This window comes from Caloenas nicobarica, chromosome 5, assembly GCF_036013445.1.
Source record: "Caloenas nicobarica isolate bCalNic1 chromosome 5, bCalNic1.hap1, whole genome shotgun sequence".
Taxonomy (NCBI): domain Eukaryota; kingdom Metazoa; phylum Chordata; class Aves; order Columbiformes; family Columbidae; genus Caloenas; species Caloenas nicobarica.
Window position 1 is genome coordinate 18,842,296 of NC_088249.1, and position 144,179 is coordinate 18,986,474.

Genomic DNA, 144,179 nt, shown 5'->3' on the forward strand with positions numbered 1-144,179 from the left:
ATCTGTAATAAGTTGACGCATTAATTTAAGAAATTATCCAGTTAATCATTCGTGATGATTTTGCAAACCTTCCAGGTGTGCAAAGCTGTACAGTTTGCTGGAACAAATGCAAATTATAATAATAATTCTACCTCTGCCACTGACTCACTGTAGCCTTGAGGAAGTCACTCTGTCCTGCATGTAGTAATGACACTGTATAGCTCATTTGGGTGTGGGCAGGTTCATTAGTTAATGCCTGATATTGCTGTAAAGTGTAAAATGTTTTGTGAGTGCTTGGTATTGTTATTAAAAAAGAAATAAACAGGAAACGTCAGTCTGGTCATGTCATCTTCGAGACATTATATACCTCAATGACATGGGCAAAAGAGGTAATGGCTTGATTAACAGCGTTCTTTAATGACAGAAAAGCGCAAAACCAGGGGATTTCCACAGGCCTCTCGCACTGTCCGTGTGACACCAGCCCCGGCATCTCCTGGGGCCTCGGCCCTCCTTGAGGCGCACGGAGCACGGGCTGTGGGACACGCTGCGGGCAGCAGGCACACACTGCCGCTTTGAAACCTTTATAGGATAATCCAGGTGACCGCCAGTCTCCTGATTACCCTCCCTCTGAGCCCAGTGCCCTCCTGACCCGGAGCCCGAGCCAACACCCGCCTGTCCCCAGGGCAGCCCCCGCCGTGCGCCGCGGCAGCGCCTCACCCCGCCGGCAGCGCCTCAGCCGGCCGCGCTGTCCCGCGGCTGCGCGGCAGCGTGCCCGGGCGGGCTGTCAACAGGAAGGCTCGGCCAGCCGCGCCGGCGGGGCCAGCCAACCGCCACCTCCGGGATCCCGCCCTGGGGCCCGGCTGACGCAGCTGCGGATCCCGCTGCGGCCCGCGCGGTGGCCGGGGAAGCGCTGCCGGGTGCCCCTGCGGGGCCGGGTGTGCCAGCGGCACCGCTCCTCTGCAAGCGGCAAAGGTCTCTCACAACGCGCGGGGCTTTTCTCCTCCCAAGTACCGATCTTTTTTTTTTTTCCCTACTTCACGAGGGATGTGGTGGCAGCCTGAGGGCGGGACGAAAGCAGTCCCGGCTCCTGGGAGCTGGAGGGCCCGGAAATGAGTGGTTCGGTGGGGACCAGCATTCCTGTCGCAGGAAAGCTGCCGTGCCGTGACAGAGACCCCGAAAAAACCGCCAGTTTGGTGCAGCTCTCGCAACCTGGCTGCTAGTGCACCACTAACCGCAATTTCCATGTGTGTTCGCAGAGAAACCCTGTCCCGCCGTACCGCCCCGCCCCGCCTCCTGTCCGCTTTCCCACACCCGAGATGGCTCCTTAGGGGCTTCACTCGCCATTCAGTGCCCAATGCCAACATAGCAGCTCGCCTCCCACCAGCCGGAACTTGCTTCGCCCTTTCTCAAGATGGCAACCAGCGACTTCAACCCAGAGGCGGGGCGGGATGGGGGGAGGGGGGAAGGGTCTTCTCTTTCCCTTTAACAAAACGGCGGCGAAGGGCAGTCACGCCCCGCCCCCCAGGTGATTGCCCGGTCATGTGACGCGCGGAGCGGGGCAGTGTCACGTTGCTGTAGGGGCGGGGCAGTGCGGCCGGGAAGCTGCCGGCGGCGGGGTGCAGAGCAGAGCGGAGCCGTTGCGATGGGGTGCGCGGCTCTGCTGTGCGGCTGCTTCCTGCTTGGCTGTAGCTGGGGCCCGGGGCCCGCTGGGGTCGGTGCCGCTGCTCTGTTGACGGCCACCTACGTGCTGGATGATGCCGGCGGGCTGGGCAGGCAGTTCGACGGGATCGGGGCTATCAGCGGCGGCGGGGTAAGCGGCGGCGGCCGTGGGGGCTGCTCCGGTGCTGGGGTGCTAATCCCCTCCTCGGGGCGGCGGTTGTAACGGACACTTGGGCGCGGGATTCTGCCAGTGGGAGTGTTTGGCTTGGGTGCAGGCCCTTGAGGCGTCGGCGGGGTTTGGGCTGGGAGGACGGTCTGAGAGGAGCCCTGAGGGCTGGGGAGGCGGGGGTGAGGGACGAACTCTGAGGGAAGCCCTGAGGGCTGGGAGGGGGATGGACTCTGAGGGGAGCCCTGAGGGCTGTGAGGGGGACGGACTCTGAGGGGAGCCCTGAGGGCTGGGAGGGGGATGGACTCTGAGGGGAGCCCTGAGGGCTGGGAGGGGGATGGACTCTGAGGGGAGCCCTGAGGGCTGGGAGGGGGACGGACTCTGAGGGGAGCCCTGAGGGCTGGGAGGGGGACGGACTCTGAGGGGAGCCCTGAGGGCTGGGGTGGGGGGATGCACTCTGCGGCGAGCGCGGAGGGCGGTGGTGATGGACGGTGAGGAGTCCCGTGGAGGCCCCGCGGGGCGGGCGCTGTGCGGGCGGTGGTCCTGGCTGCCAGCGGAGCTGGGGCCGGCCGCGCTCTGTGCCCGTGCTCTGGTCAGCCGGGCAGCGGCTGGTTCTCGACAGGCTGCTCGGGGTGCCGAGGGCCAGCTCCGTCCTTCGTGCTGCTGCAGGAGAGCTAAGCCAGGGCGGGTTTTTTATCTAGAGAATCTTCCTGGCCACTTGTATCTACGGGTTTTAAAAAGCTGGAAGAGGCGACAGCAGTTGTACGTTCTGTTGTGCTCCAGCGAGCAGCGCTGTGAGATTCAGCGAGTTTGTGCCCACTCTTGGACCTACTGAGTTACTTTTCATGCTCTCCTGTCTGTGTGTCCTGTGAGCTCCCGTTGCGTTTGGTGTATGGTGAGCCCAACCAGGGAGACTTGAGTCGAGGGGAGGAATGGCGCTGGGAAGGAGCTGTGTTTCGTTTGCAGTAAGTTTGTGAGATCTCTTTGTTTCTCTGTTTGCTGGACTCTTATTGCAGTAAATTACAGGCGACTGGGGTACAAGGTAATTGCAATCTATAGGGCAGTTGTAGTCTACAAAACCAGAAATGCACGACTGAAAGGCTAGAAAAGGAGTTTTTGTAGGGGCTTAACCTGAATTCCTGGTGTTGTAATTATTTTTGTAGGTTTAGTAGTTGTGTGAAAGCCCTAGACTGACAAGCTGGTACATACTTAAAAGTTTAAAAGTGAAGTTTTCATATTTTCATGTTTTCTTTCCATTTTAGGCCACATCTAGGCTGCTGGTGAACTACCAAGAACCTTACCGCTCACAGATTTTAGATTATCTGTTCAAGGTAAAGTCAGTTTCATTGCTACAATAGTGCCTACTTTCATGCTGAATTTCTTGTTGTATAGTGTTGGAATTCCTGTCGTATATTCAGTTCCACTTGAAATTAGACAAAATCTGATCTTGTAAAGCATGTATTTCATGTGGATTTTTATTAGAACGTTAAGTTTTGGATGTTGTTTTTCCTCAAACACAATGCTGTTCAAGAGCCTATTTCTTCAAATTGTTATTAAAATTCCTTTTATGTTTTCACAGTATGTTTTCAAATATGTTTGCAAGATATTTTGGTCATCCGTGTGGGTTTGATGAGGATTAAATTGATTTTGTGGCTAAAATGAGGGGTTTAGCTGTTAATAGTGATTGCAGGAAGCGATTTTCTTCTTTTTTTTAATGAAGTACAGATAGATTCACATAATGTGACAATAAATGTGCAGACTGCATCATTTCAATAAGATATCTGTTCCAAGCTAGTCTCAAGTATAAGTGCAGTTACTCTAGAAGGTGTATGAATGGTAATGGTAATGGTTTGTGAGCTGCTTTAGTTAGCAAATGTAACCTGTGGAGTTACCCAACTAAATATATGGTAAGATTATTGCACTGGATAGTAATAATTTGTTTTGCTTATGGCACTGTGAATTGCTCTGCTGGAAGAGAATGTCATGTCACTTTTAAGTAGTGTAATCCAGGTGGCTGGAGGGGAGTAGTTGAAAAGATTTGGTTTTAAAGGGTAGAGTAAGGCATAATATGAGAGTGGGGGATCAAAACCTGTCTTTTTTGGAGACTGAAGTTGTGTGTTACAAATATGAGTTTTCTGAAAGAATTAGTGGTCATGTGGTTAAAGAAAATATAGCTGAGAGATTGTGATTTTTCGAAGAGTTTTTGACAGGTTCTTTCACCAAGGCCTCTTTAAGTTATCATGTGATACCTGGGAGGAGTATACCTTGCCTCATGCTCCTTGTCTTTTAACGTCAGTCGACTTTGATGAGGATGGGAGAGCAAATGTGCTAGAAGTTAAATCAGACATGTCAGGAAAAATGATAATTTGGGAATATTTGCTGCTTATTTAAAAACAATTTAAAAACCCAAAAACTTGTAAGCCAAGAAAACTATTGTCTATGCAGCATATTTTTTTGAAACAAACTGCAGTCTCACATCTTAAAACTTTTTTTTGCATGCCAAAATTATACTTGGTTAATTCCATGGAGAAGGTCAGCTCATTAGTGGTTATGAAAATGATTAGTTGTAACTTCTGACTTGTGCAACTATTAGGCCACTAATGGTTGGAAGAACATGCTAGGAGTAGGATCACCTGTATGAGCTTGAATTTTATATTCTGCTCCACCAGTCAGATGCCATGGGAACAGGATAGTGGACTAGGTGGCCATTTGTTTTCCACTGTGGTGTGTGTGTGTTTTTTTTCTTGCCTTTCTGCCTGTAGTTAGCAGATTATTTCTGACCTGGGTGGGTGTTCTTTCACATAAGCCATGTAACCCTTTACACCAAAGAATAAATTATTTACTGATATATTAGCCTTAATAATTTGATTTAAAAAGAAAACAAACTTGACTTTAAACAACATTAAAAATACTGTTATGTTCCTCAAATAGCCTATGTTCTACTTGAAGAGTGCTTCGGTATTTTCTTGAGAATAACCAATTTAAAATCTGTGTATTTGGGGAGGAGTGCCCTTAATGGTGCAAGAGTCAGTGAAACTGCTTGAAGATGAGTGTGCTATTTGTCTTGCTTGATTTCCTTTTGCAGCAGAATTTTGTATAATTGCATCTATAAGGGGTGTTTAAAAAAAAGTATTGGATTTTTAGCATCCTCAAAATTGCACACTAATTTATTGCATTCTTATTGTTAACAGCAGGATTCTGCTTGTTTCTCTCTCTCTTTTTTTTTCTAGCCAAATTTTGGTGCTTCTTTACATATCCTCAAAGTAGAGATTGGAGGTGATGGACAATCAACAGGTATGGATTTTGTGCAGGCAAGGTTTAACTTCTCATTGGAGTGATGCTCTAAGTAACCTGTTCTGCACATGCCACTTCAGCTGAAGTGTGGAGATGCATTCTGTAGTTATACTGAAGTTGCAGAAGAACATAAGCAATGTCTGCTAACTTGTAGAAGAGAAATTTACACTAACGTTCTGAAGACTGTTCTCACTAATATGGTTAATAGGTTGCAAATGGGTTCTTTTTTCCCCCCAAGATTAAGGAAGCTCTAGTAGCTTTCTGAATTGCACAGCATTTCTCAAACACAAGTTTTGCAATACAAACTCTGTAAAACTTGTGTAGAACTAGGTACCTTATGTCTTAAAAGCATGAAAGTGTGAAGATAGCTGGTCAGAAGCAGTTATGTTTCTTTGGTTTAATGAGCTGCTACATTTCACTGGAATAGTGTTGTCTGACAGTAGGTGCTATTTTTTGTGTCTGGCCACAATTGCAAATCAAAGTGCTTTGGTGTAATTTTTCTAACCTGCTCTGTTTACATATAGTAGAAACTGTTTAGTAACTGCTTGTAATTGGAAGGTGAGAAGCAGAAACTGGACTGCAGATTGTATCTGTTTTTTTATTATTTTCCCTCCCACTCCAGAAGTAAATCTTGGCCATGTCAAGAATAGACATAAAGAAGCCTCAGTTAGTATGTAGGAAGCATAGCATGTGTCTTTGTGGCATTTTATATATATATTTTTTAAATGTCTGTGTTTGTATAGTTAGATATTGTTTTTAATTTCTTTGGTTTACTTTATTAAGAAAAATTAATGTGGTGAAAAGTAGTATACTTGTTTCAAGAGCTTAGTATTTGGTCATTAGTTGTTGGTTAGAGAAGAATGGTGTCGTGTTCGTGCATGCACAGACCTTCTCTTCAAACACTCTTGCTGCTGCCTAAGGAGAAATGTTACATGCTTGTGTGATGCCTTTCCAGACTTTAGAAGAAAAACAATAAGGTGTATATGTGTGAACACACTGAACTGCAGCTCTTATTCTGACTTCCAAAGTGTGATCAGGAGTCCAAGTTTGACATGATTGTTTTATGTCTCTGACAAATAGAGCTGACAAATGCTTTAGTGTTAGTAAGGTAAAAAAATCAATCCTATTTTCTGTAATGAAATGTGCTGTTTCAGCACTCTTCCTTTAAAAAAAAGTCTAATCAGAAGAGATCTGTGGAACAATTAGTCATATAGTTTAGCATAAGTAATTGTTTTGGTTGCGTGCATAAGTTATTAATTGACTTTTGTATGTAATGACTTCCCATGCAACACTGATGCTTTTGCACCTTTGCTGTTCGTTCACCTTTGCCTGACAGAGTTCAGTGCACAGCCCTCAATTCCAGAAACTCTTCCTACAGTCACAGAACACTGTAGAAATTATAAACTAGATCTCTTACTATAAAAATAAAAAAACCCTCTTTCCTGCCACTGAAAAACTTCATGGCATTTCCTTTCCCTCCCTGGTCTTGCCTTGCACAGAAGAAACAAACTATAACTTTATTTTGTTTGCTTTTTGGTTTAGCTATAACCTGCTTTTACAAGTATGTGTTTTCCATTCCTCCCCCGCTCCAATCTTAATGCTGTAACTTCCCTAGTGGTTGCTGGGACCCAAGTAGTAATGAATAGAGATTTAATATTATCCCGGCTAGGGATAGAAAATGCTCAATAGTTAATCTTGTTCTGACATTAAACCAAAGTATAATCCCTTAAAAATTAAAAACGGTAAATTTATGCTGACAAAGTTAATATGCTAAGAATGACGGGTGGCAAGTCTTGCACGTTCTTTCCCACTATTAATTTTGCTTTGAAATACATGCCAAAGAACATGTGAACTGTGTTGGAGGTATGTGTTTACATACTGTGGCAGTGAGCAATACAGAAAGCTTTATAATGTGTAATAGCTTATGACACAGAAGATAATTGTGAGCTACCAGTCTCTTTCTTTCCTAGATGGTACTGAACCCTCCCATATGCACTATGAAAATGATGAGAACTACTTCCAGGGCTATGAATGGTGGCTGATGAAAGAAGCTAAAAAGAGGAACCCCAAAATTAAACTGATTGGTAAATTGTTTCAAGCTTTAGGATTTAAATGCTTTTTTCCCCCTAACTAAATTACATATCTGACCTTTAATTGGTATATTAATTTTAATGGGCAGGTGTTTTGATGTTGAAGTAGACAAAGTAGAATATCTAGTATTTGGTAAGCTTGCCTTGATGCTTCACTTAAATGTAATGTGTTTTACTTACAGTAGTACAACAAGAATGTACGTCACAAGTAGTGTAAGATAAGAAATTACTCTGTTTGCTTGTATCAAGTAACATTAATCCTTAGACATATCACAACAATGAGCGTAAATGATTTATCGTGAGACCTGAATTTCTGAATAATAGGGTAAAAAAAAATTGTGAGGGATAAGGTAAGCTTACAGGAAGTATAAATCTCTAAATCTTGTATGCATTAAATTCAATTATATGTTCTTATTACAAACCCTTCACTCTTTCCCCACTATAGTGGTTCTTGTCTTCTGATTTGTTTGTCTTAGGTATGTAGTTGAGTTGTAAGATGACTTTCCTGTCTTCCTGTTTTGATTGTGGGCTGTGCATTTGCTGTGACAGTACAAATGTGGAACCCTAGATTTTAACTGAAACACTTTACAAAATGTGTCACATGAAACAAGAGAAAAAATCTCAGTTAAAAAGTATGTGATTTCCCCCCTCTTCCAGGGATCAGGCTTGGCTATATCCAGCCACAGGGCCTGACTTGGTGCAGGATTTGCCAGTTAGGTTCTACTAGACAGGCACTGTGACAAGCAGTAAGCTTACCATCTATGACTAATTGTGATTGTTAATAACCTGCCTCTTCCCTCAGATCAACCTCTCAACAAAGGAAGGAGGGTTTGCCTTTGAATTAGCCTATTGTGTCTTATAGAAAGTCAGCTGAAAACTTAGCAGCATCTGATTAGGTTAATTTCATGTTCTTGTTTACTACAGGAGCCAGTATATAGCTGATTCTCAGAAATGGTTTTTCATGATCCTAATCTTTCTTCCTCTGTTGTGATCAGATCATCACCTCTGAAATTAATATTCAGGAGACTCATGTTCAGTATTTGTGTATAACTTTGTCAATTTTTAACCCAATGTCTTTGTAATTTTAAACCTATTATAATCTTTCCACAGTGTGGTATTAGCTCTATGTAGTCAATTGTTCTCTAGTCACTAAAGTTTTCTAGCTTAAAAAAAAAGGCAGCTATTAATATGCTTGATCACAATTTAACTTATTTAACTGGACAGTATGCTTTAATATATGTTTCATTGTATTCACTGGAACTATAGGAATTTGAGGTACATACCTGCTCCTTCACCTTAGGTAGAACAGATCGCAGCTTGCTATTGAAGCTCACTGAGTAATGTAGAACAACCACTTATTAATTTGTTTTTCTTCTCTCTTTCCAGGATTACCTTGGACATTTCCAGCATGGATAGGAAAGGGTGAAAACTGGCCCTATGACTATCCAGATGTGACTGCTTACTACATAATTTCTTGGATATTAGGAGCTAAACAGTATCACAATTTGGACATTGATTATGTTGGGGTCAGTAAAGCAAAATCTTCTGCGTACTTTATCTGTCTTTGTTCCTAAAGTCTCAGTCTTGTATCTCTTTTTTGATTACTGGACGAAGGGGATGGGAAGAGAAATAATTCTGCAATTGCAGTTTTGTTTTTTTTCTATTGCAAAGTGAAAGGCAGAAGTTATGTTTGTTTACAGTCTCTCTGCGATAGTGGCCATTAAAGCAGAACAAGTGTAGAATGGCTAATCTCCTGCTTTCCCAATTCTAGAACAGAGTTACTGAGTATTTGAGAATTCTTAGATCTCTTTGAGTCTTGGGCTTGTCATGCTTGTTCTGCTTAGGTTTCAGCAGTTACCAGCTTACAAAAAGCATTAGTTAAGACAGTTCGTGAAAAGTCAGCTAACATGACTTCTTGGTGTAAAATATGGTTACTGTTTTGCAGAAGGGAAATACTTCACAGCTTATTCCATTTTTATTTGCATTATTTATAGTAGTAGAGGTGCATGTGTTATAGTACATTATAATTACTGTGTTATGTTACAGTGCAATATATGGATGTATTAAATGAATGTCTGAGAAAAATGTTATAATTTGGACATGAGAGAAGCAGACAATCTGGAAAACAACTTTTGAAGTTAAGAAGTTGAATCTCAGTCAAATAATTATTTTTTCTTCTGATTAAGCAAACGTGTGGCTAGGATTCCTCTAAAATCAGTCCTATACTTTCTGAAACACTTACTTTGGACTTCTAAGTGTTTTGGCGTGAGACAATTTGACTGCAGAAAAGCTCAAAATCACTTCAGCAGTCCAGAGCAAAGTGTCTGAAACTATGGTTACCATCCCTCAAAAAGGAAGTCTGATCTTTCTGCTGTAATGTGAGAAGGTATATCTGATGTATATCTCCTCTGGAACACATCCTGCTTGATGTTGCTGACTTATTTCAGCTGTGTCAGTCTTGCACTTTCGGTAATGCTGATGCTTTAGCAATTCAGCTGAGGGGACAGGGAGAACAGCTGCTGTTAATTTTTCTCCTTGCTGTGTTCTTAGAGTAGAAGGTAAGTTCTATGCTGTATATATTTGAGTAATGTCTGGTGTCTGTTTGTTACTTCACAGTGACTGGCCTTCTGAATTCTATACTTCTAAGAAAAGGGAATTTCTGCTTCTACAGACCGTGTGGTGACATTGCATATTGTCTGATTTCTTTATGGGTATAATCTGAAATGCAGGAAAGCAGTGAGGTCTGTGAAGGCTCAGAAGCTGTCAAAACAGTTTTAATGCTGTTCTGATTCTACATTGTTAGCCTTTACTGCTATTTTGGTTTATAGCATGTGTTGTATATCATTATTTGCTTTATGATGCAGTGGGGCTTTCAGTAAGTAACATTTTGCTCATTTCTGACGTGACATGTTAACACTTATGGAAAGATCTAGAAATATCAAAATCAAATGGACATATCCCATGTGCAAGAAACTGTCTGATTGTACATGGTGGGGTAATCTATACGTAGAACGGATACTTCTACCTTTACTGGTGAGTGTGACTCGGAGTGTTCATTTTGCAGTTAGTAAAAAATAAAGTAAGGTTTCTGATTGTGTATTTTATTGGCTAGGGTATTTGGTAGAAAGGAAGACCAGCATTCCTGCTTTTGAATTTTGAGCTGTGTTTAGCTTAAACACTCTTTTTGTAAAAGATGGATAATCCAGAGCAACAGAAATGAGAATTTTCTCTGCTTACTTAAACTATACTGGATCTCTCTTGCATTCAAGTATGGATGTAGTCCTCTGTAAATCAGAAAGAACTGTGTCATTGAATAGCCCCCTGAAACTGTAGGCAATTGTTTGAAATGTAGCTTATTCTAGCATTCCTATATCAGTGTATGGCAAGAGGGCCCGTACATTAGGACACGCCTTGAAGCCACAGTGTGTTTCACAATGATGGCTAACAATCTGGAGACCCATTGATAATAAAACAATGTATAACACTGCTACCATTGTGGAGCTGAAGCAGCTCTAGAGTTCTTTTCAGCAAGAAAGCAATCAGAAAACCTTAGAGGCAAATAAACAAGCAGTATTTTTTTGAACTTTCATACAGAATTTTCCCCTGAAAAGCTGATAACAAAAGAAACCAGAGCACTTTCCTTTAGGGAGCTGAAACCACTGAGTTTATTAATGGTTTGTATAATCTTGCATATACAGAAATAAAGTCTTTCATTATGCATTGACATATCCTGAATTTTCTAAATGGCTTTTTACTTTTCCTTTATAGATATGGAATGAAAGGGCATTTAATAGCAAGTATATTAAGGTATGTATCTTTTTCTTATTTCTCTAAAGTGAAACGTTTGTTATCATGTGTAAACAATTAGCTCATCTGAGTCTGCCTAGAACAGGAACCTTAATCCTGCAATTACTTCACTTACTGAACTCTCTTTCTTGCAGTTGCAGGCATGGAATGCTAGAAGGATCAGATCTCTAGATCTTTATATGTCTGAAGTTTTTTTTAACTTCAAGTATGTCAATGTGTGCTAAATGTTTAGGACCTCTATGTTTTAATGGAAGCTCCAGTTGATGGTACTGAAATCATACAAATTCATCATCTTGGTACTGTCTTGGATATAGTTATAAGTTCAAGATCTAGAATTACTTGAAATTCTGTAGCAAAGTTACAGTGGATATAATACCCTTAAATTATTCCTCTAAAACTCCAGGTTCTTTTTTTATGGAAGACATAATAAAGGATCTGTGTTTTTAACTGTGCAAAATTCAGTACCTCCTGTTCTAAAGAAGTTGGAGGAACACAGTGTTTCACATAACCAACCGTGAGATATCACTAATTTCTCTTACTGCTGCCTGCCCCTGCTGTTCCCCTGCCCTTCTTTGAAAACTCACTTCTGTTTGTTAGTTATGTTGAAGTGCCATGTTAAGTACAAGCTTTTGCTCTGTTCATTTCCTTGTTGCTGTTTTGAGGCTAAGCAAGAATAGCATTAGCTCTTTTTTTCCTAGAATATACAATGAGATGAATACTCTTATAGCTGTTTCCTGTGATCTGTGCAGTGCTTTGACTGAGGGAGCACAGGAAGCACTGGCAGAAAGCTCTGTACTGGTCATATACCTTGTACAAAGAAAGAGGAATACCTTATATCCAGCTATATGGGTTTCTTGTTAACAAATATGTTAATTAACCATGTATTTTAAACTGATTTACCAGTCTACCACCACCACAGTAACTTAGTTTTCAAGTCTTATCACATCTTAGACCGAATTCTGTTACGGATACTTCACAAATAATTTCATTAAAGGTGTTTTCTAGACACTCACTTTTGTAGGCTGTTAGGCTGTTAGTTCATTTTGGACACAGAGGTTTGGCACTAGAGTTTTCAAGCGACTTACAAAATCCTTTCCAGAGAAAATACAAATACACTGAATTGTGACACAACAGGATACCTTGGCAGCTATGTCAAGGTGTCTTGTTTCTTTGGGCATGTTAAGTAACAAAACTCTGGATGTGTAGATGCTTCAGATTTTGCTAGTGAAGCTACTTAAATCCCCATCTAAACTTGTTCAGAGAATCCTTGTGCTTAGAATCCTTTTAAAATATCCCATGCCAATGTTTGCTCATCACAAACCATAGCTGAACATTTTTAAAGCTAGGAAATTAGTTCATAGGGTGTTCTCTTTATTACAAAAACCCCTCAGGAACTAGAAGTTTTCTATTACATTTAACCTTAGGTAATGTGGGTTTCAGGCTTTTCTTTTTCAAAAAGAAAAGTGGTTCAATAATTGGGTATAGGCTAATGAAGAAATCACTAAGGATACTAGTGGGATCCTGAAGGATAATCCTAATCATAGGTAAATTTTGCTGGTAGGGGAGGAAGGGGAAATGTGTGTGTGTGTGTGGAGACTTCATGTAGAAATCTCTAGTTCTTCAGTATGTGTGTTATAGAAGCAAAGCCAAACAGAACTGAAAAAACTTGTTTGCAGGCTGGAATAAAACAATGCAAGTAAAACAGAAGATGAATAGGAAGAAATTGTGGTTTTGTGGGTTTTTTGAGCTGCAAGTTTTATTTCTTCACTGGATGGATATTATGTTGCTTGGAATGCCTATGAGACTGAACTCTTTGTAAAAAGAATTGTCAGAGAGAGAAGGCAGATCTTGCTATAAATAAAGTACTCATTTTACTATATCACTGACTCTTCTTAGAAATTGGTTTTCTGGCTTTCTCTGTGTCTTGTAAAAAATTGAAGTGTTCTATTTGCTCAGTCCTATGTCATGTCACTTGAAGGTTTTTTCATCTCTTTGCCTTGGCTTCCTGATGTGGGGAGGATGAATGTGGAGATCAAACTGTTGAGTGTAGGTGCAGCATTCTACTTGTTAACATTCTAAATGCTGTTGAATTGGGACTAAGCTTTTGACTTCTAGAGCTAAATGCTTAGTTTAAAATTTGATCTTTAAATCACTCAAATATTTGCTGAAAAGTGTCAGCCTTCCCTCTGTTGTACATTAAAGGCATTTTACTTAACACCCATTTTCCTGTTCATTTGCTTACACTCTATAATGTTGTGTGGCATCTAATCAGCATGTTAGTTTTTTTAGATTTTTAGATAGATTTGCACTTTGACGTTTTGAAAAATGTCTATTTACTGAAGTGTCTGGTTGCACATCAGACATTTTCTGTAATGTCTGACAAATACATGGCATAGACGAGCTCTTAGTTGTCTTACAAAATTTTTACTTGTCAGAAGTTGTTTTAGTTACTTCATCCACTAAAGCACTAGTTATGTTTCTTATTAAGTAGGAAAAGATGAAAAAAAATTATTCTATTTCTTATAAATTCTTATTCAAGAAGATCCTGTTCTTTAATTATATTTTTAAATACTGTCATCTTAAACTAACCCTAAAATTCAAGGAGTATCTGTACATAAACATGAATACCAGATGTGTGGGAACCATTCTGTATATGTTATTATTGAGTGCATTTTGATTGTCTACCATTCTGTGTCTTTGGTACTTATCTTTCAACATGGAAGTTCTTCAACCTGTCTAGTCATTTTGTTCTTCTGAACTGTCTCTATGGTTAGGCAGTTTTTCCTAATATCTATCTAGCTAGAAAGTTTTATATTGCAAGGACCTTGCTACAGTAAGTATTTCTACTGTTAAGAATTTTTCTTCTGGGAAACTTTATGCTTCAAAGGCTTCAAACAGCCAAACCGAACTTCATTGCTAGTTTTCTTCTTAATAAGTTTTATGTCCTTTGGATCTAGGCTTTCATTGTCACGAACACTTAGACTTCGCTTTGTGTCCTTATTTGACTACACATCAAAATAGAAATGCTGCTCATTCTCCTTCACATTGCTGGAGGGCTGTTACAAGAAATTATTTAAGGATTCATGCATACTGATCTTCAAATGGTTGGAAAAATCTTTCTTATGCATGTGCACAGCACATAGTACATCATCCTTCTATATCAAAGATTGAAAAAAGGATTTTTAGACTGTGGACTGGTGTCCTTTTTCAGATGCAACTGTATGTGGAAGCTGCTGAAAATGCCTTTTTTTTTGACTATTCAGATAAAACATACTTGTATAATGCCAGCCCTGTATAAGCCTGGTTCATTCTTAACTGTTAGAGCGGGATATATTTTGTCTAAAGTTCCACAGGCAGATGTAGGAGGTTTATCATCTTTGGTAATGAAATAGTAAGGAGAAGCTGGAAAGACAAAATAGGACTTCTCTTCTGCTGGCATGTTTGAATTCAAAGCTGACTGCTCTCAGTTTTGTTGTAAATATGCATTTCCAGTTTTATGCATTATATTCCTGAAAATTAATGAGACATATGAGAGCCAAGTAGTGGGTGAACTTAAATATCGAATACAATGTCAAGGATATTTTTTGTTCAGTCAAATAGCCTGTGAAAAGAATGCTTAAGTTATCTTCACTTGAAAAGGGCAGATGTTTGGCAAAGATTTCTGTTCTTATAGAGAACTGCATGATTACAAGGTCTTTTCTATTTTAAAGCTTAAATCCCTCTCCTCTCAATATACTTTTTTTGGGGATCATGCTAACTTTCATTTCTGATCACTTGTGGAGCCATGTCCACTTCCACATTCATAATTTTTAGATCAACTTAACCCGACTTTATGATAAAACCATTACTCATATGTAATGATTTACATGCATGCAATGGATGGAGTCAGTATGTGGAGAGTGTCAGAGTGGGGTACACGTATGCACATGGAGTGTGAAAAGTAATCCAAGTCATGAGAAGCCCATTTATGTGCAATGGCTGAATGTCATAGGTAACCCTTCACTGTTAAAAATACTTATCATTAACTTTGTTTTAGTTGTCATTATGCTCTCCATTGAAGTGAGAACTTTTCTTATCTGTCTTGGTCTGAAGAGAGGTGCTTCCAATGACTCCTCCTACAGTTCTTAAATTGTTTTCAGTCTTAAATTTTCATGTTGCCTGGTTGATGAAGGCTGTACTTTAAGTCCTGTTATCTATTACTAAGGTACTTCGGCAATCTTTGGACAGACTGGGTCTAAGGAACATTGGTATCATCGCAGCGGATGGAGATTGGAGCATTTCAAAGGAGATGATAGTCGATCCCTATCTTAACGATGCTGTTGAGGTAGTCGGGTAAGTGTGAAAGAAAGGAGGAGTTTCACATATTGCTTATTTCTTCATTTCTCTAAGTCTTCATCTCCATTTTGAGAAGTCATATATTCTTATTTCATACTTCCTAGCTATTCCCAGTTTTTTCATCATCCTGTACAGTGGTGACATGTTACTTTTTCCTGTCTTCCGCTCTTCTTTCAGTTTAGTACATGTGTTAGGTAACCTTACCACTCTTCCATCATTTCTTTCGAGTGTTCAGGTAGGAGCTATATTTTAGGCCTCTTATCTTAGCACTAGCAAATGACAGGAGACCTCTCTGCATGTGCATCTTCAAAGTCAGAAAACCCTTAGGACTCAATTCTTGGTCTGCAATCAATTTTAATTTCAGGTGAACTTGAACTTTCACCCTGGAATTGATCGCCCTGGGACTTCCTGTGCTTGCAGAATTCCCTGTTATATGTCCTTTGCTTGAAATTTTTCTGGTCATGTGCTAAAGCTAGGAGTGAGTTTGTTTGCTTATGTCTGATAACAGTATTAGAAGTGTACACACAGTAAAGTAGAAGTAAAAACAACCATCCAAAGTGTTTTTAAAAATAATACAACCATCTCAAGTTTAGCAATTAGGTCGCAGGTCTAGCAAATGGTAACTTGATTGTTTGCTTGCATTCTTGCTCCATAATACACTTTCTTACTACCTTGCTTCCGTCAACTGGCTTGATACTTATACTACTGCTCTTGCTTTCTTGGTAATCTCTGATTTCTCGAAACTACAAATACATTAAAATTATAGCATTTTGCCAGTGGAAATGATCAATATGTCTATAAATTATTCACTTGTGTTACATTTGTTAACTCGCTTACCACTGTTGTTAACCTTACTGTGATAAGAACATGCTTGTGGTCACTAGTGTACAATTTATCCTTACCTATATGTAAGGGAGTGTGATATGCTCATAATTGTTTAAACTAATGCATGGTTCAAAGGTTGTAGAAAGTCAGTTAATCAGGGATTTTATGAAGAAACTGCTTTCATATGTATTGAGCTTGTAAACACTGATCATCTGGAAGTGGCTGCCTGAGAAATACCAATTATCATGCCAGCATTGAGTAACTCACTTGGTTTAAAAATTTATAACTTTCTTAGGTTGGGCAAGACTTGCACCTCAGCAAGTTACAGTGCATTAGCAAATGTTTTAGTTATGATTTCCATGCTAATGAAACCTACAGAATGATTGCCCTGATAGTGTATGGTTCTTATTTCTTAAAGAGCTTGATAGAATCAAGACTAGCAGTACCTGTTTTAGCTTGTAGGCTTTAGGAGCATCAACATGTTTTAGTTGTTCTCTAAGATGAGAGTGCTTTCTGTCAGAGGTTTTTCTTGAATGTGGTATGGATTTTTCCCCAGCTTTCTCACCCCCACTGGTCACAAAAAATGAAGAGTTAGGAGAATATTTCCTGTGCGGTAGTGTTGTTATCTATTAAGAAATTAAGGTTAGTACAAAATGAGAACACCATGTTTCTCAGCCAATGCTGACTTCAAGGCACCACCTACCAGAGTTCTTGCTGACCTAGAAAAAGATAGTACTATTTAGCTGTCTGTCCTTCAAATGCTCAGATCCAGAAAGTTGCTAAAAGTACACTGTATCTGTATGTCTTTTAGATAACAATGTATACTAGTTTGCAAAATCTGCTAGTCAGTGTGTTTTCCTAAATAGCCTTAAAATATTTTCTCAGAAATCCTTTCCTGTACTTTGTTCTGTAATTTATTTTCAAGTATAACTCTTTCTGTGACTTTTTCTTAGTTCTTCTATTTTGGAATGGAAACCTGGGATTAAAGTTATATTTTTTTAATTTAGAAATTATAAAAATAATTGAAATGATTGCTTGGGCATCCATCCAAAAAAAGTAACGGACCCTTCCCCTTTTTTGTATTTCCTTTCATTTTCTTTTTTCTTTTACCTGATGCGAAAAAGAAAGTAATTTTTACCTTCGTACCATTGCTCCCTGTGGAGCTTTATCCCTGCCTGGAACACCATTTGCAATCTGAAGCATATGTAAGGTAGATTTAAGGTAAAGGTTCTATATCTGTTTTTCTGCTCCATGTTTGCTGTCTGCTGGCTTGTGATTTGAAAGATGGAGCACTTAATATGTTCTCATTACAATGAAGGCTACCAAGCTGTTGTCATTCAGTGTTTTTCAATTTCATTGATTGAAGGGATGGTTTTTCTGAATGTATTGCTCAGCACCATTTCATACCAATGAGTTGCAGCACTTGCTATTGAAAACAAGAATTTTGTTAGAAGAAAGGAAAAAAACCTTTATCTGCTACTAAATCAAATTACCCAGTATGCAAAAAGTGCTTGAAAATGAAAAAAAAAAAATCGTTATATAGTTAGCTCAAGTCTTAAACTGTCTTATGCTTTCTTATTTTGTTCACAAGACCATCTTCTCTGCTATCTTCCTCTGCTGTTTTGATGGGTGCTATTTCAGAGTTTGTACAGTATACAAGCATTTTATTTTTCTCCCAGGATGGGAGGATGGTCTGTACTACATCTTCTGTGTTAGACATGGATTTTGTTTACTGTGATTAACAAAGCCCGTAGAACCTATAGCTCTATTTGGCAAGTCCTTTCTTAAAGGCCTATATGCCAGTACACACTTAGACCTGAATATATTCCACAATATTTTTTTTCGGATTTTTATCTCGAAGTAGACAACATGAAAATGTTTTTCCATAGTTCTAATTTATTTAATTAATCTTTTACTAGTAAGTCATTATTAGTGGACGCTAATTGTATGTTGGGCGGTGGAAACAATCTGCCTTTGTCATTTTTTATTAACCAGACAGAATAAGTCTTATTTTACTTCTAGTTGATGTAGCATGAGGTGGGAGACTTTGCTAAAGTCAAGGTATATGACATCCACTGATTGCACCTTGCCTGCACAGGTAGTCATCTTGTAGAAAGCAGTCACGTTGTCAGGCATGATTTGGGAATGGCAGCATGGATTTACCAAGGGCAGTCATGCTGCCATTCCCAGTCATGCTCCTCTCTTTCTTGTGCTTGGGAATGGCTTCCAGGAAGACTTACTCTATAACCTTCCTGGGGACTGAGGCTGGATTGATGTGCCTGTAGTTTTTCAGATCTTCCTTCTTGAGGATGGGCATTATCTCTAGTCATCAGAACCTACCCAGTTCCTAAATACTTCAGCCTTTGTATGTATGTCATGTCTGCAACCCAAATAGTACATTATTCTAACGCAAGATGTAACAGGAAAATACAATGCATAAGTAATACTAACATTGTGTTCAAAGTTTTTAAGACTTTAGGGCAGGAAATCTTGACATTTCAGACTACTGTCAGACTGCACATAAGCTAGGTCAGATTCTGATCTGTGGAAAAAAAAATCTTGTGACATGGTTTCCTGCAGCTAGTGTTCCCTGTTAAAGATTATTATATATGGTAGAAATATAGAGAATGGTTTGAAGGTGGGTAGGCATTTGATGTTATCTGAATTTAATAGTACAGCAAATGCTGTTTAAGGGACCTCTGGACTTCAAGGGACTACATCATTAGACGTGGTCTTATGTGACATTTTAGATTTGTTTCATTGACTTTCAAGGCATTAAAATGTCTCAGGGGAAGTATACAGTGGCTGCAGTTTTAAAACTTGAAATACAACGCAGTTGAGTAATAAGGTGTGTATGTGTCTGGAGGTTTTTTCCTGTTCTTATGTTAGTTGCAGTGAGGAAGAGCTGATCTCATTTGTGTTGCTTCACTGTTAAACCGAAATAGTTGATTAGCAGGGAGAACAGGGGGAATCAGCTCCTTTTCTTCATTGTTTACTGTGCTTTCACAGGGTTTATGAGTTATAATTGTCCTTGCCCTGTACGTGCTCCTTGTAGCCTAACCCTCAGCATTGTAATACCCAAGTAGCTGACCTGCAACTAGAGTATCTTGCATGAAATGTGATATGCTTTGTCATTAACTTTATCTGCAGCTTTGTGAGTTTAAGAAAATAAGAACTAAATGTTTTTCATGGTGTTTTTTGTCATGTGCTTTAGGGTTTGGCATGATAGAGGAAGAAGGTGTCCTTTGAAGGCACTTTGTACTTGGCAATCTATTACATTTTGTTTGATGTAACAGTTGTTGTCCAAGTTGTGAAAACAAGAATTGGGATGTGATTTGTTTTTTGAAATATGTTCAAATAGTGCTGAAGAGAATGCTACCTTTCTTCATATAAATTTTAGACAATTTGAAAAATGTTTTTTTATTTGTCCTTTCTCTCTGTTCTTTGCTCTCCTTTTTTTTCAAAGCTGTTGAGATACACATTGGATAAGCATGGTCTGCAGCATGTGAGGATCATAGCCAGCGATAGACTGTGGGAGCCCATTTCCGTTGTCTTGCTGCTTGACTCCGAGCTCCACAGAGTGGTCGATGTGATTGGGTAGGGGGTTCTCTCTTTTTCTTTCTTGTCGGTTTGTTCGTAGTTTGTCTTCATCTTGCTTCTTTATAACTAGCACAGCCAAAGGTTTATACTCTTACCTGAAATGAAAGGATTGATACTATAATCTTTCTTACTAACCCACATCAAATCATGTGGGCTGTTGTCCTGGTGACAGCCTCAACCTCTTAATTGAATTGTGAGTCTCCTACCATGTGGAAGATTTGTATTGGCTGTGGTTGCACTTTTGATGAAGGTTTTTTGGACAACCCTGTTTATTCTGAGGGTTGTTTTGGTTCCTTTATTTGGTATGCAAAAAGTGCTTTAGATTTACAGCTTTGTATAGAGCCTTACTGTATTACTGACTTTTACTGGTCTGTTACAGAAACGGGTGTGATCCAGAAATGGATTTGGCCTATGATTTTTTTTTTTTAGTTATAATAACCTCTTGATTCTTAGTTCCTACTTTGTCTTGATGGGAAGGTTGTGTTTGTAAAGTATGCAACCAGCTGACTTGGTTTTCTAGTTCTGTTTTTTCATACGTAATGCTAATATTTTGCAGAAGTACTAGACTAAATTTGAGATTGATTACTGACTTGTCTGCTGAATGGAAATGTTTGAAGACTTGCTTATTAACTTTTCTTTTTACAGTAGCTCTAAATTTTAGTTATTAGATTCCATAAACTTGCTTCACCCAATCACATGCTTCAAATGTGGCTGTTCCTTGTTTCAACTTGAGTCTTTTCCATTCATCATTATATATCTGACCAACAGGAGGTGTACAAATGAAGATTTTTGCCTCTGAATACAGATAGGCTGTCAGTACCACCCCCCTCCTGCCAATCGATCGTTCCCCCATTCTGAAAAACAAGAAATATCCTGATAGTTTTTTTGCGAGTGGAGTCTCGGATCATGTGTGGATCAACTTGTGAAAGCAATTGTGAACTCACTCTGGCCACATGCAAATCCACTGTAGTTACCATGATCCCAATGCAGTGAGCATGCTTCCTTTCTTTTTTTTGGCAGCTGCAAATGTGCACCCAGAGTCAGTCCCTGAAGCTCAGCTGTTTTTACACTATCTCAGTAAGCTGTAGTTGCTTAACTTTTTGCAAGTCTAAGTTTTACATCTCTACTCTGCTTCAATTTTAACAGGGAGATGAAATACTCTCTTGTGTAATGGATTATTGGCTACATTTAGTGGTGCACACATCTCGTCATGGTATCTTTAAAAAAAAATTCTTGGCTTGCTGTTTTTATTTGAAACTATAAAAAGTATTTCAGATATCCAGGCTTTTATGTGAATGTACATAAAGTCAGTTTTGGACATAGTAACATGATTTGTGGTCTGTGAGGGGTCTCATCAGACAACCTGAATGGGAGATTAAAGCTGCTGCTTCTGTTTTATTTTGCTCTATTTGCATCAAGGCTTCATCTGCAAGACGTTGTAATGGCTAGAAATTAGAGAGGTCCCTGAAGACACACTGTAAAACTATTAATAGATGTTCACCCACGTAGGAATGACCTAGGTCACAAAAGCCCTTTGCAATGTGATATTTCCAAACAGCTTTTCAGAGCTATTACGTTTGCATTAATTTTACCAGTGAAATGAAGTCTAATTAATTATAAATGAGCATTACTCCTATTTGGAACACATTTAAATTACATTGTAGCTCTTGAAAACAGTGTTTTTCAAGGATGGACTTGCAAATTCCACCGTTACTCATAGGAGTACTTTAGATGTGCTAGCTCTTTGTAGCACAGTCAAACCAGTTAGATTTTTGCATGCTATGGAGTTCTAGGCTAAGCTATTCTGACTCTACATGTTGAGAATTTCCCCTTCTCTTCCTGCTATTAGTTGGAAGAATATGGCAAGTGTTTAGAAAGTGGCAATGAGTTTAAGAGTAACAACTTTCATTTTCATCTAATATAAATTTACTATGCCATTAGGTGACAACTCAAGTCTCTCTGTTTAGAAGCATCTTAACCAGATCTGCTCTAAAACCACATTTGGCTAGATGTGTCACAGAAACACCAGCCTTTTAAAGAAATTTTTTAGACCTAATTATGCTCAAGTTAACAACCTAAGAAAAACAAGATGATGTTGCAACATTTCTGCATGATGGAGTCATGATGTGGTAACTGTAGTAGGGGGAGTTCAAAGTGTTGCAAGTTGTCCCAGGCCAGTGTGCTAAGACAGAACGAGAAGTAGGAAAGCCTGTGCTGTTAGCTGACAATTTCTGTTTCACAGAGATGTTTCTGAGGACTAGATTTTTGAGGTTTTCGTAGGTAGTGCTTTTCTGCAAAGCTTCATGGTAGTGAAGGTATTATATAGGCCGATGCTTTAAAGATTTATTTAATTTCTATAGCCTTTTACTGATGCATGACAGAAAAATGGTGGTAAACCTTGCAATTTCCATCCTGATTTTTCCCCTTCCTCTCCTTTGGGCCATTGCTATATGGAAAACAAAAAATAACGCAAAGTTTTTTTAATTTGTGTTTTAAGTAAGTTATCCAAATGAAGTCACCGTGTGTAATTTTGCAAAGCAGCACTTGCAATCCATCAGTAGAAGAGCTTTTCTTAATTACTATTACTTTCTTAATATACCTGATTTAGTTTAGCAACTGTTTGTTTTGATTTTTTTTAAGTAAACGACAGTGGTTTGAAGAGTACAAATGTGCAAATACTCATTATAGCTGTTGATAAATTCTTTTCTTGTGGAGATAAGAGGTTTAAACTTATGTGTCACCGTTGTAATTTGGTTCCTACTATTCATTATATTTTCTCTAAAAAGATCTATTCTTTCCCCTGTTTCATGATATACATCACTTTTTCCTCTCTTTGCAATGGTCTTTTTTATAGTGTGTCTGACTCTCTGCCCTTTTGAGCAGAGAATCCAAAATCCCACTGCTTTTGCTGAAGCATCACATCTATAGGAATGATGCATAAACTCTTACTATAGTTCATTTTTTTCAGGCAGCAAGGAAGGTAGGTGTGTGGCAGTCTGTGGATTTTCCTGAAACATTGATCAGGATACTCAGGTGTCTCCAAATCGTAGTGGTCCTTGGGTGGACCAATTATTTCCTGAGAGTAATTGGAGTATAGTTGTTCCTTTGTAGGAGTTTTCATTTCCAAAGAATTAAAAAGATTGTTTTAACTACTGAAGGAGCAGAGCACACTGTTCTGGGCACAGCTAATCTCCTGTCCTTTGCTGCACACCTGTGTTAGTTGTTGAGGCTGTAGGGTGGCACAAGATGGCTAAAAGAGGGCTGTAATGTTTTCTTTAAATATAAATCACATACAGTTCAACAAATCCAGCACATACTGGATGTGAAAGCCTTCACTATAATCTGATAGCAAACATTTATTTTGTGCATTTGAGCAGGTCTTTTTAAAGTATACACTCTACAGTGCTATTAAGAGGGTTTTTTTTTTTTAAATGGATGTACATTTTTAAAAAAAATAGTTTTCATATGGAATAGGAGTTATGTACTCCTTAGTCATGTCTTTTTAAGGACTAATGTAGATATTACTGAAATTAAAACAAAACCCCTTGGTTAACAGCAGTGTTAGTGAAAAGCAAATACAATGTAAATTGTGTTCACTAGCAGTGATAGAAATTGCAACTAGAGCAGAGAAAAACGATTCGTTTCTGAACTGATGGTGAAACTGTTTTACCTGATTGCATACCCATGGGGCAAAATGAGAATGCGATAAGTGTGTGGGCTTTAAGTAGAGCAAAGCTGTCAGTAAAGGTGCACTGAAGGAGTTTAACTCTAGAATCTGTTTGTTCTCCCTGTAACTTCACAAAAAGAAGGAAATAAAAAAAGCGGAGAGTGTTATAGAGAGCTTTACTTAAGATTGCGTAGTAATCTGTAGAGCTCTAATTTCCTGCACTTATCCAGAGGCTTGCCTTTGTCTACATAAGAGGGGAGAGAAATAATTCAATGTGAAGACACTAAAGCTATGGAAATAAATTGGAAAAAATAGGGATGATAAACAGGATTAAAGTTATATTTATACTTGGCAGGGGTGTTGACTCTTAATATTTAAGAAACAGCTCTTCAGGATGTGGAGTGAGGAAAGACAAATAATTCCTCCTTTGCCCTGTCTCTAGAAGCAACACACTTTGTCATTACAAAAACCTTTGCTTGGTATTAAGGTAATACTTGTGTTCCCAAGCCAAAGGGGAAATACACAGTAATCTGTACAGCAGAGCTGTAGCTGAAATCTCTACTATCAGTTATGTTATCATTAGTGAAGCTGCATATGAAGGACTACAACACTTGGAAATGGCCCATTGTTCCGTAGGGGGAAAATAATGAAAAAAAAAAACCAACCCAAAAGTCAGTCTAGAAAAAAACGGTATTTCTTCTGTCCCTGTCACAAATTTATCAATTTGTCAGGTTTCAGGCTAATAGTAAGGGAAATATCTATGCCTTCTTTTCCAGTGCTGGTAGTTTAATTTTAGTATGTTCAGTGAGTGTTCTAAGTGAGGGGAAAATCATGGCCCTGTTTTCTGCAAGTAATTTGAAAGGTTTTATTTCAGTCAGACTAATCTGGCACAGTGAATCAATGCTGTGCTTGAGTATAATTAGTAGTCTTTGGGAGAAAGCATCTCTCATACTAAGGAAGATCTTGGAAAGAAATTACCTTTCAAGGTATGTTTTAACTATTTTCAGTTTAAACCTCTGTAACTGTTATAGTCCAGCTAGCATGCCTTTTTGAAAACTGAGTTTATTTTAAAGGTGTGCAAAATTAGCCAAGTTCATGTTTTGATCCCAAGACATTCATGCAGTTAAGTTCTTAGAATAATGCCTAGTACTGTATTTTATTGTGGATATTATAATTATTTACAGTTCTGTTCAAGGTAGTTCAAGGTAGCCTGTGTTTTCTCTATTTAGCACATTGACCTTGAAGATTTTCAAAACTAATGTCAGGATAAAGTTTTGCTTTTGCAAGCTGCAGAAATTGCACAATATATTTAAAGCTAGGTTTACTTATATGAGGGCATGTATCAGAAGAAATAATGTTCTACTGATGCAAATACACTAAGCTATGGAATATTATAGCTCTCTCTTGATCCATTATCTTCTGTTCCATAACTATTATTCCAAAGAAAGTTTGGTTTTCATTTTCAGTTTGGAGGAGGGGAATCATTGCTGCTGTTTGTACTTCTAGGCCTTTTTTTTGTGTGTGTGTGTGTGATAAATGCTCTTTCTTTTTAAAATATTGTGTAGAGCGCACTATCCTGGAACAAAAACAGTGCCAAATGCCTTATTAACTCATAAGAAGCTCTGGTCTTCAGAAGATTACAGTACTTTCAATGATGAAGTAGGTGCAGGCTGCTGGGCTCGGATCTTGAACCAAAACTACGTGAATGGAAACATGACCTCGTAAGTGTTGTGTGCTGTTGCTTTCACAAATTCTCATCTAAGAATTGTTTGAAGTACTATATAACACATTCATCTGCTCTGGTAAAATAGGAGGTAAACTGAAACTCTCTCCACTGTCAATCTGAATTCAAATATAGTAAGGTCTGAAGTCTACTGTCCTTACCTATTTCCGGGATAGAAGTCCTACAAGTTTTAATGTATTCTTGAGTTAGTGTTCCACAATATCCAATGGCTTATGCAGCTGAGTTCAGATGCCTCTGAGGCTCTGATGATATTTGTTAAAAAGACAGTGTTCTTAAGAACAACTGACAACATGAAAAACATTGGAAGAAAAGAACAATAAAGCTACTTTATCTGGTTGTTTGTCTTCAGTTAAAAGTAGTAGGTATGGATGCCGTTACCTAGTTTTTCCATACAACTTCTTTCGGGGAGTTCGTTCTAAAACTCGTTATTGCCTTTTGATACATTTACTGCTTCCTGCACATTCTGAAATCTGGAAGAAAGGTGCCCTATTTACTGGGAAGTTACGTATCTCAGTTTCAGAAGAGAATAGAAAATATACTTTAATGTTTCCAGTGCAACCACTACTAATCTGAAAGAAAAAAAATCTGATTAAAGAAAATTTAGGCATCAAGATGCAAACAAAATTGCTCAAAGCTTTTAGTTTTTATGTAACTTCATTTTGGAACAAGAAAGAAGTATTTTTTGTCTGAAATGCTTGAAATGGAGCACAGCACAAAGTGACTGGATACTTGTAAAGGGAAGTTTCTGGAGTCACCTTATTTCTATGAATCTTCTGAAAGATGAAGTTTTCTAACAGGTGAATAATTTCCCATGTGAATTCCAGAACATTCCGATTGCCTTTTGACTATTATATGCTTTAATATCTTGCTTTAGAGTCTTTTCCTTCCCCCCCCCCCCCCCCGCCTCGTTTTTTTACTGACCTTTATAATTATGTATGCCCCATTTGTTTAGCAGCCTGGCAACCAGACCTATGTATTGTATTTAGAAATGATTGTGGAATAGTTCCAAGTCTGTATATCCAATATTGAAGTTATCTTGGCTTCTGTAAAACAAGTTTAATGTGAGCAAGTTGTTGACTTTACAATTCAAGAGTTGTTTACTTTCTGAGCAACTTTTGTGGGATTTCAGGATCTTTTCTGAAATGCGTATATAGCATGATAAATCTATGGCAAAGACTTTAGAATATGAGACCTTGCGCATACCTATATGCAATAGCAGAAGAGCATGCCAGCTTTTGCTTACTACATAACTGCTTTATTAAGCTGTATTTCCATACTAAATGTGCAGGAGTTTTAAGTTGAAAGTCCTGGCAAAAGATTTTCAGAGAAGACCAAATCAAAAGTCCTGAAGTAATTACTCTTGTTGGTGCCCTGACAGTTTCTTGAAAAGGCACCAACTCTTGGAGGATGGCTGGTTAGTGTTGTTATTTGTTCGTTATTTATACGGATTTTTTTTTCAGTGGTACTTAACCATTCCCCAAAGCTCCCCCTCTGCTACCACAAGTCCCCCTCCAAAAAAAAAAAATACCGCCACCAGCAACAACGACAACAAAACCCAGAAAAACCAAAACCCCAAACCACCCCAACGAAAAGCTGTAAACTTTGATAACTTAATTTTTTCACCTTCGAACCCACAAGAAAATTAAATATAGATGGAGTCTTTAACCCTCAGTACACATTTCCTTTAATGTGCAACTTTTTTTGGTGATATGGCCAGAGAATGTATCATCAGTTTTGTAAGAAGTTCTCAATACTGGAAGTTGTTTTCTTTTATTTTCCTCTCCTGTGGTTTTGTGTGTGTGGTGTTTGTTGTTGTGGTGTGTGTGTTTTTGGTGTTTTTTTTTCTCCTTTAGCTGAAAAGTTGTTTTGTTATTTTTTTGTTGTAGTGTTTTCCTTAAACTTATTTTCATTGTATGCTGGAGAAAAAAGAGGAACAAGTTCTTGTAATAAATTAATGTAATACTGTGCATATGAATGGAGCAAACAGACCTGTTTTTCTTCCAGAACCATTGCATGGAACTTGGTGGCTAGTTATTATGAAGAGTTGCCCTTTGGTCGATGTGCGCTAATGACAGCACAAGAGCCATGGAGTGGCCACTACAAAGTAGAAGCTCCTATCTGGATTACAGGTAAAAAGTTTGTGGGTTAAAGTTTGGTGGTCTAACACAGAGCATTACTGTATTTTCTGTCACCTTTATTTATTTAGTGGTTTTCATGTGTATTTTTTTTGTACCAAATTAAATTATTTTTGTGGACACTTAGAAGAAGACGAAGAAAAAGCTTCTTTGAATAGGAAGCAGAAGGATCTAGTAGCCTGGAAAATCTTAATATCTGACCATTAGATACAGGGGAAGTGAATAAACTGCTGCCTTTTATAGCCATAACTATTAAAGTATTTTGATATGAAGTGCACACAAAGGTTAGTGTACTTTCCTAGTTCCTTTTCCTCTTTTTCTTTAATCATTAAGTAGATACTTGATACCTCTCAGTTTGAGAAAATGAAACAAAGAACCTCTGTATTCTTGACCTGCTTGTGTAAGTCAGCACTTCCCTTCCTTGGGGAAAAGGGAATTATGTTCACACTGTGTCTATGGACACGTGGATTCACTGGCTGCTCTGTATAGTCCTGTAATACATTACTGTCTGTGCCACAGCTCAGTAGGGCAGATAGTGTATACAATGCCATAAAGGACGAACAAGGCAAATGCTTTCATTTTTATTCTTCTGCTAATGACCTGTATATGTAAAAGCATTAAGAAAAATGACCATACTGTCATATGAACAGTTCAGAACAACTGAGCAGTAGTTCCTGTTTCTGTGTTGCTCAGGATTTTAATGATCTATGTCATATTCTTCTTTGGCACTCTCACATGCTGAAAACCTTACTTATTTAGTTATTGCTTATGGAGATGACTGCTTATGCTTACTCTGGCTCAACTGTTTAGTTCATTTGAAAAAAAAAAAAAATCTTATGGTTTCTGTTCTGTCTCAGCACACACAACGCAATTTACTCAGCCTGGCTGGTCATACTTGCAAGTGGATGGACACTTAGAAGGAGGTGGCAGTTTTGTGGCTCTGACAGACGGCCTAGGAAACCTTACTATCATCATTGAAACTATGGTATGTGCATCAGCAATTCCAATGAGCTAGAAAGGAAATGTTTTTTTTATGAAGAACCTGTTTTGATTTGTGTAGTTCAGTATCTGTATGTTCTTTTATGTTTGTAGCTTTGTCAGTGAGACCACTAGAGGTCTTTTTTTTTTTTCCTATCTGAACTTTGAATAGCTACTTGAATCTTCCTGGAGACCAATGTATATGTCGTCTTTATATCACAGATTAGCTTTACTGTGATACACACTCTAGGAGGAAATTAAATCCTGCTTTTTTAAAGTAGTATTCAAAACAAAATTATTAGGCTAGTAATATTGCCATTTTCATTAAGATAACAGTGAAATAAATAGTTGCAAATTGATCCTATGTTGCTTTTTAAATTTTAATTAATGCTGTATGTTTTTCATGAACATTACCATGTGATGTATTCCAGTAATGTATGTTCCTCCTGTTACACTTATTTTTTCCTTCAGACTCATAATCACTCTCAATGTATCAGACCTCCACTGCCTCATTTCAGTGTGGCACCTCAGAGGGCAACTTTCTACCTCAAAGGGTCATTTGTAAGTAGATCTTGAATACACTTGATCAGTCTTGTAAAATGAATTGATGTCCGTAATCAAATACATGCAAGACAACATCACAGGTTAGCAAGAAATTTGAGTTCTTTACCTCCAGTCCTAGAGGCTGATACACACCTAGCAAAGTTTTAAGCATTCTAGTTCTGGTTTTACCATGAAATGTAATGTCGTAGCTGAATTTGTACAACTACTACCTTGCAGTCTAATCATCTGTATGTTGAGGAAAGAAGAAATTCTCCAGAACAGAAATGCAATTGGATTTTTCTTTAGGATTTATTCCAAGGCTCAGTGTTCTGATGTGATAGTTTGACTGGCCAGCATGGCTGTGACCTTACTAGCTGTTATCAGCTCCTTGCCATTTGGGTAACCAAAAAGAATTGTATGAGTTAGATGTGATTAAAATCTGTAAGTAATGTGCTTGATAGGCCATAGTATCACAGAAGTTTGGAGATCTGTAAACAAAGTACTTTGCTCAAAAATGAATATTGAAAACCAGCAACTAAACTAAAGGTCTCATTAAAGTGAAATTAATGGGAGATTATTTTAGCCTGGTTGCTCCTAGGCAGAGAGCTTATTTTATAGGGATACTGTTGTTGGTAATAGCTAAAAATTGCATGTGTGTTGCAATGCTTTCTGTCTTTATAAGCAGCATTACTGCATGTTAGGACAATGGCTTATTGACATAAAATCTGCAAAAAGATAGGCTACATGTAATGGCTAGGTGAAGAGAGTGGTGGCCTCCAATGTGGTCAACAGCTCTAAAATAACAAAAATGATACACCCTTAGAGTACTGGTGTTTCTCAAGGTGACAACTCAAGTATGTTGTCTGGTGTGTGGTGTGTGTGTGTGGTTTTGTTTGTTTGTTTTTTGTTTGTTTTGTTTTAGTTTGGGTGGTTTTCTTTTTAATATTGTTTTTCATTATAGTGTATGGTGAAAACCCTTCAAGTGTGGCATTCCAGACTTGGTTTTGAATCTGGAAACTCTAGTCTTTTCCATCAACTCCATCCTGTGAAGGTAAGTCAACCAGTTTTAATTATAGTCTCTCTGCAGTTTCAGGTGTTTCTTCCCCCTTTGCTGGAACTCCTAGCCTTTCGTGCCTAAACTGCATAATTAGGGCATGTTATATTGTCTCCATTTGACTACAATTTTACTAGCTATATACAAGCTTACCAGGAGGTAATAAAGATTTTTGGGGAAAGGGATTTTCAAAATAGTTCATAGATATTAAATGCTGAGGCAAGAAGATGAGATTTGTGCCTTAAATCAGGACTTTGGAGGATCTCCTTTAATTCAGGAACTTGGGCATTTTGTGATTTAGTTGTTTGATTTTTGCAACTTGAGCTTTCTTTAATTCCAGGTACAGAAGGGAAGTTTTTCTTTAGATCTAAATGTGGATGAAGTCTACACTTTAACCACACTCAAGACAGGGCAGAAATGTCATTGCCCAGAGCCTCCACCACCTCAGCCCTTTCCTTCGAATTACAAAGATGATTTCAATATTCGTAAGTCAGAATTCTCTTATACAAACACTTCACACACAGTTATAGCCTTAATGTAGAAAGGCAACAATAATTATGTTACTTGAGTCCTCTAACGTAAGCAACATGAAGTAGTCTGAATATGTGTTTTTATTTATACCTGCTTCTCCAACAATTTACACCTGTATACTTCACTTGCAATGAGGTGTATTTAAGTCTGTCTTAACTGTGTGGTTGATAACAGTTTAAAAATTCTTGATGCAAATCCTATAGCTCATAACTATAGTGAAGAAAGGTAGGGAAGACAGTAATTTGCTTTGTTCATGTGTTTGCAAAAGCTGGGGTCTGCTTAAAAACAAAACTCAAATCACCTTCTGACTCCACAAACTTCAGCTTTGGAGACCATGCTTTAACAGAGTAAGTCAAAATTATGGAGAATATTTTCAGAGGAAATTTCTGAAAACAAAAATACACAGAAGAAAAATAATGTTTCAGTGTTGATATGTATTTTATTTTCTGAACAGGTAATCCACCTTTCAGTGAAGCCCCAAATTTTGCAGATCAGACAGGAGTATTTGAATACTTCATCAATGCTTCTGACCCGGGAGATCATGTGTTCACGTTCCGCCAGGTGGTGGTTCAGCGACCCATCACTTGGGCTTCTGACGCAGACCAGACCATCAGTATCATAGGAAATTTTCAGTGGTAGGTAAATACTATTTTCTAGTGACATCTGGGGAAAAGTCCTCCTTACCAGTGTGAGTTATGATCTGTTAATCTGTCTCAAGCCTCATTTCTCTTGGACAGAGGGCTTTTGCATTCGGTCTCTCTGTAGACATGTAGAAATGATGACTTAAAGGGACTTCCAAAAGTCAATGAGCTTTGCTCCAGGCTATTGCCAACTCTCTGATCAGCTGCATCTTTGTCTAAATGAGTCTTAAAAACATCCAAAGATGCAAAGTCCAACACATCTCTTGGTAGCTTGGCCCACTGCTGCACTGTTTTGGAACTTTTTTTGTTTGTTTGTTTTTTTAGAATAATTGATCTGGGTTGATGTAGTAGAAAGACCCAGTCAAAATTCTAATTCAGAGTCTGCACTGAGTTTTGATATGTTTTTAGATGGGACAAAAAAAGCCCAGTTCAGTTTCAATTACTTAATTTTGAGTTGTTTGTTAAAAATTTGATCAATCTCATATCAAAGACATAGTCTGGGAGTTAATTCTGTTATACTGTTGCAGACTGCCATCTTCTGAGCAGTTCCTAGAACCAGATGGATTTGATTCAGCTGCTACTTAAAACAGTTTTATTTCTGTGTAAATGTAACTGATACTTTCTAGATGGATGAGAGTATGGTTATGATCACAATTCTTCCTAGGAGCTGTAATCAAGCAGCATATTTTAGCATAATATTTAATTAAAATTTGTTAAAAAATGGGAAAGAGCTTGTTAACTAGTTGGTTTAGTAATAGTAACTAATAACAAACTTTACGCTTAAAAGATTTTCTTCTTCGAAAGTCTAGCTTAAATTCTTTTGACATGCTCTTTAAAATAGCCATTCTGTCACATTTTTTTCACTTTGATTGGATCATTGATCCCCCAAATGCTTTTTCAGAACATGTTTCTTGCTTTTAATTTCTGGTCTGGACAAGTGATTGAATCACTTTGCTCTGAAGCCTGGAATAATATCACTGTCTTGTAGCTGGAGGTTGTTCTTCAGTTACTTGATGTTTTCTTCTGCAGTGCTCTGTTAAGTAAAGTCTCGTATTCCCTCTATAATCAGCTTTCCTATATTGAGGAGATAATATTCAGTGATCCCTACACAGGGTGTATTCTTAAATTACTGTACTGAGATTCCTAAAAACTTCCAATTATTTCATTTTGGTGCCATTTATTTCTGATTTTTTGTCTTGTTTTCAGGAACAAGTTTGCTTCCTGAATATTCAGCTGATTATTCAAGTTTTACTGATCTGTAACTTTTCATAATGATAGTCTTCAATTTCAAGCCCTCTGAATCGTTTGCTTCATCCTCAGTTTGGGGCTCATCTTGTCCTAGGTTGATGTTTTCAACTCTTAAAATACTGAACCAATCTTGCACTGAAATATTGTTCTTTGTGGAATATTTGACTTCTGTCACCAATGACAATTTATTATGATAAAATTTCAGGGTTATTTAGTTGGGTTTAGTTTGGATTTTAATCGTGTGCTTGTGAAAGCTTTTTGTTTCTACTTCTGAATTTGTTGATGTTTTGCTCTGATTTTATTGAACCTAGCTGTATCCTGAAAATGTTTCTATTAAACTCATTCTATGTTACTTCCAATCTCTTTATAATCGCCTAAGCAAGATGTGGGGGTCTCTTGTTTAATACATAGGGAGGTGAGAAAGAAATCTTGTTCCTGTCATGAATATGTATCCAAGAATATGGTACTTCTAATGCCATTATGCTAGAATGAAATCTCAGGCCATTCTTACTATTATGTAAGGGGTGTGGAGATTGTTATCAGCTGAGCTATGTCATAGAGAGTCTTTTCACATTCTGTAAATAATTATAGATAATTGGGAACTTCCTAAATATGCAACTATGTGGCTGTATCCATATTGCAAGTCCTTTGAGAAATGGAGTGTAGGTTTTTAATTTGAATGTACATTAACAAAGGCAAAGAATGCTTTTAATTGTTATTGTTAAGAAGCTTGTAGTGCAACTTCAGAGTGGGAGAAGTGTAAATTTTCTAGGTGCTTTAGTCTCCTTTACAGTTGTCATTATATGTATAACATGGCACTCTACTGTGAGCTGAAGTGTCACCTCAGAAAAATCAAATAATTTCAACCTGTTTGAACATTTTGTTTAAAAAAAGTTTAGTTTTTTGAGCAGAATGTCTGCATTACTTAAGACTTGGCCTTGAATCTTGGATTTGATTCAGTTATTTTAAAATAATTTTTCATTTTGCAGAGCTGTGGAGATGCGAACCTTCTGTGTCTCTTGGATTTTTTTTTTTAAATAATTATTTGAAAGTTGCTGACAATATACTTTGTTTTGTTGTTGGTTTCTGAGAGGAATTGCTCTTCTTAGGAAAACCTATGGACTCACAGGTGGGAAACAACCAGTGTAGACAAGTCCTGTGTGTCTCGCACCTGTAGGTCACAATTAGATTGCCAAATCTTTCCTCAAAAAGGTTGCTGTACTACACAGGGAATACTCTTCTACCTACTGTCTACTGAAAAACATTGATTCCTTGTTTCTTAAAACACTAAACTTCTCTTATAGGGTAAACATTTCAGTCACTTGTGACATCTACATAGAAAAACCACGTGATGGGGGCGTGTTTATTGCAGGAAGAGTTGACAATGGTGGGATATATGTTCGACGTACCAAAGGCATTTTCTTCTGGGTTTTTGCAGATGGCACCTACCAAGTCACTGGTGACCTAGGTAAGCAGCTCTTTGCTGAAGCGGTTTCTGACATATGGACATGTCATTTTGATAGTCTTGATAAAAATGACCAACATTCATATTTTGTAATTCAGTTGCTGTCACTATGGATTTAGCCCAATGTGCTCTAATGATGGCCACATTTTTTATGTAAATAGAACATCTGAAGGCTCCTGGCTGGTCCACTTCTCCGTCTCAGCTTTCTGGATTTTTTATTTTTTTTCTGCTGACAAAATCTATTTTACACTAGCAAATGTCAATTATTTTGCTTTTCATAAATACTCTGATACAATATTAATTACAGAAAGCTCTGATCTGTATTCTTATACTACACCTAAAAAGAAAAGCCTGCTTGAAATGCAGTGGCCTGTCTTGTAGAGCAGTGCAAGTCAATGTACATACACCCAGATTAGCTGATGATGAGTGGCCGAGTGTTTCCACAAATGATGCATTCTGCTGTTAGTCAAGCTCAAGTCTACTTGTGTTGCTAACATTCATGTGTTCATCTATTAGAGCACTTGACAGGCATGTGAAAGAGTGTATGTCAAAGCTGCTTCAATAGCTAAAAGGGTTTGTTTTTTTTAATTTGCTTTGAAATAGTGGCAGGTTTTATTGTTCAAATTCATTTTATATCACTTCATGTGTATGCTCTAAGTGAACCTGCTTTAGCAGATAGGTTGAACTAGATGACCTCCAGAGGTCCCTTCCAACCCCAACTATTCTGTGATAAATTAAAAGTTTCTGATGAGTCAAACGCAACTTCTAGATCTACAGTATATCTAATATGAATACAGGCTATAATGTCCTGTTTCACACTGTACTAGACCTTAAAAATAGTCTCCTCTTACATTTGGTAGCTGTAGTTTCTCATTTCTCCCCCCCCCTTTTTTTTTGGGGGGGGGGGTGTTTTTCTTTCATTTTTCTTACCATGGGTGAGTAGCATAAAGAAGGCTTTACATTGTCCCTTAACATACTTGTGCTCCCTAGGGAAACTTCACAAGATCTAACTCCACAACTTAAATTTCAGCTGTATGAAAAAACATACTCATATTTAGGATTGACTCAGTATTTATTTTTAATAAGATGTAACGCCATTACCCAATTAGTTTCTCAGGCTGTCAAAAATAATTTTTCATAGCTGCAATGAGAGAAGTTTGATTAACCACCTCATTATTTCAGACTGAGACACTTGTTACACAGCGTGATAATTTTTTTCTGTACAGCTATTGTCAGTGGTCTTTATATTTTTCTCAAAGGGATCCTGCATGTTAAATTAGCTTTCAGCTAAAACTGTGTACTGAATAATTGAAGATTCTACTTGTAGCATTTAATTTTTTTTCAGGTCTTCCATCCAGGTGTCAGTCACACCTGATTTTTGCTTAGCCTAAATTTTGACTAGAACTAAGCAGCACAGTGATGTGGCATCTCAAACCCTCTGATTTAAAAAAGTTCCAACACATAAGTCAGGAGATCTATAGAATAAACAGATCAATAGCTACTGTCACATTTCATGAACTGATACTCTCCATAGAGGGAATCCTTTTCTCAGGCCAAATTCCCAAGATCTTTGGAGATTTTGGTGGAAAAACAGTCCTGGCAAAACAGGAGAATGCACCGATTGTGTAGAGTCCAGGTTTGCATGTTAGGCCTTCCATGCAGCAGTTGAAATTGGTAAGATGTCAGTCCTGAACACCTCTGGAAAATAGGTACTTTTTTCCTTTTGTTGTCTTAGTATTTATCTGTCAGTCTCAACAAGGGGGTGAAGTAACACTTTAACCTTAAGCATGTTTTGCAGCTGGAGAAGAAATATTAATGAAAGGACTTTCCGGCGTCCGGGATAATGCATGGCACACCCTTACTCTCAACATTCAGGTAAGGACACAGGCAAAAAATTAGAAAACCAGTTATGAAACTTCCAGTCCTAAATGGCTTAGACAAAACTATGCTATATTATTGACTGTGTACTTGCATTAGTTTGTCCTATCTAAAACATATCTCTGTTATTTTAAACCAGTATTAAAAACCATACAAAGTTCTGTCACCTGTATTTTTAAAGAGAACTTAAGAAACCAGAGAGAGTATAGAAAACAACTGGAAAGATGAGTTGAAAGCTGGAGGTAGGAGGGCTAGAGAGGCAAACAAAGTTTTTGTTTAATCTGAGGTGAAGATCATGACCTGACTTCTTGTTCTGAAGACTGTCAGTGAACTACTAAACTGTCCCACTTTACCAGTCTGCATCCCACCAATTCCCTTTTCATGCTAAGGCCTTGTATATGGTGCTGGTTAAGGACTGGGGAACTCCCATGAGCTGCCGTCCTTCTTTCCTGTACTGAAAAAGCATAGACATAGTGTTGTAAATTGGGCCACAGCTAATGAGAAGCCTTCCCACATTTTTTTTTCCTTCCCTCATTTTGGCCACTTGGTGAGAGGAGTAGTCCCAAGCTCTACTTTAAATGTGCCTGTGCACTTAGCTGGATGAGACATTGGTGCAAGTAACTAAAAAGGTTTAAGTTCTTCTGCTGAATGCTTTATCCCTTTGCCTAATGTAACCTTTGCAACTGCAATGTGGCCTGAAATGTGGGGAAGCTTAAATCCTAGCTGAGATCTTCTATTAAAGCAAACTCTTTCAAAATTATGCACTGAGTCTTTCTCTAATCCTAAAATGTGAGTATTAAACTTTTTTTTTTCTTTTGTGCGTTCACATTGAGAGACAAAAGGACACTCGTACCTGAGGCATTCACTGGAAAGGATGTAGTTTAGTTTTGGGGTTTGTACTCTCACGCTTGTGGCAGTGATTGCTATCTGTAAAATGGGCCAAGACATTTGCTAACCTGAATGGAGTACTGAAGATCAACATCATTTAAAATACAAAATGGTGGTGATAATTTTAAAATTATGATGCTGCAAACTTCCGTCTGTGCTGTTAAAGTATTTTGTACCAAATATGTCTTTGATGTAATGACAGAGGTGTAGAGCCCTCTTTAAAGAATTCTTATGCTGACTCGTTTTTTAAAGGTATTCTTTGCTTTTACCTGTGTCTGTAATTGTCTTTCAGATTAAGAAATACAAATAAACTGAAGTAATTTTTTCCTAAATACTGTTCAGTGGAACACTGTCAGGATAACTTGTAACTTTTCCCGAAAGTGTTTTTAATTTTCATGGCAACATGACACTTGAAAGCTCTGTTGTCCTCTGTTCCTCTCAGCTTAATGACTAAGATACATCTCTCTTTCCTTTTGACTTTTGCCTAATTCTGCAGAAACAGTGCCAGGTGTATTGTGTCCCCTGAAGACAGTTGGGCTGTTCGAGGAAGCCTGACACAAGTGGAAGAGAAAAGCCAGTTTACCTTTCAGGTTCTACATTGAGTTTGCAAAGCTGTGAGTTAGGGGAAGATGAACCTTTTTTATGTTCCCTGTAAAGGCATTAGATCTGTTTCACAGAGCTGATGGGCGCTGGAGGTTTCTAAGCAATATTTAGAAGCACCTCTGCATAGAAAATGTGTGAAGTGTAGTTGAAAAGTTGCCTGAACATCTGCCTGCCTTGTCTGTTCTCCCATGTGAGTAGGCTTGTTGTCAACACAATCACTGCATTTTACAAAGCTAACTTTTTCTTTTTTTTTTTCACAGGGCACTTCTGCCTCAGGACTGTTAAATGGTTATCCACTCTGGGAGAATGTCACCATTTCTAAACCAACTAATGGCTGGGCTGCTATTGGGACTCGCTCATTTGAGTTTGCACAGTTTGACAACTTTCATGTTGAAGCTAGCTGAGGTGGCTTCTGCATTTGGAGAACCCAGTTCTCGTATTACTTTGAATAAATGCCAGTTCAAACTTTGAGGACAACTTAATGTTATGCTGGGATCTGCTGGCAAGGAATCTGAATTCTGTCATTATTTGTTAAAGGTTTACTTGAGTGGGTATCAACATGACTGTAACTTTATCCCCTGGTTGCTGTGGGATTTTTGGGGTTAGATTTTAGTTCAAGGTAACAATGAAAACAAAACCAATTGATTTAAATATCTTTTAATAACATTTTAACTTCCTGACTCACTTCTGAGATAACTTTAGAAGTTAACAGAAGACAGTGGCATCTCAAGCTGTGTTTTTAACATGATTGTGTCCATTCCTTTCACTCTGAAAGAAAGAATTAAATGCCAGTAAGCCTTATGAGCCAGTTGCCCCATACTTTCATAGGTCTGTCATTTTCAGATTTCATTTGGATTAAGTACCTAGTTTGTTCTATTTTTCTGCTACAGTCTGAGGCTAGACATTACAGTACTCCAAGTGCATTTGGTTACTTCTTCCGGCTTTCATTGCCAGCCTTAAAATAGCCCATATTTTCAGTGGAATGGAAATGTGACTTATGGCTGAGCATGCAGTGCCGGATGTGCCTTACTTTGAAACTACCTCCTCTTTCCAAGTAAAGGATTGAAATGGATGAAAAGATACCATGACTTGCAGTTCATTAATGATAGCCTTGTGGGGTTTTTTGCATGGTGCAAAGAATATAAACTTTGCATCATGGATGCTGGCGAGCAGAGAGCTTTTGTGTTGAGACACGTGGAAAAATTGGCCTTTTGTTCTTAGAAACTTGGGAGCCTTCTCTCATTTTGATGCAGGTAAAACTTAGAGCAGAAAATAGTTGAAGCACAACAATGTTGTTTAGCTTATTGTATTACTGTAGGACAGAGGAGATATGAATGCTATCACATCCTAGTATAAAATAAAATTTTTAAAAGTCTTTGCCCTTAAGAGCTTACAATCTATTCATAAGGTAAGAGAGATGCAGACAGAATTGCTTAGAGTGCCAGGCAGTGGTATTGACACAACAGTGTCTGTTTTTAAACTTTTCCTAGGCATGACAGAGTACAGTTGAAAGGGAATTTCAGATGGTTGGGAAAGGAGGGATTCTGTTTTGCTATTGCTTAATTGTTTGGGGTTTTTTCCCAAGTTAATGTACTACAAAGAAAATTCATTGAGACTATGAGGTACTGAATGGGATTTTTCATCCCTCACATTCCAAATTCAGTTGGCTTATGAATTTTTCCTGTTTGCTCTTGGTCAATTTGAAACAAGCCAGTGTCCATCTATTTTTCACATTAACATCCTCTTTAATTGACAAGTAAATAGTTCCACAGACTTGAGAGGGCACCAATAACTGTATGCAGCTATCTGTGGCAGGCAATATATTATCTTTGAGAAACAGATTTGCAGTATACTTCGATTTATACAGAGTATTATTCTGATCCACTTTATTTTGAAAGCTGATTCCAGTAAATATTAACTTCAGTCTTTGAAGTTGTCATCTAATATAGAGTTAATGTAAATATGAACCATTACTGGACAACTTTTTTGTAAAGGTTATCTTCCAAATTAGCTTTTGGAGAAGAGATATCAACATTCCACCTCTGATACGTAAAAATGTTTTATCTTTTAGCAACTGTGTTGATATTGATTGGTTATGAATCATTTATACATGCAAGTTTTATATATGCTAGTAACCTTGAAAAGTTGTCCAAACCACTAAACTTTAAAACTGTTGTAGAAGGCTTCCAAATGTTAAGTAACTATTTACTTGACTGGTTGAAAAATAAAAGCCATTTTTTCACTTCACTTTCATTTGATGGTTGAAATATGGATGCAAATCTGTTCATTACTTGTTTGATTTCAGAAGGGAAGTCACTGGTAATTCCGAATGTGAAGGAATCTAATTTTAGGTCCTCATATTCAAGTAATATGGATATAGGAGCAGTAGTTCTCAGAATAACTAGCTGTGGTGGATTTTCCTTCTAGGATACTTCATGGAGACTTCCTGGTAGCTTGTGTAGCTGCAGGCAGCATTTGTGTAAGGAGATCAGCAGTGATGCAGTTATTCCAAAGGAGCTATCCAGTGTGTTTTTACCTTTTAATGCACCAGTGTAATAAACTGTACTGTTATATTGTGTGCTAAACACAATGCATTTCACCACGGGAAGTTTTGATTTTTTTCTAATCTTAATTTATAATGTTAGAGGATTAAACTGTTATGAACAGAGTAAGTGATTTAATGGTGATATAATGTTATTCATCTTTATATGTCTGTAATTCTTCACCCTTCAGCAGGCTGTAATATGTTTGGCAATAACAAGCTGTCAGGTCTTTCATTGAGGGGTGGATTTATGTTGTTGATTATAAATACTAATCATTCCAAATGGACAAATAAAACACTTTAAAACCCTTTATTTGTGCAGAATGCTTCTGTAAATGGGTCTTGGTTTTCTCCAGCAAGAAAGCTGACAGTTTTCTCATTGCGATTCCTGATAAATATGCTTGACATTAGCTTAATTGGGTTGGAAGAGTTTTTCTGAGATACTGAATAGCCAAACAGTCCTCATTAACAAGTATCTCAAAATCCATATATATTAGGACTTGTGCAGTTGATAAAACATTTTTTATAGTGCTCAATATACATTTTAATATACATTTTGCTATTTTCTGTGTGCGTGTTGGTTCCCTCCCCCCTCCCGATTTAGTGAAGGGAATTAAATTGTATTTAAGGGCCAGTCATGCAAAACTGCTGAGTACTAATGTCTTGTGAGATTTAGCTGGAAGTTTTGTTTCTAGGTATGGAGCCAGTACTGTACAGATGTATTATACTTCTAAAGTTTAAATGAGGCTGCTTTACTTTGAGCATCCTTTCAAATCTAGCTTCAAACATGCTTGCCTTTTTTTTTTTCCTTCCCCTAAACTTAAGGGTTCAACTTTAAAAGGGAGCAGGGAGAAACCCCATAGAGCTAGTCATATTTTCCAGGCCATCATGCCCAGTAGATATGAATTACCCTGGAAATACTGTCTTCCAGTAGCCAGCTGTGTGCTGCCACCTACACAAACACTGCATCGAAGTTAATTTTGTCCCTTCCCTGCCACCCCACGGCTGTGGTTCATCATGATGAGCAGTTCTTGGGATTTTAGAATTCCTTCAAAAGATCAGGAGTCATTGGCTTTAAAATTACAGGACAGACTTACTTTAGGCTACTGATGATGGCTCCTTTTGCAGTCGCCTCCTGGTTTCACTGTATCAAAAGTAAATTTCTAGTTTAGGCTTGGATTTGGAGTGGTAGTGGTTTGCTCTTTCTTTATTGAATCTGTTTTATTGCATGATAGCAGCAGGCTTGTTGTTTTCACGTAATTTTTCATTGGCTTCCCTGAAGTTTCTATCCGGAGTCCATTTTCTGGAGGAGTGTGCATATTATGAAAACAGCCACCATAATTATTGCTGTCTTTGGTTTCAGCAGCAAGGCCAAGGAAGGACAGTGGAGACCTCATTATCCTCACTTCAGTGTTTGGTGTTTTTGTTTTGTGTTGTTGGTGTGTGTGTGTTTTTTTTGGTTTTTTTTTTTTTTTACCCCCCTTGTAAGTACTACATTCATAAAAGTCTAGCATGTGCTGGCAGTGGCGGGGCAAGGTTGTAAAGAAACCGCCCTAATTTCAAAATACTTGCTAGGCTTGTAGCAGAATCATCAAGTAGCTATTTTAAGGTTTTGAGCATATTAAACTTTGATACTTGATGAGAAGAAATATCGCATGCCAATTAATGTCAGGGCTTGCTGAAACAGAAATGAAATGCAAATGTTTATCCGTGTTCTTAATAAGGATGTCTTAGGTAAAGGTAACTGCTTTTTGTGTGTGGCTGGAACCTAAGCAATCATCCTGCCCATATTGATAATGCAGGAAAAGTTGGCATGAGCAAGTTCCTCTTGCCACCAGAAATGTTCATTCCATTTATGCTCAAGTGTCACTGAAACAATAAAGGTATTGTTTCTAGAACCTGCTAGCACTTGGGCAGAGGAAAATGTGTGGTGCAGCAGCACTGCCAAGCTTTCACTGCGTGCCAAGATACTTCTGTGTGGTTTTCATAGTGTCTAAGACAAGCAACTGTAAAACAGTATTTTTCCCCTCAAGGAAGTGCTTTCAGATAGAGTTAGAAACAGATACAGAAACCAAACATCAGTTTTGTCGGGGCTCCAAGAAGCTTTGCAAGTAGTGCATTAAACCTGTCCTTTACTTCTGTACACCCCAGGCTAAACCCAGGCATATCTCTGGAAAGTGGAGACAGAAGTAACCTAAAAATAATTGTTATTGTGACTTTTTTAAAATGGTGTTTCTGTTGGTATCAAGTGTACCTGATGGAGAATTAAAACTTCATGGAGAGCAGGAAAACAGTAATTTTGTTTTTACTGTGCTCATCAATGCATTACAAATTGCAGAACTGTGGCAGGGGATGGCTCAGTACAGCACTAATTTGAGGGTTTGCAAGAGAAAACAGAACCTAGTACATGAGGCTAATGTTGTGCAGCCGTGATCTGGGAACCCTTAATGGTCAAAATCAGAGAAGATAATGCCAAAATGACTATTTAAAACAAAACAAAAATATACAAAAAAAACCACCACCAAACCCCAAATTAATATGGGGAAAGTAAAAACCAGTCCAGGCTTAGCTTGAATTCTTCGCTCAGTTCCTGCTGGGAAATGCATTCATCTTCCTTGCTGTCATCCATGAACAATAATTTAATTAAAATGCCTATAGAGAATACAAGACTTGGTTGTTGCTAAAAAGCAAATGTTGTTTAGCTAATTATAGACACTGCTGCCATTTTCCAAGAACACTAGGATTAGAAAAGGTTAGAAGACAAGACAACAGGGTACGTGGCAGGAAGGCAGACTTGTGATGTGTGAATCAGTCCTGCTCCTGGTTGCAGAAGGATTTTTCTCCGCTTTTGTTGCAGTGGAGTTGTAAGAAAAGGGAAGATGTTTCTCTGTTACTGCCACCCCCCTTCCAAGGTTTTGGGAAGCTTCGTGCACATCAGCCAATCTGAAATCGCATGGGGGCACCTCTGTAGCCTTATAGCTTGATTGCGGAGTTAACAGTCATTTCAAAGAGCATGCAACAATGACAAAGAGCAAATCCTATTAAGGATGTTGTATTCCCTTCTAATGTGATTGCTCTTGTAGTGGGAGCAATAACTGGTAGTGTTTGCTGGCAAGAGATCAGACAGGTTTTGTGCTGAGCCGAGGTGCACGCTAAAGCGTCAATGCAGAGATCTATAAAGCTGTGTTGGGATGCACAATGTCTCTGGCATGAGCCGCCTATTTCCTATTCAGTCTAAGATTTCTGCTTAATGGTTCAACTTCAGGCTCTTTTCTTGCTGCCTAGCTGATACTTTATCCTAAACAAATGTTTTGCCAGCATTATAGCAAATTCGCTGAATGCAGCAGGGTGAGTCTGTACCAGAAGGAGGAGGCTGAGAAGACCTTATTAATCATTCAGCCCATCTCCTTGCCAAATAAGGATTTTTTTCTTGTACATTTTTGGGCCCTGCCTTAGTTGCATGCTGAGACAACAGGGGTGGAGAGCTTCCACTTTTGTAGGTGATTATTCTGCTATTGATTTTAAAACAAACAGCATCACTTTGCTTATGATTTGTGTAAGGGCTGGAGGGAGATTAGTTCAACTTTTCTGCCCAGTTCACGCTAAAAGCAAGGTTGATAACTGCAGAATGTATCTTAAATTTATTGAGCTCAAGAATTTACTTGTGGGGTGGCTTAAGTCCTTCATGAAGCACCTGTGATTCTACCTTGAGAGACAAAGTGCTTTGAATTAAATGAATGCTTTCATAGAGACACATCAGCCATGAATTCCCACTCCCCAGGCTAATGGGAGTTTTTGGTAGGATGTTACTGAATCCAAGTGGGAGACTCCTTTCAAATGCCATAATGAGGAAAACGTTGGTATTTTTTTCTTAATGAAAGTTCTAGTAGATCTCTGCAACAAAAATGTCCTCATCCGCAAATGTAAAGAGATTCTTTACACCCCTTGGTTTATTTTTCCTTTCCTATTTGCGCTTTTAATACTCACAGATGTCTGTTACCCTTCTCACTCAAATACTTAGCCAGGTGAAAATGCAGTAATCTTCATCTTTTTTGTACCATTCATTCTTTTGAGCTCTGTATTACAGCTAATTATTTTTTTCTTCTGCTGGAGCTGAATATTGTGACTTCACTGGATTTTCCCACATAGTCTACAGTTAATAGAACTGAATAGGTTTTCACTGGAACCTGCTTTTTTGATAAATAGAATTCATATAGGCAACTAAATTTTCTTCTACTGTTTTAGCTGCCAAGCCACAAGTCATGCCAGTATTTCCCCTCCCCCGCCAGCCCCCGCTATCTTTACCCGTCCCCCCAACATTCCTCAGTGCCGTATATGGATAACATCCTCAATGGTAGCATTAAGGATTGAAGGTGTTTTTCTTGTGTGTTACAAGGTGAACTGGGAACAGTAGATGCAAATCTTCTGTACCTTCTTTGTGGAACTCAACCTCCTACATGTCAGACCGGCCTTTGATCACTTTTCTTATACAATCAGGCATTGGAGTGTTAGTAGGCTGAGGGATCCTCTCCTCCTCTCCTCCTTCCTCCTCCTCTCCTCCTTCCTCCTCCTCTCCTCCTTCCTCCTTCTCTCCTCCTTCCTCCTCCTTTCTCTCTCTTTTAGTAGACCATGTTTCTATTTATCATTCCTCATTTTACCACCAAAATGTTCACTTTTGACACCCCTCCCCCTCCCCTCAAGAAGCTTGGTGCAGTAAAGGGTGCTGGTTGTTTTTATTACATCAAAACCTCAGATGCCTTTGAAGACTTCTTGCTGGGGCTAGTTATCCATACTAGGTCCGTATTCAGTCAGGCAGTTTCTCTGAAAAAGTTGCTAGCTTCCACTAAAGTAATGTGCTGATAATAAGTGTGATGATGACTATTTTCTGCCCTGTGAGGTGTTAGCCATGCATTGTCGATCTGAAATGTCTTTTTCTTCCTGTGCCTGCTTGTTTCAAAAGCTTATGGACCACATCCCACTTCTTTAATCCTGCGAGGAGCTCAGTACTGTGTAAATATTACCAGTGCCCTCTGCTACAGATAAAAGAGGAGCATGTGTTACATGCTGTACATTTCTGTCGACCTGGAGATTCTCTGTTTAGTTTTATTTCTGTTGGGGAGAGTGCTCTGAAAGCAGAATATCATGAATTTACCTGCAAAGCTCTATTTACTTCTCAAAACGTACTGTTCTGGTTTTAAGCAATTATGGAGCACTGTGTACAGTTCGGCATAGTCCTGGATTTTTCTGTAGCGTTTAAGCTCACCACACTTAGGGGAGCTTTAAGGGAGTGGTGGATGGAGATTTGGAGTGCATCAAAGGACAGAAAACTGCAACTGTTGTTCAAAGTGTCTGTGCAACCCAGAATGAATACAAGCACTCTGGAGATTTATGCAAGTCTTGGATGTCATAGTGTGGTATTTATTCCTAATGTGGTCTCTTGCTTTCACCCCATGTCTCAGTTTCCTCATTAGAAAACAGATGCCACACAAGGATACAGTGGCACAGAACACTCTTGCTTAATAGACCTGAAACAGAGCTGCTGCTTTAACTTCCTTCCTACAAAGACTGAAAGCATTAGCAGGGAAAAGTGCTGATTAAAAGCTCAGTGTCACCTCCTATTGAACGTGGAAGTGGGAACATGATGTTGCTCTGGGAGCAAGACACCGCAGATGTTGCTCTGCAGGGCAGTTGTCAGCTCTGCGTTAGTGACGGTAGCAACTTTATTTCCTTTTGAATCTGCCCCTGAACGTGCTGGTTTTTAAAATCTCCATGTCAGAGAGCTGCAGTGCTGAGGATGGTGGTCATGCTCTACCTTTCATGACAATGATACTGTGGATGTGGGCCTTTTCACAGAGTTTTTGGAAGAGTGTTCCCTTCATTCTGTGTACCAGCAGTACGTTGGTGTCCTGTGGTTTCTCTGTCCCACAGTATCACACTAGGGAAAAAACAGGCAAAAGCGATGGAGTCAGTGACCTGAAACATAGGCCCATCACCAACAGCTGCCACCGACTGCAAGGACATCTTCTGGAGAAGGTAAGGCTACGTGATATGGTTCACAGAGCTGCCTCTCTAGTGGAACCAGTAGAACTGAGATGAGTAGGATAGATTGGAAAAGGCCTTGTTTGGTATAGAAACACATAGGGAAATGATGTAAAGGTTACATAGTGTCTCCTTGGAGTGATATCAGTCCCTGTGTACTTATGGTGATTTAACAAGGTAGGAGGAGTTGTGTTAGTGCATCTATAAAAGGCCTGAGTCTATAATATGCCCTCAGAAATGCTTGTCTTCAGGCTCTCTCCCCTCTTTTCATTGAAAAAAACCTGACATGAGTCATACCTGGCAAAAGAGCAGAATGGTACGATGAGAAAACAAGGCAAAGTCCACTTGTTATAACTGCAGTCACCTTTTCTCAATGTCGTATTCCTGAAGTAAACGAACACTGTTCACATTATTACTTAACTGTAGCTACTTCTTTTCCTCAGGAGACCTAATTCTCTCTGAAAAGTCTCTCGGTCCTAACCAAAACCAGATAAACAGCAATGCTGTTCCAGTTCAGTGAGTGTGACTGACATGGTATTTGAAAACAGCACTCAGCCCAGACAGTCAGGAGGGGTAGCTCATGCTTCAGCCTACAAAAAAAACCTCATTACAGAAAGCCTGATCTGTCCTCTGAAAAAAAAAAAAATCTATAGCGGTATCACAAAGATTGGTTTTCCAATGAAAAATTGAGGTTTGACATGAACCTCAGGACTTTTTATCTTTGGTGACAAATTTGTAAAGAGGACCTTGTGGTCTGTGCTGGAGGCACTAGATGGCAGTGGAAGTTTGACTAAGAAAATAGATGTCTTGCTGGGTTTGAGGCCAGCCTCTCTGAGCCGCGGAAGCAAGGAATGAAGGCAGCTTTACTTGAGAGGAAAGATAAGGTTGAGACTACGCACTGCCTTCTGTGCACAAAACTCAAGATTTCCTGTACAAAGAATACTAATTTGTCTTTTCATAATTTTGCATCTGCTTTAAGCAGATTAACCTATAAAAACCCAAATGCTTTGTAAAGCATCTATAACTTACAGAGTGGTTTGTCTGGATCAAAGTCATTAAACCAAGAAAAAGCCCCAAATGCTCAATTGCTGCCAGTGGCACAGCTTTTGTGTGACTCTTGGTAATCTTTTAACACGTGTGTTCAAGCCATGAAAGGATCTCCAATGATTGCTTTCAATGCGCGGTGCTTGCCCTTCAGTCATAATCGTGCTGCTACAGTCAATATTCTAAAAGCCTTTTAGATGCCACAGCCCTGGTGTGGGAAGGTGTCCCTAGGGGGGTGCACAGGTGTGTGCGCACAGGCGTGACCACAGGACGAAACCCGTGACCAGATGTGACAGTGAGCGAGAGCAGTGTAGAAAAGCTTCATACAGCATACAGCCACCAGATCGTTATTTCCTGTTGCTTTGAGTTTTTCTGAGGTGTGGGCTCATATTTTCTGCTTTAATATTAAAATAACAAATTGATAGTTTGGGCAGCTGCAAGGGATAGAGACACTGTGAAAAAGAAGCAGCACGTTTGTACTGGTGGAGGAATTGTCATACATTTTATCCTTGAACAAGGCAGTTCTTTGCTCAAAGATGTCTGGACACAAGGAGAGGCAGCAGCCCTGTAAACATGTGTGAAGGCAGGACACAAAGAGCACTTTGGAAACTGGAACTGGCTGACTTTGGGGTGATTAAGCAACTTATAAAAACAAAGGGGTCAACAGTGTGAAAGCAGAAAGGGAGGATGGGTTTGGCCATTATCAAGTGTCTCAGAGCAGCATAATCAGAAATACGGGAGAGGTAAATGAGCAGCGATTACCAGGAAAGCAATTCACTCCCTCACACCAGGTTTTCAAGAGCTTTATGTGCCCTAGGTTAATAGCCAGCTATTTGCTTTCACTGTGGATTAAGCCCCAGACTTCCTGAGGTGATGTCCTTCCCTGACCCCCAGAGGCCACCAATGTCAGGCAGTTCAGCCCTGGGCACAAGCGTGGCCTGTCTCAGCTCAGCCTCTCTGGTAACACCTTGCTCAAGGAAATTTGTAGTATGGGTTCACAGTTATGTTCTGTGCTCTCTGCATTGCCTCCAAAAGGGCCTACCCAGATGAATGTAGGGACTGGGAAGAACAAGCGATTTGTATAATTTAAATCAAGGATGCAAGATCCTGACATGAAATTGTATTGCAATGCCTTGCCTCCTGGAAGGCAAAAAGAGAAACGTTTCTGATTTTGGTGCTGATTATAGCAATACCCAGAGGATGTGTGACACTGAAGTGGAGACTGCTCTTCTTTAGTCCTGCTTTTATGTAAGGCATCCATGAGGTTTGCTTCTCTAAAGAGGGGATATGTCATTTGTGTGGTGGGCGGAAGGCACAAGACAGGGAACAGGGAACTTGGTGCTTGTTTAAGTGGCTCTTGCGACCAGCGTTTCATATGAGTTTCTGCGGAGGAGGAAGGTAATGTTTCCTGTGGGAGTGTTGTGCCCCACTGTCTAATGAGAGGGAACATCTTTGAAGAACTGCAGAAATTTTGCTTATTGGTTTATAACCTTAATACTGCCTGTGTATTTTTTTTTGTCTATTTTCTTCATGAAATTCCTCCCAGTGTTGTCGGTTATCTTTACAGGTCCTTAGGTGCTCTGTGCTGTCTGGGTCATGGCTCTTTTCCTTGTAGTTTACTTCAACAGAATGTGATCTTCTGGAACATTTCAGGGTTTTATTTTGCCTTTCCTTGGTATAACTTTAGTTTCTTGTGCAAGAGTGAGAAGGAAGCCTTTCCATAAGGTGCTAATGTGATCATTAAACCTTGATAGGTTTTCCTTTCCACCCACAGTACTTTGAAGGCAAATGCTTACCAAAAAATGCACGTGGATAAGTGAAGAATATATAGGAAAGTGGAAGAGAGATCCCAAGATATTGTACGGCCTGTAGAGGACCACAGTTATTTACAAGTATCTTTGGGGCAGGTGGGTTATATGGCCCTGTCTTGGCCAGCAAGATAACACCAGGACGACTGTGTTTTGTGTAGTCAGCACAGGGATGCAGCTTGGCAGCCTGTTAGCGATGTTTCGAGTCATTTTGAAAAGTTCCTTGTGGATTATTTAGTGAGTGAATTTACTTAAGACAGAGCCTTTAGCTCCTGAGAGAGCAGGAAGGGCCTGGACGTGCCGCTGTTGTAAATCTGCACTTGCCAGTTGCTGGTGAGAACTCCTGTTTCTGGCTTCCCCATCCGGAATGACAAACCACTTGTTTGGCCCCAGCACTGCAGCACTGGTGGGCACTTGGGCTGCGACATGCTGTAATACACAGCACAGAGCAGTAAAGTTAATAACGAGGAGTTCTAGTAACAGAGCTGAGCTATAATCTGGTGCCTCCGAGAGCCATACATAACGCTCAGCAGAGCACGGTCTTCTCCTGAGAGCTGTAACATGGAAAACGCCACATCGAATGGAGAAATTGCGTCAGTCTCTAGACCAAGGGAGTAAGGCGGGGTGCCTGGGAAGAACTGGCTGAGGAGCAACCCTCTCTTGGTTATAAGATGTTTTAAGTGAGGGAATGGACCTAACTCCCAGGGGAAGTGAAGATAGGGAACTTGGTGACCTTTAGCTGCAGCTGTGGGTGGTTTGCCCTTCTGCAGATCAGATCCATGAGAGTTTCTGGTTGTGCAGACTGTCCTTACAACTCACTTGGTGAAAAGACAGGAAGGCTACTCAGATGATTAAGGAAGTTTAGGAGGTAGGATTTTGCCTTCAGACCAAGGGGACAGAATGCACCACCTTAACCTGTTAGTAGCTTTTAGTACTGCTGACACTCCTGTAGAGTGACAGGCCAAACACAGAAGTGTTTTCAGCCCATTGGTAGAGTTCTAATACTGGAGCGAAGAAACCCTTGTATACCTGAAACTGGGATGTTTGTGAATTACTGAAGAATTACCCAGTCTTGACACCAGTCCTGGATTTTGCAGAGTCTTTCACCACTGATGTGAGTTTCTTGTATCTGAAATTTCCTGTCTGAAAAATGGTGTGCCAGTGACATTACTGAATTTTTTCCAGCCTTGAAATCTATTCATAAAAATGCTATCACAAATGAAAAATTATAACTCAGACAATAAATACAGGAATTACAGCTTTTGCCTTTAAAAATTCCATTCCTGTCTCCCCTCCCCCGGAAACAAAAGCTTGCATTATTGGAAGGGAGCTTCATGTAATGGAATTTACCCTGGAGAATTGGAATACTAAAACTTGGACTGTAGTTAAGTCATGGCAACGCAACAACTGAAAACGAAAGATCAGTTGCTATGCACACACAAATGGTTTAAGTCGAGCTCTGAACACTGGGACTTGCTTTAGGCAGAGAATGGTGTCCAAGACCTAAGAGGCATTTTTCTGTTATGTAAAGTATGCCTAAATATTTAACATCATTTGAATGAATGCAATGATAAGGATTCTTTTTCATATTTTATTTATTCACCTCTTAAAACTGTCATGGAAATTGGAAGTTCCATCCTGTGGCAAAAGACATTTTTGGTATGAGAGAACAATGACAACATGGTTGTGATTTCTTCCTAGCTTCTGTCAAAGCAGCTAGATCTCTGGGGAAAAAGGAGGCTGAGGAAATGAGAATCAGCTTCTCACAAATGAATGGTGGTGTTTAACGAGTACCTGATGGTATAGCAAAGGGATAGCAATGTGTTCCTTGTGATGTTTTCAAAATTACTTTGCAAGAGCAAAGGAAGACCCATCAATGGGCAACTTTCAAAGCCATCTCATTGCTGCAGCATCCTCTTGAGCATAATCCAGGGCACCTGTCACCTGTGCTGTGGTTGGAATAGGAGAGGAAAGGATATCAAGGCAGTGAATTATTTCATCATGGTTGTAAGAAATATGAATTTATAATTCGCAGTGAAATTGTAGCTTTAGTGATCTCTGTCTGTGACCTTCCATTGATTGCATACAGACCAGGATTTTAACTCTAGGGGCATTTAGATTGAGAAGCCACACTAGATCCATCATGTTCACAAGAAATGTGCAAAAATAAGATAAGAGGTCTAATAACTTTCCTGGATTTGTTGCTTGAGGGGCATAAGAAATTCAAAAGAAGAGTCTTTTTCAGTATGGTTCTTTCTTGAATCCACATGATGCATCTGGCATGTCTCCTTGTCTTGGATTCAACCAAAAGCACCGAGAGAAGTAACTTCAAGATTGACTTCACTGCTTCCTGTGCATATCTAGTGGATTATAGTAGATATGGGCAGCCTTTCCTAATGCTGATTTTAAAAGGATACATTTTCATTCCAGAGCAGATCAGGATTTTTCAGAGACAGAAAGGAAGAGTTCACAGTTCAGAGCAACACACAGCCTGGCAGTCAGGTTGGTGGGTCTGGATTTGGAATAAAAATATTTAGACCCTTGTTCTGTCTGATTTAGCCCTGAAAATTAAGCTGGCAGTCCACTTCCTCCCAGTGTTGAGGTTGTTCACTATTTTGGGGGGAGTACATGTGGGTTCACTCTGGACTGTGCCTTATCTTATGGTGGTTTACAATTGCTGTTAGATGCATTATGGTATCTGAGCTGACCCGTTGTAAAAACATATGTATGTTCTCAGCTTGCAACAAATTTTAGTAATTTAATGATGCTTAAGACAGCTCCAGCATAGAGAAGACACCCTATTAAAAACAGTAAATCAAGCTCTGCAAGCGTGGTAGCTGAATTGGAGTTTGAGCTATTTCGTTGTCTTTACATTCTGCTTCTTTCATGATATGTACACACACAGACATATAAACTATTTACATTTTTAGTTTTGCAATTCAGTGTGCTGCTTACAGCCAGAATACATTTTAAGAAAACAGCAGAAATTTTGAGATCTTCACAACATTGGACCAGCTATCACCAAAAATGCTGGTTTTGCTTTATGAGCAGTATGTTTCTTCTTGTCCAGACTGAATATCTTCATAAATCACATTTTGAAGCATCTTGTAGAAAGACTGAATACTTGAATAATGATAAAATCTGTTTCCCATTTACCCCTGTCTGATGGTGGGGAGAAGCTGTAGGGGAGAAAAACTCTTTTTCCTGGTTCTGCACTGAAGGATTTGAGCAGCATCCATAGCCCAATAGAGTGGACAAGGGAGAAATCTCAGCAATGTGTGTGATATGAGAAAGCATCTTGAATTGTGGTCAACCCTAAATTCTACTTTCTTTTATGGAATACGAATGTTAAACAATAATCTCAATTCAGTCTGACAGATGAGATTTAACTGTCTGGATGAGAGATTGGTACCTGCATTATCTCTGGCTTCAGAACACGCTCAGTAGCCACTTCTTCTCCTCCCACCTTCATGTTCTTGTATTCTCCTCGCACCTTAGACCGCAGGTACACAAAGTCCTTCCATCTTTTGCCTTTCGACTGCATAAGGCAACACTGCTTAAAATTCCAGAGGCCTGTCTTTTATATTCCATGAGCCCCTGGTAAGTCAATAAATGTCAAAGAAATGTTGGATTATTTATGTATTTATTAGGTCTATGCTACATTTCTGAGAAGGCATTATGGCATTTGGTCATCACATCCTTAGAAGACATAACACAAGGTAAGAGCACTGTAAATATATCAAAAGAATTTAGACATTTCACACAGTACAATAAATCTGTATTGTTCTTGAGACATTATTGTGTTGAAAAAGCATTTCCTCCTTCATCATTTCCTTTGCTAAATGACTTGCTCAGCTCTCTTTTTTGTGCTTCTTTTTTTAAGGATTAATAAACAAATGTTTAGTGCAAGAAGGAACCAGGCTAGTTTAGCTCTCTGTTAAATCTGTGTGTACCACTCACAGATGTGACAAACCTTCCATTGTCACTCCCTGCTGTGATCTCTCTGGAAGTCACACAGCTTCAACAGCCTTTGAAATAGAAAATATCTGTAGAGACTAGAGAACCCAGCCCTGGTGTCAGGGGGTCCTAGGGGGTCCCATTTCCCCTCCCGCCTCCCCCATCCCCACAACTTCTCTGTGCCCCTTGTTTTGACTGTCGGCTGTATTTTAGGGTTCAGGTGAATGTGGCCTATGAGTTGCCTTTCAATTCACCAAGGAAAGACAAGCTAACTCTTTCTCTTAGTGATGTTCGTTATGGACTAGTCTGGGAAATGAAATGGAAAGACAGAGCCTGTAGCTTTTGTGGTCTGCACTAAGCTTTCAGAGCAGGGTGACAAGGCAAGGGACTGTATAGAAACAGAAATACGGGTATGCATGAAATAAAAAGCCACCATTCATGGCTTTGCAACAAATAGTAAGATATGAGTAATGCATAGCATGCTTGTGGTGGACGCTAGAAGATTGGCCAAGGACACTGTTAGGACTAATTCTTTTCTTGTAATGAAAAGCTAACAAGTGATTGTTAATATCCCAGCACGGGAGACTGCTTTCTAAGTCTTATCTGCGTTCAGTAAACATCCTGATATGTGGCCTATCATCCAGAAAGAGACAAAAGGTTGTACTGGTGCCTGGATTCAAACCAGTTCATGGCAAAGGAGTTCATGGGCATTCAAATACTTCAAACACGTTGTAGTCAGACTACTGAAGCATGTCTTTTGAAATACAGCATCTGTTGCAGTGTGATTGCTAAAGCTGGTAAACTGGTGATACTCATTTAATGAATTCTAATCACTTCTCTTTATGACTAATCTGTCGATAGGCCTTGTTTTCTCTATGCATTTGTCCATCGATCTATTTACATGAACAGCTTTTGCTCTGTTACTTACAAATTATTCTCTGACTGCGTTGTTCTCCTTTTGGAAAGCGCTGACAGCCGAGTGGATAAGATGTTGGTTTTGATCAGATAATCGATGACCAGATCATTTATGCCTAACAAGAAGTAAATCAAATGCCTTTCAAAATGGTCCCACAGACATTACTGGCCATTGGCATTTGTGGTGGCATGTTTATCCTCCACAGTCACTCGTGCACAAATACATCACTTACGGCTACTCGTTCAAGTAACAGAAAAAATATCCACCAATGCTTTATTGTTGTTCTATATTATTTTTAAGGTTTCTGGACGTGTAGTCATTGCTTTGCAGGCCAGACAGGGATGTAAGAATAGATTGCCCAGATGATTGTGCAGTAAGACATTGTGTAAGTAACATCTGGGCCAGCAAGAAAGAAAACTGTATAGGGGAATAAAGGTTACCTCTAAGATATTAGATTCAGGTAGGTCCAAAGCTTGATGGCGTACTCACTTGGACACAAATACATTCACCTAAGTGTGCATAAAATCTTATTGCTTTTTTAATGCTTCAATTTAGGACTAAGCCCAGGAATTCTAAGGTCAATTATTTGTATTTTTCATTACTGTAGATAATAAGTAAAATGGCTGCCAATGTCATTGAGGTACCATTTTACTGAGTATGAAGGTGGAGTGCTATAGGATCTGCAAGGAGGTGATAATTTTTGGCAACACAGGTCTGCAGTCAACTGGGAAAGGAGTTTATTACTGACAGAATTTTTATTATGCTGGCTGTAAGTTTATTAAGCACTATACTGTGTAATTTCTGTCAGCATATTGTACCATTTTCTGAGCCATATAATAATATTGCTTTGAACTTCTACAGTGCCTTCATTTCTGTAGCTTCCTAAAAAGTTATACCCATGTTAATTGCCATGGCACCTCAGAGAGGCAAAGAAATATTCTCCCTCTCTTGGGATAATCAGTATTACTTTTAGCAGTGAAAGTGAAGTGAAATGAAAGGCTCAAAATCAAGCTGAAAGTTTATCAGGGCCGGGCTAATACAGAGAGGAACATTTTGTGGTTTAGCTGTTAGACTGACAGGTCTTAGAGCAGCTTGTCTTGGCCACAGACTTCCTGCATGACAGTTAGTAAATACCTTTTTACCTTGGTTCTACAGATGTGAGTGTATTTCCTGCTCCTACTCTTTGCCTTGGCTTTTGTAGGAGCTGTTTCTTTGGGGCAGTATGCTTTCTAGAGTATGCTTTGCTCAATGAAGGTGGTTGGGTTTCTTTGGACCACTATGTTAATTAAAAACCAAACAACTCCCAAAATAACAATGTATATTTACAGGAGTGTCATTTTTCACTAGACAGTGATAGTAAAGCTTTCCCTGTATAGTACAGCACAACCATAGTTCCTCCTGTGACAGCTGATGGAGTCAGCTGAGAGTGGAACCAAGCATCTTTGATTATCTCAGCATATGCCCAGAGCACCAATGCTCAGGGACCATGAGCTTGTCAGTCTTCATAAACTGGCCAGAACTTGGCCAGGAGACCCCTGAGGGAAACCCAGGTTGCTGTAGGCCACCGGCCCATGCATCACCCAAAGGTACACAATGATGTTAGGGTGTGTGGTGCCTCCTCAATACCTGCCTTTTAGATGTGTTATGAGATAAGGCCTGACTATTTGTAGGACTTAATTGGGCAGTGTCAGACTTTGTGACACTAAAGCTGTGAGCCCTGTTAGCTGTAATAATGTACACTGTGCTCTGCCTACCTGCACCGGTTCTTGATTCCTGGTACACTATCTTCTTCTGCATCGCTGTCCCTCTGTGCTGTGGCTCTGTTTCAGCAATGCATGTAGTGAGCAGGACCAGTTTCGTACGGGCATTACAGCTGTGATATGCACTAACTGCTCTGTGATGCTTCTCTCTGAACTACAGAAGAAACCCACCGACTTCAGGATGAAACAATCTCACTTCCTTTTCATGGTGGAGCAGGTGACTCAGCACAGAGACAAAAAATGATCTCCCCCTCTGCATCCTTCTTATCCTGTTGCCATAGCAGCTGCAAGCAAGGTTTCCACAGAAGAGGACTAGCTGTTTCCAGCCCAGAGCAGTACATCTGTTAGTTGCTGCCTTGCCTCTCCTGCATGAGTGCCCCGGCTCCCTGCCCGGGATGCACAAAGGCAGCCCAGGGCTCTCAGCCTCCTTGCCTGCCTCTCCCAAGTGAGCACTTCTCCTGCCTGTGGAGCCTTCTTCTCCTGCTACAGAGACAAATAAAATAGGACAGTGTTTGACTTGTGTTTACCATAGGATTCCTTAAACCACCACCCCCTGTAGACATAAATCCCAGAAAACAGGTATTCCTTTCCTCTTTCATCTAAACCCCTTCAGCCTTTTTAGGCTTAGAGCTATAAACACATCAGTGGGACCAGTTCTGTGCAGGCGCAACTTGCTCTAAGCAGGTCAGCTTATAAGAGGGTCACTGACATCCTTGTGTCTATTATTTAGTCAGGACTGTAAGGGTGACCTGAAGAATCAGATTTCTCCACTTTTTCATATCTTTATCTGTGGGCAGAGGTTTTTATCAAGAGAATAAAGAAGGATTTTCCCTACGTTTCTTTCCCACCTCTGTCAATGCTGGGAATGTTAAGATTAGGTTTTCTGGTTTGGCTGGAGATTTCCTTGGACTTCAAAGAGTCCTAAAACAGTCCTAATTGAAGAGTTAAGGTCTGGTTCTGTAATGAAGAACTCTTCATTTTCAGGATTTTGACTTCCAAGACACTTTCTCAAGAGCGTTGTTAACCCCCTTTTTACATGAACAGAGCAGCCAGCAGCTGCTGTTCCGCACTGTGATATCAGAGTGATAGGGAAATCTTGAGTTCTTTGGAAAATGAGGTGAAATTTGATTTATGAGCTATTTGTAGGATTAATCAAAAGGATAGGTTGAGCATCTACAACTCAAGTGGACTTCAGAGTTTTGGGGTGAACAGGTCATATAAAAGGTCATATAAAAGCAGTGCACGTGTTTAATATCTTCACAGAAGAGAGAGGAAAAAGTAGTGGGACAAGGTGTTTACCCATCAAAACAAAGAATAGAAGCAAATCTCAGGGAGAGTTATTCTAATTAAAAGTTCTGCTTTTTTACAGAAGGCAAAATTCACAAGCCTATCAAATGGGGAAATACTCTTGGCAAATCGCTGGTGGAATAAGTGAGTGAAGGAGATTGAACTGAGCCTTGAGGATGAAACACCTACACTGATAAGAAATAGGTTAAGTAATGCTCCACTTTTCAATTATGTTATAGCTGTAGGTGCTGAAGCCTGCTCATTAGCTGCAGCTATAAAATGCCACATTTATTTTGTCATTATTCTTTTAAATATTTGCCTGATGGGCTTGTGAGACGTTTAGCTTTTGCTGCCTGAAATTCCCACTGATTCCACCAAAGGAAACTTCTCTGCTTGGCTCTATAGTCAGAAATGTCAAATTTTCACCTGCTAGCTCTTCCTCTTTTAAAACAGTGCTTAGTACTAACCTTTTTTGCCTAGTCTTTGTGAAGAGAAGCATCATGTCGTACTCAGTGTCCTACTGACCATCAAAGCTGAGCTGACTCTGTAGGTTCGTTTCTAGATGGCCCTCCAGGTCGGTCTGTCCTGGTGTCTTACTCCTCATTGAACTCTCCAGCCACCTGAGGCTATTATCCGAGTCAGTTTTTCTTCATAAAATGAACAAGTGGCAGCTTGGCTTTATTTCAGGGTCCAAGCTATTGCTTTATTAATCAAACAGTAACTCTATTTGCCTTATATTTAGTACTTGTCTGAGTCAATCTCCATCCGTCTTCCAGCACTTCTCTTACCCCAAACCATTTTCAAACTGTCGCATTTTGCTTTGCTGGTCACAGGGTATCATGACTTCTTGTCCTGGTACTTGGGGATCTCAAACAACAGCAAGTCTCCTTACTGCCTCTCTCCCTTTTGACACCAAAGAAAGGGTGCTCACGGGTAAAGGTTTGTCTTGCGGGGGGGGTTCACACTTGATTCAGCTCTTGAGATATAAGGATATGGCTGTTGTTGCTTTTTGCAAGTGATCCTTTCAATTTTCTAAGAGTTTCCACCCAAATGACAATGACAATATGTTTCCATAACAACCTGCGTGACGTTACCTGCTATACAGCATACGTGTACAGTATCTTCAATAAATTTCTAGTTCTATTAAAGACTGATAATCAGTTTCAGAGTCAAGGTTTGTTTTTTTCCTGCTGATATTTTCACCTATTGTGGGCTATAGACTAGCTGAATATGATCCTTTAGCCTTTAACTGTTCCTTTCTGTTTGCTAGATAATGACTGACTGAACTCAGTCAACCCCATAAAGTAAGAAATGAAGAGATGTGTTTCAATGCCTCCTTCATGTGTCACCTGATGCTTTTCCTGCTCTGATCATTATCTAATGTAGTAACAGAGAAGCGATCAGAGTTGTTGCATGTGGCTGCCGCTGAACGTAATTTTTCAGCTCATTTTTGACGTCTTGTATATAATCTGGCAATGGACATTTGCATTTCACTCTCATGATTCAGGATGATTTTTGCCTGTGCCTTAAAATGCTTTCAGTGTTCTTTGCAAATGTGCTTTGCAGCAATTGAATGTACTTTCTGAGTTTATTTTGGAAGTCCGATTTCGGTCTTCCCCTTCACCTCTGGTATCAGTCAGTCTGGTGGAGGGGCAGTGTGGAGGTGGGAGAGCAGGAAAGAAGTCTGTTGGTAGATGATTTGTAACTTGATAAGAACAAAGAAAGAAGTTCAGTTTATAGTATCAACCAAAAAATCAGCTTCTCTGCAGGGATTAACATGCAGAACTTTTCTAACCTGTGTGCTTGTACATGCTCACAGTGAATTACTATTATTATTAAATCTAAGGAGGGGAGGGAAGCACTGGGGAGCAAAGAGCATTTCCCTGACTCCTCTGGATCTCTGCGAATACAAACAAGCTTGTAGGACAGAAAGCTCATGCCATGAGAGGTGCCCAGAGATGTCTGTTTTGATAGTTACAGTGCTTGCAGTGTTTTCATCTCAGAAATGTTGGTGTGCAGGGCAAACCACATAGCTGGTTTCCCTCGTCTCACCTCTGAGCCAGTCAGTGCCTTCTGGGGAAAGGTTTTGAATTGAGGAGGTGGTAACAGCCTTAGAAGCTGAAGGCAGGATTTAAATGTATCTTCAGGGACACCTGTATGCCAGGCTTGTGCCACTTTGGGTTCAGATGATGGGCTATCATATTTCCAGAGAGGTGAGCCCACACATTGGGCTGTGCAGGTATCATGTGTTTTAGGGAGTTGTTTCTTCCTGTAGACAGATCTTGTATCACCCATCTAAACTATGGGTGCTGTTGGTCCTGTAATTCAGGTGGCCAATGCCCAAAGCCTGTCGGTATTTGAGGCATTTGGACCATGCCCTTAGTAATTTACTTTAACTTTTGGTCAGCCCTGATGTGGTCAGGCAGCTGGGCTATTTGATTGTTGAAGGTACCTTCCAACTGAAATAGTTCTGTTCTAGTCTAGTCTATTCTATATCTCCAAGTTAAATTCTTCTCATTTATTCTTCTTTTCAGAGTTCTCATGTGTCTCTGCTTCAGATGAATCATTTTATAGAATAGTCTGGAAACAAGTCCAGAGAGGTTTCTTACATATTGCTCCATTAAAATTTGAAGTCCAAATAGCAAATCCAGTCTTTTTTGAGAGCTGTTATCTTTCTTCAGTTTGGAGGGTTTGGTCATCCCATCTACTGACTATTACTAGTGTAAATTGTATGTTTGCAAAGAAATATGTGGATGTAATTGAAAACAAGAGCAATGGAAATAATCAACAACCTAGAGAAACATGGGTTATGTATGGGGAAAAATAAATGAATGTGTGGCTGTTTGATCTTCTAATATATATAAAAGACTGCGGCAAAGAGGAAGGCAATAATTCATCTTCCATGCCCAGGGCACAAGTAGTTATGGTTTTAAGCTGCAATTCTGCATCTCTCTGAGCATTCTCCATTGCCCTGTATTTCTTTCAAGTGACTGATTAGTCACCTATTTGCTGTTCTCATAAAACATGCTCCAGTCAGAGCTATGCAGTGTGATTTCACCTGTGAATGCCCTCTGACTCTCCAGACAGTGGTGCTGTGGGGCAGCTCTCTGATCTAAATGCAGGTGGAGCAAAAATCTGGTGTAGGTTGGGCAAGGAGCCCAGCAGCAGAGCTGAGATGGGATTTTGGATCTGGGAATCAGACAAGAGTCTGATAGAGGAGAGGGCCAAATATGAGCCTGCAGATGAAATCACCGTTCAGAAGCCTCTTACCTCTGAGAGCCTGGCTTCAGGCTTTTGCTCATTCCTTCTTCATGACCTCGCTGATAACCATCATATGGCCTAACTTACATGACCCTAATCATGATGTGTGTACTCCCATTCCATGGTCTGTAACAGGTAAGAAAACATTTGGGGGTCAGAAAACAGTATCTGCTCTGATAGTAATACAAATGTTATCTGTGACTGAGGGAAACTTTATACTGTTTCTTAATCTGCTGGACATCCTGCTTGGAAGGAGGAGTAATTTTTCAGCTGCAGGAAAACCATGAAAAGGAAATCTTTTGTTGCTGTTTGACTGATTTTCACTCTGACAAATGGAAAAAATCAATGTAAGTTACGAACTCTTTACTTTTTCCCACGTGAAAAATTCCCCAGCCTAGAATGAGATAAACTTTATTGGGAAGTTGAACTAGAATTCAGATGTTTGCACTAATAAGGTGGTCTTTCCTCTGAGACCCCATCATATTTACAGTATGTCATGAATGCAGAAGCTGAATATTGCTGTCACTAAATCATATCTACTTTGTACAGCTTCCAAGGCTTGTAATCAGAGCTGTCTGGATAATACCGGTATCAGTTTAAGTCTCTGAGAACCTTCTTGCTGTCACAGAGGACGTGTTGATTCCTGTAGTCACATCTGCCATACCTGCAGTTCTAATTTTGAATATTTTATTTTTTTCCACTTAAAAGGTGGAATTAATGTTGGATGTGTATTTAATGGTCCTGCTTGGGCTACTTCGCATTCATCTGGTAACATGTGGCAAAAAAAGGTATGAAGGAAAGGGAACTAAAGTTGTATGATGGCTTCTCTTAGTAATGTCATCCCCTAAAACATAGTATCTTCCATAATAACCATTCCATCTGCTGTAGTATGGAAAATACTCTCTTAGGCTGCATTTCCCTCATAAAAATGATACAGATGTAGGTAGCGCATCCTTGGCTGAGACTTTGGCTCCCACTACATTTCCTCTCCATCCCGGTCCCTGGATCTGTCCCCACATGGCTCACATTCCTGCATGTCTGGCACGGGTGTGCGTCTGCTGCTCCCTCCCTTCTCAGCCAAAGGGCTGGGGGAAGCAGGCTGTCTGTTCTAAATTATCGCTTCTTTCGCTTTATCCTTGATCTAAGAAGGAGGCTGTATTTGTTCAGATGCCAACAGGAACTGAAGACTCTTTTCCAGACGGGGAGGAATACCCAAGCAGACTTTACAGCTTAAGGAGTAAGGCAGAAATCTTAGATCCTTTGTCACGTGGTGAATACTTGAATTTTTGAATCCACTGTTAGCGCTCAGTTACTTTGTTTGATCTCGTCGTACTGTTACACAGATGAAGCATCTCACCAAACTGTGACCCCTGTTGGTTTTATGCCAGAAGTAACCAAAAGCTCAGTGCACCCTGATAGCCCGTAATCTTTAGGCGAACACTTCATGGCGCAGTTACAGGTGAGGCAGAAGGGAGCGCAGGTCAAGGGTCCTGAGGAGCAGGCCAGGGCAGCTGCGGGGTCGTGTTGCCCTCTGTGTCTGTGCTCTGCATCTCGTGGTTCAACTGGAGCCGAGAGGTCAGGCTCCAGTCTTAGCTGAAGTAGCTCCAAGTTCTGCATACGGGAACTGGAGAAAGCAAATCCGCGTTCATCATATCCATATAATCTTATAAACCCAGGTTTCCACGTTTTGCACATGGCTGATGAGGGACTTGAAGCTTGAACATAGAAGGATCCTGGGAAAAGAAACGCCTTAGTTATACAAAATAATATCTTTGCAATGCTATAGCTCCTAGCAAGTCTGCCTCCCCGCTTTGTCTTGCCTCTTGTTTTGGAGGCAAATGGATGCTTTTTTAGTTCAGTGGTAACGAGAGATGATTACTAAAGCTGAGATGTTTTTAGCCAAAATAAGTACCCTGTAAAAAGAATGATCCACACAAACAACTTTAGTTGCTGTTATTCAGACTCCTTGCAGCACATAAAGTAGTTTTGGGAATTCCTTTGCAAACAGACAGACGTGCCACAAATCTAATCCAGGATCTGCGCTAGGTCTGATAACTTTTTTCAAGATTTACCGTAGGTTGGTTATCTTTTTTCCGTTTCATTTTCTCCTGTTTTGCTTTTGCACTTAGGTCATGCTGATGTGGAAAGCACCCAACTGCTGCAAACAGAGGAGATTCTGACATTTTCACCCTGAGCAGAGGCAGTGAAAGGAGAAGTCTCATGCAAGTCCTTCTTTCTGGAGATCCAGAAACTGCCTCAGAGCCCAGAGATGGGCATGAGTAGCCACATGTACTCGCACCAGGCACCACCTTGACATGAAAAAAGGCCCTGCAAAGAATTGCTGTGCTGCTTTTACTACAGTAAGGATGACTGAAGAAGTTTTCCTCAGAGGCTTGGTGGTGCTTTTCAGGCACAGCTCTAGATATTGAAGGGAGGTATGTCTCTGCTTTTTGGAGGTTTTGTGCTTGCGAAGCCACGAGAAGCAGCACGTTGACTCTGTACACTGCTATTCCCTCCCCGCCAGCTCCACTTAAATGGGAAAGCAACTGACAACCAAATCCAGACTTACAAAACACTAACAATCTCCACATAGATACTCAAAGAAAGACAAGCTCTGCTTTGTAACCCTGTCTAAAGTAGCCTTAGAGGACCACTGTCCATTTTAGTATTTGGCTTACTCCTTTTCTATCAGTAAAATAGTTCTTGGCCATTTTCTGTTTGGACGTGGTGAGTCCAAATGAGAATATACTCGTGACAACACAGTTAAATAATGAACTTAATTACATTAAAATAAATTTATTTTAAACCAATGTCAACAAAATAAATGCACAAACAGACCATTCCAACATGGGCAGGAGTAAAAATGGGCATGAGTAAAAATACATTTGTGATCAGAGAACACCTACACACAGAGAGCTGGTACTCCCTTGCACTTTTAAGAGTCATGCATGCTGTATGAAAGAGCCATAATCATGTAAGACTTTTTTTGGGGTAGCAATATCCTGATGAGTTTCACCTGTGCTACATCCAATTTGCCTGGTCTTCTGCAGCCTCTGTATTATTTTCCTAAGTAAAAGGAAACAATTTGCTTGCTAACAATACACTGGTTTAAATAGACCTTCAGGTATAGATTTTCCATAAACTAAGAAACCAGCCCAGCTTATCTGTTGGCTTTTAATTCTGAAATTTATTAGCTCTCCACATCCATTGCAGATACAAGCACAGCCTTAATTGCTCCATTTTTATTCTCACAGAAAGTGCACTAAATCTTAGTGGTTGTGCTTCAAACATTAAGAGGCAATGTAGTAGCTGTAGGAGAAAAGTATTCAAAACTCATTAAATTAGAAAGTGCTTAATAACATTTTCAAGCTGTTCATCAGAATTTATTTTGAGTTCGAAAGATTAAATTTCCCAAGAATTCTTAAAGGAGACATCTTTCTCCCACGAACCTTGAGATTTCCTTAAAACATTTTCCCCACTCCTCCTCCCCTTCTGAGATTTTCAGAACTGTGAAAACAATATTTTTTTACTTTAATTAGAATGCTAGTTGTGAATGTGTTCTGTTATTTTGGCTACATTACCAGCTCTCACACTGTTTGTTTATAGCTCTCTGAAAAGCCATTTTAATAAGGTCAGATTTGCAATTTAAATTAACTTTAATATTTATGGCAAACTCCAGCCCTGTTTGTTTATGCAAGGGGTAAACATACTGGAAATTTATTGTTTTAAAAATACATTCCTTTGTTTTACTTTCAAATTTGTACATGTCAGGTAATAAACAGTTTTGACTTTATATATTTTCCTGTGTGAAAAGGAAGAAAACTTTTTTTTCAGGGAAGATAAGAAAAGAACATGGGAGAGTGGCAAAGAACGAAATCGTTTATTCAAAATGGAAATTTCATCTGGAGAAACAATTCACAATGAACAATTTATTTTACAAATGAAAACCTTTTTCCTGTTGCAATTTTTCTTCTAGGAGACTGCTGCTTTAAATGAATTTGACTCTTAGGATTTGTCAAAACTTTTGTAAAAGCAAATATCTACCCATGAATATCTTACTGCTCTTCACTGGATATTTTTATTCCCATACTGGAACTGAATCTTAAAATTGGATAGTCGGTCATCTACACTTTTTTTTTTTTTAAATTAGATGACCTGAACTTTTGCTTTCATCAGAAAATTCTTTCATCCCTATCTATGTCAACTATAGATATTTTCAAAGCCTAACATTTTAGCAGCTAATGCTACTCTTCACAGAAGACACTACTGAGAAGCCTGAACATGAAACAAAATCAGGTCTGCAATTCAATGAATTTTGAAGTCAAGATTCTTTTTTTTTTCAGACATTCATATGAATATACACGTAACACCTATCATGTGGTAGTCTGCCAACAGGAATGAGAACATCATCAGATGAATTTCTGATGAGAAGTTCCTGAAACAGCATGAAATAGTTGTTTTCATGTTTTACTACCTTTGAGCAGTTAATATTTGATATTGTGTGGTTTCTACAAAACCTGTGTAACTGCGTCACTGTAGATCATAGGTCTGGCTTAATCCCTACCACTTTGAGCTAGTGGAGTAACTGCATCATCTCACCGGTAACAAGTTATTTTATTTTCTGAGTGCTAGAAAATGATATGAAACACATTATTGGCTGGAAGTGTAGTCTGTATGCACAGAAACCTAGATCTTCAGTTATGGTATATTGATGTTTCTCACCTGATTTCCACGCACCCATGAAGGTCGCCCCTTAAGCCAAGAGCCACTCTTTCTGGATAATAACTTGTTTACAGATGTGAAATGTGTTGTGGGCAGATTGGAAGTGACGGTGTGTTAGTACCCTGGCAATGGCAGGTGTGACAAATGCACCTGTGCTTAGACAGCTGCCGTTCCTGCAGTCTGCCCAGTCCAGGGTAGCCCTGTGTCTTCTCCAGCTCTTCATTTACCTGCACAGACACAGAAGGTTCTCCATCCTTTTCTGCTTTCTGCCCAGCGTCCCCTCCTGGTAGAGATGTCAGTCCTGTCTGTGGGGCTTAGGTGCTTCTCGATCTGCAGAGACAGCCAGCGGTGAGGCCAGACAGCCTGTGGACATCTGTTTGCTGAGCTTGCCCTACGCCCTTCTGGTAAGAAGGACAGCTTGTTGCTAACAAAGCTACCTGTGAAAGGCCCTGCATTGTGTTGCCTGGTTGTAGGGTTTTGTTTTTGGTGTGGTTTTTTTTTTTTTTTTGGTGCCTGCATGCTTGCTGTTTTTAAAATAAACGTGGACCCCTTCTTGTGAGGTTAAACGAGTAAGGGTGCGAAAAGCACAGCCCTGTTTTCAGGCAGGAGGAGGGAAGAGAGGACAAAGTTCGAGAAGCTCAAAGAAAGGAAACAGAGAGTGCTAACGGCAGTGACACAGGGGTTATGTTCTGGATTTATTTCTCTTAAAGGTTATTCTGTTTTCTTGTTTTTAAGAAGAGATTTTCAACCTGCTTTGAAGAAATACAGCTCTTGAAATCATTTGTCTCTAGCAGCAGCAGCAGGAAGAAAGAAAGAAAGGCAGGCATGGAGTGGGATTTTCAAGGCAGTGATAGCCTTTGCCCTGCTTTGTTCTAATTTGTCTGGAAATGGCTATGGCAGAGACATAGGTGTTGGCGAGGGCAGAGGTTTATCTTGTAGCTATTGAAAATGAAGATATTTTTGATCCGTGAGAAGACTGAGCAGAACATATTCAGCAAAATATCTTTTGTTAAAGAACTCAGTATAAAATTGAAGTTCTTCATAGAAACGTGAGTTTTGACTACATTCTTTTCTCAAGAAAATTTCTGATGTGGAATTTGGGTCAGACCACAGTGGAATAGTTAACCACCAACCCTTGCAAGTGCGGCCGGTAGCTTGGTGCTTAGGACATTGGCCTAAAATCCGAAGTTCTCACAAATTCCCATGGCTGAGCTATCCCATACATAGCTGGATGTTCTGGGGGAGTACACTGTCTTCCATCAAAAAACCAGCAACAAGAAAACATAAACCAACCTCCTTCCCCTGCTGCCCCATCTAAAATAATTAAAGATCCACAGCTTCTCATGATGTGCAATGAAAACTCCTTTCAAAATCTTGGCCGTTTGACAGAGAAGAAGTATTGTTTTATGATCAATCTTAAATACAAACTGCCTCCACAGAGTTTCCTTCTACTGTTGCAAGAGAGAAAAATTAGATGTGTAGGACAGATAAATTTCCCAGCAGACTGTTAGGGCACCTGACACAAGCTCATGGGAGAAGAGGATGATTTCTTCCCTGGGGCTTCTGCTTTTGAAGAAATACACTCTTCTGGTTTTCCCATACTACACCTGGTGCATCAGAGCTTGCTGCCACGTGCCTTTGCATCTTCTTAATGGAGCATGGCAATTCTATTCCTGGCTGAGTCTATTAATATATTTCATAATTATCTATGCCACTTTTCTTCTCTGCTTGCTGTCTAGCTGTGCATTGCTTAAGGCTATAGCACTGAAGTTTTCACCTGGTGGATTCTAACTGTTTGTTGTTGGTATCATTGCAGGATATATTTAATAATTTGTTCAGACTTTGGAGGTTGAAGAAGGAGGTTAATCCCATCTAAAATGTAGCATCTGCCAAAGCATTTAAAATCCAATTTAACAGCTCCACAACCTGACTCTTTCTGTGTACATAAATAGAGAAAAATAGTTACTTTACACGAGATGTCTTGATGAAACATTTCCCATGCTCCCCTCCACCCTTAATAAGTCAGTGCGAAGTGATAGGTTTGGCCCTTGGAAACCATTACAGTGTAAACATCAAGGGGATAAAATTGGTTCAAACATTGCTACTGACAGGTTTTGCAATGTGGAGAAACCTAAAATTATTGAAATTATTCCTTGGTCAGATTAGAAATCAAAATGAACCATGGCACAAAATTTCAATGCATGTCCAAACTCTTTAAAAATCTTAGATTAAATACTTCCAGCTGCATCAGCCTGTTTCTGGGAGTGAGATAACTTTTAGAAAATAGTTCCTCTGTTCTGATATTGTGTGCATCTTTTTGTTGTTGTTGTTTGTTTGTTTATTTTTAAAATCAAAATAATTTTAGTTTCCTGGCCTCCATTTCCTACAGCCTGACCTTGTGTATCTCTTGTCTATGCTGGCAAGAGGGAAAACTGAGGCTGACTAGAAATATATTTCTTTCAGATGGTTCCCCTGGAAGGCTCATGTTGTGGATATATGGGGACAATGGGTAAATTTCTTCCTTCAGGATTATTATTTTAGGACCAACACCTTCAGTGATTTTTCTCTGCATCTACTCTGCTTAGATTCTGATGCTTTGTCTCCATCAAAATCTCCTGTTAATGTAGACTTCTGAGTCTGTTGATGACTTTGATCTGTACTTGGGCTTAAAATTAGCTTTGGCTGGAGGTTCGTGCTTTCAAACCTAAATGCACTGGAAAATTTTCAAGAGTGCGTGATTTATTTATTTATTTATCTTTTAATAAATTGAGCACTCAGCAAAGGACACTGTCGAAAGCAAAGTGCCAATCTCGATCAATCAGTAAAGCCATTCACCTGAGGAAATGTTGTTTTTCAATGAAGATAATAACCCATCTGTTCAGTTATCTTTTATTTCTCACATTTTTACATCTCACTTCTCACAAAGGGTTGAATGTAGGTTTTTTAATCTATTTGCTGTCTGTTCTTCTCCCTTTCCACTAGTAGATCACTAGTACTATTAATAAACTCTTCTTTTTACATGATTCTGCCTTACAAGATTGGAATGCTGAGTGATATTGATAGTCTGTGTAACAGTAGAGTTGTGTTAAAGATGTAACATGCAGAAATCCCATCTTCGTTGTTTGACAGTGCAATGTCCTCCCAGTGGACAAAGACATGAGCTTTCTGCCTTTTGAAATGCATAGTATAACCATATTTAATAATCCCTAAAGAGATAACTATCAAGATGAAGAATGAAAAGAGAGGGAAGAAGTGGTCATGACCCCTGCATTAGCTCTGGAACAGGAACAGGGACTGATCTGACCCACCACTTGCACTGGAATACACATGCCAAGATGCTCCAAACCCTGCTTACAAGCAGAAGTTTTGGAATGTCTTAATTCTGATCAGGTTAGAACCTTATTATCATCTTAGGCCAGTGTCCCAGTGACAAGAGCACTTGGCATAGAGTGAGTAGCCTGGCATTGTGTTCCTGACTCTGCCATTGACTTGCTACATCACTTTACTTGAGTTATTTAATCTCTATGTCTTAACTTGTCGATATAATGAAGATAATTTTACTCACTTTATATGGATGTTGAGGTTTATTTCTTTTTTGTTAATGACAGTACTGGTGATCTGTAACAATCAGGCTGATTGTCATTATGATTTTGGCCTATATTTCATGAGTCTTCAGTGATAACCACTGTTGTAATTAGTCTTAAACTGGGCATATTTTGGCTTCCTTCCCCAGAGACACTTCTTAATTTGCTATTCATTCTCTTGTCATAGCACTGTAGCAGTACACAATGATCAATCATTGCAACGTAGCATATGCCAGCTCCAAAAGAAGTTGAGCCAACAGCACTCAGAATAAGTGAGTTTCTTAACGTAACACATGGCTGATAAAAAGGGAAAGATAAATGAAGCCCATAATTCCTTCACTGTTTGCACTTTCTGGTAGTGAGGCATACCAACTTGCTGAGTTGGATTTTAAATGAAACTCCCTTACTATTTGTCATAAAAAAAATTACCAGTTATATAAAATAAAGTGAAAGCAACCTTTAAAAATAAAGTGTAACCAAGCACTACAATTAAATGAGATCACTTTCCTTTTAGGTTTGTTACTTTTGATCAGACTTTACCTAATGAGATTTGAAATTAAATTAAAAAATTCTCTGGTGCAGCAGAAAATATAAATGTAAAATACTATTAATGCTCTTTCACTACACAGTGACTACCATCATGGCTGTCATTGTGGTTGCTACTGGAGTTGCTAAAAAGCTGATTAGATGAAGCATTGTTTCCAGAAGAACTGTGCACGCATTGCTGTATTTTTGTCCATTCTGTGGTCAACCAATTTAGAAGTTACTTAAATACCGTGGGTTTGAAAGTTTGACAGAACCGCAGAATTTATTGGTTTCCTGTTTCAACCTAGGTCGGCTATCATGAGAGGGAGCAGAGGGGAAAGCAGAATTACAGGAACACTGATGACAGAGTAGGAAGTGCAAAAAAGTGAATATGATGCAACTCTTCATAGAGAAAATGGGTGGGGAAAAGGGCAAAATGCTAAGAGATATTTCCATTATCTTCTACAAACTGTTTGTTCTTGCACACTCTTTGGCTTTATTATTCTGCTCTGACACAAAAATGTAGCCCTTGTGATAGGTTAAGAAACATGCCATTTTGTGACTTCACAGAAAAGAGATTTTGTGAACTTCGTCTCATTTAGCAAAACAGCAGAAGGTCTGAGAGATTTACAAGGCTTCAAAATCAAGGAAGTAGCCCTCCTCTGCTTGTTATATCATCAAGTAGGAACAAACAATACACATTACCTAGTAAGCTGCAAACGTCTGGTAGGAGCTGTGGTCTGGGAAATTTCACATAGCAGCTTATTTTTTCATTTATGCTTTCATGTATACAGTGGAACATTAGGAGTACTGAGTTACAAATATTGAGGCTTAAGATGGTAGGGAGAGACATTTCATAAGGTGAATAAAATTTTAAAACTTAAGGGCATTTCTAGGCCTGTCCACAGATATATCATTCTCTTCCAGAGTTACTCTGTAAGATTTTTTTGAAATATTTTGCATGACAGATCCTGATAATTCATCTTAATGCAGCAGCATAAAAGAGACAAGACAGAGTTCAATTTAAATTCATTTTTTATTAAAAATTAATAGACTTTTAAGGCCAGAAGGGATCATCGTGATCATCTAATCTGACCTATAGCAGGCCATAAAATTTTAGTCAGTAATTTCTATTTTAAGACTGATACCTGCATATAAACTATACTGTACTTTTCCTTTCTCTTTCATATAGGTAATCTTTATTTAAAGCAACCAAGTAATGGAGATGCTGATGCATTTTTTGGTAAGCTATTTGATCATCACAGTTGAAGAAGCTCGGATTTGATGGGGTCATGACTGATGCAGCCAGTGGAAAAAGACCTCTTGAATTAGCAGTGGTTATTCTGATTGATGCATGGAATATGTTTATACGTGTGTGTGGACTCATCGACCACACATTGCTGTCAATCAAGCTCAGTCTGCATTTTCTGGACTTCCAGAGCTAAAAGTGCTAGAAACGGTTAGTTCCAGAGCTTATGCGTATACATGTATGAATGCACCAAGCATGATGGGTCAAAACCTCTTGAAGATATCACTAAAACATATACCTTCTTTCTAGAAAAGATTTCTATCAGCAAAACACTGAGTTCAGTGTGAATTGGATGCTGAAGTCTGTCTACACAAACCATTTCCTTTAAGGGTTAATGCTTGTGTCTCCCTGTGGGTAATAATAGTTTTGGTGGGACAGTTGACCTACTGTTGACCCAGCTCTGAAGGCATCTGTGTTTATACCACCATGTTATCCAAGTCCAATTTAAGTGGCGATTGTTGGCTTGGGAAGAGGGAGAATTTTTATCAAAAAAGCCCACCTAATTCATACAAAAAACTCATTTAGTCAGATGTAACTCAAGCTATGAAATTTTTACTCATTTTCAATGACTGACTGCTGGCTTCTCTTTGACATTTAAGATCTCCAAATGCCAGCCACTTTAGTTGTGATCTGCAGCAGTTCTTGTCTCAGTGATTGAACTTCACTCTATTGAACATAGCTGCACATAAAGGACTGCGTAGAAACACGCTATTAGATGTGTCAGGTTGGAAGGAGAAGGAAGTATTTTCGTCTGCTTTTTGTTTCCAGAGTACGATGCACAAACAACTCTCCTACCAATTGTTTCACTTCTTTCTTCTTCATTCACTGGCAGGATAAACTTGGGCTTTGAGGACCGGGTTGACAAATAAATGCAGCAACTAGGAAGACACGAAGGCAGTTCACTGTTGTCACTGTCCTACAGGACAGTGACAATGTTTGGAAGCTCCTGGTGATACTTTGTGTAGAATTCTCACCTTCCAGTTGTAAAAATGCAACAGGTTGCTCAACCAGGAAGAGATTGCCCACTAGGCATTCAGAGACTTAAAGAAGAACTCCTAATTTTTTTTCCCTATTTAGCATAGGAAGCATCTGTACACATGTGCAAATACCAGGGACAGACGTGATGGCTGCATTATATGTATAAGGCCCTTCTATCCCTCTCACTGCTTTTTTTCCCAGTAAATCCAACTTATATGGCCATGACAGTATGGGTTGTAATTCTGAAATATCAATTTGTTTTTTTGCACCCATCTGGATATACCTGGTATGTGTATTGACTACCTGATTTCCAGATTTAGGACCTAACTCTGTCAGCAATTGTAATGCTTATTTTGTCATAAGCAAAAGCTCTTTTCAGGGATGGTATATTTCATGTGAGTGAAGGTGAGAAGTAGACTAAGGCTAAGGGTAGCTGGAAATGATTGCTCCTCAGACACTGATGTGAACTCTTTCAGTGAGTGAAACACAAGGAATTAGGACATGGTAGCTGTGCAAACAATCTGTGAGGGTATCTGCACCTTTCAGCATAAACTGACCTACAGCACAGTGATATGGCCTTCTTGATGTGGACCTTTTCTTTATGACCACAGAAGGCCATTTCATTTCTTCCTTAGAAGGTACAGACATCTTCCTGTCTCCCTTACACCTACCTACCCACAGTTTGTGGAGATGAATCCACCTTCCCCAATTTACAGAAACTTTCCAAACAAGGCATACCTCCATAAATAACCATAGCGACGAAATGACTGAAGTAAGAAAAAAGGATTTTCTCCCTCTTCCTTCCCATCTCTCATAGAAGACGTGTGTTAGTCTGTAAATCACTGAATAAGAAGATAACCGCTACATCAACGAGTGTCAGAGCAGTTCCACTAATGACAATGGTTACCTGAGGGAGTATTGTAGCCAGGGTGTCATGTCAATAAGGAACTAGTTTGATGTACATCTAAGTGATATTTCTGATTACTCTAGTTGAAAATCCATGTCATATCACTGAGCTGTAAGTTGTATTGTTAAGGTCCTTGTCTATACAGTATTCTGTGGAAGGGAGCAGAAAGCTCATCCTGAAGGTTGCTCTACTAAATGGATTTATAATACTTGTTGTCTTGCTATGTGTGTCTTCTGACTCACATATACAGATCTGATTAGTGCCGATTTCTACTTGCTTTTAAATTACGTGGCAGAGATGGATCTGTGGAATAAGAACTGGGTGGCTCTTGCTGTACAAGAACTTCAGTGAAGGAGCACTACAGTTTGGCAGATAGATACAATTTTGCATCTTGGTAGATTTTTTGTGACTGGAAGTTTTCTTTACCTAAAACACCTCTTGCTCAGTTTCTGTTTATTACACTGCTTTCAGGGGTGGTTTTCTGAAGTCAATACAAAGTATCCTACTAATGATAAAGGATTAAGTCTCCTGTATGGTAAGTGCTGCAGGATTATTACTATTATTATTATTAGAAGTATGATTGACTTGCTTGTAAAGAAGTTTGTGAACTTTTCCTTACGCTCCTCTTCTTCAAAAACTTCAGGTCCTGTTCTGTTTTGTAGTATCATGGACGTTTTTCTTTCTTCTATGTTGAAATTCTTAATATATTTAGAAACAGTTCTCTCTCTTTTGCTTTTTGGCAAGCCAGAGAGAGTTCCCATATTCAACTACTGACTGAAAATTATGCAGTCAGCAGCAGGACAGTCCAGATGCTACCTTTGTGTGTATGAGCAGTACAATATGTTTTTTGAAGTGTATCTTTTTTCCTGTGGGAACTCTGCCTGATTCAGTGCATGGAGTGATGCTGAGTTCTTTTAAGTGTTTTATTTTCTTGTTTGTCATGTAGCATTATGTGTCATTTTCTGCATAATTCTGAAACTCCTTCAAATCCTGCTCTATCAATTTAATAAGTCTTTTTTCCTTTTTTTTTTTTTTTAATGCTGCTCATCTTTAGATTGACCATACTTTTCATAGATGATCATTAATTTATTTAATATGAAGGCTTATTGTTATCCCCTTTACACAGGCGGAGTGGTGCTCAGTGAAGGAGAGGTACAGGGAGATTATGATCCAAGTACCTGTTAATTTGTGTGTGGCATACAAGAAACTCGAGGCCTGTCTTTTCAGGGATTAACATTGATAGAAGCTGGACTTAAACATATTTGCTTTGGTCATTTTTCAGAATCTGCATCCTCAGACTGTACATCTGGAGGTGAGACTACTGCCAGTGACCAGCTGTTGGCCAGAGTGCCTCATTCCCTCTCGTGGGGTAGGGTGGGGTGGGAAATCTGTGTCAGGGCAGAGAAAGACTCTGCCAGACCAGGCTTGAGTTCAAAAACCTTAACAGAGAGACCACATAACATCTCTTTCAGCATTCCCTGCCTGACAGCACTTTCATTTTCTGGCACAAGTTTGACAAAGTTTCTTACACCCTACACCCCACAGAGATCTTAGTCATGCCTAGAAATTTTTTTGATAAATGAATGAGATACGGTCCTGTAGAAAAAACAAGACAAACAAACAAAACCGAAACCTCAAACCCACTATATTAAAGGCAATAGTCATGCCAAGAGAAATGCTGACTTCAGGGTTGAAAGGAACAAAAATGTCTCATGTTTAGCATAGGTGTGGTAGCTGCAAAGCAATGGATGTACCACAAATACTGTAGCCAAACCTTTCTCATCCTTTCTAATGCTGCAAATACTACATTTTTTGAAAATGTAGATTCAGCAGCAATTGCAATCTGGGTATTGTGCCTTTGCGTGTGTGCGTAGGGGTAGGGTGTCAGGGCTTTGCACTGCCAGCTGACCTCCTTGGTAAACCTAACTTGGGTGAAACTGTGCTTGCGTTGTTAGTGCCATGCACTTCCCAAAACCAGAAGCTGTACATGACTGGCTTCTTGGGAATGCAGGGCAAGCCATGAGAAGAATCAAGAGGCTGACACTGTAATGCAGAGGGAGATGTTTTGATCTACATTTCTGCCATGCAGCTCCAGCCATATTTTTGCTCTCTTTTCCCTTCCTCAGACTGTGTCAGGAGAATATTCTGGTGTCCCAGCTTTAGAAAATATCCTCAAGAATACCATCAGCTAAGTTTTTATACCTTATCAAAAGCAGATGAACAGAAGTCCCAGAGCCATTTATTACTTTCTTTAATCCTTTGGAAACATAACTGCAAAATTTTTTGATCATTTATTTAAAATGTGCCTGTGAGTTAAATACACCAACAGCCCAGGAAAAGAAAAGAGCAGCAGTTGTTCAGACTTCCTTGGCATAGGGTTTTGTCCCTGAGCTTGACAGGACCTCCTTTAGGGATTAAAGCTTAGAGGAGGAAAGGATCAGTGTAATACACAGGAAAAAGTGACTTGAATACACCCTGTGCTTATGCAACACGAACAAAATACCTCCCTGCTATGAAAAATTCTCAGTCTAAGTAAAGAGAGAGGAATAAGTAGGATGATCTCCTTTGATTATCTCTATCTCCTGTGGACAAAATAATGTGCAAGTCTTATGGGGCTTGGTTGGCTTTCTAGATGGGCTCTGGTCTGCCTGTTTGAATGCACGGACTGAGGCTCCTTGGGCACTATTAAACAGGTGGAAATTAAGGACTTGATTAAAAAGGGCATCGACCTCCTGGAAGTTGACTGTAATTCACTTTCTTGCTGTGACTTTCAGTGCTGTCAGAGGGGATTCAACAGAAGTGAGGCTGTAATAAAGGGTTTTGCCTGGGTTATCCTTGACCCTGTTTGACACTCTGAAGCATACAAGACAGGGTAAGTTCTTACAGGGTCCTGGAGGGTGAGACCATCAGGATCACAATATGTTTTGGACTCAAGTCAGACACACAAAGTCATAATTTCTGCCCTGCAGAAAAAAAAAAAAAAAAGGATTTAGTTTAATAAAATAGATTTAAAAAAATAACTAGTGAATGTCTTTTGCTTCGCAAAGGATATGTAAGCAAGGCAAAGCTATGCTTTGATTTAAAGCCATATCACCATGCTTGCATAGTACACAGTTTGAGCTGCCTTGGATAAATCAGGGTTTAGTGGCACGATATTACCACTATTTATAATGGTAGTCAAATGGCTTGAAGTCAGATCACAGACTCCTTCATCCCAAAAAATCCGTTAAAATGTGTGTTGAAAGTTCACCTTAATGAAGGTTTCATCTCAAGCTGCATGTCCAGAGGATGCAGCAAAATCACACAGAAACACAATCTGCCAAATCCTTTGGTCCGTGTTTTCCTTGTGTTTGCTTGTGCTTGCTTTCCTTGTTTTCATGTGTTTGCCTCCTTGCTATCTCCCACGCAATACCTCTTTCCATGGGGCATTACATAGTGGTGGCTGACACTTGAGCTAGGATGTAGATACACATTTCTAGAGTGACATATCCCATGAGATACCCTGGCCCTTGAGGCAGGCTGAGTGCTGGCCACTCATTCCATTTTCCCAGCAAAAAAATTTCAATTTTGCAGAAACAATGTTTTCTATTGAAAAATCATTTTGACAGCAATGTCCTGAAGAGCCTCACCAGTCAGCTTTATGTGCAGGAAAATGAAGTTAATAATAGGGCAAAGCTCATCTAGCAAAGAGGGGAAAGAAATGTAAGCAGTGTGGCTCAGGACAGACTGCCAAGTATTGATTGTTTGGGATAAGAAACAAATAATAATAATAATCTGTTAGCCACAAGTAGAATAGATAGAATGCTCTGTTTCTGTAAGGATGTCTCCTGGAGCTGAGACATAAAGCAGAGAAACCTTACAAGTGTCTGTCAACCAGCTCAACAGAAATAAGATGTATCTCCTGATAGCAGCGGCAGACTGTCAGCTGTGTGACAGGCTCTGAATAAATTGCTATTTTCCAAAGGTTTCTTCAAGAACAGAAACATAAAAGCAAAAGAGAAGAATACAAACAAAAATCCTCCACACACAGTCTCCTTATCACCTGTGCCTGATTTTTAAGTGAGAAATACTACTTCTGAATAAATGTACTTCTGTGTCTGATGTCTCTTAGAATCTCTGAATTTATCATCAGTACCTCTGCAAGCTGACCAAGCCCAACAGCAAAGGCTAGACCCTGCTCTCCACTCTTGGATACGTGTCATTTCTTCTGGGTCATCCACAGCATGGGGGTAAGAATAAACTAGCAACAGCCTGAGCCCTGGAAGGAGGGTAAAGCTGACCTCATTTGTGCAGAATTTCTTTTTGACTAGACCTCCAAGGTGGTTAAAAGGATTAATAAATTACAAAGCTGTTGGCTCCCACAAGACGAAATGCTGGAAGAAGTGGGATCGTAACTCACATTCTCCTTGCTCTGTTTCTATAACCAGGCTCTTGCTTAGCCTTTCCCTCTTATGTCTTCTTCTACCTCCTCATGCAGGGTTCAAACTTCTTGTACATTTTTATCCCTTTCCACCAGCTTCTTGTCTTGAGGCTCTCCCGTCAATGCATGCCTGAGATCCTGGTCAAACCCCTGTTTTCCCTTTCTTGTCATCACTCACACTGATCTCCTTACCTGACCTTTTCCAGGCTCTTTCCCTTCACGCCGTCTCAGCCGCCATCTCCTCGTCCTCCTCCACTCCACTTGCTGGTTCCTGTACTGCAGGCTCAATAATAACATGCAAGGACTGTGAGCTGATAACATCGATTGTGGAGAATCATTTCCAGAGCTGCTGTTGCATGTGCTGCAAGTGGACAGGAGGACCCTCTGCCATCTCCTCCATGCTGATTTTTCTCCACTGTTGATTTTTTTTTCTTCTAGTGTCAGTGGTGTACAGATACAGAGCTATCCCCAAGCAACTAATTTTGGTATTGAATGCAGTTTAATCATGTCAACAGAGCTTTCTTCCCAGCTTGATTAGCCTGTCAGTTAGTCTAGACAGACTGCCAGAAGAATGGGGCCATACTGCTTCCCACACCTAAGCTGGACTACTGAGAGCTAGTTTAGGTAGACCCACAAAGGGCTCAATTTGTTCAGTCTGAACACCAACTCTGCCTTCAGAGCTTGGCAATCTGTTTTCTTTCCATGACACCTGAAAAGGGCACTTACAGGATAACAGTGGAAAGTCTCTGTGTTTTAGTCTCTAATGTCCAGTCTGTATTATCCCACAGCAATAGCTGAAGGGCAAATCTTCCTCATTTTCAGGCTGCAGCATTGTCAGGAGGGCAAGAAATCCCTCCTCTTCTTTGGCCTTTGTCTCCAAGGCTCATTGTATTAAGCACAGCCCGTGTTTTGCTCTGCAGCTGGAAGTGCTGGGTATGCGGGTTGGATGCAAGTTTCTCAATGACCAGGTTAACCTTTCATCTTCTGAATTAGCATAAGGCACAAGCTGACTGACAATGCCGTGGCAATAATCTTCACAAGTGCGTTGGGTTACCCACATTTAGCCACTGAGCTGCTGAATGACAGGCAGCAAATCACTTCCTCGCTGGTGCCTCAGTTTCTCCTGCCCTGCACTGGAGGTTTACAGCTGTACCACTCCCTGGGACACCCCACAGCTGAGCACTGCTGAGATGGGAAACAGCAGCTCAGGGCAGGTATGTAAAAATCCTCTTGTAATTCACAACAAAGAGGACGTTTAAAGGTATTTTTGCATTCTCCCCGTGTTCAGTTGTAATTTGGATCTGTAGGAAAGTAAGATGAAACAGTATCTGGTTCTCTAATCAGTACTGTGGGTAGAGTCTGTCCTCATTCTGGCTAGCGCCTGCGGAAGTTGTACATCTGCTGTGAGCACAGACAGAGCATCAGAAATCTGTCCAGTGGGATGAGATGTGGTTTCAAAAGCAGATGCAGGGTGGGATCCTGTCTTTTCCTTCTGCTAGTTTTGGGGTCAGGAACCACCTGTGACTCCAGTTAGAATGACAATGAAAGAGAAAAAAAGAAGGAGAGGGAACAGGAATTAAAACTGTAAAAACTCTTAAAAACATTTTTTTGACAGCCTGTTAATCATTTATGTGCCACCAAGTGATGACTTGCACATCCTTTTCCTATGTTTTATGCTTAAGTACAATAGTGAAAGTTGTTTTATTTTTCTTTTGTGGATGGACTCAAAAGGGATACTAAAACCTCCTAATGTGACTGTGGAATCATAGTTGTTCATTTTACTTTTGTGTGCATGTGTGTGTGTGCTGAAAACAAACAAAAAACAGTTTGCAAAGACAAAACCCATCAGTTAGGATTGTATTACTACATAAGCTAATAGTGTATTGGAGGTTAAGGGTGTCTGAAGAACTGTAGCATAACACTTTTAACTCTGATTTCTATTAGATTTGCTGTCCATCCTCAGATTCTAAAATTAAATGATTTCACAACTTGTGTATTTCCTAAGGTTCTGGCCAATTTTGGTTTTCAATGTTATTTTGGCACTGCTGTTTTATTACCTATTTTATATGGGAAATACTGACAGGCTGGCCTCAACAGTGATCAGTGGCAAGACTCCTAGTGATTTCAAGTTGCAACAGAATTTAGCTTAATGAATTCAATAACTTTTAGCATGTCTCAGATGTCTGCTAGTGCTATTATTAATCAGTCTGCTGCCAGCTGCTTGGACAATAGCTCCTTGTTCTTCATAGCCTGTTGCTTAATCAAGAAAGTATTGTTGCCTGAGAACTTGGCAAGGACTTTAAGCCAGATTCAGATTTCATTTACTTCTGTGTGAACTTTGAGAAGTGGTGTGGACATTAGTGGTGTTATTCTGGGTTTGCGTCTGTATAAATTTGATCAGTATATGGCTCTTCTGTTTTTAAAATTTGTCTCAAGACATCTGTCACATTCACACGGAGCTTTTACAGCAAGCTCTCTAGCACTAAAAAGCCCTCTTTGCCGTGGGTGCGTGCATGTGTGTGGATGTGCATGTGTTTATGCATGTTGCATAGAGCACTAAATCTTACCCTTTTCACTCGCCTGGTCCCTACAGGCCAACACAATACTAATTACCTTGGAAAATGATTGATGTTTGTGTTAAAGCCAATATGCAGGGGGAACGTGTGTTATAATTTTCCATTCTTTAATTTATCTCCTGTTAACAGCTGATTGCTGCCTTGCACAGGGGATTGTGAAAAGCTTTACCAAAGAAAATATTTGGATACATACAAATTTGAATCACAATTGCATGATTGAAAGGTCTTTTATTTTGTTCAGCTTTTTGTTTTTTATTTCCCCACCATATTATTTGATTGCATTCATGTTGGCCAATCTGAGAGAGACCTTTCAGAGAGCTGACAAGTGGATGGGAAAGGGCTATGAAAGTGCAACCAAGTGAAGGGGTGAATTAAGTCTGTTCAAACATTTAAACAGACCGTGTTGAAAAAAAATAACTTCCCATTTAATCCTTCATGCTGGTGAGCACACGTTGCAGGTCAAATAATATTAAAAAACAAAGTTCATTTATACATACAGGACTATATTATTTCTGTCTCTAATATCCAACATAACTCTCTGTTAAGTTTTGATTATAAAGCTGGGATGTTAGATGTGGTGTCACCAGCTCCCTCTGTTGCTAACAGGAAGAGGGAGAAAGGAGTTAATTGGACTCTGTCTCCTTGGACTTCCAAACTTTGCACAGTCCCCTTCCTTCCTAAGCCCACTAGCCACCTGTTTCTTGACCTGTCTGGACACTCTATTAAATGTTCTTCTAAAGCCTGTGAATTCTCACAAGATGCTCCCTTTATCATACAGAAACAAAGATAAAGTGCATAGAAAAATCAGAAGTTTTACTCATCAAAAAACTTGGATGCATTCAAGTTCATGCCTCTAGGCCAATCAGAAGATGCTTAACTGCTCAGACCACACCTAACATAGGATGTAGGTCTGGTTTTACCAAGTAAGAGTGTAGTCAGGTCTGGGTGATAAAACAGTATCTTTTTGCTGAAATAGAGCCTTGAAGCCATTTTGGCCTCCACACAAGGAGACCTGGATCTTTCTGTCTGGTTATTTGATATATATTATTTTGTTTGAAGGGTCAGAAGACAAGGGCAGAAAGCTAATATTTTTGCTTTTAGTGGTTTGCTGTATTTCAAAGCATTAAGAAAACAATCTGTTAGCCCTCCAACTTTTCAATGAACATAGAATCTCTTTCATCATTCCTCTCCCTTGAGCAATTAGTCTGAAATTATACTGGTTCACAGAAAAAAAAGCATTAGAGATTACAAAGAGTATCACTGAAGTGATCCAGTGGCAAAACTTCCAGCCCTATCCCCAGTTCACTCAACTGTAAGTGGATCATTCAGGCAGATTTATCAAATGTGTCCAAAATCCAGGACACATCCTGTCAGCTCCAGTAGATGCGGTGGACAACCACACCTGCCCAGTGGGCCACCTAGACCTGAACGCACTTCAGATAAAAACTCTGCAGTTATCACTTCCACATCAAATGCACCTATAATTACTTTATAGTACAACAACATTAGAGGACAAATTTAGTATTATGACCAACAGTGATGTGTGCTACGCTTTAGCCATTGGACTGAATCCTGCAAATGTTCCACATGAGAAAATCTCATTAAAATTAATGGCAGTCTTTTTGGTACAAGCATATTTACTACTCTCTTGTGGTTGACATTTTTTTAAAGTATTTCACTTCAGTTTTGCTGTTCTTACTGTACTTCAGTAGTAAGGATCCTTTTCCAAAACTGTTCACATGGAGGTGAGGGAGTTACACGAATGTTTTAAATAAATAAGCTTTTCATAGCAACAGAATAGTATAGAATTAAAAAAGACAAATGGTACCAGCTTTGTGGATTTAACAGCTAACCTAATTCTTTTGCTTGCTCACCAGGCTGGCCTCTACCATTTCAATCTCTTCTCTCTTGTTCAGTTAGTCATACGTAAGGTGCTTTGTTTCCCCTTGTTACCTTTCTGTGGTTCTTTTGGGGTGCCTGGTGGAGTTTCAGGGTTGGTTCTGTGCCTCTTATACATCTGATAATCCTTTTTCTTTTTGGAAAATGTCAATTAGCTCTACTGAATCCGCTCTTGAGGAAATGACTTTTTTATGAATTTACTATCCTCACCCCCGTGAAAAAGTCCCAAAATATTCCTAGCTGCTTCTTTCCTAATTTTTAAACGAAAAAGTTCAGTGTATCAGGTCAAAATGGCACTCCTTTGAATTTTTCAGTTAATGTAAAAAATGGTAAATCTTAAAAATTCCAGATTTAGAAAAAACATTTTTCTTAATCAATCCAATTTAACAGTTTTACATCACTTGCATACAAATTTGTGTGGCTTTTCCAATTTTAGAGTAATAAAATAGAAGGTATTTTTGTTATGACGCATGTTAGAAATATTAAGAACTAAATTCTGCCTAATTACTCACAGGACTATTTCTTTCTGACTGCACAGAAGTGCAATGACAATTCCTCATTGCTTCAGTCTTTAAACTATATTTTTGTTTTAGGAATGACATAAGTCACAACTATTCATATTTGTCTTGTTTTCTCAGATGCATCATTTTGTACTTTTTCCTACCTGGGTAATTAACAGTCAGCGTACACCAGTGAATTTGATTACTGCCAATGACTTTGAGGGGAAATAGTTTATATCTCCTGCAGAACAGATATTATGTTATTCAATTCTGAAAACCAAGTGACTTCAGGATGATAAGGAGATGGGTGGGAAACATATTTTCCAATAGATACAAACCCAAATATTTAAGTGGAACATGTACAAGATCTCCTGAGAGATGTTTATATTATAGCTACGAGAGGAAAAGCAATAAAGGGAACACTTTAGCGGTGTTGAAACAATCTGTCACAGAACAGACAGGAGGCTCTTGGCATACCTGCAGATATGTTTCCTTCATCTACTCATGGAATTCCCAGGATCCTCCTCCTCCTCTATGCTATTGATTTCTGTACTATTTCTTTGATAGATACAGGCAACTCATGATACTCTGTCATTGCATGTTTACAACCTTGCCGTTTCAGCATGCCAGAGAGTTATATTAAAGATGAGGGTGAACGGAAAGGTAAATGTTTAATTGTATTGAATAGAATCCATCTCGTGTCCGATAAAATGATGTTTCCTTGATTCATGCCATTCAATCATAGTAGAGAGATATTTCCTAACTTCAACAGGCATTAGCTGAATTTCTTCAATTTGTCCTTCCACAAAATTGAAAACTGTGGGTTTTAGTCACTGTGTATCAACATGTAATTTAACAATACTGTGCTTATTTCAACTAGCTATTTACTTATTTTCCTAATCATTCACATCTATATTTTTCAGCACTCAATAGACTAGAAACAGGAACGTAAGTCAGTTGTGGTATCTTGCATTTATTTTGTTACTATAAAAGGTGCAGTGGCTTTTCTTTTTTTTTTTCTTTTTTTTTTTTTTTTTTTTCCCAAGGCTATGACTGTAAATATGGAAAACTTTTTCAGTCTGTGCTCTGCTAACATTTAAGGCTGCAGAGAACATGGGCAAACACCTATCTCAGAGAATTTAAAACTCGGTGTATGTTGCCAAAGTGGTGTTGTTGTTGTTGTTTTTTTTTTTTCTTTCCAAAGATCTGATTAACGGGGAATATAAAAGCATTTGCCACTTTTCACAAGCTCATATAGTATTTTGGTTTTGCTGATAAAGAAATTAAAGCAAATCAGATCCAAAAGGCTATACATTTCAGTGTACATGGGATAAGTACTAAACTTCAACAAGAACAATCCAGGTCAGCCATTAGGTAAAAAAATAACCAAAACAAAGTAGTAAAGGTAGCGCAGCACTAGAATGGATTGCCTAAAGATGTGGTGCTCACATCCTTGGAGGCCTTGATTAGGCAAACATCTGTTGCTAATGATGCAAGTATACATGATCCCTCTGTGAGCAGGAGAACAGATGATCTTATGAGGGCTTCTACAGCCACATTGTTTCCATATCTATGGTAAATATTGCTGTTCCTAACTGTGGGGCACCTTAGAATACAAACTGAAATACAAAGTAATCTAAAGCAGTTTAGGGAGTTTTGTCTTTTAAGGGCCAGGTATAGGCATCTAATACAGTTACTGAAAGCCATTTAAGTCTGCAAGCCAAAATTATGTTTTTCAAATCTCTGCTCCAGCTGCAGTCTAGCTTTAAATTATCTAACTTAAGTGTATGATGTTAACAGTCCCTGCAGCACCTCAGCGTTGACTCCTGTGGATGCTCAGATGCTTTTCTGCATCAGTGAGTGTGGCAGCACGGTGTCAGCTTGTCCCCAGTGCCTGCTGTCTGCCACGTGCCAGGTGCTCCCCCCAACCATGTGTGAGTGATATTCTCATGCCGCGCTTACCATCCCAGGCTCAACACAAGGTATGGTGATACATGCTGTTTCTCTATAAAGCCTAGCCAGAGGTGAAGATGTGATGTTGCTCTGTTGAGAGAAACAAATAAAATATTTATGGCTCTGACCAGCTCAGCAAAAAGAGTGGTGAGTCAAGCCATGTTCAGGCAAAGTGTGAGTGGGGTCAGGGCTTTAGATGTCCTTCTTGTGAAAGACGATGTGTTTGGACATCAGAGCGGTACCAAAGATAGGTGACTTGCTAGTGGTAAAACTAATGTCATTTCCTCTGGACAACAGTCTGAAGGATCTGGCCACGCTTGCCACTTGCTCAATGCTCCCTGCTGAGAGGGTCTGCAAGGAGGTGGTGGCTGGTGCTGGAGAGGCTGGAGGGAGAGAAGCATGTTATGCAGAGCAGGCATGGGGTGGCACGAAGGATTGCCAGGGCTGGGAAGGTGGGAGCATATCTGGGAGAGCCCTGTGAAAAGGGGTGTAATAGCAGAGGGAGAAATGGCTGTCCTCTGCAACAGCCTTCGACATAGGATATTCCTCTCCTACCTCCCTAAATTAACAGAATAAGAGCACAGAGGATTATTTTTTCCCCGCCTGGAAGTTCTTCAAAGAGCTAATACAATTTGTGTACTTAAAGGATCAGAGGACTTCCTCCTAACAGGACAGGTGCTTAATAACACTGGTGGAGTACAGCTGCAGTGATTCATTTTCAGCTAACTAGATCCAACACCTAGAGATGTGGCAGTCTGGATGTCACCTGGAAAACAGGCCTGCAGGGCAAATGACTAGGCTGATTGCTAGTGCTGAGCTCCATGCTGTCACTGGTAAATGGCTGCCAACACCTGAACTGACTAATTTAAGGCAAATTTGGATACAACTGCCCTAGTGCAGTGAGTAGCATGAAGACATACACTGCAGGGTATATCTTCTCACCAAATGAGAACAGGATCAGTCGACTGCTAGGTAGAAAACGACCAGCCAACACATCCATTAGACATCTGTATACCTTTAATACATTTGCCTCTTTAAACATTCAAATGCAAGTTATTAACATTATTGAAGTTATTAGAGCAAGTACTGTGTACTTGGGCAAGAGAAAGAAACAAGATTCAATTTCCCACTCCGTTGAGAAAGTCAAGTAATAATTTGAACTTCTCAGTTTCTTATCATACTTAAAATCTCAACTTGGTAGGAGATAAGGGAATGACAGATTTCAGAAGCTTTGTTTTGGGAAAACTGCTCTCAGCTCCTCCCCTTTCCTGCAAACACACACTGTTAGCTCCTAAAGACACCTAGGGCTATTACTCATTTTTCAGCTATATAAGGCTATGTAGTCCATGATATACTTAAGATACCTTAATCTGTCAGATGGTAAGTTTAATTTAAAAATTAACATAATGCATTAACATAAAAACTTGACCTTCTGTCTCAAAATGTACGATGTAAAAAATCTGATTGCACTAATATCTTTTAAGGACATTGGCTACTTAAACATCTTTATTACCTTGTCTGGACATACTTCAAACTCACACATTAACACATTACTCATTTTATTGTTTTATTATCCCATTAATAAAGCTATAAGCCCTCTCATGTTAAAGTCCTACATTTATTTCTGTTACATAAACCCACAAGACTCTTAATGAGATTGGCCTTTCAGGAGCTAATTTGTCTTTTATTTGCAGTGATAAGATTGGGATGCACATACCCAAGCTTCATAGCTGAGATTAATCTCCAGTTTTAGACATTTTAAGCTGCTCTATGCAATCAGATGCCCATCAGTGATTTGGCATTTCTATATTTGTTGATTGTATCTATCAGGTTTTCTAAGGTCCCTAAAGTCAATGGCCTTCTTTCACACACATGAGACTTTTCACATATACCACGCTCATGCCTGTGTGTCTAAACACCCTTGCCCAGGCCTCACTGCAAGCCAAATTCTTGCCCTTGTCATCTACCAAGCTCTTACATGTGTCTGGACCATGACTAGCTCACACTGGCATGTTTAAACCAAAGACCTGGAAGAAGGAACAAGGCTTCACCCTTGATAACAAAGCACCAGTCTCAGATGCACAGTTGTACTTCTGGACCCTGGCCATCAGTACGGGTGAAAAGAAACAGGAGACAAGGACTTCAATGGGCCTTATCTCCCTCAAGGTAAGCAATGAAATAAGGACCTTGTTCACTTGCTGTTGCCGACACCTGCCTACCGGTTAGCCTCAATGAGTCAATGTCCTCCTGAAATCTGTGGTATATTTGTATAACAGATGCTTAAAGGATGCTGAGAAATTCATTAACTTCTCCATGGACATCAGAACGTGAATACAGGTCACTGCATGCCTGCTGTTGTTCAGTTGGTAATCTCAGGTTCAGATTCCCCACAGCAATGTCAGCATTCACCAGTGGGCTGCTGCCACAAACATGCACGATACACCTCTCTCTTAGGCTGCTCTTGACTGCTCTTTTGACATTGGAATCAGAATATAAACTGCCCCGTCTTTTTATTTTGTCCTTTATTTTTAACTGAAAATTAGGGCTGCTATCTCAGTCCCTGATTCCTTTTGTGTCGTCTACAACCTTTAGTGCCTAGAGAGACATCTCCAGAGGGCAATACATGTCACCTGCCTTAGGTAAGAAACCTCATCTGCAGCCACCTTGGATTTCTAGAACATGCTGTTCAGAGACACCAGACATCCACTATGCCCATCTGCCTGCAGTGCAGCCTGTCTTCTGAAAATAAGCATTTCAAGGTGGATGACAGTATCCTAAAAGTTTTCCACCATGTACCTGAAAGCTCTACAATGGTGTTTAAGGGTATCTGTAGGAGCAACAGCTTTGATCATCTATAGAAAAGTGTTTCTGTCCTAAGCATAAATACAGGCATTTCACAGGAGCTTGCAGAAAAGAATGGAATTATTTCATAACACAAACTGATGCTAAAACAGGGCAGCTCAGGGAAATGGGGAGCATTTCAAAATTATAAACAATTATATTAAAACAATAATATATGTTTGAGTGTTTTTGTTTACTTTATTGATCTTTGTGTATACCAAGAATAACAAGTTATCTTGCTTTCAAAATAGAAAAAAAAATCTGTTTTAAAGCAGCAACCAGAAAATGTAGGAGATTCACTTTTTTGCCCTGACTGCCTCTATGGTGTGTTTCTGTAGAATTATTATAGCAGAGATTGGATTACTTATTACATGAATAGCTTTGTATCCAGTGATTTCGTACATTCATCCATTCATCTTTTGAATAATTACTATGTTTGTAAATAAGCAGCAAGATTAATAAAATATAAACTGGAGAATAAAACATGATATATCACGAAGATAAAACAACAAAAAATATTTATAGTCCCTTTTAAGGAAGAGGTTCTGCCTAAAGATTTAATCTTTAATTGAATTTATGTATTTTATTTATAGTTCATTTTATTATTTTTTCCAGAACATGCTGACACAGCAGTGGTTTTACTAACAGAATCTATGGTATTGCTATAATAAATATTATGGCAAAACCCCACCTCTGGACTATTTCCCTAAGCGTTAGCATTTTGAGAGTGCATTTGGCTTTGGCCACCATGAATTCATGCATTGTATATTTGATTGTAAAATCACCATTGTTAAAATATATGGCCTTAATGGGTCTTGAACTGGCAGAGAAAAAAACAAAGGCAGAGCTAACAAACAAGGAGAGAAATATATGTATTTTGGCACAGAGCAGAGCTACAGCCAGCAGGTCACCAAACTTTTATTGTCCTGTGACTGAAATAATGTTTCTTAGGTGGTGTTTTTTTTTTTTTTTGTTGTTTGTTTGGTGTTTTTTTGTTTTTGTTTGTTTTGTTTTGTGTGTGTGTGTTTGTTTGTTTGTTTGTTTTGTGTTTTAATTTTATTTTTAATATTTTTAATTAACTCGCTTGCTTGCTAGGCTGTCACATATTTGTCTTTGGTAGGTCTGCCATCATTACCTCTTTTCCATCATCAGCCATGAAGGTACTTAAGTGAAGCAAATTTTGGGGCTGAGGAAGGTACAGGAAGAGGGAAAGTTAGCAAAAACCAAAAAGTTAACTTGCCTTTGTCTCTGAAAGGCCAAGCATTGAGGAAGAATGCTTCCTTCATGACAGAGAGTAGACTAGGATGAGATTCATAAGCAGGTTTATAAGCTATGTGACTACCTCGTTTAACAAATGTACATGAAAAGATTTTACTAAGTAACATCTTCAGACTTCATGTCACTATTTTCTTCTCCCAGAATGTGATACATCAGTAGGAGAAAGGACAGGTTTATCTTGTATATAGGTGGGATCCATCCCTCCTTATAGAACAGATATTTTGAACAATTAGATATGAGATGAAGACAAAGGCTAAAAACAAAGGACTAATGTTTCAGAGAGCGATGCTGAAAACAGAAGAGAATTTTGATGAAGGAAGGTGCAGTTTGCTTGGTTTTGGGACAGTTCATCATGGTGGAATAGAGATAAGAGGCAGTAAGCAAAAGAGTTGTAATATCTCAGATTGGAAGAATTCCGTGGAGCACATTACTAAACTTCCCCCTTTCTTTCCCAAAAAATACCACTACCAAAGGAGAGTTTCCCAAATGAATTGGGAAACAGTACACTTGTATAGGGCTACATGTACGTTTTTCGTACAGAGAGACAAGAGACAGTTTCATTTTGTCTTGATAGGATGAATGAGTGTTGATCAAATGTTAATCAAAGTTGTTAGACCAAGGGATTCTATGAGTAGGTTTTGAATACCGTCAAAATACTGACACACTTCTCAAACAGCACATCTTAAACTCAGACTTCTCTCTTCTAAATGGTAGCAAAAAGGAGAATTATTTTGAATAAACAAAGTTTTTCAGCCAAACAACATGATTTCCAAGGCATTAACGTTCTTTTGTCTTCAAGAAAGCAGTTTTTTAATTGCCATTTCAACTCTCTTTAACCCAGTCATCTAGAGTGTTGTAGAAAAATATTTTAATTTACCACAGCTGACTAAAAGTACTAAAACTGATACCATATCCCTGCACTTAGGGCGAACAGCTGAGGATTTTCTTTAACAGCAAGAGAGAGAAAGGGGGTAAAAAAAAACCAACAGAAAGTGAGCTGGCACTTTCTTATCGATGTGTTTTAGGTGACATGAAATCTGTACAACTGGACTTTAAGGAAGTAAAAAAAAAAGGTGATGGATGGTTTAGATATGGATGATCTTGATGTGAGAAGGGTAAATTAGATGGTTTCATGATCTTCCAGGTCTATTTTGTACAGTTCTACAGAATTATGGTGAAATATAGCTACTCATATGCTTGGAAGTCCTGACAAGGTGGCAATACAGTTGATACAAGGGCTTGTTTTGATTCTTTCTTTTTATTATCTGCTTGCAATTCTCAATACTAGACATATGAAGTTAGCTGAAATAGTTTCAGCAGTGCTGTAAGATACTGTATGACAAGCTTTTAATATGTCTGAAAACATAACGGATAGGGAAGAAGAAAATCTTATGTTTCTTGAACCACAAAATACTGGGAAGAGGTAGAGAAAGCATTAGGTGGTGGTGCAGTAGAGACAGAGGTCTGCCTACAGATGTTTTTTCCTCCTCTACTGCTGTATTTTCTGAGTGTAAGATATTTTGCTGACTGTATCTTGGAAGAAAACTTAAGTGCACTCTGTCAAGACAGGGGCAGAACCTGGGCAGATTATTAAAAAAAGATGTCTAAGCACGGTTGGATAATATCTAATCGAAGTGACAGATAAACAGACAAAAAGGAGAGCCAGAAAGTTGAGAAGAAAGGGGTAAGATTTCATTCTTATTGATTTTTTCCACAAGGAACACTCCCTGGGATAGAACGGGAATGATCCATATGAATAGAAACAGAATGACTAAGCAGAGCCTGCACGCAAAACTAAACTCATCTCATTCAGGTACTTTGAACGAAAGGCCGCAACCAGAGGCCTGGGGGCAGGTTTGGGGAACACCAGAACACAAATCTCTGACCCAGCTGTGCACCACCACCTAACTCGTCCACTTTTGAAGCAACGACAGTTAATCCCTGGGTCCTTCCAGCAAAGCCCCAGTATCACCAGCTAGGATCAGCAGGAGCCAGAAGTGCATGAAATTCCTCAAGGTCCCCATTGCAAAACATTTGGTAGCCTGACCTGCAGAGCTCGGAGGAATGAAACCGCGCTTTTCTCTCAGCCCTCACAGGAGGTCTCGGGCTGGTCCTCATCATGAAGCAGCCATTCAAGGGTCAGGTGGAGCAAACTCTTAATGAGTGTCCTGTGCTGGCTACGGGGGACCTGAAAAGTCAGAAAAGAAGAAATTCTAAGAAAAATATTGCTTTGAAAAAACAGAGATTGCATAATTCATTTTTGCAATGAGAAAATGGAGCTGTTAGCAGCTTTTAACTTGCCTTGGCTCATTATAACCTTCCATGTGCTTTGGTCAAAGTTCATGGAAATTGATATATTTCTGTAATTTTTTTATGGACTGTCATTTTCTGATACATAAAAACCCCCCCAATTAGTTTTATCAGAAAGTGCCATCAACTCTTGTGGGAAACATTTATTTTTTTTCTATATAGTGGGGATTTTATTATGTGGTCTATTGTTATTCAGAAACAATAGCAAAACGTTAAATGTTTTCAGTTGAGAGTCTGGCCTCCCACACTTTCTTTTTAAATGCAAGCTGCCACAGACTGGTTCTCTGAAACATTGTGCTTGTTCCTTTTTGCCTTATTTAGGTTTAAGAAGCGTTTGTGGAGCAGGCAGCTCAACTCTACCTCTTGCTGATGGCAAGTATTGTCTGTAGGTTTTGCTTTCCTGCTATGCACAGCGACTGGTACTGAACCTTCACCCCAATGGTAACTTGACTGACAGAAGTGGAGAAAAAGATCTATACAACTAAATGAAGTATTTGAAAAGAAATACAACCAAATCTGGATACTTGAGAAGGGGAAGAAATAGCAAAACATTCCAGATTTATGAGGGCCCATTAGGGGTAATGCAAAGGTTTGCATGAACAGTTATATAATTTAGTGACTCTCATGTGATATTCTGCATTATATTTACAATAGAAAGAGAGAGTGAACTGCACCCAACTGTGTTAAATAGTACTATTTTTTATCAAGGGTTGCTGGTGAAAACATTACTCCAACAGCTTGTGCATGTCATCGGAACCCAGAAGTAAAAAAATATAGCACTCTTTGGGTGTATTTTACTATTTCACAATAATTGAATAGCATGACACCTAATGAAAATTTACATTAGGCAGACACCTAGTGTAAATGTCACACTTTTTTGGTCTTACACCCTCTCTTGGCTGGCTCAGTATACCTGCCCTGATATTTTGGAAAATATAATTTTCGATGAATTCTTATGAAATTAAAATATCTAAGATGTTTTGAGGTATTTTCAGCAGGAAGATAATTAATAACACTACTGGGAATAAGTTGTTTGCTTTAAATTCAGCAGGAGTTTGTTATTAACAGGTTCAGAGCGATGGTTCAGTGAAATGTAAAAAACACCATTTCTTAGACTCTGAGTCTACAAACAGGGATGTACTTGCCTAAATTTATACAAGTTACTACTCTTGCTGGAAACACTCTTAAACCTGAGCACATATGCAAGCAGAAGAAACCCTCAGTTTGGTTGCATCTGACTCATCTGAAATCAGTAAAAATAGGTTTTTGAACTTTTTTTGAAATTTTAGAAGTCCCTGTGAGTACTGAATTAAGTTGAAGGTCAGTTCCCAATTTATCTGAAAGCAGTTTGGCATTCCTTAATGAGAACAGTGAGTTGTTTTCAAAATAATAATTTTAATGGAAAGTGTTAGGGAGTTTTAATGGGATGTGCTTTCTAATAAACAGCAATAACACTGTGATTTTATAGTGTCTGTCATTGTAGGTTTTGAAAGTGCCTCATGAATGTTTTAGTCTCACATCACACAAGTGGAACAGTATTGTACTTGTTTTGCAGACAAAAGGCTAAAACAGAGAGACTGAGTTGTGAAAATGAAAATATTGAAGAGTCCACAGTGGTAATGGCTATTCACAGACCTACCTTCCCATACTTATTAGCCATGTTCCTTTGGATATACTTTTATGACTGACAACTAACACCTGTGATAAAGATAACTATACTAGTCCCAATAAGAAAATGCTTGCTCGTAGCCTCCCTTTCTCATTGTTTTAAACAGGGCTTAATAAATGTGCTCAAAGCCAACCCTATGCTTAAACGCCTCTTGATTCAGGCCCTATTTGAATGCTGGAGATGAAATCTGGTAGACAAAGGGATAAGTTTTATTTTCTGAATGGAGACCAACGAAACCCATGTTCATCTGGGCACTGACATTTGCCAGACAGATTAATGTAAATGTATGCAAAATGATTATTTAAGTATGTATTTTACATAACAGTAATAATACAGAATTCAGATCTCTTTGTGTGTTTAAGAGGACAACCATTCCTATTGTTTTAAACTGACATGTTTTATGCTAAAATGCTGATAAATTCTGTGTCTGAAATATTTTTTGTGCCTGTTTTCAAATTCTGAAACTGTTACAAGTCAAAGGCTGAACTGAGAATTCTGATTAGTGCATATATTTTCCTGCTTCACAAAAATGCTTCATTATAGTAGATGAGATTCTATAAAGAAAATTATCTATTTGTATACAAATTTGATTCTCATTTCTAATAGATCCGGCTACAGACTGACGGAGCTTGAGTAAAATATCACACAAAGAACAGATATTAGTTTCTTCACAATGGTCCTATTCTCGACTTGCATATACTGTGATGCAAAAATTAAAAACCCCACATAATTTGATAATAAATGTATTCACAGTCTCTTTTTTCTTCCATTGAATACTTCAATTAAACCAAGACTGAAAATAATTGTCAGTATATTTGACCAGTGTTAAAATTAACAGATGGTTATTGTACCAAAAGAGAGTATTTCAAGCAAATAATTCCACTTAAAATATTAAAAAATGCACATTTTTCAGTTTAGACTGTTGGAGGTTATGGTGTCATGTTTGATTAATGAGCTGTTTTATTGGTGATGCAACCAATATGTAATGTCATAAGACCCATGTGTTGTAGATTAGAGAGGTATTAAACTTACCTTGGCACAAAGTGAAAAATCTGAAATATCCCTCTGGTAAAATATATCATTCCAGAGGAAAAGACATGTTGGCGTTGCTTGTATTTATGCTTTTGATAAATTACACGTTATGTTTACTTAGTTTTAGTATCCAATCAAATTCTATTATTTTTCATACTTTTGCTTCAGCAATTGTGTGTGAAACCAGACTGTCTGTTACCTGCTAGTTATAAACAAAGACATGAAGATGACAGTGTCTAATTTTTCTTAAAATAATCTTGGCGTTTATTCTCATTTATCTAGAGTGGTGCAAACTGCAACAGAATGAGGAAGGCATGTTCATGCAGGATGACGTGAGAAGGATCCTCAGCAAAGCCCCAGGCCACACAGTGAAAATTCACCCAATTTCAATATTGCGTGGGAAACCCGAACCACAGGTCAGGGTCTATTTAAAGATTCACTGGGATCCTGGGACCTTTGGGTAAAGTTTAGTTTGGAAATGGTGGCCTGACTTTTGAATCTAGTTGGAAACTGTATATAAAACCTCTAACTAAAGCCAGAAATGGATGAAAGTCAGTAGTTTAGGTTGAATTTTACCTTGAGGTTTTGAATTCTGTTGACACTGAATGGTAGATTGGGAATCAGAAGGTACACTGGAGCTTTGTGTGCGCTTCAATGCAATGAAACTGCCAAGTTTCATGTTATTCTTTCCAGGTCTATACCCAACCTGGAGGAAAATCTGGCTCTCAGAAGTATTGGTGTATTTGTTACAGGGCCAAAAATGGCTACTTCTTCTGGTGAGAAAATTCCAAATGAGAAACACCCCTCAGAGGAACACAACTATCTCCTCTTCAGATTTCATCTTTTCCTGACAGTTAAGTAAGCCTCCTTTTTTTATTTATATATCTATTTTTTTTTACCTCCCCTAGACTTCTGTTGGCTTTGGTAACCTGGGAAATGCTTTCTTCCCACCCGAAATGGCGTGTCTTCTGCCACTACGCTGGGACGTTTAACTACCTAGGTAAAGTACACCAACACATGGAACTATGCAGCTCATTTCTAGAAGTTTTGCTCAGATGGATGTGAAAACAACCAGCCATCTCTCCTTATTTAGAGCAAAATGTAAACAGATGTGGTTTCCTACAGAAAAGTCACTTCCGAATGAAGAGGAAATAGACTTAAAATCTTTAATGTATCTCATCAGCATTTTTTACACTTGTTATTCTCCAGTACTTTTATCATGAAAAAAGAGCACTAGAAAAGCTGACAGTTTTGATCCAATAACTGCAGTGGTCTTTCTTGGAGGGCCAAACCGCTATACCAAAATTTAGTCTGTGGATTCAGCTAAAAATGAGCCCTTTAATACACACTGCAGTCACAGCTCATACCACAGAGACATAAATCATCTCTGCTTCGTCATCTTTGTCAGCAGCATCCCAAGAAGAAAATCCCTTCAGGGTATGCAGGTGAGACTACTGTTCTTGTCTCTTTCAGGTTCCTTCTGAGGTCATGCAGTGGTGGCTTCTCCTGAGATCCACTGGTAAAAAATCATAGAATAGTTTCAGTTGGAAGGGACCTTTAAAGGGACATTTTCAACTAGATCGGGTTGCTCAGAGCCCTGTCCAGCCTGGCCTTGAATATCTCCAGGGATCAGGCATCTACCACCTCTCTGGGCAACCTGTGCCTGTGTTTTACCACCCTCATTGTAAAAGATTTCTTCCTCATGCCTAGCCTGAATCTCCCCTCCTTTAGTTTAAAACCATTATGCCTTGTCCTATTGCTACAGCCCCTGCTTAAAAGTCTGTCCCCATCTTCTTATAGGTCCCAAATTCCTGGTGCTCTAGTTCTTCCAGGATGTTAAAATATAACACCAAAGTGGTAGTGGTAGGGGCCAATGCAGAGACAAGGGGCTTCCTTAGCCAGAGATCCTGTTTTCATGCAAATGTGCTTAAAAAAAAAGTAAAGAGAAGAAATGTACTGAAAATGTATTTTATGGTAAGTAGACCTTTCTCCCTTAGATGCTTCTCGTCATTCTCCAGAAGAATCCAACCATGCATTAAGCACAGGATTATTTTTCTCATCTTGGTAGCGTTGTGACAGTTTAAAAAAAAAAAAAAACTGTCGTAACTAATGTAGCCTCCATACATTACAGAGTGATCATGTCCGAAGAATAGACATTGACAGATTTGAAATAATTATGTAAATTTACCTAGAGTCCTATTTAAATGCACATTATTCAGACTTACAATGAAAAGAAAGAAAACACCCTCAACCAGCCCTTAGTGATTGCTGAGGAAGCTATACCTACATGCCTACATTAGCCTAGCACAATATGCTATAAAAACCTCATTACACATCCAAGCTGTCTTTGTATCAGCATTAAATGCGCTTCCATACACATTCTGTAAATTACACACTTATAAATTACTCATTTATAATAGTTGCAGGCTGATGGCTACAGTGAAAATTGTGGGTCTTTTTTAAACTTGGCTTATTTTGATTTTTTTTTCTTTTTATTATCTGAACACTTGATGATTCTGAACTGCCTGTTAATGGAAGGCAAAAAAAAAAAAAAGAAGATATAAGGAAATACTCATGATAGACTCTCTTTTTCATGATTAACTCTACAATAACCAACTATGCCTCAAACTAGAAATTTGTAGTGGCAGACATGATCCTATCTTTCTCCAGCATATTTCTGCTGGAGTTAGTGCTGAATAGTTATTGATAGGTCAATAATGTAAGACTCAGAAAACCTGTGACGATAGCTCAGAAGGGCAAAAGATATACTCCTTGCTTTTTCTTCATCAGGAATCATAACATGCATCCAGGTCTTTGGAACAGTTAGGGTCAGGGCTCCCTGACAACAGACTGGGTAGGTTAACAGGCATATTAATCTTGTTCTTGTCTACAAGATACCCTCCTGTGTGCTTCGGTATCCTTCACAAGATCCTCTGGTCCACCTATAAAAGAATTCAGCCTTCAAGATGACCCACCTTCCAGGAGACCCACCTCTGAAGCGACCCTTAAGCTAGTTTGTCAAAACTATAATAGAGATGCCATGATACCATCTCACTTTTTTTTTTTTTTTTTTTTTTTTTTTTTTTTTTTTTATGATATGCTGGTTTTGGTAATGAAGCTGAGAGGAACATATTTCACCAGATCAGGAGTACAAGCATTCGTGTGCATGTATATGCTCACACAAATACACAGTCTTCAGAAGACTTCTATAAAGATTGCGCATAAGAAAACTGAAGTTCTGCTGCCACAGCCACTACTAAGGCTGTAGTCACATATACTCTCAGTTAATGAGCGAGTGCCACCCACTTCAGTGGGCTCCAGATCAGACTCGTGGTGCATATAGCACATGCACATGGCACATGCAATGGGCTGCAATTCAAAAGACTCTGAAGTTGTTAAGATTCTAAAAGCAGAAGATACTGTAACAAAGAACAAAAGAAGACTCATATCATGTGTTGTAGTCTATTTGTCTAATATGATGGGAAGCTCAATTAGAATTAAAACTTTCACCTTTTAAGTCCATAAGAACCTATCATGTCCACCTAATCTTCTCCCCTGGATAATGTAGGCAGCAGAATGTCACCCATTAACTCTCACGCAGGGATCACAAACTGTGGCTGAGATATGGCTATGTCTTTGACTTTGATTTAAATATTCAGATCACAGGGAAACTACTACCTCCCTTAGTCTTGTTCCAGTGCTTGATTAGTTCTGTTGCATGCACATTTTGCAGCAGGAATTTTCCAGCTTGGTTATATTTCTAGTAAGGGACTATCACGTGATAGCAAAGGTGCTTATAGACAATAATTAAGTCTTCAGTAATCAAGTTTTGGGGAGATGCAAGCTCCTTAGGCCTTTTATTGTGAAGTATAATAATTCTGAAGTATTTTCAGAATTTTCCTAAATGGAATGAGGCATGGGAGAAGGAGAAAAGGAAGTATCTCTGTCCCCATGTACTCCCGAGAAAAAATAAAGTGAGAAAATGCTTGAGGGGAAACCTAATCAAAGAGAAGGTGAAGGAAGATGGAATGAATGATTGAAGTCTGAGGAGCTTGTATGCGAGGTAGAACTCTACATTTTTCAAGGACCACTTGCATGAACATCTGAAGGAGGAAAACAAATTATTCCACTTGTTTTCTGTGGTTTTTTTTAACTGTTTCAATTTTTATTAAGCATGCTGCAACTCTGTTTGTACCACCTGGGTATTTGTAATCCATACATACTCTAATTTTAGTGGGAGGTATTTCTTAGAATGACCTCTTTTCTCACAAATGCTTGGAGAAAGCAAAAGTCAAATTCATATTTTAACCTTTTGACTGAAAATTAGCTTTAAAAAGTTAGATGTATTCACTAGAAAAATAGAAATGCCCAGTGTGACTTATGTCTTTGATCAGAAGTCTCGTGCTGCCTTTTCAGTAAGTAAATACTCATGCAAAGTGTTCAGAAAACAAATATGCACCAAACAAACACAAGCTCCAATGAGCAAGATTGCTTCAAACAGATGAAAAGGTAACATGCAGTTAGAGTTAGAAATTGCTGGAAATAGCAAGTTGTTCATTTGACCCTAGTGTCCACCAATAATGAACTGCAACTTTTGGAAACATGCCCCAATATTCATTGGGCTATTTGTGTAAAACCTGAGATGACTTATCTAAGGCTATATTTACTTGGAGTTATTCCCCACTTGTGATCATGTATCTTTAAGTAATGTTTTCTGGGCTTCATAATTATCATATAGACAGAAGGTTCTTGAAAGAGCAGGATGGTGTTCACATCCAGGACTGCCCCAGTCAGACCTTTACAGTTTGATTTTTGCACTGTAAAATCCAGATGCTTTGCTTTTATTATACAATTTATATTGGGCATTTGCTGCAATGGACTCTCACACCCTCCACTCCCACTTTTATGTTCATATTGAGAATGACTCTATTTTTGCTTTAAATGTGTCCAGCTACACAGCCTCTAGTTATTGTCTCAGTTCTCTCTTTATTGCTGCATTCAGTCATTCCTTCTCACAAACATTCTCTGTTTTGCAATTTAACTTAGAATTACATCTCTCTTCCCCAGTTGTTGGCATTCATTTTCTAACACAAAATCTAGCACAAAATCTAATTGTTGCCTAGTATGTATCAGTAACTTAACGTTGAATATATTTTTTTTCCTCTCTGTCTGTGTGCATGGGGTGGTGGGTAGGGGAGAGGGTAATGTGTTATTTTTTAAGGCATCTTTTGTAAAAGGAATGAATTTTTGTAGCTCCTCCTACGGGAGTTCTTTGTGTTTCTCAGGTCACCAATGAAGAGACTGGAGAAAACTGGTTGGAAAACAAATTCAGCAGCTCTCCACTCTCTATAAGAACTGCAGCAGCGTTAAAGAGACAGTAAGTGACACTCTCTGATGCTCAGTTTGAATACAGAGTGACAGTTATATATTTGCACCTTGACTCCTGCTCCTACACTTCTATGGCATGGGAACATATGTTGGGGTTTTTTTGTAAGCAGATAAAGAATTAAAAATGTGTGTTTTCATCCTGGTTTCATATTCTACTAAAATCAAGCCATATTTTTGTGCATGTTTTCTCCAAGAATCAGAGGATAACACAGAGCCATTTTCTCCTCTGAGTAGGGAAATACCTTTGTGACAACCTGCCCTCTGCGGTCCATTCGCTTTATTTGCTATAGTCTGTGATTAATGAAGCTTCATAAACCCCTGTAAAGTACTGATTTTAACTAATGAAACTGAGGCCTGAATAGGTTGTGTAGCTGTATTTCACTATTTCAGTGAAGGTAAGAACTCAGGAATCCTTGTTCACTGCTTCCTATAAATACTGACAATAGTCTTCCCAACACCCGAGTAGAACTTGATTTAGGTGACATTTCTTCCCAAAGGTAGCCCAGGTGATTAATGTGCAACAGTGTCGCGAGAGAGTAGTTTGGGGGCTGGGTCGAGTGCATCCGCCACAAACAGAAGTGAATTGCTAAACCTTTATGGTAAGAAATTTAAGACCGCAATTTTTCTTGTCTCATTCCCTGGTTTAGGATTAATATTTTATCTGTTTGACTAACTTTGTTGCTTTTATAAAAACAATGATTCATTTTGAGGTGGATGTTGTGAGTGTGTTTTAAAAGGTACTGATAAAAACTAAAGACTACAGTGGTGATTTGCTGTGATTCTGCTAAAACTGGACTTTTATAAGAACTTAAATCTAGGAGTTTTCCCAAAAGTAGGTAGATTCAAATTTCCTTCAGAAGAAACATATTTTTAGTAGTAAAGTCCAAGAATGATGAAGTGTAACTGTTGTAAATCAGTTTATAATATTCAGCCTCAGCACCTGCTGGGGTCTTTTCCCAGTTAAGTTTACCAGAGTGAGTAAAGAGTACTTTCAGGGGTTTCAGATCTTTGTTTAGAAATTATATTTGGGCATAAACTGACTTGAAGCTTTGGTAGTGTCACAGAGAGCACTTTAAGTTCAGATTGCAATCAAATTGCAATCTGAGATTTTAAATGTTGAAAGCTATCTGTGGATGCTTGTTTGATGATCCTGATGCAGTGAGCTGGGTGATCATAGGCCAGTTCTTATGAATAAGGATGTATTTCAAACCATGGGATCAGCACTATAGTTTGGTACATAGTCTCCATATAGAACATGTGATTTTGGTAGAAAGGAGGCCAAATGTCACTGTCTACACATCTGACTATCCCCAAGTCAAAAAAGTACTTAAGAAAATAAGACTTCACAGAGTTGGCAAGCATCTTGTAAAAAACTTTTCTTTCAGGCTGAATAGAGTCAGTGTTCTGCCTAAGAGCCCCTTTGTTGAGCAAAGAGCTACACTCAACTTTACAGCACTTCACAAGATACTGATGAAATGAGTTAAAGAAGCGAATGCTGCAGGTGAGAGGAAGTAGTTCGTTCTGTAAAAATGTAACAACATAATACACTGCGGACCTGGGGCATATTTGGCAGGTGAGTGGGTCATCACTGTCCGCTCACCATCTTATGATGCACCAGGCGCTCCCTGCGTGTCAGTTATCGTTCTCTGATAGTGGCAGCATACAGAGTTAAATGAAGTTTTGATCCGAGTGCAGCCACTGTTAAGTTTCCAGAATAAACCTGTGTGAATTGTGTTTGCTGCGGTAAATCAAAACATTTGATTAGATCTTTCTCCTAATTCATGCTCCTCACTGTGCACTGTGCCTGTAAAGCACTTGCATTAAAGAGCCTGTGAGTAGTGACTACTCATGGGTGGATTATACATTTAAAGGAGATGCTCAAATTAGGCATCTGAGCTCTTCACATTATGAGCTGAATCTTAGACAAATATCCTTCTGAAGCATCTGTGATTATCCTATATGCAGCCTGTGTGAAGGTTAGGGTGTTAATTCAGATATTTAAATTAGATACCAAAAATACAGTGTGTGACTGTCCCTCTAGTAAGGGTGTTTGCTGATGATATGTTTTTAATTGTGCTGACAGTACCTTACTTTGAGTATTCCATGCACATAATAAAATTGAAACAGGGTAACTAACTTGTGATGACTATAGATTAAGCAGCATAAGATAGCTTGGGCTATGAGAGTTTCACCAGAGCCTGCGGCTTTAGTGCATGACCCAGACTTGATAGTTATTATCCCTCTGCATCAACAGCTGATCCATCTGCAGTAGTTCAGAGTTCTGCAAGCAGGGCACAACCCATTCCGAATTTGAGAGTCTTTAATCCATTGTTAAGCAGTAAGAAGGAGTCGTGAGACTTGTAATTACTTGGAAATGTAAAATACCTAGCTCATGCCTGCCTTAAGCAGAGAATGTTTTCTTAAGGGGATTTAAAATTGGTTTGCACCTTTAACTTCCTTGATTTAATTGCCAGGTAGTAGCTGTCTGGCTGTATGAATATTCCACTTTATATTAACAAATACTTTTTTTCATCTGACCTTCATATTTCATGCATATTAGCAATTCATAAATACGTTTGGAAATTCTCCAGACTATTGCATTCCCTGAATACAAACCCATGAAAAAACGCTTTCCTGAATAAAATCTTAGTGACAAGATAGTTCAAAAAGCATCACTTTGCATTCCATATGTCTCAGAAATAAATAATTTCTCTTTTTCCTTGTTCTCTCTTCCCTCTTCCCCTACCATCCTACTCCATTTAAAGGCAATATAACATCACCACAAAGGAAACTTTATCTTTTCTGCACCATAAATCATTCATTTCACCACTACAAAACCCAGCCCTTCTCATTTGGGAGGCCTTCCACATTTACCATTTTTGTTATACTTTCCACTGTATTTCTGCTTGCATTGATTTATCCTTTGGTAACAAATCAGTTTGTATGGAAAAGCTGCTCCTTTCCCATTCAGTCTTTGATGAAATGTTTGGGTGCTCTATAAATCATACTAGGATATGAGCACAGAGGTAGATGAAGTTAAGAGGAAAGAAGGATTCTTTAATAAAAATTTACATGTCAATAATTGAAAAAATCCAGTCTCACCCCTGCCTTCCAGGGCTGATGAAATGTTGCTTTTGAGGCTATCAGCAGGTTAGGCTGGTAGAGAATCTTCTGTTTAAGTTTTCCTCTTCCCATTCCAAATCATGGAACCTCTCATATAAGATGTCAAGCAGTTGGCTTGGTGGTGAAAAAATACATACAATATTTCATGTGCACGAGAGTGTCCTCTACTTTTTCTCCCATTTGTAACGATGAAGTTTTGAAGCAGGAGACAGAAAGTCTGAAGAGATGACATTAGTTTCAAACTTTTTCCAATCACTCAAGTGTGACCAGGTACAAAGCACTAGGCCTCTTTGCAGCTGAGGTCTGCTTCTGTAAGATGGAGTTAACAATGCTGCCTGGCAGAAGTGGTGTGGGGCTTCAGAAATAAAGCAAGCAGAACGCATTTTAGAACTTCATAAATGAATTCAAAGCACAATGGTGGTCGAAACATCCACTGTTGCTTGCTGTTACTTTAGTACCCCAAATACACGATAGTCTGTAGAACTCTGAAACTATCTAAGCCTGCACATAACTAGAATAATTATATTCCTGAGGAGGAGGGAGTACAGGGACTAAGGTCATGGTCCTGACTAGACATAAGTCTCAGTACAGCTTGACCCTCTTTAATCCAGCTGCTCAGTACGAAGTGCTGTGGATCATGGGGAGAAGACTGGTTCAACTCCTGCCTCTGTCAGGGTATTTGATTCTCCATTTTACAGTAGCTAAATCCTCCCGTGCATCTAGTCCTAGATGTAGATAACTTAGACACGCAAGTTTGGGATGCCATCAGCTGGCAGAATATTCAACCTTGCGTCAGATGTCTAGCATCCAAATTCATTGTACAGGGAAAACAAAGTGCCTATGAGCAGGACTGACAGATCACACAGGAACATATGCAGGTTCTGTTTAGAAAGGTTTAGGAGAGAATCCCTGTCTCACAAAGTTACTGGAAACTGGAAAATATCCATTAAAATCTAGGCTAGCTCAATTTGTTCCCAAAAAAGAGACAAAATGAGGTACTTTCTTCTCATTAGTCACCTTAATCTTTGGATTACAGAACTTTTATTTCCCTTTTTTCTAGTCCAATGAATAATTAAGTACCTACTGGGATAGCAGAGATTGAGGGAGGCTGACCTGGCACATGAGCTGTGAGGCAACGGTACCTTATTTCCTAAGGAACATAGAAGCAATTTTTTTCTGATCTTCTGCATTAACATCTTAATTCCCCAATACAGTTCTAAGAGAATTAGATTAATCACTCTTGGCACTGCCAATTTTAATCAGAAACAATGACTGTGAATAATATTTTTTTTCTCATGTACAGCTCCAGATGTTTGTAGAATAAACCACCACTTCCTTCGCCTACATTTAAAGGCTACAAGAGGTTTGGTTTCAACTCTTTGACTCAAATTGGGCAGAACTTGGAATCTGGAAAACAAGTCGTCAGCTTTCCTAAATTGTGGATCTTTGTAGTCATACATGTTGAAAATGTTTTCTCAAACAGCTTAGTCTGTGGTCGTTCTGGACAAGATGAAACAGGCAGGTGACCTCTAGTTTGGGAACCCCAGTAGAATCTAGGGCTCTTGGCATGGGGACAGCTCTCAGGAAGGGTGGATTTAGAGGAGATGTGAGGAAATCCCGGAAGCAAGTACAGTAGCCGGTTCAGTCTTAGAAACTTCAAGGTCTTCCTTTCGAAGAGTAGCAAGCCTGCTCTTATACCTTCCTAATCTTTTGGCACAGGCTCTGTATATTAGTATCATTATACAACTGGCCTTCAATCAGCCCTTCCACCATCCACACATTTCCCTTCAGCACCCATCTGCTTTTGCCTTTTTCTCTAAATATAATAGCTTATACCTGCTCTCAGCTATGTTCCACCTCCACTCAGCAGCAGGAAACAAAACTAGCTTGGTTACAAGCTTGTTGATTGCCAGACTCCTATCCTGTTATAGCTCTTTTTCTTGTCTTTGTTTTCCCTAGTTTAGAAAGGCTACCTTTAAAGCAAAGGATACCCATGATTGTAAAGTACTTAGCTCTGCGGAGAGAGATCTGGGGGTTATGGTCGACAGCAAGTTGAACACGAGCCAACAGTGTGCCCTGGCAGCCAAAAGGGCCAACTGTGTCCTGGGAGCATCCATCACAGCATCGCCAGCCGGGCAGGGAGGGGATTGTCCCGCTCTGCTCTGCACTGGTGCGGCCTCACCTGGAGCACTGGGTGCAGTTCTGGGCACCATAGGATAAAAAAGATATTAAGCTACTGGCGAGTGTCCAGAAGAAGGCTATGAAGTTGGTGAAGGGTTTGAAGAGGAAGCCATATGAGGAGTGGCTAAAGTAACTTGGTTTGTTCACCTTGGAGGACACTAAGAGGAGACCTCATTGTGGTCTACAGCTTCCTCATAAGGGGAGGAGGAGGGGTAGGCACTGATCACTCTGGTGACCAAAGACAGAACCCCACGGAATGGCAGGAAGATGTGCCAAGGGAGGTTCATGTTTGACATTAGGAGAAGATTCTTCACCCAGAGGATGGTGGAGCCCTGGAACAGGCTCCCCAGGGAGGTGTTGCAGCCCCAAGCCTGACAGTGTTCAAGAAGGAATTGGACAATGCCCTCAGACACATGCTGTGAATTTTGGGGTTGTCATATGCTGGGACAGGAGTTGGGTCCCTTCCAACTCAGGACATTCTATGATACTATGATTTTATGACTTTTGAGATCTGTGGATGCAAAAAGACACTTAGGCGCCAACAGTTACTATTGCCAGGTAACTAAATATACTATCGTCTGCTTTGAAATTCTTCCTTTACCTTTATATCTGAAAGCTCTGTGGACTAACAAGAGAAAAATACACCAGAGCTTAGAGCAAGGGAGTACAAATTTTCCAAACAATCATTAGATCATTATTTCTACCTGCAAACTTGCCATCCTTATAACCTATCGTTAATAAAGCCCCAAAATGCTAGGTGGCACTGACAGAGCAATGAACTGCACATTTTATGAACTATGTATGCAGTTCGTTCTGATTACCATAGAGACAAAAATTCATAGTTTCCTATCAGGAAGCTGCTTCTTAATCATAAGCTAACATCCATTCAAATTAAAGAAGTGTAACTCTTCTCTCAAAAAGAATGAGAGAGTCTTACAGCTTCTAACAGTTTGATTTATTGTAACATGACAATATTTGGAACATTAAATTTTAACATCAGTGCTGTCACTTGTCATAGAGACAGACGAAAAATCAACCCAGGCAGATGGCAAACTCAAAAAGGGGAATTTATTTTTCCTCTTCCAACCAAAGTTGTTTAACTAGTGATAAACAAGAACAAAATGTGCCCTTAATCAAAATTACTTTATGCTCTGACAAACATTCAGTAAACCAAAGGTTTGAGATACCAAGGGGAATTAAATTATTACACAGCTGACTCATACTCAGGGGATCCCCAAAACTTTAGAATGATTATTGAAAATGCACAATCAGTCACCTGTATAAGATGAGGCGCTCAGCCTCAAGGAGTTTCCTGAGACAGTGCCCCTGAGCCAAGGGGAGAGTCTCCACCTGCAGATCTGCTGCTCTGAGAAAGAGTAACTCAAGATGGGCCCTTCAGCTGAATCTGAGCTGTGGTCATGTATGGTCAGTGGTCCAGAAGCTTCTCTTAACTGAGGTGTTTCATTGGCCAAGGGCCCTCTCTGTTGACCAAGGGGTGTGTACATGGCCACATTAGTACATTGGTTTAGAAGTTTCTGGCGCTTTCAAGGTGGGGTGCAGGTGCACCTGCCACATCACTTTAATCAGAAGTTATGTATAATTCTGAAGAGCTCAGAAAATACCTCACTTTTAGAAGGAAATTATTTGCACTGTATAGGAGGCTGTTCAATTCATCCTTTCACAGAATCTGGATTATCTGCTTTCAGAAGAAGCTGAACTGATGACTCATATTTGCTCTGTCATTTTTCTTTTTGCATAAATAACCTCTTGTTTTTTTCTCCTTTCACTTTTTAGCAGTAGAGAACTGAATGCAATAATAATTAGAAATAGAAAACTAATTCATGCAACAAGATATAAAAATCAGTTAGAAATTCAAACCAGATGTCCATCAAAGTAAAATGTATTGTGCTCATTAAAATAATCAAAACTGTTCATTCTCTTCTGTTAATGTCCCTATATTCTACCCGTGGTCTCCGTATCCATTGCTAACACTTCTATTTGTAGACAGTAACGATTTCTGGGCTTCGAAAGAGTTCCTGTGTTTTCATGCTGCTAGTTTGGTAAAAAAGCACAAATCTCTTTCACAAAGATCAAGCTGTCTCACTAGACAAGATCATCAAAGGATGATAGGGAGCAATATTATTATTATCTTCCAAGAGATGGGGAATGGAAATATCATTTGAGTAAATTATTCTTCAAGGTCCCTGTTGGATCTTTGTCTGTCATACAAGAGGTTTTATATAGGAAAGATAGGTACAAGTCCAAGTAACTGTACTTAAATTCAGCTCGTGGAGGCTACTTTTGTATGAGGACCGATGATGTAATTAAGATCTACCATTTCCTTTAAGACAGAGCATGCTTCCATTAGGAAACAGACAAACCACTTAGAGCTATTAAGCTCCTCTTCCTTTACCTACCTGGAGACTATGTTGCATTCTGGTCCAGGAAAGCTCACTTCTCCTTTATAATCAGCTTCATAGGACATCACTTTCCTAGGTCTGCAGCAATGGTCCATTCTACTGCGTTTCTTCAGAAAAATCGTCAAAACAGCCTTAGAAAGTAACAAAGCTACAGCTGCCCAGTTAAAAACTGGAAGAAGCAGCTGGGACCTTTGCTATAACAGCAGATAAGCCTAAGGAAGAGCCTGGCACAATGGAAAAATGTCTTAAAGAACAAAAAGGTCAGAAAGATTGTGATGGATGTGAAGAGAAAAATAAGACAGATCTACAGGAAAAAAAATAATGGGGTTGCCAGAACAAGGGAAGATCTCAGGATGTCTGGATAACCTGCAGTGATGCAACAGATCAGTTCCTGCACAGGAAACAACTGAAGTAAATCTTTCACTAGTCTTAAATCAGATTTGCTACAAAGATTCGCACTTGACATTTAAACTTGTCTGCTTGCAGTTTCTAATGGTGGAGGTATCAGGTGGATCCAGTTCTGCTTCTGGCTAATAGTTGGGACATGGAGCAGCTTGAGACAGATCTCAAAAGACAGTAAAATAAAAATAGCCTTATATATGTTTCTTTTATAAGGACAACATAAATATTTTCATAGAAAGTCACAAAAGCAAAATCAGAAGAGAAACTAATCCTGTTTACTAGAGGGGAATCACTGAAAGGGAGTTTATAGATGGTAGATACAGAGCAGCTATTTTTGTGCTGCAAAAAAATTGCAATTCAACTTGCTATTTTTCCATATTTAAAGGGTCAAATGCCAGAAATTTATAAGAAGAACTAGTATCTGTTTTGCACATATCACTACTACTGCTGAATAGAGAAATTATGTTTTTGTACACATATTGTTCAAAATTCACTGAAATAAATTTTAAGCCTTTTATAAGAGACTTTCTTCCAGAGCAAAACAATAAACTTATTTTCCTGTCCTTCACAATTTTCTTTAATTGCAGGTGAATAAGGTAGGACAAAACCAGCAAATTCCTTTGGAATCCTCTGGGCTGAGGTATGGTGGAATTCAGGACAAAGGTGTTATATATAAGGAATTTCTAGAGCAGATCACCTTTTCATTTAAGTAACAAAAATTAAACAGTAAAGCAGTCATACTTCTGTGGTCATAAAGATTACAATATACATTATTTATTAATTTTTCTTTTCCAAATGCCTACTCTCATGAGGAAATATGTTCACCTGCTTGCCTTAACAAACCATAAATTCTAGATGAATTTTTGTGTAGAAATTGTAATTTAAAAGAATTGATACTCAGTATTTTTCTATTTTACCTCACAGTGATAGATTGAAGTGGACTATGAAAATATGTATTTGCATCTGTGTAAATAGAAATAAAGATAATAGTACCTGGATTACATCTAGTGATAATATTAGAAAAACACAATGTACTTTACAGATAAGATATTTTTCTGCAGATGTACAGAGAACCTGGGTAAAAATCTTAACAGCATTTCAGATCTCTGTGTATTGTGAAAAACTGTGTCACTTCCATGACACTTCCCACTATAGGAGCTTGTCTACAGATGCTCATAAACCGTTCAAGTGGTTAGGTTGAAATGCTTGCCTAAGGCATCCTTTCTCCCTCCTTTCCTTCCAATTTTATTGTTATTCAAAACAAGTTAAAGGAAAATATACAATTTTGCTTTCGCTAAAAGTTCTTGTTATTGTTTAGCTTGGAAATTCTGACATCTTTATAGTTTGGAACACACACAGCTGCAGTTAAAGTTGGTGAGAGGTGTGCTATGACTTAAAACTTTGAACTATACTGTAATTTACAATATTAAAAAAATAAGGTGACGTTGTTTCAGCATGAAAAATGTGATTGATTCTGAAAATATTGCCTGTCGACATTTGCCACTTTTTTTTTTTCTGGCAAGTGTGTTATTTGTGCATTATTTCTGTTTCAGCAGCATTGCAGGTTCTGAGTGGATAGACTTTCACTGAAGACTCAGTCTACAGGAGTGCAATATATTGCATAGTAGCCTCTACCCTCATGCTATTTGCACACGTCCATATGTTCATGTTTTCCTAGAGCTGACATTGTTCATGCCTCTGATCTCTAGGATCCTTGAAAATATTTTAGAGAAGTAGAAATTTCAAGAGATTACTTTAACTGTGCAAAATACTCCTTCGCCCCTGCTTTCATGGACTTACAGAGCTAAAATTGTTCTGGTTATACTGAATGCTGGGAAACATTTTATTTTACAGAATCATAGAACCATAGAATGTCCTGAGTTGGAAGTGACCCACAAGGGTCATTGAGTCCAACTCCTGTCCCCGCATGTGACAACCCCACAGTTCACACCATATGTCTGAGGGCATCGTCCAATTGTTGCAAGCTGTGCGATCTTACCAGTGTGCTGCCCAGAAGCTGGGGCCGGCCGCTTGCAAAAAACAAAACCAAAAAGATTTCATTATGTTTCAAAGCAAGATATTTAAATATGTGAATACCCACATTGGAGGACAGTGTGCGCTTTTTGGCTCTGTTGTACAGCATGAGAGTCTGGATGCGCTGCTCAATACTAAAGACCTCTCCTTCTCACTGTAAAATCTGTATAGAAGTAATGTACATTGAAGATAAGCCACAAAACTTACTCCAGACCTTGAGAAGAGCTAGAAATAGGTTTTGGTTCCACACAGACAAATAAGGTTTCCTCCATAGACCAAAGATCACATTCTTCACATCTGAATGTACTGATATGAAAACCTATCCACCCAGAGATGCTGCACTTTGGAAAAAAATAGAAAAAAGTACGTGTCCTGGACAAAATGGTGAAGGAAGAATAACCTGGAAGAGTTCATGGCTGACTCATTGCTCAGAGTTTGCTTAGGATTCACCTTAAATAACATGTGATTCAAACATATCTTTATCTAAAAAAAAAAACCCCAGTTTAGTTTAAAATTATTAGAGGAATGTGGTGGGGGCTGGTAACAAGCCAGTGTGAGCTCTCTTGTTATCCACTTGCTCTATTTTGTAACTTTTCATTCTGGACATCTAAAGGAATGCCTTAGAACTACTGAGGAAGTGATATGGAACTCTATAAGAATACCTGGTGTCTCTGTGCACCTTCAAAGAAAGGGCAAGAAAATGTAGCATAGGAGTCCTCCAGCATTTCAAAGTATAATGCAGTAGCTATGAGCAGTAATTATTTCTGAATTTCTGTGGGAAGGTTTCATTGTGGATGGTGAGTTTGATAGGTTACATTCAGAATGGAGGTGAGTATGGAAATTCATGAAGATTTGCGTTAGAGACAGTACTGTAGACTTTGTCTGCTACAGGTGAGTGTTGTTCTAGCCTTATCTACTCTGCCAGTCTTTATTAAGATAATGTTTGGTACACTACAGAGTATTTGATTAACCTAAAGAAACCACCAAACATGCTGCTGCTTATTAACTACAGAAGATTTTTAGATTATGCAGAATTTAGAGTCCCTGAATGATGCATCTAGTAAAAGCAAAATGAGGCATACACCTATTCTAAGAAACCACAGATGTTGCTGTTTGCCCTGTAGGATTTATGTGGTATCCAGAGTACTGCTGTGCAGGATCACAGGTGCCTCCATTGTGGATGAGATGAATATCCAAGCACTTATCTTACATTTAAAGCTGAGAATCCCAATTGGATACAAGTGTTTAGATGACACTTAATGTGCACTGGAAGTACTGTGCTTATCACAAAACAAAACAGTGAAATAAATGTAAAGTGTGTCTGTGGGAACAAATACTCATGGTGGAAGTGCCTTATGACTACAAAACATATGCAGGAAGTTCAGATCTCACCTCAGCTGTGGGGAATTTGGACCTGCTCTTCTGCCTTACAAGAGAATGCCTTGATCATTAATCTGCTGCCTGGGTGCCTGTTTCATATCTTCTGTTGAATCTGGACCACCATGCAAGCAAAAATGCGACTGACCTAGTCGTTATATTTGGTCTTGTTTAGAGTAGTTTCTCTTTAGATTAAGTATTTGCTGCACTGACATCAGAGTCTGGAAAAAAATATATGTATCTATATTAAAAAAAAAAAAAATCAAAAAGCCTAATGTAGTTTCAGATTTCCAGGTTACTTAGTTCTTGTTCTCAAGTTGCCTGTTCCCCTGCTCCCTTAGCTTCATCCTGAGGTTACCAACTACTTTGTTCTGATAGTTTAACTCTTCACTCTGCAATCTTTGAAAGGATCTGGGTGACATACATTGATTTTCCTTTACCTTTTCAATTTCTCAGTTTCCTTCCTTCCTCAGTGTTAGAGGCCAAGCAGGCACACAGCTGAATAAATACTGGGAGAGGAGAAATGGAAATGGTAATCTCCAGCGTGAGAGTAGATCGGGTATGTAATGGCAAGGAGCTGGGACATGTTGATGGTGGTATCCATGTAACCTTGATCAGCAGCAGCTGGGTTAATTCACCTCCTTGTGTCCTAAGATGCTAAACAGCCTTCTTTTTAAAGATGACCAAGAACTATTAACAACCACTTAACAAGACTTCCTTGTTCACTCTGTACTTTATTGCTTGTTTAATGCTTTCTGCTAAGTCATTGAAAGATGAAATTCTGACATATGCTTCAGTGAAGAGTTAAATGGAGAGTAGAAGTAGAAAAGGGGATCTCATAATATGGGCTATAGAATCTCCACGCACCATTACATTGCATCCCAAGCACAGGACATATGGGATATATCTCTACCATGAGAGGCAGCCTGGATAGCCTCTCACGCCTTTGCTCACAGTGGAGTGAAGGTGTGCTACCCTATTCTAACTGAAGTATTCGGACTAAACTAAACCTTTGCGTATCTTCAAAGTTAAAAGTTATGCCTGGTCAGAAACAAAGGCATTTATCAAGCTGCTTATATCTTCTGTATCAGAGTGACTATAAACCCTGTGAAGCCATTGCTCTGTGTCTCTGGACATCAGTAACAATCTTTAAGTTCCACTACAATAAGTAAAAAGCAAGTAAAGTGCACTGGTAAAATGCATAAGATCTGACAACCTTACAAGAAGTTGAGCAGAAGCAGCTCCTTTGTTTTGGCGAGGTTTTCCTCCAGGATGAGCAATGAGGAAGCCACATTAAATGATGGCTCTTCCTTTCAACTTCCATGTGTTTCCCCTTGCAACTTGAGAGCACTGTACCACCCTTCCCTTGACTTGCCATCTTACAGGTAATCTGGAAGTCAGATCTGGACCCTCTGCTGAAGCTGGGCCCTTGACTTTACTATACTATACTATGCTTTTCACTAAAACCTCTGTTTCACAAAGTAAACTCAGTGTGTAGAATAACATATTTCTGAAATTTAGACTCCAATTTTGCCTTCCCAGGTGTGAAGAAAGTTTGATGAGTTAGAAAACAGCTGAGCTGCCTTCCCATGTGTAGAAAGTTATTACACAGGCAGATCACAAATCCTTTAGTTCTTTTTCACACACACATATTAAATGGGTTTCCAAAACTAATGGCGGAATTGTGCAATGGTTGACACATTTCTTATAGCTCATGAACTAGAAGCCAGCCAGCTGACTTTTGAAGCTTTCAAAACCATCCATCTATCATGCTGAGTATTGATCTTTGTGCATTGTAGGGAGTTTTCCAGCATGGAAATACGGCATAAAGCATTATTTCAATTATTTGCCTTAAGCTACACCAACGTTTTGCTTTGTTGTTAAATATCAAGGGTTGATATATTGGCCATTCAATTAAGATGAATTACCAAGCATTTCCCTTTCCATTTCATTCCAGTTTTACCAGTGTTTGAGGATACAAACCGGAGTGAACACTAATATGATTTACTTCTCAGTTCTTTTACAGGCTGCAAACACAGAACAATATTGCTATCTTCATTGCATTCCTACAGAAAGGAATGGAAACTAAATGTCGTACTACATCTCTCATGTGTCTTATGTTCTTTTGCTGCTAGCTGAAGGACTTTTTACACTTTACACTTTTGCACTGACTCTGGCTACCATCTATCCTGTCAACTTGAAGTTCTGAGTTGCTGTTGTCACATTTGCAGAAATCAGTGAGTCTTCAGTGATGACAAACAATTCTTTGAAGCACTGCCTGTAGATATTGAAGTCTTCAAGAGGATCTGTACGGACTAAGCTAAACTAGAATTAAGCTAAAGTGGAAACTTCACAAACAAGTTTTTGGTGCCAGTGGAGTCACAAGTAGTCACTGTCTCCCTCTGGCCATTCACTCTTGCCCTTGGAATGGCCCACTGGGTTGTTTGGCAGAAATGCTTCTATTATCTGCCATGTGGTGGGCTGAACTGGGGAAGGAGGAAGGTGGCAGAGGGCCAAAAAAAAAAAGGCTGGGAAGCTGGTGGTGTCAGTTACCCAGGGTTTTTCAAGCGTTTTTGCTATTTAAGTTTTAGCCACAACCTCAGAGTTCAGATTTCTGGCAGATCAGGTTTCAAGTTTTCATTCAAGGCACTATCAGATACATCTGAGTCAGAGCCTGGAAACAGTCTCTGTCTGGTTTTGGTTTGACTTGGCTGTAGCTAAAACCACAGGAGCTGGTTCAGAGAACCAAAGAACTGGAAAGGAATCAGACTGAGGTTCAAATACTGATTTATCTTAAAGTGATGTTATCTTTAGTATGGGCTTAGTTTGTGCAGGTACCCCACTGCCTATAGGGTTTTACAATAGGTAGAGTTAAACCAGAAAATGGTCCCCCGCTACTTACAGGATGCAAAAACCATTCCAAAACCACATCGGTTGCACTTGCAATGCTAGTAGAAAAGCCAATCTGTACTGCAGTATCCACAAGGTAGCTTACTGTCACTCTGCATAAACTTGGCTATTTACTTACAAGAATGTAATTCAGACTATTCATTTGGTAAATACCACAGATTTCCATTGAGTTGATGAGCCTGATTTAGTTAGACATTATAATTAATTGTTACAAAAATGCCTGAGCAAAGAGGTATCATAAAATAATCAATTAACCAGTGGCTTTTAATTGAGATAGTTATGTCTATTTTCTGTTGCCAGCCTTTCAGAAGTGTAGGATCCTGTTTTAATGATCGGAAAATTATATCTGTGTTTATAGGGATATAGATACTTTAAAGAAGGACAAAATTCATGGCTGGTTCAAATAAATGTCATAGACTGGCAGATATAATGAAAATACTCCATTTGCTCTACTATTAAAAGTTAATGATGTGTGTATATAACTTAAAATCTAATGTTGTCAAGTGCTAGATATGGATTTTCCAGAACAGCTGGATACAACATGCATGGTAATTCAGAGAGCAGATGGATTTTCCTCTGCTGTTGTGTATAGGTGGGATTTAAAGGGAAGAGTGCTATCTAGTGCCAAACATAATTTCCAAGCTGTTGTGGTCTCTTGGGATGTTTTTATCAAATTAGAGGTTTCAGCTAGTACAGTAAGTGCAATGCAATGGGTAGCAAAAGGTCCTGTTCACTACACCTTACTGTACACATTGTGTAGGAACTTTTGCTCATTTGTTTAGTCTGCCAGCGAAAATTCCCAAAGTTCTATCAGGATTGTCTGAGTTTTTAAAGTCATATTAGACATTGCAATACATTATAAAGATATCGAAGCATTTGACTGTCCCCACATACTACATTATGTGCATTTCTAATGGCCAAATGATATTTTTTTATACAGAAAAAAATTACTGTACGGCAAAAAGCAAGAGAAATATGTTACTCATAGTGACTGCAAGCGTCTGCAGGAAAGATCCTATACTTTTAAATTCTTCCATTCTCACCTCTCATCCTTGCTACAGGACTTCAGTCTCTTTATTCTTGCCAGATTGATTTATCCCCAGAGCAAATATGACTTTATTATTCCAATTTTTTACAAGTTTGAGTTCCTGTCAGTGTTTGGGCTGAAATCTTTACCATCTCTTCTTTCTTCTGTTTACTCAGTGTGAATATCCGGTACATGCAGTAATTCAGTTCAGCCTTATCAGACGTGGTCCCATGGTAACAGTGGGGAATATCTTTATTGTTAATAATATTAGGAGTACAGCAGTGTACTTATGGAAGCTGTGTCTGCATATTTATGGAGTTTGTCTAGTGTTATCTGTCCTCTGCTAATTAGAATTTAGCTGACAAAGGCATGGAGTGAAAAGGAAGGAGGACATTTATGCTTTGACTGCTTATTGCAGTCAGCTCTTGTAATGTGTCTATACTGCAGATTGCAGCAAGGAAGAGATGCATCTAAGTTCAGCTTAAATTAATGCACTCAGATAATAAAAGGAATTTAGCCATTACTATGGAACTTCGTGTAAGATTCCCAAAGACAATGACCTGGAAATGCTAAGAAAAGTGAAAAATTACCCTTACCAAAATTGAATAGATTCTGTGGGATATACTGGCTGATTCGTTGTCACACAGAGTTATTGTTACTCTGTCTGCTCCACGCCATCACAGCCTGGGTGTGAGTAATATGTATGTTATATAAATTCAACTGTACTGCTTTCCTTTGGTACTAATCTGTGAGAATGGGAATGGATATAGTGCAATGCGCCACAATTTTGATCCCCTTCCACATAACAGAACTCACCAGGAATATTGAGAGCTCAGCTTCTCCTGGGCAAGCATCAAGAAGGAGCTGAAACTTCTAAGACACAGTTGAATATATAGCAGCAAATATTCAGTGGTGAACTGCATGTGTTCCTGACATGTGTAACATGCCTGTAACAATGTCTGTGAAGGGGGGAAAGTATTTTGTCAGTCTTGAATTTTTCAGCTTTTAGTTTTTTTAACTTCGCTTTTGACTGTTCTTATGTTACAGAAGAGAGAAATTAGACGTAACCTATCTTCAGACATGGGTGGGATCTACTTTATGTCAGTGCTGCATGAATACCATGCTCTTCTGTCCCATGGAGTGGAACATGTTTCACTTGTTTGTTGGGACTCTGACACCACATGATAGGAATATGGCCACATATCAAGGCTGCAGGTGGAAAGAGTTGCTTTCAACAGGGCTTCTTGGAGACTGGGTCTCCTAGGAGACACTTTTCTTCATGCATTCCTCACTGGGAAGCTTCACTGCTGTGTTAGGACCTTTCTCCAGCTCCATAATTGAAAAGAGTCAGGGATTGGAGAATAGGCTGTGTGATGCACTCTGATATGTAGGTGCTAACAATGAGCAAATGTGAGGTAGAAATCAGCTGTGAGTTTTGTTTCATTGAATGAGACTTTACAGATCTGAAGCAGAGGACAAAAGGTTTCACCCCCAACAGCTTAGGCAGTTGGAGATTTTTTTAGATATGTATTATTTTTAAAGAAAATTGGAGAAAACCTGGGTTAATGTGTTCCTCGCTGAATAGTCAGTCCTAGGTTCTCTAACACATTTATTCTATTGAGGCACTTAGTCTTCTCCTGGAGGAACTTTCTACATCTGAAGTAAGTAAGAGAAGGTGGGTTTCCAGTACTTACTAATCTCTACCCTGAAGAAACAGCCACAGAGGCATAACAAGGGATTCACATCCCAAATCTGAAGTGAAGTTTGGGAGGTACACCTTAAAGACAAACTCTGAGTCACAGCACGTGCTGCTGACATTGATAAAAAGGTCTATTTCAAACAATAAGCCAGTACAGCAAAGCAAAAAAGCAGGGTGGAAGAAGACCTCAAGAAAAGAAATAGCACAGCTTGTTAATAGCACTAATGTGTAGAGACGTTCCCATCATCATGCTCTGAGGCTGCATGGGGAAGCTGTTTCTTTTTCCATTACCCAGAAGATCTGAAAAGAAAATGAAAACAGTTGTTTCTCATCTGTTCCTGGTAAAATTTCAGAAAGTTTGGGCCCCTCAGTGCAATAATTTCTGGAGCTAATGTTTATCATTTTTTCCCCCTTTTTTTAAAAACAAAATCTTTTCAACATCTCTCAGGCTAGAATGGATTTGCACACAGTGTGAATGCTATTGTCTGCCGCTTACATCAGTGGGAGCAGGAGCAGAGCTTGTTTTAGAACCAGTGGAAATATTGGCAGGGACCTTGGAATTTGTGCATAACTTTGAGTCCTACAGGCAAATAATAGCATGCAGCAGAAACATTCACTGTACTGGATATCTAGTGATTTCTTTTTTTAAAGGGCAAGCATCACTTACGAAATTAGCAGTCATGATATAGAAACTAAGGCAAAGAAAGAGCACTCTGACATTTTGACTTTTCTGTGGTGTATTTGGCAAGATTCATTCATTGGGTTAAAAAGAGTGCATCCAATGCAATCCATTTCATGTTACTGAAGGAGGTGGGCATTTGATGACATTCATTCTTCCCTATTTTCTGCTTCTGTACTTCAGAGATGGTTCATTGATCGCTCATTGGTAACAGGAAAAAGATGAAAACCTGGTAATTTAAGTATACAATTTTGACAGCTCTTCTATCTGCTTTGCGCACATCCCTTTCAATAAGGACATAATAAGGGATTTTACTGTCAAAATCAGGACAAAAAGGGGAAGAACAAAAAGAGCAAAATAAATTAATTCACCTTCTAGAATAAAAACAACTATGGTGGTGATTATTTCCCTGTGATTCAGCTACAGTCATTGAATGTAACATTAATAGAAACAAGACTGACAGGTTCTGTAGACACTTTTGGATACATAATTAATACTAGTGATTACCTAGTTTTAATTACCTAGTGGTTAATGGTTGCAAAGGGCTTGAAACGGAGTGTTAAGACACTTCTGCAATGGTCTAGAGAACACAGGGCTAGATAAATCGTCCGTCCCCGAGGATGTTAGCTGACAGTGGCTGTAAGCTCCAGGTATGCTGGTGAGTCCCAGAGGTGAGCACAGACATGGTGCTTGTGACCTTCAGGCCAAGCAACAGCTGCAAGTTCAGTAGAGGCATTTGTTAGCCCACATGGATGTCCAGACCTTTTTCTGATGCAATACAGTACATTACTATACCTCAGATGCCTTTTGCCTGTATCTTGAGCAAACAAATTCCTTTTCAGGCAAGGAGGTATCGCACAGAGAGATCCATGTTATCTATTGTAAAAATGATCGCCAAAGTCTTTGGAATAAGTGTGAAAAGAAACAGCTGATATTTAAAAACTGAATTGCAAATCTTCCAGCCCTGCAAAGTTACAAATATACAAATCTTATTACACATCTCCTCAGTTACTACATTAAGGTGATTCATGAAGATACAGAAAATTCATCCCTGTCAGCTGAGGCCAAGAAGGAGAAATTACCTGGGAACAGCCTATTATGCTTGTTTTTAGTACTTTTAGAATTACAGTTGACATTTATTTCTAAGACATTATAATGTACAAGGGAGGATAACATTCTCTGCTCCTATAGAGCTGTGAACACCCGCATTCAATAATAATTTGCATGTCTTTCTCCTCTTCAATACAAGGATTTAGATTTCCTTTGCAAATATCTACCAGTTAAGCAGCTCAACAGACTATGCTGTGGGAACTTACTGTTTATATTTTATGGTTGTGCAAAGTAAGAATACAGAGGGGTTAAGGACTTTATCTGCAGTTACATCAGAAGTCAAAGGAAAGCAAAGTGTGAGGACGAAGGCATATTGCCCTATACAGGCTTGAGTCAGTCCATTTTTTACATTTATACTTCTCTTTGAGTGATATACTCATCAAAATGGAGAAATCATTTTTCAGGTCAAATCTTATATATTCATAGATTTTTTTTTAAAGAGAGAGACTACTATCGTGATCCTCTAGTCTGACCTCTTGTGGAATACAGAGGATTTCCATGACTTAATTCTTGCTTCAAGTGCAGGGGCTGTCATAGACTTGAATATTTCAGGAGGAAAGCAAAAACAAGAACAAAAAAGCAAAACAGCCTCCTCAAGAAACAATCCTCCTTTGAAGATTCTGTCAATGGAGAAGCCACTATACCCTTCATAGAATTGTGGCAATGATTAGGACCCTTACTATTTAAGAGTTAGCCTTATTTGAATTAACTTCTATTTCTATAAATAAACTGCTACTTTACCAAAAAGACCTACTTAATGGGATTTAAGTTCCTGAATGTCAAAATGATACAAAACTAACCCTCAAAGCCTGAGTGAGTTTAGTTTTTCCCAAGAATATTTAGAAGTGTTTATTCTTGTGTCTGTGGATCGTTTTATTATCTTTAAAAATGTTCAATCTCCTTATTAAATCATATCAAATTCTAACTTGTGTCTGTTAGTAAAAATGTCTGCAATTTACTTATGAAGGATGGAAGAGAAGATTTCCTTTGAAATTTGCCTGTTTACTTGATTGTCTTGTTCATGAATGTTGAGGCAATGATTACAGAAGGTGTTGATTACCTTTTTTATATTTAGTAATTGATTTTGTATGTTTTGTTATATCCTTTTAGAGTGTTTTCACCTTGGCTAAACAATCTCAGTATCAGGATTCAGTATTTCTCTGGAGAAGATATTTGACAAGTATATTCTCATTATTTTTCCTGAAATGTATTCTTGTTTATGACTTTCTTTTTCCCCATGGGGTGCTCGACTGGGACTTAATGAACAACAAGGAAAAAAAAAAAAAAAGCAGAAATTGTAAACGAATCTATCCTGTAATGTTTTGTGTTTCCTTCTGAGAACCCTTGCATGCAAATATTTGAGGAACAGAGATGCTGAGAGGAGGGATTCAGGACAAGCAAGATTTCTCTTGTGAGTCCTGGGATTTAGAACTGATATGATAGTAAGCTGCATAAGTAACATGGTTTGATTTCTGCTTCCTTTACTGGACAGTGTATGTAGCTCTTCAGCAACATGAACTAGAAATAATATGGGTGGTGTAGTTAAGTGTTGGTAATTACATACATCTGCCATCTATACAAAGTGAACTACGTTACAGTGAAACTTGTGTGTTCTGTGATACTACTTAATCTGATTCAAACACAGATTTAAAGCCCAAGAGTCCCTTATTGATATAGTTCTACAAAAGAAATACAGTTGCAACATCGGTCTGCCTGTGGGTATAAAGCAGTCAAAAACCATAGACGAAATAGTAAATTACAAATAATATCTGACTGCTAGTCCATTTATACTTGCTTCAGTTATGTGCTGAGCATTACCTCTGAGCATAGTACAACATGGAGAATGCAGAGCACAAATATAGAATGTATAGAATGTATGCTTTTAATGGATCCTCTAATGTCCATGATAAGAGTCTGGTTCATTATTATTATTTTTTTGTATTTTAATAATCATAACCACTTGGGCATCTGTTATAGAGGACACCCTATGCTTTTCTGTGACATAATCAGGCATGAAGATCATCACTTAACTCTCTCATTTGAGAATTTCAAAACTGTTTAAGAGGATTAATTTGATTTTACAACACAGCTGTTTCACAGGTCTGGACGATTCCTCACATTTTTTGAGACAGGAAAATTACTTCTTTAGGTAGCATGCTGTTGACAGAGGCAATGGCACAGTACATGTAGTCTTGTTCGCACTTTTCTCTGTCTAAACTCCAAGCTCAAACATTTTCCCTCATGCTGTTTATAGAATGAAACAGTCAAAGAATAATTATTATATTAATTGTCAACTTCTTAGATCACAAGATAACAATCACGTCATAAGATAATGTTACAGAGTGATGTGAAAATACATGTGATTTAAAACAACGGTGACACGGAGACATCTGCCCAGACATTTCTATGTGAAACTATGCTCCTTCTCTGAGTAGAAAAGATGATATGCAACTGCACACTAACTGTTCTCCTTTTAATCTTGGCTTTTGACTTTTAATGCATTTTTAATATTCAGTGATTGCTGTGGCACCACCGGTGTTTTGCCAAGAAACTGGCTAAGTTGTAGATGCCTCATTTATATATGAATGCTGAACTAGATCTGATTTTTCGTTTTTAGTGCCTGTTTGAGTTTGAAGTCAGTTTTCCAGCTGATGGATAGGGGAGGAAGGAGATCAAACTTCTTATCCAGCAGGCTGCAATGCTTAGCGGCCAGGTAAACCTCACATTTCACTGCCCGAATAACCTAGCAGTGTCCTGCAGTGAGAGCATCCAGTGAAATAAGCATGGAAGACCAGATGAACGTATAGCAGAATAATAGTAGAAGAGCCATATAGTAATTTTTTGGGTGATGGAGAATTCAGGTATTTTTTCTACAGTATCTCCTCCAAGACCCATATTGAACTGCCCAATAATCCTCAGTTAAATTCTGTGAAGCCATTTGGAGATGTAAAAGTGTTTATGAAAGCTAAGTCTTGTGAAGATTATAGCTATGTATCACAGATGTAGGCCACATGGGCAGTCGGAAATGCTGAGAATGGAATTGCAAGGGTGATAAGGACAGCTCTGTGTGCATAGTGCATTTACTCAGCATGCACACAGACACATCTGTTATGGAGTTAGATCCCCATCTCCCTTCTAAGCATTTCTAAACTGTTTTTAAAAGAGGTAAATGTTTCCAACCAAGACATTCTGAGAGCCACAGATTCCAATGGAGTCACTCCAAGAATTAACTGATACAGAGCAGGGGAGTGAAAAATTTCACTGAAAGGATGGAGAAACATGTGGTAGGAGTGATGAGCACTCAGTGAGACTAGAAATGTCAGTGAATGATAGAAGTTTTGGATAAAGCAATGGTAACTAGAAACTGGAATGAGAAAGACAAAAATAACCTTTCAGGGAATTTTAATCTTTACCATAACACTATTTTTTTTTCCTGTGGCATTAGACAAATCATTGAGCTTTTATGTCTCCATGTCCTTATTGATCAAATGGACAAAATCAGCAATCGAATGCCTATAATTCCTCCTATAAGGAAGGTAATTGTGCTAAGTGCTTTGGAGGAGAGACATTGTGATTGAGGTAGGTATGGGTGTGGGTCCTGAGAAACATCCCCTTGATAGGCAGCTTCTGTCACTCACCATGGTGTCTACAGTACTAAATGCAGGAGACGTACTTGGTTTTAATGTGTAACTCAAAACCACCTGTGTTTGCAACAGGACTGGCTTCAGGCATGGGGCGACACAACAACCTTTGCAAGGTGCCTCCTGGAGATTTCAGCAAACTGTTGTGGGGCAGGACGGCCTGAAACATTTCAAGGCCACTCTTTGCTGATGGATTTTTAATTCAACTCCTACCTTCTGGGGAAATGCAGAGGGCGAAAGGCAGTCACATTCTTTGAGGCAGTCCAATAACAAGTTTTCCAGTGCCGCCTCATTGTACTTTCCTTGTAAGCCTGTCCCTTCCTGGTGAGGGAACACCCTCCTGGGCCCCTGCTGCGGCTCCAGGCAGAGCGAGGGGCAGAGCCTGGATCAGCAGCACACACAGAGCTTTGGCCACCAATAGCACTCCGTGGCCACCAATAGCACTCCGTGGCCACCCCTGCTCCTGCCAGAGCTGCCTCACAGCAAATGGCGACCATGTTGTGGCCTCACAACTCCAGGGTGAGGCTTCCACACCAGACCCCGAGCCCACTCCCACAGCTGGGCATACAGGGTTGTGGCGGCACTGGTGCCATGATGTGAAGCCTTATTGCAGGTGGCAGGGGCTTTGTTGGGACAGCAGCACGAAGCCTCCCTGAGGCAACAGGCTTGGATCTGCCAGAGCCACGCTGAGCCCCCAGCTCCTCTCTCAAGGAGCAACCTCCCCCGACGGAGGTGGGCTAAATGCCCAGTCTCACACTTTCTCGCCAAGTGCTGTAGGCCATGTGTGATTTTGGCTCTTGCTGATGTGTGTTAGAGTACCTGTGTACCAGGTGGTGGATGGAGCTGTTCAGGGATGGCAAGTCTGAAAGTGCCTTGTCTGTGATGGCCGAAGGTCTTTAGTTATGAAAGGTGCTCTGAGATCTCTTTGGCACTGGAAATGTGTCCTTGCTTGCTAGCAGAGTGATAAGCATCTGGGGAACTTCTTTTAACAGATTAGGTGAAGATTGTATTGATTATTTGTTTGGACCCAGACCTCCAGATCATCAAATCACAGAATGGTTGGGGTTGGAAGAGACCTCTGGAGATCATCTAGTCCAACACACCTGCTAAAGCAGGTACATCTGGAGAAGATTGCACAAGAATGTGTCCAGGCGGGTCTTTAATATCTCCAGAGAAGGAGACTCCACAACCTTTCTGGGCAGCCTGTTCCAGTGCTCTGTCACCCTCAAAGTAAAGAAGTTTCTCCTCATATTCAGATGAAACCTCCTGTACTTCAGTCTGTGTCCATTGCCCCTCATCCTGTCGTTGGGAACCACTGAAAGGAGTCTAGTCCCATCCTCCTGACATCCACCCTTGAGTTATTTATAAACATTGATGAGATCCCTTCTCAGCCTTCTCTTCTCCAGGCTGAACAAACTTGAATAGAAGCTGGAGGACTGTATCTTTCTGTGCTGAGACCTCCCTCACTATTCTTGTAAAACTGACACACTGTGCACTCAATGCACAGCAGGTCCCCTCAGGGGATGGCTGCAGGCTCATTCTCAAAACAAAATAGGTGACTGTATTTTGAAGCAAACCTTTTAAGAGAGGTGGAAGATTTTCCACAGCTCAATAAGCATATTGAGAGGCTTATTAAAATAATAACAGCACATTTGTTAATAGTTAATCACTGGCATTAACGGAGGGACCTTCGGCCAAAGATGCTGAAGTTCGTTCTTAATTTCATTGACCAAAACTGCAAACAGATAACAATTGCCTAATCCATCATCATGTATTGCCACCCTTGACAGATATTTAATTGCTCACAGCAGAACAACTGCTCAGTAGGTATCAGGTTGCTACAGGAAGCAAAGAATATATGTCCAAAAAAAGTGGAAAGGAAATAATAGGTGAAGTAGCACAGGTATCACTCCAAGATGTGTTTGGTCATGTAATAGTATCCCCACTTTTTAATGGGGATCATTCATGAATCTCAGTTTACAAGCTGCAATTTTATGTGTCTCTTCAGTCAGATAGTCCCCGCTAGCACAGTGGTGCAGAAAGATGTGATGTGTTCAGAATTATCATTGTCATAGCTGCTGCTGAAGGCTGGCATTCACACCAATTCTGAACTCCTTTGGATTCTTTCTTGTGTATAAATGCATTGAAAACTGTGATAAAACCTGTTCCAGACCTCCCAGTCTTAACTTATACTCCGAGTACTTCATTGTAGCTTCAATTTGTGATAGCATTACCGGTCTCTGGTAGCCTAAACTGGCTTAAAGTGATCTCTGCTGACTATGGAACAAGATCGGATGTCTAATTTATGTGTCTCAGCTAAATGCCTAAAATGTAGTGGATGTGAATCCAGCCGAAAATGCTTGCGAGTTTTTGACTGTGTCTCTCTGACTGTCTTAATGATGTTACACCTGTCTGTATCTGAATATATCTTCAGCCTCTCCATATTAAATAGAGGAAATTTATCCTCATTATGAAATCACTCTTGAGAGTCCATTGCTAATGAAGATGCTTCTTATTTATTTTTGAAGTTGTATATAAACAACTAGCATTATTAGTACACAATTACCAGAGAGTAATCACAGAATTACTGTAAACACAGTCTACAAAATGTACTGCAAATTAATATTAATGCATTCCTCTAATCTACCATTTGGAGCAAATGCACGAATCCAATCTAGACTTCATCACAAAAGCATAATATCGCCAGGGAAAACTGGAATGTTGTGAGGAATTAAAGGGAAAAATCCTGTGACTCTTTTCACAGTTCTGGGGAAGGGGGCTACTATGGCTGCTGGCAATTAAGCAATGCATTGTGTCATGGATAAGGAGGAAAATAAAAGCTTCTCCTAGACATGTCTTTATGCAGAGATATTGCAGCATTCAATGAAATGTGTGCAGCTAAGTCCAATAATGTTGTTTGACAGCCTGGCATCTCTATTTGCAGGAAGCCTAAGGTTGAGGATAGATAAAGGAACATGTTTAAACTCTGCTGTTAATAAACAAACTTCTGTGTTTTGTCTTCTAAAACAGAAAATAAGTGAACTAGTAAAACCAGTGGCTTGGAAATCCATGTTCTGTAGCTCATTCATAATAAAATGCATGCTGTTTGCTCTGCTTAAAATTACATGTTCTTCACACAATTGGGAATCGGCTAGTAATCTAAATTAAATGGGAATGATTACAGACCGGTAAAGTATTTCCGATTTCATTAATATTAATGCTTTAGTTTTGTGTGTTTGGGGGTGATTTTGAATTACTCATGGTTAGATGGTCATAAATAATATTTGTGAGGGCAAAATGACCAGAAGAATAACTACAGTTAAAAGTAGCTGTAAAGATGTAACTCTTTCAGAACTGAACAGTAGAAAATTGGAAATTTATAATTCAAATTGAGATCACTGAAACTAGGAGTCACTTTTGAAAATTTTATACATAGTCATATAATAAGAGTGTCAAAGATTTTTTTTTCTGTCTATTACAGTTTTGGAGAGTTTAGATAAAAATAGGAGGAGAAAAGAGTAGAAAATAGTGATAATTCTGCTTTTTAAAATGACTTTGCTATAAGTGTCATCATTGTTCTTATGTGCCCATTTCTGCAGAGCTCCAAGTAGTTAACTTCCGTAGAAATGAAGGCCATAGTGTACCAAAAATTATTTTTAGCTTAGATGTTTCAAGACCAAAAATCTTGTTTCCTGCAACTGTAAGAACTAGCTTGATAGTGAGGACTGACCACGCAGTTATGTGTTGGTATGACTGCAAGATGTGCTAGCACAAGTGGCCTTCAATGTATTTGATCATGTAAGTCACAGAAACCATGATGAACCATGTTCATGAACTCCGTGCTTACTGAAGGTTGCATGTACTCTGGTACTTCCAACTCCCACATTTGTTTCTCTTATCTGAAAGAAGCAAACTGTGATGTCGAACAAATGCTCAGAAATTGTGCATATGCTGTTTTATTTTTCTTTCATTTACTTGCTTTCACATTGCATTTTATACTGCATTGGACACTGGTCCGTCTGTTGTCTTGTGGTCTGGGAATTTGTCTGAAAGAATGATAGGTACTCTGTTTTACAGAATTTCCAACAAAATTAAATGGAATCATGGGAAAGGCTGTTTCCCTTCATGCTTACATTTCCCATTATTCAGCCTGTCTCTCAAACTATGCCCAACTACAGCTCAAGAAATGAGGCAGAGTGTTTCCATTGACTATTGTCTCCTTATGTAGATAAGAGTTGTAGTTAGAAACATTATAATAGAGTTCAGGTTTAAAGAATAGAGATTAAGCAAGAAAGACTAACACATATTTTCTGAACATATTTTAACTGAAAATGCTCCAGTGAAGCAGAATGATGCTGAATATAAAACTATGAGAAGCAGAAGACATTTTCGGGTACTAAGAGCTGAAGAAGTTCTTGCTGCAGTAATTGTGAGGGGACAGAGAGAAAGCTGATCTGACCTTAAATCTATTTTGATTACCCAGGTCACAGAAATGATCATGGACCACATTTGTGAAAAATACAGTGGAAGGACAAAAGTGTTTAACAGGCAATCTGAGGCATCAAGGGGAAGTAGGGCAGAATATTGCCTTATAACACTAATATTAAAAAAGTCAAGTGTAACTTCTCATATACTTGCATTTCTTTATGCAAATCCTTTGGGGATACTTTATGCTTTATAACTGATACTATAGAAACTTACTCTTTGGGTTTTTTTTCTAAAGATGTGTTCACAAAGGTTTTATAGAGTATGTGGAAGAGGTGGTTTAAATGTGAATTCATAGATACAGATTCTGGAGGAAAGCTAAAAAAAATGTTTAAGAGTGACGGAATACAACAGCCAGCTGACAAAGTTTAATGAGAAATGATTCTGTATGAAACACAGCTTGGTAGCAAGAAAAGATGCAGAAAAGACAGGGAAAAAATATAAAAGGGTATTATTTTAGAAGGCTTGTTATGGTGCAATAGTTGAAGAGTGTGAGTATCTCTAGTAAGTCCTTAAAATCTGACATGGAAACTCTTCTCTGCATGTGCCAAGAATGAAGGTTTTTCTTCTAGGACAGAGATGACAAATTGTATATTAATTTCTTGCTGGTCTGAGGACTTATTTTAATACTTATTTCCTGTCTGCATCTGAAAAAAAATCAGCGTCAGTCAGTTCTGAGGCCTTGATGAAGGAACAAAATGAAAACTGAAAGATTTGAACTTGTATCCCTTGACAGGAAGATGATGACAGTACTGATGGGAAACATCTACAGCTACGTATGGAGGAAGATCAAGATAAGAATTAAAAATCTAGGAGTAACACTTGGATATACAGGGTAACACTGAATGAAGATTAAAGGACAATGTCTAACTTATTCCTGATTGTTCCTTTAGTTTTCCTACATTTTTGCTCCATGTATTTCTTCCATTGAATAAAGAGGAATGTTGTAAAAATGGAAATATTATTTTTTTCCTTTCAGATTTAAAAAAGCATGCGATGATGTATCATCTGCACTCAAAAATCACGAGAATAGGGAATCCTTCATAAAACTGTTACATAGATACAGCCATGTATCTGATAGCTGTGACATTTGTTTAAGGCAGGGCACTGTTTTTTTTTCTTGGTGAAGCTATTAGAAAAGCTCACCAGTTGTTGCATAACCATCTTGCATATGCTGATGATTTCATCACAGAAGATGTACTGCAATAGATGATATCTGAAGGAAACAGGAAAAAAAAAGGGATTTAATGTAATGAAGAAAAATTTCTCATGGTTATATGCCAGCAGAAATGTTCTGGATGAGTATACCCAGCAGTTGATGATCATAAATATCAGAAGATCATTACTTAGCGAGGAGTGACAAGGAGGAAGGGGATAAGGACTCAAGCACACAATGCAAATACCTAGTAATTTAACCTGTGGTGAAACAATATCTCCAGTCAACTTTCAAAAAAAGACACATTTTCAGCTATGAAAATCGTTATTAACCTTACTATTTTATGTGGGTATTTGTAAAAGCAACTTAATACTTTCAACAGAGTTTTGAGGTGGTTTTGAGCTAAAAAGTGTGACTGATGTTCGAAAGACATGGTCTGATAAGAAAATATGGAAGGTCACTAAAAGCCAAAGGGTAAAGGTGGTTTAATTATCCTATATTCAGATAGGTTTGAAGGTTAGGACAGGGGGAGACAAACAAGCTACCCCTCTCATTAAAGACCGTTGTGATGGTGTTTAACCCATCACCAAACACTGAGAAGATGAAAGAATAATAATTATCTGAGGAAATTACTAGAGAAGGGAGGAAATGTTATATCGTTACCATGAGATGAGGGTAAATTATGAGTGTGCCCCAAGGCCTATATATTTTCAAGAACCTGGATCAAGTGGATTAGTATCCCATTAAAATAAGATGAGGTACTTACAGGGTGGATTTCTACCCTGTGACAAAGGGCAGCAGTCTCTGTCTCTAAGCGAATAATGGGAGAAAGAAGCTTTTGTGGATAATATAAAACTTGTCGTGAGGGATATTAGAGCCTCAATTAGATGGGAGAATATACCATAATGGATAATTCTGTGCTGTGAAAGTAATTGAGTGTGATTCAAAAGACGTTTTCTTCCCAGATTTCTGTGATTGCGTGACAGAGCTTTGATTCTTGATTTATAGCCTTCCATTTGTTGTACTTGTTTTCAGAAAGGATGGCATTTTGATATTTCTGTCCCTTGTTCACTGGTTACATAAAAAGTAAAGCAGAAGATGGCAGCAGAGATTGCTGACTCTATCTCTTTTCTTTATATGTGCAGCAGAATATGGATGCTCAGTGAAAGAACAGAGGTGAACTTTTCTTTAAAAACATACTGATTTAATTCTGGAAAGATAAATTCTTTGACTCTAAGAACATATTAATCAGTTCATTTTTAATGGAAGTTATGTGGGAGTTATGAAAGAAAAAAAATAGTCCTTGTCCCTTCCATATGTCTTAATGGTATTGCTTGCAAGCAGATAAGATGGTCCTTGCAAAAGATCCTGGACATATTCCCTTTACATAGCCCTCCTGCCTTAGCAGTTACTCATCAGAGGCAGGTGCCCTACATTCCATGCAAAAATAAAATAGAGTGAAAATGATGAAGCTCTGAAAAACTTTATATAAAGTTGCTTGAATTTCAACAGGTGACTCAAAGCATAGGTAATAATGCCGAAAAAAAAGGATCTTTGCCACACTAGTTCTTCCTCTAATAGCAAGCCATTGTAAAGATCTGCCTGTAGGCTAACTTGACCCTCTGTTCCCAGCAAGTGCATATGGGTGTGAGCTTAAACACACTGAAATGTAGAGAGAGTAATGCCTTTTTTCAGACTCACTGATATAGCTGTAAACCCCCCTTTTCATGTCACAGAGAGACATGTACCAATTTGTGCATAAACTCTGGCTGTGCTTTGCACCTAATCCTACCCCAGGGAGAGCCAAAGCATTGTTTTTCAGAGACAGGGTAATGCCAGGGTGTATATATTTATGGAGGATGGAGCTGAAGTAGATGTAGTGGAATATCAATTCCATTTTTTTTCCCTCAGTGCCACTGCTGCTTTGGTGCCCAAAGTGTATTTAGAGCAGCTGTCTCTGCTTCTACTCTGGCTGCTGCACACTAATGTTTTTGTACTTCTGCCTATGCCTAAGGAATCTCACCTGAAATCTGTCTGTGCTTCTGCTGCTTTTCTAATAGCTATAGGAGAATCAAGATGCTCTGATTTTTTTCATCCAGCATCTCTGCTTCTGTGCTGAATGTTAACTGTTTGTAGAACTGGATAATAGAGGCTGACAGAAAACCTAATTGCTTGAGTGAAGACAGAGGCATGACTCAGGTTTGTAAATTCAAATCCTCATTAGCCTTCAGAATGGTTCAAATTAAAGGGAAAAGAAAAGCAGTAAGTGCATAATAACGCTTCCTGGAGATGGCATCTTCTGGAGCATCCTTGAATTCTGAGCAGTATTTTCTGTGCTGTGTGTTGAAGGACTCTGATAGCCTCCCTCCCCAGCTGTAAGGGACAGGGACTTGTCAAATGAGGGGACTGGGACTTGTCAAATGTGAGACCCGGAATTAGGAAAACATCAAGTGTTTGACTAATATTTCCACAGTATTATATCTTCGGTCTCTTATACATATATCAACTTTTCTGTTTGGAATGTAAATGAGTTGTTCTTCTCTTGTAATTTCCTTATAATCCTACTATAGGTCAAAGTATTCATGACCACTGTGCCAACCAGAATAAGCTTCTGAAGCAGTAGACGCAGATGTAGGCGTCATACCTTACCTCAATTTTGCTTAGATTGGGGTGAGAGCACTTATTCCTCTTAATTAATCTAATTTTTTCCTGGTATTTTCCTGCTTAGAGCAATCATGAATGGATATGAAACAAAAGTTGAACTCTTCCTGCTTATAGTCATGGCGGTGTCCGAGGAGTTATCTGCAGATTGCAATGTGTTGCAATAAAACAACTCATAATTGACTATGTCTTTCTAATTTTCTTTATACATCTGTGAGTTTAAATTTCTAGTGTTTATCTCTGAGAGATTAGTACTTAGGTTCAGGATGGATTGGGATTTTGAAATGATGGATGGGCTTTTCAGCACTTGCAAAAATATATCGTATGGCAGTTGCTACATTCAGAAAATGGTACATTCAGGTGAGAATATTAGTACTACCTGGAAACTGAGACTACTTGCTATGTTTTTTTCACTACCTGGAATGTTTATTTGTACTTAATTTGGCTCTTTTGTTCCATCCTGAAGTGGACAACAGAGTAATACATTCATGCTTTATGTTCCTATTTAGACACAGAAATCAATCTTTCAGTGTAATGTCCCATAACTTGACACTGTTGCTGATGAAACTTGTAGAATTACCAGAATGTCATTGATGATTTGAATTCATTTGCACACAGCCTATTGATTTCAAACCATTCTTTATGTTGGGAAGGTTTATCTATCACTATTAGCAAAGAAAACTCTCATCAGATTGGGTTTTACTGCCTCACATGGGGCAAAAACCGATTACTGAAAATGTCTTCTAGCTCTAAGGCCAAATCCTTGTGGTTCCATCAATACATTGTACTATAGCTTTCAGGTTTTAATGCTCAGTGTCAGTTCTGACAAAGATGTGCTAATTTTTAATGAAAGAGAATCTTCTTGCTTTTTTCCACTCAGTACCTTAGCTTTTTCCTATCAAAGAACTGACATCTGTGCCTGTAGGATTTGGTAGTGCTGACTACCAAGGAAACTTTCCTTCTTTTTCTAATTCTGAATCTCAAGCCTTTTGGTCCTGGAACCAATGCTTTTCCTGAAGAAGTGGGTTAGTTACAACCATCTGAAGTCTGGCTGCTCTTTAGCAGACTGAGGAAGTTTCTAAAACCTTTGATCTAGACCCCTTTCAAGTTTAGCTAAGTCTGGACTATTCCAGTATTTGACTGAATTCATGTCTCATTTTCCTAGGTTTCTGGAGGCCACTATTCTAACTGAAATGCTGGTCTGTTCCATTTTGACGGTTATGTTCCATTTAAAAAATCTTAAAGACTGATGGCTCTTATGGGCATGGGAGGTTCACATTTTACCTTGCCATTAGCAGTGAAAAGAATGCTAGAAGAGTGTTTCTTTTTTATGAGTAATTTAATAACTTCAAGTTTTAATTTCTTTAAACTTTATGGGAGTATTCATGGAAGGAATTCATTTGACAGTAGAGAAATCTGGACAGAGAGAAACAGCTTCAGCATGAAGCATTCCTTGACTGCCTGAATAAAAATACATATTTTCAAAAATTCTATGGTACTTCTTAAAGACACATCAAATTGGTAACAACTACCATATTCTGCCTTAGAGACTACTGAATTCAATCATGTTGGAGAATCACACACTGGATGAGGTTGGAAGGGACTACGGAGATCATCCGGTCCAACCCAACTGCTCAAGCAGGGCCACCTACAGCAGACTACCCAGGAACACGACCAGACAGCTTTTGAATGTCTCCAAGGATAGAGACTCCACAATCTCTCAAACACCCAGTACCAATGCCCAGAGCTGTACACAGTACTCAAAGTGTGGCCTCACCAGTGCTTTGTAGAGGGGAAGGATCACCTCCCTTGACCTGCTGGCAACATTTCTAATGCATCCCAGGATACTATTCACCTGCTTTGCCACAAGGGCATGTTGTTGGCTCATATTCAACTTGGTGTCCACAAGGATCCCCAGATCCTTTTATTGAGGACTACTTTCTAGCTGGTCGGCCCCCAACAGTTGGTGACCTGTCACAAGTGGTTTTCCCCAGGGCTCAGTATTAAGGCCAGTTCTGTTTAATCTCTGTATCAATGACCTGGACAAGGGGATTGAGTGCACCCTCGGTAAGTTTGCAGACAACACCAAGTTGGGTATTTAATTTATCTGCAATCATACAAAAAATTAATATTAGAATGATGACAGAATCTGGGAGTTGCCCGTGTCAGACTTACCTCTACATCACGTTACAAAGGTGGTACAGTTCAGACTCTTAATGTTGATATGCCTTTCTCAGAGCAAGCATAGAAAGGAGAAAAAGTATTTTTTTAAATTTAAGATACCTAGAGTATCTCACAAATGAGAAGGTAACATTGTGAGAAGAACACTAAAGATAAGGTAAATTCAAAATAAGGATAAAGATGAAAATGCTGTTATGCCCACAAAAAGTAAATAGAAAGCTTTCCTAGGGTAAATAGATGATTACTTAAAAAGAAAAAAAAATGTAGAAAACTATGTAAGAGTATGTAGAATTGGAAAAATGTATGTGAACAATCATGCTGACAGATCCAGGGCTCCGATTGCTTCCTTGTTTATGTGGAAATACATGTACATCACCAATATTGGGTTACAGTCACAGAGGAATTGGGCTGATGACATATGGCCTCCCTTTCTCATTCTAGCATTGAAACTAGTTTTCTGGCTCTGAGAAAACCATTCAGTTTATCTTTGTGAGCTGTGATCACCTCTTACATACTTTCAAGCTTTTATTGGTTAAGCTGCATGTAAATGGTTGTATGTGGGAAGAGAAAGGACTTTATGCAATTGTTTCTCGCATATATCTTCTGAGGTGGAAGACCTTACAGTGGTCATGTGGCTCTGTTAGTCATGTTCCCTAACCAGTAAGACTGGAAGCACAGCTACATAGGACTAGTCAGTGTGCCAGTTAGTATACAGATGCAGAATGGAGAAGCAGGTGCCAATGCCAGTCCATGCAGGTAGATTTGTTGTGTTCTGGCTCTGAGAAAGCAAATGGCTCCTACAGGACATCTTTACATGTTTTTTCTTCTAAGTTTGCATTTGTTCCAGATGAGGAATGAGATATTCCTCTCCTACACCTTGGTATATGATGTAATACTCAGTCTGGGTATCAGACTAAATCTAAGTTGGAAAATTTAATACTAAGAACTGCTTTGGCCATTTGATCATGTCTATCTATGAAGAGTTTTCTGTGTCCAACAAGGTAGGAAGAAAGGAAGGAACTGGAAGCATCCAGGCATGGTTTTTATTTGCATCACATTGGTAAATAAACTCAGTTAACAGCAAGTACAAGGTGAAGACTATAGATGTGATGGAAAATGTTTTAAAACTTAATATTAAGAATTATTTTACAGCCCATCTGTTTTGAATTTTCTGTGTCTTTTTAAAGTAAGATAATCCCTTAAAAGTAGTTACTAGCCATTTTTTTATCTAACACTGAAATATCTCATCAACATTTTGCAGGTCTATACCTATAACAATTTTTAATATATATTATTTCAGATTATGTGCATATGCTATATGCAACTTGGAAGAGAGAAGTGTCCATTACCGCATACTCTGCAAGGACATAGAATATATTTTTCCTTCCCCCCTCCCTCCCAAAATCAGGAATTTAATATTATTCAGTGGGATAACTGTAGTAGAGAGAATGCCCTTTGAGCTCCTAAGGTGAAAGACAAAGGTTCTGTGAAAAACATTGGATTATTCCTACAACCATTCAGCAATTTTGTGTTTAAGTATTATTCAGAGGCAGTTGCCATAATGAATTTGGTGAGAACTGGTTTCCTCTCTGGGTGACATGGATTTCTTGCACAGTATCTCTCAGCTCACCTTTCTATGAGTTGTGATTAGGTGGACTGTAAGGAAACTGAGACACTGTCACCTAGGTATCCTTCGAGAAGAAAATGTGAGCCCATCTGTCTGGCACTGATATTTGGGGTTGAAAATGCAGTATGATTGTTTAAAGATTAATCTCCCTAAAGTTTCAGTTAATCTTCCCGAAACCTCAAGGGATTTGACAGACAACTCCATGAATTTCCTCCTCAAGTGTGAATGTGAATGTGTGCATTTATAAGAACAAAGAAGTATAAAAGAAAAAAAAAAAAGACATCCTAAACCTACAGATGCTTCAGGGGCCTCACAAACACAGACGCTTTGCCATTTGCTTACAGGAGGCTCTTGTCGTCCTCTCTAATAATCAAGTTCCTCCACAAACTACATGACATCCCTTGGTCCTATGGGTTGGAAAACTCAAATTTTTGTTCTTCTCCAATAATGCTGGCAAAGAAGGCATATTAAGAGGCTGGCCAATGTGGTACCTATAAGTATATAAAATACTTCAGACAATGCATAGAGAATCAGTGATTTGTTTTTTCTTCTGAGGTCAAATTGTTGTTTACTGCTATGAAAATGCAAAATAATAGTTTATATGGAGCAGGTCCCTGGCTAGGGACATTGGGAATTCAGAAAGAAAAGGAAGAGGATTTACTGTGGCATATAACACAGATTTTACTCAAACTAACCTAGAATATGTTGAACTTGGCTAGTTATCTCAAGAAAATATTTATTTTCATGAGATTGATAATCTCTTGGAGGTAGAGTCTGTTCTTTCAATCTGTTCAATCTTGGTACTTCTTCCTTTGCAGGTCTCTGGCAAAACATGAAAGCCTCGAACTAAAGAGAAACAGACCAAAAATGTATAGAAAACCTCTATCAGTCTGTAAGGTCCTTAGGAAGTTCTGCTTAGCTTGGTTCTAACAATGAACAAAGGGTGTCAAATAGTGCAAGTCAATTCTTGGGACTGCTTTGTTCTCCCTTTTTATAGCTTAGGGTTAGAAAGTCTATGTAGATGTTGCCTGATTTGGACAACTAATTACTGTAGCTTAATCATGTACCTGTCTGTGCTTTGATGTTCTCATCATCTGGAAAAATAACCTACTAGCTTCTAAAAGCTTCCACAAGATGCATGAACTGAATAAACAGAAGAGACAAGGAAGGTTCATGCTATTTCTTCGTATGAATGCCACTATGACTGTTTTCAGAAATAAGGAAATTTTTTCCCTTGAGAAGTATATTATCATTTTGTTGCTTTCCTTGATGCTTTTCTCTCTACTTGTGAAGAGCAGAGAGGTCTCCTGGGCTATAATGCTTAAAAACTGAAAGACATCTCTGGATAATATGCTCTGTGACAAAAAAGATTTGAAGTGGGTCAGATAGATTATACTCAAACTGACATTTATAAATGACGCTATCTATTGGCGCCAGCTGTAGAGCACAGACGAAGAAGAAATACATAGGGACAGGGCAAGATTTTTTTGCTGCAGTGAAGGTTTAACCTTACCCAGAGGCCAGTTAAGTGGAATGCAACCTGACAGCACTTAGTTGGTCAGATTTAGTGATTTGCTCATTATTATTATAAGATGCAATTACTTTGAGGGAAACTGTCAGCTAGTACAAGAGAAATGGCTTGGTTTATTTGAAACTGGTGAGAAACAGAGAAAGAATGAGGGAACTGCAAGCTCAGGAGGAGAAATGTTGTCAACAGATACGAATTAAAAACCCAGTGTATGGGACTCATTTCGGGTAGTCATGGTTCCAAATATGATGATGTTACACTTTAGAAAGAACAAAGAGAACGGAAGTTAAGATAACAAGCCTAGCTTGACTGAACTGAGCAGAATGGAGGAAGAAAATATCACCTCAAAACCCCACTGCCTTGATGCTGGACACTGATGAGACAAAAGCTATGCAAGTGATATAAGACATTCAGATGCTACTGAATCTGCCTTGTTGAAAAAGAAAAGCCCAGAAGGCTGTATTTCAGAAGGCTACCAAACACTGGTCTGCTTAGTGTGGTTTGAGTGTTAGAAGGAAAGTGATTAAATAAATATCCATGTCTATATAAATAAAAAATTATATATACATGCATGCACAGACACACATAAATATATATCTTAGATATAATTAGTCATAGGGAAAAAACCCCTCAGTATTATCTCCTGATGGTTTTCTTTTATCATTTGAACAGATAGAAATTACTGTATTCTGAAGTAAACAAGAGATGGCTGTATGATTGAATTAATTAGGTATGGTTGGTCCTGCCTTGGGACAGGGATGTAAGGGATGTACTAGATTACCTCTTAATATGATCGCCTTTCCTACTGAGGCTGTTTCCCTTTCTTTGGCAAATGGTTTGAAAGTCGCACTGTCTGAGACTGTGGCAGTGTTGATAAGACTAGAACCAAGGAGGCAGCTGGGACTTTACCTTCTTCCCCTCCGGTGCCAGGGGCTTCTGGGTCTGAACTGAACAAAGGTGAGAAGAGCAAGGGCCCACAGAACAGATGGAGAATGGTTACTTTCCGAACTTCTGCCTGTTATCTTATGCTTGTCTCTGGAGACTCTTGCCCTTTGTTAAGGGGGCAGTAGGTGATGAAGGGCTTGAATTCTGGAGAAGAACATTTTTTAGCTTAAGTGGAAGTAAGCAGGGTAGGGAAACCAGCTGAATTTCTAACCTCTGATGTGACTGAACCTCCCTACTGAATGCCTCCTGAACAGTCCTTCTAAGATCTGTAAATGAGTCCAAGTTTAGAATACCAAAATGCTAGCAAAGTCATGCTGTTACAATACTGAAGGGCATGAATTGTCGTTTATTGACCTTCTTTACTAAACTAGGATAAGTGCAGATTGCCCTTTTAAGATGAACATGGAATAATTACCCGAATAATTGGCCTTTGCTGTTAAAACTAGTTCACCTATAGTCACAGAAGGGGATTATGGGAGTTTTAATTAAGCAAAATACTGAAGACCTCAACCAGGTTTCCTGCTCCCTTAATTTTATTGTGAATTTTGTGATACTTGGCACTACACCACAGTATTGGCTGCTGAACCAGTAGCAGAATCACAGAAGAGGCTCTGCAGCTGTTGGAAAAGAGCACTGCTCCTGCCTGCATGACTTCTCCTTTTCAATGGCCTGTGTGAGGTGTTGGTTTAGTCAACTGTCCTGTCTTTAGATTAAACATTTGAATGCCCATATTAAGCTTGAATGGAGGAAAGAAAAACAAATTCAGGCAGATTTGTTTGTATTCATACCAGAAGTCAGTGGGCCTTTCTCTTAGCCTGTAACAGCGCCGTAGAATTTCCACATGACTCTCTATGTTGTAATATATGCAACTGTTATCTCGTGGTTAAAAGATTTTAGTCCCACATGTAACTAAGTCCACTTTCCTGTTGAGTTAGTAAAGATATTACTTTGCAGCCTCTGAAGGAGCTGAAAATATGCAAAAGACCCCCATGGCTAATGTAAAGCATATGATCATATTCAGCACTTCTGAGAGCTACGGTAAAATACATACCAAATATCTGTGGCCTAAGTTTTTTCCAAAACAACTGAAAAAAAAATCTATGGATTTCTAGTGTAATATCTGATTGTTCAGAAAAAAAATCCAAAGCTTAGGATAGTTTGAAGACCTTTTGCCTGAAAGTCTATAGATTTTACTGAAAAGCACTTTGATGTCAGTGATAGTGCTTTTTATATATATAGACACATATACATGTGTGTGTGTGATTTATACATATCACAATATATATAATATATGACTGTATGTATTAATGATTATATATGTAAAATAAAGATATCTGTCTTTATAAAATTTATTTTTTTTAAAGGGGAGGTGGTAGAAGTACTATTAGAGGAACACAGTCATAGCCACAAAACCTGTGTAAATGATTAATTCTATATGCATGTGACTGTATGATTTGATGACAAAAGAGACTTTCAGCCTCATCCTGAGCCCTCAAATATTTGTTGTTTCTTTTGTGGATGCTCTGGGTCTGTAAATAGCACTGCTTATGGGTAATGTTTCTGTACGGAATGCATGCACCTGGGATCAGCAAAGCTGCTTCGCAGAAATATAGTTATGATATTGGCACAGTATTGTGAGCATTGTAGACAAGAAAGAAATATAACCTGATACAAAGACTCCTCCTTCCCAGTGACTTATAGTTATTTAAAGCCATGGAATATTTTTTCTTCTTCCTAAAGAAAACAGGATGAAGAGGAAGAATGAGTTTTCATTACACTAACAGATTATTTGTTTTATTTCTAGGGTTCTTTTGGCAAAGGATATCCCGGCAGAATAACTTAGTGAGCAGAGTGAGTGTTTAAACCCCTAGAAAAATAACACGTCCCTCATGAAAAATTCTGACCACAGAAATGTTGACCCACAACATTAAGTTGAGAACATGATTGATCCAACGGTTAGATGACGTGAAAACATGTATATACTTTGTGTTAATCTTTCATGTCTGTGGAGGTCAGATGATAAGCCCTTTACCCTACTGCCAAAATGAATAGGGATTCAGTCTCTCCACTGGTTCCACTCTAATTAAATGTGGATTTTATGTAAACTGCAACAAAACTTCTTATGAATTCAGAAAATGCTGGTTTCATTTTTCTTCAAGCTACAAAACTAGACCATGACAGATGAGTTTGAGTATTTGCTGATCATTCATCTACAAAACATAATAGTTTGATTCTTTCACTTGCAGCTATTTACAGAAACAGAAGTTAATTAATTGAAGCATTGATGCTCAGCAAATTCTTTTCATTTTTCCCCTTCAGCCAGGTTTCATTGTATCCTAAGAAAAATATTTAATAGCATGATACAAATGAAAGATCATAGGCACCATTTCCTATCAAAAGGGCACATTTATTTAGCCTTAATATAAGAATAATAACACTGGCTACATGTACCCATACAAATATACTGTAACTCAATCAAGAATGCAATCAACTAGTTTGGTGCTATTCATGTGGCACCTAAATAGTTCAAATTAATAAAATCCCATAGAATCAAATGGAGCAGTCACAGCTATGCAAAGCTAGCACAAAATTTAATTTGTTCTAATCTGCCTTGGAGAGTGGAATCACAAAATATACTAGAATATTAACATCAGCTGCCTGTTTTGGAGTTCGGTTCTGTCTTTTTTTCTTTCTCTTATTTTCTGTGTGTCTTATAGACATTAACATATTTAAGGAAATGTGACTTTAAATTTATTGTTTATATTCTAGAAGAGTAGAAAAGTACTTAAAAATGTTACCTTTTAGCACCATTCCATTAAGGGACAACTATGTTGTAGGAATATCTGAAAAGGAAATTATTTATTCACAGAAATGAAACTACGCAACCTATCTTTAGCATTGTATAGGAATGAAATACAGAAAGCAAATTCAGATAACAAACAGAAGGTTTTTAAGTAACTGGTTTCTTCAGTGATTCAGGGTACAGCACCAGAAGTTGCAATCAAGACAAATACATGTTACAACTTAAGGAATAAATTTATCTCTAGATTGTTCCTTTCTCAGGTTCCTTTGTCCTGAAATTGGATGTTATATACCAAATACTCCAACAAGCCTACTGCTCTGCAGGTAATACTTGAGTGCAGTATTGGTTAAAAGAAGCAGGACAATGCCACTTCTGTACACATTCAAATGTGTATACAAATTTTACTTGAACACTTAGTTCCAAGATAGTTGGCTAACAGTCATTGTCAATACTTTTGCTTTAATAAATTCTCTATTACGATTTTTTGTTAGCTTATAGGTGAAGTTATTATATATTTTAACAGACTAAAATGTAACAAGTGCAGGTTATTTCTTATTCCTGTGAGAAGCAAGGGACTACATAGCTTCGCGTAGACAAATAAGATGCCCAAGAGAAGCGAATGGCTGTTTTTAGAATGGTAGTGGATGCTGTCATGATCTGTTTGATAGTCCCAAGCTAGGCACTGGTGGTGCAGACTCCTTCACTTACAGAATGACACTCTACAAGGCCCTGTGGTGCAAAGGACCCTTTGTGGTAGAAAAGTTAGGTCAGTGTAAATACTGGTAGACTCAGGTGACCACACAGCTTGACAATGAAGAGTAAATTGAAGGACTAGTGTGATCAGACATGCCTTCCCTAATGTGAGCAGTGGGGACAGACTCACTCAGTGTGCTACACTATACAAGTCGCCTACCACCAGAAGCCCCCTTTGGCCTCCTGTGTGAAGCAAAACCACTCTGTTTCTGTGTAGTCCATTATGATCAGTGCAGGAAAACAATTTGGTGTCTGAAGCTCTATTGGGTTGTTTGAAATGGTACGAGCAATATTCTCTACTGAATAACACTGCTTGGCTGGCAAATGTGTCCCCTCGCTTGAGGTGAGGGCAGAATTTGAGGAAGTTTTCTGCAAAGGTGGGTAGCTTCTGCCTCACCTGCAAGGAGCAATGTCAAAGAAGGGAAACAAAGCACAAAGGTGCATGTTTCCAAATATGACATACCAGGAAAGGAGTTGAGGTTCACAGGCTGATATGCAACAAGAAAAAGAAATCAGAGAAGAAATGAGCTGTGAGAGGCCATGTCAGTGAAGAGAAAGAAGGGGAATCAATAGAGAAATGAGTAAAGAGAAGTGACATAGCTGAAGTAACACCCTTCGCAGTAGTGTTCCAAGCTCCTATAAGGGAGGAAAGATTGTCTTTAACAAGGCAAGAAATAATAATAACACTTAAGGAGAATTTGGACAGATGCTTTAGCTGTGTGGAGAGAATAAATAGGAAAGGCTAGACAATAGGAATGTTACCTAGAATATAAATATAGGATTTGTAGGGTGATGAGGATTATGGTCACTTTCTGCTTCTACAAGTTTTATAAGATGAAGGTGTTGATTCATCCTAAGCCACAAGGAAACCTTTTTTGTGTGTAACTGCAGTATTCTTCCTATCTGCAGCCTCAGGGACATAAAGCCAAAAGAACATGCTTAGTCATCTGTGTGCTATTTGGGCTGTGAAGTTTTGCTTGAACAAGTAAGTCAGTTGATTTATTTCTCATTTCTCTTTTGCATATTAATAATTACCAACGGCAATTACAAGATATTTAAAAAGAAAGATTCTCAAATGCCACTCTGTCCCCAGAGACTGGAACCAGAGTCTGAGAGCATTGTTGTTGTTTTTTTTTCTCCTAAAAATACACAAGCCAAACTGTCAGCTGCTATCTATCCACTTAGGTCCCTGGAAGCAGTTTTACACCAAAGCAGAGTATGGCTCTTCTTCCCTGCAGTTTGGTTGATTCCATCCTGTTTTCATTCAAGTGTGTGCTTCTGAGGGGATAACCACTGAGCTGTGGTTCTTAAGGGCTGCAATCTCTTAAAATATAAAATAAATTACTGGCTTTGGGATAAACATTTTATTTCTGCCAGTGGCATAGCGCTTGGGCTTGAAGTGTTATCATCCAGGGAAGTTTTATCTTGAAAAAGTTTTTCAACTTTTTTCAGTGCAAGTAAGATCCTGAAAGTACAGAATCATCTGCAAAAAAACAAGAACTGAAAAGTAGCAAGGATTCAAACCTTTCCCTAAGTGTTGCTTGGAGCAAAGACAGTGTCTGGTCTTGCATCTCTGTCATTAGAATGGGTTAATCTGAGACATTCATGCAGCTGAGGCATGACTGTATGCTCTATATGGCTCCATTTGAAATATTGCAAATGTGTACAGGCAGAAATCATTTGGGATTTGCTGTGTTATCATTAGAATCCTCATTATGGGAGCAGAAGTGACCACTGCAGATAATGTTATGAAACTGTTTCTACTCTAACATTTCACATTTACTTGCTTGGAAGTGGGAAATTTTACACCTTTTATGCTAAAGTTTTTATGCTTTAGCACTGCTGGAAATTTATTTATTTATTTTTATTTGGATATGAAGAAAGATCGATGATTTTGGAGAAAAAGAAGAAGAAATATATACTCATTGTATGTGTCTGTCTGAATAACAGGTACCCTGAAGTTGTCAGATTTACTTCTCCAAAAATTTGTTAAAAAAATATGTGTTCTTCTGTCTCATTCTATTTCTCTACTTTTTGCTGACTTCCTCCTCCAGTTTTCTGTGGCCTGCACAATAGCTATAATTAATTAACTCCATAACTGCAGCCTTTGAAAATCTTTTGAAGATGACCTTTCTGGCCACATTGCTTGTCTTTGTGACGGGGTGGTCAGAGCATGTGTCTTCTGAGGTGAATCTTCTCTGGATGCATCCATAGGCTGAAAAATCCTTCTATACAGAAGTTTTCCAGTGAGGGGAGTAAATCTTCTATCCCATTACCGTATTTTTCTGCATATAGGACATATCGCATCTGATCAAGTCTCATTTTGAAGTACTACTTCAGCTTGAGGTGTCCTCAGATAACTTTCACCCAAGATATCCTCCTTTATATCAGAGGAATGGACATAGGACAGATGAAGCTATGTATGGGACTGTAGTATGGGAAAGCCTACTTGGACAGAGGAAGTTAGCTATGGGAAAGCAGAGACAGCATGCTCCTGGGAAACAGAGAACTCACAGGGTAACTTTTGTATTTTGAAAATGGAAATACAGTGGAAACAGAAACACAACATATTACTGCTGAATCACAGAATGGTTTTAATAAAAGTAAATTGCAGGCTATATATGTGAAAATAAATGGGAAAGGACAATTTTTAGGCAAGTACATTGATGTCTTAAAAGTACCTTGATCCCTTCACCTTCAGTTAAACTGAAATTCAGCTGCTAGATCATTTAAATCAAACCAGGAATTTGCAACAAATGTTCACATTGGATAAAGCACATCAAAAAGGATGAATAGAATAAAGCCAGCTGAGGACTATGACAAGCACAGTTTGTTTCTGGTACTGCCAATGAAATCCCTCCTGTCAGAGGAAAAAGGATAAAAGCAAACTCAGTCTGGATTATTCTGAGCTTTTTAGCTACTTTTCACAATTTTATCTCTTTAAAAAATGATGATTAATTTTATTTTAGGCTCATGTAAAATAATGCCTCAAATTAAGTTTCCTAATTATGCATTTAAATGGAAGAAGATTGCTATTTAAATTCTCATTGACTGCTAACAAGTTATTTAATAAGGAAAACCGGAGTTCAGCTGTGTATATTACATAGCTGTTGCATGATATAAGGCCCTGTGGGGTGAATCTCCAAGTGCCGCTTCGATAGCAACAAAAAAGTTCGAATTCTCACTCATATTGAGTCACCATCCCTGGAGGTATTTGAAAGATGTGTAGATGTGGTGCTTAGGGACACAGTTTAGTGGTGGACTTGGCAGTTCTGGATTAATGGTTGGACTTTATGATCTTAAAGGTCTTCTCCAACCTAAACGATTCTATAATTCTAAGCTATTTTAAGGATTGAAAAATTGTCAAAGGCATCTTGCAAGGGTTCTTTCTTATCATATGTAAAAGCCTGTAGTCTTTATATCACTGTAATACCTGAGCATCTTTCAGAACTACATTAATGACGTGTGGAGCATCTGCTGTGTAGCTCTCTCTGCTATTCCTGCTGTTGTTCAGCTGGGAAGTAAATAGTAAATATTACCTTTTTGTTCTCTCTGAATTCTTATAAAGTTACAATCACTACGGTAGCTGAAAGCCTTAATTAAAGGCTGGAGTTAGAGAATAGTGGCTTGATATTTTAGGCTAGTCTCAGTTTATTTTTGGAGGGATTCATCAGGTGCAAGCCCTACTAGCAAGGCAGCTGTGTGCTGGCTCAAGTTTTGCCCAGCGTCAGACTCAGCGCTCTGTCTTTGCTGTGAGGAGCTGCAGTGTTAGGTAGGAGCTATGCCTTGGTGTTTGACTCAACCTTCAGGCTGGTGATGGGCACTCTAGCTGAGCTTTTTATTCAGTTGATGGTTGGCTTGAGTCAGTTTATAACATCGCTTCTTATCTCCAGATGTAAAAAATATTGTACTAATACCATGTTTTTTGATTGCAATTTAGCGCATGCAATGTTGGATCCTGAAAAGCTTTCAATGGAGGAGATTAAACTTCCTATCTAAAATATGGGAATTGAAGGAATACGTTTTCTTTGTATGTCTTGACCTTTATTGCTGAGGTGGCAGATTGGTTCCTGCTGTGAAATAGATGGCCTTAAGGACACCTCTCATTTATAGTCATTATATCTAACCCTAAAGGATCTTTGAAAGGTCGAGTGTCCACCTGTGCCTATCAATTGTTACAAATGTTTAAAGGACAGTAACACCACACCTGGCCAGCTGTTCCCACTCAGAGCCAGCTGTGGAGTTTCTTCTGCTGTGGAAGTCCTTATTGTCTAATTAGGACAGCTTTAAGAGGAGAACTGTAAGGATGACCTAGCTCCCAGGATCTAGGTTTGTGTGTGTGTTCAGAGAGATGGAGGTAAATCAGGTCTCTGAGAAAACTGAATTGATGAAAGCCTAGGAAAAGCCTGGGTTTTGCCTCAGAAGATTCTGTTCAAGGTATAAGCTTTCTCTACTGCCTATCATTATCCTTTCTAGAGGAGACTGGAATTGGTACCTATATAGTCCAAGAGGTAAACCATCAATTTTTGCCATCTGTGGTATTTTTTGGGAATGTAATTACAGGCTTGGCTTCATTTGCTCCAAGTGTTAAAAGCAAGAAACTATTTGGGTATTGTTTACTTCTTTTATTCTGTATGTGGTTGTAAAATACTTTTGAAGCATATCCAGAAGACTGTGTGAAGAATTCTTAAACATGTTTGTGAATGAATGTTTAAGAGCAAAAGTCATTTTTTTCTCTTTCACAGCGTTTGCCTTTCAAAACTGCTTCTTTTTTGCTTGTCAAAAGTAACTTAAATCTCAGCCATCTTTCAGTAGGATTAATTTGTTTAATGGGTTGTATGAATGATTGTATCAGGTGGAATATAAGTCTAGAAGGCAGGTGATGATCATTGTAGGATCACAGAATAATTCAGGTTGGGAGGGACCTCAAGAGACCTGTGGTCCAACCTGTTGCTCAAAGCAGAACCAGCTATGTGGTCAGAACAGATTCTCACTCTGCTTAAATACCTTCATGAAAACAACTTGGAGAGGCTTAAATGTTTTTTCTAAACTTTTTAGAAATGTTGGATTTACTGCAAAAGGAGGAATAATCAACAACATTTCATGGGAATCTCTCACCTAACTTGAAAACTTTATAATGAACATTGTGTATCCGACATTTATTCAGTTCTTGGTATGGAGAGAGTCAAGTGCTGTTCTTGGAATGAAGCGTATATTTTAGTAATTAAGTCCTGATGAATGGGAAAGAACGTAACACTTCATATTGGCAGAGTTTTGACATCTGAAAGAAAATCATTGCTTTGAAGTGGCCAGTGTGGAAGAAGAGCCTGTTAGAAAGGATATATATAATGCTGATAATAATTTTGGTGACAAACTTAATGTCTTGTACATGATTAAATTGGGAAAAAAAATGCAAATTTGGAATCGAGTGTATTGAAAGTTTGAAAAGAATTTCAGAGCCATTCTGACTCCATAGCATCCTACAGTGATTTCTGTTCCTGAAATATTTTTGCTTTCTATACTGCTGTGTGAAAAATGCCTCACATCATAGGTGTTAGCACCTGACTAACAGTGCACAGAAGCAGTCCTGCAACATGAGTTAAAGAAAGCAGGGAGCAGTTCAAACTGTTAACTATCCAAGGGTGCTGGACACAGTATCCCTAGGCACTTAATGGAGAGAGGCGGGATGTCACATAAGTTTACTGAAAATGGGTTTGTTACCTATAAAAGAAGATTTTCCCCAATGCAAGCTACTGTCTATCAACCGTGGTGGCAGGAAGCTTAAAACACTATTGTGTTCTT

General features: G+C 39.0%; 1 protein-coding gene across 2 annotated transcripts; it reads left to right on the forward strand.

Annotated features, from left to right (window-relative positions):
* Positions 1–1,580: 1,580 nt before the first annotated feature.
* GALC (galactosylceramidase) lies at positions 1,581–39,981 on the forward strand. Of its 2 annotated transcripts, none has more exons than XM_065636685.1 (17): positions 1,581–1,789; positions 3,067–3,135; positions 5,035–5,098; positions 7,069–7,182; positions 8,575–8,714; positions 10,957–10,995; positions 15,200–15,327; positions 24,988–25,143; positions 27,171–27,295; positions 28,159–28,286; positions 28,751–28,840; positions 29,784–29,873; positions 30,217–30,361; positions 30,862–31,042; positions 33,601–33,764; positions 35,560–35,636; positions 37,391–39,981. In XM_065636685.1, the coding sequence occupies exons 1-17, from the start codon at positions 1,622–1,624 to the stop codon at positions 37,532–37,534; spliced, it is 2,022 nt and encodes a 673-aa protein (XP_065492757.1). In that variant the 5' UTR covers positions 1,581–1,621; the 3' UTR covers positions 37,535–39,981. The 2 variants fall into 2 exon arrangements, with proteins under 2 accessions (XP_065492757.1, XP_065492756.1); XM_065636684.1 differs by lacking the exon at positions 15,200–15,327 and adding an exon at positions 19,622–19,752.
* The last annotated feature ends 104,198 nt before the right edge of the window (positions 39,982–144,179 follow it).

Coding starts and splice junctions, on each gene's coding strand:
- GALC (XM_065636684.1), top strand. CDS start 1,622: ATGGGGTGCGCGGCTCTGCTGTGCGGCTGCTTCCTGCTTGGCTGTAGC. Junction 8,715..10,956: donor TGGACATTGATTATGTTGGG/GTCAGTAAAGCA, acceptor TTTCCTTTATAG/ATATGGAATGAAAGGGCATT. Junction 25,144..27,170: donor GTGAATGGAAACATGACCTC/GTAAGTGTTGTG, acceptor TTTTTCTTCCAG/AACCATTGCATGGAACTTGG.